The sequence below is a fragment of the Loxodonta africana genome, chromosome 1, assembly GCF_030014295.1.
Source record: "Loxodonta africana isolate mLoxAfr1 chromosome 1, mLoxAfr1.hap2, whole genome shotgun sequence".
Lineage (NCBI taxonomy): Eukaryota > Metazoa > Chordata > Mammalia > Proboscidea > Elephantidae > Loxodonta > Loxodonta africana.
Genome location: NC_087342.1, coordinates 98,216,874 through 98,342,166, shown reverse-complemented (window position 1 = coordinate 98,342,166; position 125,293 = coordinate 98,216,874). Strand labels below are relative to the sequence as shown.

At 45.3% G+C, this 125,293-nt stretch overlaps 2 protein-coding genes across 3 annotated transcripts; one reads left to right on the top strand and one right to left on the bottom strand.

Annotated features, from left to right (window-relative positions):
- The first annotated feature begins 24,065 nt into the window (after positions 1-24,065).
- On the top strand, positions 24,066-44,893 carry BNIP5 (BCL2 interacting protein 5). The gene is given in 11 exon segments (XM_064294461.1): positions 24,066-24,464; positions 31,106-31,718; positions 32,662-32,989; positions 34,686-34,844; positions 34,847-35,269; positions 36,253-36,369; positions 40,038-40,099; positions 40,435-40,672; positions 41,512-41,643; positions 42,545-42,609; positions 44,242-44,893. Coding segments are annotated over 10 exon segments (2,529 nt in total). The 5' UTR covers positions 24,066-24,464; positions 31,106-31,109; the 3' UTR covers positions 44,638-44,893.
- Positions 44,894-58,389: 13,496 nt separating this feature from the next.
- PNPLA1 (patatin like phospholipase domain containing 1) lies at positions 58,390-116,339 on the bottom strand. Of its 2 annotated transcripts, XM_003403944.2 has the most exons (8): positions 116,135-116,339; positions 82,674-82,906; positions 81,217-81,282; positions 78,444-78,653; positions 77,331-77,391; positions 63,693-64,320; positions 60,970-61,056; positions 58,390-59,013 (listed from the first exon to the last, which is right to left on the bottom strand). In XM_003403944.2, the coding sequence occupies exons 1-8, from the start codon at positions 116,337-116,339 to the stop codon at positions 58,884-58,886; spliced, it is 1,620 nt and encodes a 539-aa protein (XP_003403992.1). In that variant the 3' UTR covers positions 58,390-58,883. The 2 variants fall into 2 exon arrangements, with proteins under 2 accessions (XP_003403992.1, XP_003403993.2); XM_003403945.3 differs by lacking the exon at positions 116,135-116,339 and having other exon boundaries at positions 78,444-78,683; positions 82,674-83,113.
- Positions 116,340-125,293: the final 8,954 nt, after the last annotated feature.

Below are 125,293 nucleotides of genomic sequence, written 5' to 3'. Positions count from 1 at the left end.
GCTCGCTACCTCCAGGGGACAGAGTAAGTAGCTGGAGTGGGGATGGAATTGAAATACACCGAAATGCCACCTGCCCAATGATAGTGTCACCCGTCTTCTCCCAACCCAAAAGGCCACTGGTTTCTGAAATTCCCAGCTTTCTGGTCTCTGTTGGGATAACTTACTATCGCCTCTTTTTATTATCACTTTATCCCAACTAGTTTATCAAATTTCTGAGCAGAGGCTTATAAGATCTTGTAAGTCTGGGACACATGACAAAGGCGTACCAAAAGCCTCTCACCCCACACACGCTGTCCCTGATTAGGTATCAAAAGGACTGAGGTGCTCTGATTTTCCTGGTGGCTTTAGTAAAGCCAACCTTCTGGGCCTCAGCTTCTACATCTGTTGATAGACTCATAGCACCCTCTGCCCTGCTTGCATGTAAAGCTGTTAAGAAACTTTAAGTGAAATATTGTATTCATTGATTTAACAAATTAAAAAAATTTTTGTTTTTTTTAATTGTGCTGTAGGTGAAAGTTTACAGCTCAGGTTAATTTCTCATTCAAAAATTTATACACATATTGTTTTGTGACATTGGTTGAAATCCCCACCATGTGACAGCGTGCTCCTCCTTTCTACCCTGGGTGTCCACTGGACCAGTTCCTGTCTCTTCCTGCCTTCTCATCCTGCTTTTGGATAGGAGCTGCTCATTTGTTCTTGTATATTTGACTGAACCAAGAAGCATGTTCCTCACGTGTATTATTTTTTGTTTTATAGGCCTGTCTAATCTTTGTCTGAAAAGTGGGCTTCAGGAATGGTTTCAGTTCTGGGTTAACAGAATGTCCGGGGGCCATAGTCTCGGGGGTTCCTCCAGTGTCTGTCAGACCATTAAGTCTTTTTTTTTTGTGAATTTGAATTCTCTTCTACATTTTTCTCCCGCTCTGTCAGGGACTCTGTTATGTTCCCTGTCAGGGCGGTCGTTAGTGGTACCTGGGCACCATCTAATTTTTCTGGTCTCAGGGTGGCGGCGTCTCTGGTTAATTTGGTCCTTTAGTCCTTTGGCCTAGTATTTTCCTTGTGTCTTTTTCTTCATTCTCCTTTGCTCCTAGTGGGATGGAACCAATTGATGTATCTTAGATGGCTTCTTGCAAGCTTTTAAGATCCCAGATGCTACTCAACATAGTGGGATGTGGAACATTTTCTTTATGAGCTATGTTATGCCAATTGACCTATATGTCCCTTGCAACTATGGTCCCCAGGCCCCAGCCCTAACTACTCTGTCCCTCGAAGTATTTGTGTATTTTTAGGAATTTTCTATGCTTTTTCTTTGGTCCAGTTGTGCTGACTTCCCCTGTACCAAAGTTGACCCTTGTCTACTATCTAGTTATTGATTTCCTCTCTCCCTCCCTCCCCACACTCATAACCATCAAATAATGCTTTTTTCTGTGTGTAAACCTTTTTTTGAGTCCTTATAATAGTGGTCTTATACAATATTTATCCTTTGTGACTGACTTATTTCACTCAGCATAATGCTCTCCAGATTCATCCATGTTGTGAGATATTTTGTGGATTCATCATTGTTCTTTATCATTGCATAGTATTCCATTGTGTGTATGTACCATAATTTATCTATCCATTCATCTGTTAATGGACATTTAGGTTGTTTCCATCTTTTTACTGTTGTGAATAGTGCTACAATGAACATGCATGTGCATATGTTTATTTGTGTAACAGCTCTTATTTCTCTCAGGTACATTCCTATGAGTGGGATTGCTTGATCATATGGTATTTCTATTTCTAGCTTTTTTAGGAAGCGCCATATCGTTTTACAAAGTGGTTGTACCATTTTTACATTCCCACCAGCAGTACATAAGAGTTCCAATTTCCCGTGTCTGTGATTTAACAAATATTTATTGAGCACCTACTGTATGCTAGGCACTGTTCTAGAAACCAGGAAATATAAAACCAAAAAACCAAATCTGTTGCTGTTGAGTCGATTCCGATTCATAGAGACCCTAGGGGACAGGATAGAACTGTAATCCTTCTGGAGCAGACCTGCCACATCTTTTTCCTGCAGAGCAGCTGGTGGGTTCAGCCGAGCGCTTAACCACCGCACCACCAGGGCTCCTTCTGGGAAACTGAGTGGTAGCCATAACCATAGAAGCAAGTAAACCAACAAATACATCATCTAACATCAGGTGATGATAAGTGCTACAAAGGAAAATAAAGTACAGTCAAGTTTTAAATCTGTTGGAGATGTCAAAAGCATGTGAAGGTAGGAGCAAGTCATCTTTAGCTGCATCAATTTCTTCCCTGTAGTCTGTCCCTTCTATTTGGCTGCAGTTCTCACTGTGAAAGTCATGCCTGAGATAGACACTGAAGTGGGTTTCTGTTAAGTGCACTCAAAACAGTCCTCAGGGATTTGAATGACATAGGCGGAAAGGCTGGCGGGAGAAGACCAACTTGGCCTGCTTCTCAGTTTGACCTAGACTTGTCCCCTCTATATCCCCCTCCTTTACTCATGAGAGGCAAACAAACTAAGACCAGTGAGGTCATAAGTCTCCTGGACAGACCTCAGCTCTCCTGGTCAGCACCATCCAAACAACCCACTCAAGGAAGTGCTGTGTGTTGTGGAAAGTGCTCTGGCTGGAAAGCCCCAGAGTTCTAAATATGGTTCTTGAAATTCCAGCAAGTCTGAGCAGGAAGGAACTTCACCTCGGGCACATGACCACACATCCTGGCCATTGACATGCTCAGGTCACACCTGGTTTTCAGCGAGTGGTGTGGGGTGGGGGGTGCATATCAGATTCTCAGGGAAGGGGTGCTTGGACTGGGTGGGCATGCTGTGTGATCCTCCAGAGAGATTCTGAAACCCCTCTTTTCTCCCACCAGCCCCCGATGAGCATCACAGATTTGACCCCATTTTAGGGATGGGGAAACTGAGAATTAGAAATGCAAAGGGGAGCCTGAGAGTCTAGGATCCTGGCTTTCATCTTAAAACCCTTCCAAACTCTGCAGCAGACCATGACATCTATAAACTCTAAAGAGATCCGCAGTAAAGAATGTTCTATTTTCCTGAAATTAAAAAAAAAAAACCAAACCCACTGCCGTCGAGTTGATTCCGACTCATAGCGGCCCTATAGGACAGAGTAGAACTGCCCCATAGAGTTTCCAAGGAGCGCCTGGTGGATTTGAACTGCCAACCTCTTGGTTAGCAGCTGTAGCACTTAACCACTACGCCACCAGGATTTCCTTTCCTGAAATATGAGCATGTAATTCAACAACTTGGGTCTTTACAGGGCACCAAAGGAAAAAAAAAAAAAAAGGATAGGGCCTTGGACAGAGCAGATCTGAAGAGCAGATCTGAACTACAGCCAACAACAGAAGGTCCCCAATGAACTAACAGGAAAAAAGCTTGGCAGCTCAACCACATCTTTATTTTGAGCAAGACGCAATGCTTTTCAGACAATATAAACTCATTCGTCTGACTTCATAGGGAGGTAGACATGCCCAGATGAAAGGCAGCTCCTCTTCCAAGGAAGCCAGTCCTGGTTAGTCCGCTTCCACTGTATTGGTTAAGGGAATGCTAGCTGCTGTAACATATAAATGGAAATCTCAATGGCTCAACATGAAAGATGTTTCTCAGTCATGTAGTTTGGTTGGTGGCTGGCGGAGGGAATGCCGCCCACGAAGTCATCCGGGGACCCAGGCTGATGGAGGCTGTACTGTCTTCCTCATGTGGTTTCCATGTGGGATTTGACATCCAACCAGCAGGTGGGGGAAGAGAGAGCAAGGAGGACTGGGTGGGCATCTTAATGGGGGAGGGGGCATCTTAATGGGCTAGACCTGTTAGCTCCTCACACCATCATTTCTGCCACATGCCATTTATCAAGAACTCAGGTGTGTAATACCCCGGTATCAGAACTCCTTGCTCCTCCTGAACCACTCTCCACTTTTCTTCATCCTGCCTGGGTCAGGTCTCCATTTCCAGTCCTTGGGATCTCCCAGCTGTCCTAATCCCTGCAGATCTTCCTTCAATTCTTTGACAACCCTGATACCTTTCTAATAAATCTCTTTGTCACTTAGGTTGGTTTGAGTTGGGGTTTCTGTCTTGTGCAATTAAGAAAGTCCTGACTATTTTTTGAAGGGGAGGTATGATTTTTTAGTCTAAGGATTTTTTAGTATTCTTCAAGTTTGTCCCTGGGCCTGTCATTCTCTCAGTCCTGGGAGAAGAATTCCCTGTCACCAGAGATTTTCAAGCAGGAAAACAAAACAAAACAACCAGTTGCTATGGAGACAGTTCCAACTCATGGCGACCCTATGCGTGTCAGAGTAGAACCGTGTTCCACAGGGTTTTCGCTGGTTGTCTTTTCAAAAGTGAATCATCAGGCCTTTCTTCTGAGGTGCCTCAGGATGGACTCAAACCTCCAACCTTTCCATTAGCAGCTGAGTGTGTTATTTACACCACCCAGGGACTCCTTCAATCAGACAGGGGATATCCTTTGTCTGGGATGAATCAGAACATTGACGCTCAGGAGGTTTAATGAGGTGGTGTCAAATATTCTCTGTAATATTTGCTGATTCATTGTGTGGAGTCTTTACCAGCCAGGGATTAGGGGCCTGGTATTTGAATTATAGATGTTGAGTTTATAAGCATTAGTGTAATACATCATATTACTAGAATAAAAAACAAAAACCACATGATCATCTCCATAGATACCAAAAAAAAGCTTTTGACAAAATCTAACTCCTTTTTATGATAAAAACATTCAACAAACTCGGAACCCTAGTTTTTTGTTCATTTGTTTTTGGCACAGTGGAAATCATTTTATTACTCACAGAAAGACAGGAAACAACAGTTCAATGGTGAGCTGGTCGCCCCAGGGCTTAGAAGTTTGACCTCTACGTGCCCCACATTGTACCTTAGGAGAAGGATCCTCTCAAACAGGACCTGTTCACCTTTCCTGAAAACCAGTGTTCACTCATGTCACCGGTGGGCTTGTTAGGGCTCAGGTGTCAGAAGGTGAACTGTGGTTCTCTCTTTCTCTGTAGCTCCTATTGGCTGGCTCTGCCCTCATTGCTCTCCGGTCCAGCTCTCAACCAATAGCCTTGGGACAGCTCTGGGGCAGCCTCAGCTCCGGGCTGGCATCACCACAGCTCTTGAAGTAGAATTGTTTTGTGGGCGAACCCTGAAAGGGGTGTCTCAGGCTTGGTGGGCAGACCCCTGCACAGGGCCTTTTACCACCAACTGTCCTGCGGGCTGTTTCGCCCTGTGCAGCTCTAGCTTTGCTGTTCAGGATGGAGTGGGCAGCACCCTGCACGGGTCTTGCTTGCGCCGGACGTTGTGGCCCTGCTAGTCCTGCCTCTGAGCCTCTCACTGCTGCCTGGGGCCTCTTGCCACCAAGTGTGACAGGTCTCCACCTGGGCTTCTGCCGCTGTCCAGGCCTGCTCGCAGTCTCCGCTGCTTCTGGTGCTGCTGGAGCCATTCCTCCCTGACTGCTCTGCTGCCACTTCTCTGTTCAGCAGGCACCGGCTTCTGCTTCTTCTGGACTCTGCTGCTGTTTCTCCAGGTCACTGCTGACTGCTCTACCTTCGACAGGGTCTAGGTTTCTGTTGCTTCTAGTGCTGGTCCTTTATTCCTTGATGCTTTCCCCCTAATATCAGGAGGGTCTAGCCAAAGCAATTAGGCAAAAAAAAAAAAAAAAAAGAAATAAAAGGCATCCAGATTGGAAAGGAAGAAATGAAACTATTTCTATTTACAGATGACATGATGTTGTACATAGAAAGTCCTAAGGAATCCACAAAAACTCTATCAGAAGTAATAAATGAGTTCAGCAAGTTTGCAGGATATAAGATCAATATACGAAAGTTAATTGTATTGTTATACGCTAAAAGCGAACAATAAAAAAATGAAACCAAGAAACAATTCCGTTTATAAACACCACCAAAAAGAATAAAATACTTAGAAATAAACTTAACAAAAGAAGTACAAGACTTGTTTACTGAAAACTATAAAACATTGTTGAAAAAAATTAAAGAAGCCCTAAATAAATGGGAAGAAATCTCATGTTCATGGATCAGATGACTTAACATTGTTAAGTATGAACTCCCCAGACTGGTCTACACACTCAAGGCCATTCCTATCCAAATTCCAGTTGCTTTATTTACATCTTTTCAGAAATCAACAAGCTGATTCTAAAATTCATGTGCAAATGCAAGGGACTCAGAATAGTTAAAATAAACTTGAAAAAGAAGAACAAATTGGGAAGACCCACACTTCTGAATTTCAGAACTTACTACAAAGCTACAGTCATCAAGACAGTGTAGCACTGGCATAGTGTGGACATGTAGATGAACGGGATAGAATTGAGAGTTGAGAAACCAATGCTTGCACATCCGGTCAACTGATTTTTGACAAGGTGCTGAGACAATTCAATGGGAAATAGTCTTTTCAGTAAATGGTTGTGGGACAGCTGGATGTCCACATGCAAAAGAATGACGTTAGAGCCATACCTCACACCATATATGAAAATTAACTTAAAATGAATCATAGACCTAAATGTAACAGATAAAACCATAAAACTCTTAGAAGAACACGTAGGTGCAAATCTTCATGACTTTGAATTTGGCAATGGTTTCTTAGATGTGACACCGAGACCATGAGTGATGAAAGAAAAACAGGTAAAATATATTTCATCAAAATTAAAAACCTTTGTTCTTCAAAGGACACCATAAAAAAAAGAAAAGAAGATGCAAAGAATGGGAGAAAATATTTGCAAATCACCTATCTGGTAAGGAACTTGTATAGAGAATATATAAAGAACTCTTTTTTAAAAAATAATTTTTATTGTCCTTTACGTGGAAGTTTACAAATCAAGTCAGTTTCTCACACAAAAACCCATACACACCTTGCTACACACTCCCAGTTACTCTCCCCCTAATGAGACAGCCCACTCTCTCCCTCCACTCTCTTTTTTCTTGTCCATTTCGCCAGCTTCTAACCCCCCCCTTCACCCTCTCATCTCTCCTCCAGGCAGGAGATGCCAACATAGTCTCAAGTGTCCACCTGATCCAAGAAGCTCATTCCTCACCAGCATCCCTCTCCAACCCATTGTCCAGTCCAATCCATGTCTGAAGAGTTGGCTTCGGGAATGGTTCCTGTCCTTGGCCAACAGAAGGTCTGGGGGCCATGACCACTGGGGTCCTTCTAGTCTCAGTCAGACTATTAAGTCTGGTCTATATATAAAGCACTCTTACAATTCAATAATAAAAAGATAAACAACTCAATTAAAAGATGGACAAAGGACTTGAATAGATATTTCTCCAAAGAAGATATACAAGTGGCTAAAAAGCACACAAAAAGATGTCCAACATCATTAGTTATTAGGAGAGTACAGATTAAACTATAGTGAAAGCTGTGAGAGCCAGAACTTGATGGGACTTTGTTGTTTTTCTGGGTCTCACAAGATTTCTGCCTTTGACAAGGTGCGGTCTTACCACTTTTCTATTGCTCTCTATTAGTGGAAAATATTGTTTTCTTTCTCTGACAGGTTTTTGCCTTACACAGTCTCTGGCTTTCACAGGTTTTACTATACAATGATACACTATTCGAGTCGTTTTTATAAGAACAAACAAATCTGTTTTGGAAGAAGTACAGCCGGAAAGCTCATTAGAACCAAGGATGGAGAGACCTCATCTCACACACTCTGGACATGTTATCAGGAGGGATCAGTCCCTGGAGAAGGACATCATGCTTGGTAAAGTAGAAGGTCAGTGGAAAAGAGGAAGACCCTCAACGGGATGGATTGACTCAGTGGCTGCAACAGTAGGCTGAAGCGTAACGATTGTGAGGATGTGCGGAACCAGGCGGTGTTTTGTTCTGTTGCACATAGGGTTGCTATGAGTCGGAACCAACTCCACAGCACCAAACAACAACAACAACAAAACCAAACCCGTTGCCATCCAGTCGAATCTGACTTATAGCTGCCCCACGTGTCACAGAGTAGATCTGCTCCGCAGGATTTTCTTGGCTGTGATTTTTATGGAAGCAGATCTCCAGGTCTTTCTTCTCTAGTGCTGCTGAGTGAATTTAACCACCAACCTTTAGATTAGTATTTGAACACAAACCATTTGTGCCATCCAGGGACATTTATATCCACTAGAATGGCTATAATTCATACGTTCGTATGTTCACACAAAAACTTGTACATAAAACATATGCCCACGTACAAACTTTTACACTTGTACCAAAAGCGGAAACAACACAAACTTGTATCAGTCAGTGAACAGATAAACAAAACATGGTATATACATACAATGGAATATTATTCAGCAATAAAAAGGAACAAAATACTGATACATGCTACAACATGGATAAGCCTTGAAAGCATACTAAGTGAAATAAGCCAGGCACAACAGGCCACATGTATGATTCCATTTATATAAAATGTCCAGAATAGAAATCCATAGAGACAAAGAGAAGATTAGTGATTGCCAGGGGCTGGAGTGGGTAGGATGGGGGGTGACTGCTAATGGTTTCTTTATGGGCTGGTGAAAATGTTCTGAAATTAGGTAGTGGTGATGGATACACAACTTCGTGAATTTGCTGAAAACCACTGAATTGTGCACTTCAAAACGGTGAACTTTATGGTATATGAATTTGTTGTTGTTGTTAGTTGCCGTCGAGTTAATCCTGACTCATGGCGACCCCATGTGTGCAGAACTACTCCATAGAGTTTTCAAGGCTGTGACCTGGCAGATGGCCAGGTCTGTCTTCTGAGGAGCCTGTGGGTCAACCTTTTGGCTAAGAGTTGAATGTTCAGCTATTTTAGCTGCCCAGGGACTCCTGTATGTGAATTAGATCTCAGTAAAGGTGTTATTAAAAAAAAAAAAATTATAAGCAAGTGTTAAGAGCCTCTTTATGGAGTGGCAGCTTCCATACAGAGGGGCAGCAGGTCAAGGCACCTCCTAGGACTGGAGGAGAGGGATCACAGCACAGAGTGTTCAGAACCCAGGTGGTGGGTTTTTCAATCCTGCCTCCACGTCTCTTATGAGGTGTGTAATGTTGGAAAATTTACTTAACCTCTCTGAGTCTCTCATTTATAAAATGTAAATTATAATAATACCTGCTTTGTAGTTAACTGCTTGGCAACTTAAAGTATCCAATAAAGTATAACTTTATATTATTATTATTTTCTCTTGGACATAGAAGAAAGAGGTCTCGGGAAGGAGACTTTGTAACCTTGGACTGAAGGTGAAAAGAAGAGGCCCAACTTACATAAGTAGCAAATAGATTTTAGGTTCTAGGCTCAAGGGATGTGGAAAACTCTCCCCACATATGTGGGGTGGTCAGTGTGGGTCCAGGGAGGGTGGGCTGGAGGGAGGAAAAGCACAGAGACACAGTATCCTCTAGTGTTGCTAGATGGTTTAGAACCAGACGCTCTGGTATTAGTTTTCCGCCAGGAGACAAATTGGATAAGTCATTATTATCCCATTCTGTTGCCACAGTTATGATTTCTTACTCTCTGGAAGGGATTAGATGTTAAGTGTGAGCACCAAAAGAGTCCCTGGGAGGTGCAAATGGCTAAGGAGCTCTGCAGCTAACTGATAGGTTGGAGGTTGCAGCTAACTCATAGGTGGGAAGTTGAGCCCACCCAGAGGTGTCTTGGAAGAAAGGCCTGGTAATCTACTTCTGAAAATCAGCCACAGAAAACCGTCTGGAGCACAGCTGTACTCTGACACCTATGGGGTCACCATGAGTTAGAGCTGACTGGATGCCAATGGGTTTTGTTTGTTTTTGCTTGTGTTTTATTAGCACCCATATCAGCCCAGACTCCCCTTGGCAGTGAGCTGGTAAGTTCTGCCCCCAAAGAACAATAGCAGCTAATTAGGGTTAACATCTCCATTGGCCTGAATGCTTTCTTCTCATCAATATTTGGAATAACCAGTGAATTTTGTCTTATTCTTTGTGCCTTTTTTGTGGTTTTCAAATTTCCTACTGAGGCTAGGTGTCTGATTAAAGTGGGATTGGGAAAACCATGGAAAGTCTGATTCATCACAGCATTGCCCTTTGCTTGTGTTTTTCTTCCTCAATATCTCTCATGGCTCAGTCGAGATAAGGAGTATCTGTGAGCTGTACCAGTCAGGGCTCAGTTGGAGGAAATAGAAACTATGCCAGTTAATCTTATTAGAAAAGGGGTTAGGGGTTTACAAAGCCATTGGAAGGGTTGAAGAAGTGGGCCCCTGAAAAGAACCCAGAATACCACCAGCATAGCTGCAATCCAGACAGCATGGAGCCACCGTGTCCCATGAATTCATGCCTGTGTGCTGGGACATTGCTGGAAAAACTCTAGCTTCTCCTTGACCTTGCTTGTTACAGCAGCAGCCAGAGCCGAAGCAAGATGTCCCCATCTCACTTCCTCCTTCCAAATATTGAACCAGTACATCTAATTAATAGTTGTTTTTGTGTGCCTTCGAGTGATTCTGACTCACAGTGACCCTATCGGGCAAAGTAGAAGTGCCCCATAGGATTTCCTAGGCTGTAATCTTTACAGGAGCAAATTGCCTGGTCTTTGCTCCCGAAGGGCAGCCGGTGGATTTGAACCCCGACCTTTAGGTTAGCAGCAAGGGATTTACTGTTACACCACCAGGCTTCCTTGTGCATCTAATTAAAAAACCAAGAAAACAAAACCAAACCCGTTGCTGCGGAGTCGATTCTAACTCACAGCAACCCTATAGGACAGGGTGGACCTGCCCCATATGGTTTCCAAGGAGCACCTGGTGGATTTGAACTTCAGACCTTTTGGTTAGTAGCCATAGCTCTTAACCACTACGCCCACTAGGGTTTCCTGTGCACTTAATTGGCAGATCCTAATTCACATCCCAAATTCTAGTTGCAAAGGAGTCTGGGAAATGTACTTTTCGGTTTTCCAGCTGTGGAGTTTACATTAACTTTACCCAAAGAATTTGGTCTTTGTCCTGAGAGATAATCCCTAATATCTTGTAATTTCCCTGATAGTTTCGGTATCTTTGATAAGGGCTCCAGACATGGCAGGTTATGTCAGAGTGCCAACTTGGGGGTGGTGGCTGGCCAGGCCAGAGGGATTTCTCTCATGGTGATCACCTTGTGGTGGACATGGCCAGAAAAACCGGTTTCATGATCACCCTGTGATATGGATGGGCCTCAGGCGAGAGGGGCTAGAGTGTGTATTATGTAATGAGGTCCCCAACAAAAGCTCTGTACACTGAATCTCCACGAGCTTCCTCCTTGGTAGAAAACATCTGTTCTCAGGAGGGTGACATGCCCTCTTTAAGACGCGGAAGTTTCGCATTAGGAACCCTCCCAGACCTTGCGCTACGTGTCTCTTCTTTGCGTTGGTCTCGATTTGCATCCTTTATAATAAAGCTGTAATCATAAGACCAGCACTTCCTATGAGTTCTGGAAGTTATTCTAGCAAGTTACTGAACCCGAGGGAGTAGTGGAAGCAGCATGTCAGAACTGAGGGGGCTGAGAACCCCTGAGCTTATGGTGGGTATCCTGAGGGGATGGAGGGAACTCTCAAATTTATAGCCAGCAGGTCAGAAGTAAGGGGAGCCCTGGGGGCTCCCAGTCTTGAGCCTGGCTTTTGAAGTCTTGGGGAGACTTGGCAATCTGGAGGACTGTGTCCTTTAACTTGTGACCTCTGACCTAGCTCCAGGTGGTTAGGGTCAGGGGAAGAAGTCCCGCACGTTGCAACTGGCGTCAGAAACAAACAGAGATTGAAAAGTGAGGATTTTGATTTATGTCGAGTATTATCCTTAAAGCTGCTATCAGAAAGAGTGGAATTTGATATTTATCCACAAACCAGCTTCGGAGGTAGAGGAAGGGATCCTTGAAGGAGGTTGGGATGGATGTTGAATGGGGCCACTCCATCAGGACCCTCCTCCTTACATCAAGATTTTAACGTTTAATTTGGATCAATAATTACTTGAGATCAACAACAGATGATCTCTTTTTATTTTTTCTATATATGAATTACATTTGCATTGGGGAATGACCTTTTTCCAGTTTTGGAGTCTATAGATTTTCTTATGAAGCCCCGTCTGTGAACACATGAGACCTCAAATGCTAGGTACGTGGTTTCGTTCAGAAGAGTCCCGTATCTGGCTCCAAGCGCTTTGCCCGCGGTTGTTGCTGAAATGTGACGGCTCCTTCTCGGTGGGATGTGAGAAACACCTGTGTGCTATAGGAAGCCAGCGCGCCTACTTGCTCTATTGAGCATAATAAGCACTTCCTGGAGGAAACAATATAACTTCATAACTGGAATATTTTTTTTCAGCAAAGAACTAGCTGCTCAAGAAGAAATTCGGGGGCTAAGAAGCATCTGAAAAGGTGCTTAGTTTTGCTAATAATTAAATAAAGTCAAATTAAAACAAGACCGACTCATCAGATTGGCCCAGGCCTTTGAACTGGTTTGTTTCAGTCCTAACCCCTGCTGAGAATATGCATTTCCACCCCAGATACACTGATACACTGAATTCTGATATACTGAATCAGGATCTGCAGTTTAACAAGATCCCCAGGTAGTCTTAAAGCTTTTATGTATACATAAGAATCACTTGGGACTGTTGTTAAAATGTAGATTCTCATTTCGTATATCTGGGGTGGAAATGCAAATTCTCAGCAGGGGTTTGAACTAGAAACCAATGAAGGGTTCAAAGCCCTTGACTGACCGCAATTAACAGGATCTATTTTTTTTTTTTTAAGGTATACACAGGAGCCCTGGTGACACAGTAGGTAAGTGCTTGCTGCTAACTGAAAGGTTGGCAGTTTGAACCTACCAGCTGCTCTGTAGGAGAAAGATGTGGGAGTCTACTTCCATAAAGACAGCCTTGGAAACTCTGTGGGGCAGCTCTACTCTGTCCTATAGGGTTGCTATGAGTCAGCATCAACTCATCGGCAATGGGTGTTTCCTTTTTGGAAGGTGTCCATAGCGAGTGGGAGTGCGAGGAAGAAGCTGCACTCATAGACACAGCCAGAGATGTAAAGAAGTGCATTGGTAGTCCAGTGGTAGGATTCTTGCCTTCCATGCTGGAGATCCAGGTTCTATTCCTAGCCAATGCACCGCATACTAAGCCATCACCTGTCAGTGGAGGCTCGCATGTTGCTATGATGCTGAACAGGTTTCAGTAGAACTTCCAGACTAAGACAGACTAGGAAGAAAGACGTGGCAATCTACTTCCAAAAATCAGCCAGTGAAAACCCTAAGGATCACAACTGTCTGACCGGCAACTGATCATGGGGATAACACAGGACTGGGCAGCATTCTGTTCCACTGTAAGAGGGGTCACCATGTGTCCCACTTGTGATTTAGCCATTCTTTTTCGGGAAATATGCTTCAGAAATGGTCTCTTATATGCACAAAAACGTATTAATAGAGACGTTCTTTGAAGCATTGGTTTAGTTACAGGAAACTTGGGGAGAATCCAGATGTTTAGCAGTGAGAGATTGGATACATAAATTAAGGTATATCCATGCAATGAAACACTGTGCAGGTAATGCAAAGTATATCTATAAGCGCTGTTTGGACATGTGGACACTCCCACAGACAAAGGCCTGAGGTCTCTTGGCCGTTTGCTAAGTGATGATTCTACCTTGGTCTGTGAACATTTGGATTTGGTAAAACTGTCATTCAGAAAGCAGGGCACAGCAAGGTTTAGGTTATTTTAGTCCTATGAAATAATTTGTGTAAATTATGTCAAGGATTTAGGCTAAAAACCTGGGATGTTCTCTAGCCTTTATGTCTTCCATTATGTCATGAGAACTTTGCTTGCCTCTTGATGCCCCAAGTGAGAAAGAAAAAGTCGAAATTGGATGTCCTAAACTGTCAACTGTCTTGGGTTCAAAAGAAGGAAGGGTTTTATTACCTCAGGGGAGGAGGCAGTGACCTGGATATGAACAAACCCTCTTGGCCCACTCTCCTTGTCACCTTTTACCCCATTCCTGTCTGCTTCACTTGGGGTGAGAGTGGGGACCGGAAGTTCTGTTCCAACTTTTGACATTTTCAGGGAGAAAGATCAGCAGCTGAATGCTGAGAAGCCAATGTAGACAAGATGCAATTATTCCCCAATGTCGCCATGTGTGGACAATACAGGAACATTACAGAAAACCCCTCCTGACTATTGACTGTCTCTTGGAGTTCCGACTCCTTTCACTTAGTAAGTTGAAAAAAAAGAAACTATTTGGAGCTTGGAAAGGAGAAGGAAGTCTTTCCTGCTCTTTGGCCAAAAACTCCTTTAAAAGAATGTTTATTGTGAAACTACCACGACTGCAAGAACAAAAACAAAAAAGAAAAACATGCCAAAAAAAGAAGGGGGAAAAAAAAAGGGTAAGTTGTGGAGCTGTATGTATGGAATGCTCCCATCTATGCAAATAATAATAATATATGATGCTATATGCATAGAACCATCACGTGTCCTTCAGTTTGTTGTACCGTGGTGGCTTGCATGTTGCTATGATGTATTTGCATTTCAAATGCCAGCAGGGTCACCCATGGTGGACAAGTTTCAGTGGAAAGTCCAGACTAAAAAAGGTTAGGAAGAAAGGCCTGGCAATCTATTTCTGAAATTAGCCAATGAAAACTTTACGGATCACAACAGAAGAACACAGTCTGACTCGCTTGTTTTGGACATGTCATCAGGAGAGATCCATCACCAGAGAAGGATTTTGTGTCTAGTGAAGTAGAGGGCCAACAAGGACATGGGAGACCCTTGGTGAGACAGATGGGCAAAGGAGCCACAACAATAGACTCAAAAATGCTGGCGATAGTACGCATGATGCAGGACCGTGCAATGTTTTGTTCTTTGAGTCCACTCGAAGGCAGTTAACAACTAGAAGAGCTTATTCAAAACAGTGGCTCTCTGTAAAGCAGGGGGATGTTATAAGGGTTTCTTTTGTGTTTTGAGTTACACACTTAACCCACTGCTGTCGAATTGATTCCGACTCATAGCGACCCTACAGGACAGAGTGTAACTACCCCATAGGGTTTCCAAGCCTGTAAAAATAAGTTTTTTTTAACTGTGCTTTAGATAAAGGTTTACAGAACAAAGTAGCCTCTCATTAAGCAATAAAACAATTAAACACCTATTGTTTTGTGACACTGGTTACTATCCCCAGATGTCAACACTCTCCCTTTTCAACCTTGGGCTCCCTATTACCAGTTTTCCTGTCCCCCACTGCCTTTAATCTTGTTTTTTTTTTTTTTTTTAATGGGCTGTCTAATCTTTGGATGAGGGGTGAACCTCAGGGGTGACTTCATTGCCGAGCTAAAAGGGTGTCCGGTGGCCATACTTTCAGGGTTTCTCTAGTCTCTGTCAGGCCAGTAAGTCTGGTCTTTTTAATGAGTTAGAATTTTGTTCTACATTTTTCTCTAGCTCTGTCCAGGACCCTCTGTTGTGATCCCTGTCAGAACAGCCAGTGGTGGTAGCTGGGCGCCATCTAGTTGTACTGGACTCAGTCTGGTGGAAAAAATGGTCCATTAGTACTTCGGACTAATCTCTCCCTTGTGTCTTTGGTTTTCTTCATTCTTCCTTGCTCCCGAGTGGGTTAGAGCAGTAAAGTATCTTAGATGACCACTCACGGGCCTTTAAGAAAAGAGACGCTACTCACCAAAGTAGAATGTAGAACATTTTCTTTATAAACTATGTTATGCCAATTGAGCTAGATGTTCCCTGAGACCATGATCCCCACAGCCCTCAGCCCAGCAATTTGGTCCCTCAGGGAGTTTGGATGTGTCTACAGAGGTTCCATGACCTTGCCATGTACAGGTTGTTCTGGCTTCCCCAGTATTGTGTATTGTCTTACCCTTCACCAAAGTTTCCACTTATCTACTGTCTATTTAGTGTTTTTCCATCCCCACCCCTTCCCTCCCTCGTAACCATCAAAGATTGTTTCTTTTTGTGTGTAAACCTTTTCATGAATTTTTATAGTAGTGGTCTCATACAATATTTGTCCTCTTGTGATTGACCTACTTCATTCAGCATGACGCCCTCCAGATTTATCCATGTTGTGAGATGCTTCACAGATTGATCATTGTTCTTTATTGTTATGTAGTACTCCATTGTGTGTATGTACCATAGTTTGTTTATCCATTCATCTGTTGATGGGCATTTAGGTTGTTTTCATGTTTTTGCTACCGACCGTGAACAATAGCAGTGAACATGGGTGTACTATGTCTATTTGTGTGACAGCTCTTTTTTCTCTAGTGTATATTCCTAGGAATGGGATTGCTTGATTGTATCATCATTTCTATGTCTAGCTTTTTCAGGAAGCACCATATCGTTGTTCATGGGGGTTGTACAATTTTACATTCCCGCCAGCAGTGTGTGAGAGTTCTAATCTCCCTGCAACCTCTCCAACACTTGTTATTTTGTGTTTTTTGGATTAGTACCAGTATTGTTGGGTGAGATGGTATCTCATTGCAGTTTTGATTTGCATTTTCTCTAATGGGTAATGATCGCGAGTAATTTCCTCATGGGCCTGTTAGCTGCCTGAATGTCTTCTTTGGTGACGTGTCTGTTCATATCCTTTTAATTGGATTCTTTGTTTTTTTTTACTGTTAAGGTTTTGCAGTATCTTGCAGATTTTAGAGATTAGATGCTGACTGGATTTGTCATATTCAAATTTTTTCCCCAGTCCGTAGGCTGTTTTTTTTTACTCTTTTGGTGAAGTCTTTTGAGAGCGTAAGAGTTCTAATTTTTAGGAGCTTCCAGTTATCTAGTTTCTCTTCTGTTGTTTGTACACTGTTAGTTATGGTTTGTATACTACTTATACCTTGCATTAGGACGTCTAGCATTATCCCTATTTTTTCTTCCATGTTCTTTATCATTTTAGATTTTATATTTAGGTCTTTGATGCATTTTGAGTTAGTTTTTGTATGTGGTGTGTGGTATGAATCTTGTTTCTTTTTTTTGCAGGTGGACATCCAGTTATGCCAGCTCCATTTCTTAAAGAGACTGTCTTTTCCCCATTTAATGGACTTTGGGACTTTGTCAAACATCAACTGCTCATAGATGGATGGATTTATCTCTGGATTCTTAATTCTGTTCCATTGCTCTATGTATCTGTTGTTGAACTAGTACCAGGCTGTTTTTGACTACTGTGGCTATATAATAGGTTCTAAAATCAGGTAGTGTGAGGCCTCCCACTTTGTCCTTCTTCTTCAGTAATACTTTACTTATTTTGGGCCTCTTCCCTTTCCATGGAAACCCTGGTGGTGAGGTAGTTAAGTGCTATGGCTGCTAACCAAAAGGTCAGCAGTTCGAACCCACCAGACACTCCTTGGAAACTCTATGGGGCAGTTCTACTCTGTCCTATAGTGTCGCTATGAGTTGGAATTGACTCAATGGCAGTGGGTTTTGGTCCCTTTCCGTACAAAGTTGGTGATTTTTTTCTCCATCTTGTTAAAGAATGCTGTTGAAATTTGGATCAGGATTGCATTGTATCTGTAGATTACTTTGGGTAGTATTGACATTTTCACAATGTTGAGTCTTCCTATCTATGAGCGTGGTATGTTTTTCCACTTACGTAGGTCTCTCTTGGTTTCTTGCAGTAGTGTTTTGTAGTTTTCTTTGTGCAGGTCTTTTACGTCCCTGGTTAGATTTATTCCCAAGCACTTTATCTTCTTGGGGGCTGTTGTAAATGATATTGATTTCGTGATTTCCTTTTGAAAGTTCTCTTTGTTGGTGTAGAGGACATTTCATCATTTTGAGCCTCAGTTTCCCAATCTGTGAAATAATGATATATATTTTATAAGTATTATTGTGGGGATAAAAATAATATATGTAAAGGCTTTGTATGTAGGGCCTGACATATAATAAACATTCAATAAATAGTTGTTATTGATGTCAGAGTCCCTGCATGGTAAAAAAAAGCTAACAGACTAGCTGCTTACTGAAAGGTTGGTAGTTTGAGTCCATCCAGAGGTGCCTTGGAAGAAAGTCCTAGAGTTCTGCTTCTAAAAAATCAGCCATTGAAAATCCTGTGGAGTGCAGTTCTACTCTGATACACGTGGCGTTGCCATTAGTCTGAATCCATTTGAGGACAACTGTTGTTGTTATTCTATTAGCAGTAATTATACTGTAGACCATAAGAACCTTGCTCAAGTTTGTGCACATGGGATTGAAGAGCTGGGCTTGTAGTGCAGCTCTGTCCAATGCCAAAGCCATGGCTTTTCCACTCCATCATGATGGCCACTCCAAGTTGCCCTAGCAGGGGAACCCAGGAATAACTTAGGGAGGGAAGAAGATACTGGGAGTCACTGGAGGGGCAAGAAAAGTTACTGACTTCTCAGGGAAGAGTGAACAGGAATGGAAATTTGTTGAGCACTTTACGCACAAGATATACATTTTGTTATTTTATATACCAACTGAAAGAATATTCTGAGACTCCCTTCTTACCAGTGGACTTTGGTCTTGGTCCTGACCTGGCATGGAAAAGGGCAGCGCCACAGACTTTTAGGTACTTCTCACAGAGGAGGGGGAAGAAGACACCTCTCTGGGGAAGCCCAGTGGGCTGGAGGCCCAGACACAAAGTGGGAGCTGGGTCTTGAATGGGAACATGCCCTCGATTCCAGGCAGAGGGTGTGGCCCTGGAAGAAAGAACGTGTTCACCGGTCAAGCCTGCTCTTTGCCCCTGGAATCACCAAAGGCCGGTGATACATTTTCATAATGTAAACCCTTTTGCTGGGATGAGGGCAGATTCTGGGAAGCTGAGTTCCATGCTCTCTAAGGTTTGAGTGTCCCTTGTGAAAATTCTACTCAAAAATATGCTCTCAGAACCACCTCAGCAACAATTCCTGAGGCTCCTCTACCAGCCCTTTTAATTTGAGACCGCTTCATTTTCACTTGGAGTCCCTGGGTGGTGCAAACTGTTAAGTTCTCTGTTGCTAACTGGAAGGTTGGAGGTTTGAGTCCACCCAAGAGGCACCTCAAAAGAAAGGTCTGGTGATCTACTTTTTTTTTTTTAATTAACTTTTATTGAGCTTCAAGTGAACGTTTACAAATCAAGTCCGACTGTCACATATAAGTTTATATACACCTTACTCTGTACTCCCACTTGCTCTCCCCCAATGAGTCAGCCCTTCCAGTCTCTCCTTTCATGACATTTTTGCCAGCTTCCCACTCTCTCTATCCTCCCATCCCCCCTCCAGACAGGAGATGCCAACACAGTCTCAAGTGTCCACCTGATATAATTAGCTCACTCTTCATCAGCATCTCTCTCCTACCCACTGTCCAGTCCCTTTCATGTCTGATGAGTTGTCTTTGGGCATGGTTCCTGTCCTGGGCCAACAGAAGGTTTGGGGACCACGACCGCCGGGATTCCTCCAGTCTCAGTCAGACCATTAAGTCTGGTCTTTTTACGAGAATTTGGGGTCTGCATCCCACTGATCTCCTGCTCCCTCAGGGGTTCTCTCTTGTGCTCCCTGTGAGGGCAGTCATCAGTTGTGGCTGGACACCATCTAGTTCTTCTGGTCTCAGGATGATGTAAGTCTCTGGTTCATGTGGCTCTTTCTGTCTTTTGGGCTCATAGTTGTCGTGTGACCTTGGTGTTCTTCATTCTCCTTTGCTCCAGGTGGGTTGAGACCAATTGATGTATCTTAGATGGCCGCTTGTTAGCATTTAAGACCCCAGACGCCACATTTCACATGGTGATCTACTTTTGAAAAATCAGCCATCAAAAACTGTATGGAGCACAATTTTGCTCTGACACACAAGGGTTGCCATGAATTGAAGTTGACTGGATGAGGCAACTGGTTTGATTTTTCATTTTCTCTCAAGACAAAAGTGTATCTTTTGTGTTCCCTTGTTGCATACCCAGGACATGCAAGGGGGTGCATAGCCTTTCTGAACAAACATATATACTCCCAGAAAAAAAAAAAAATCTCTCACCGTTTTGTGTGAATATACCCATTGCCATCGAGTTGATTCCAACTCATAGTGGCCCCATAGGAGAGAGTAGGACCACCCCATAGAGTTTCCTAGGCTGTAAATCTTTCTTTTTTAATTTTTATTGTGCTTTAAGTGAAAGTTTACAAATCAAGTCAGTGGCTGTAAATCTTTATGGAAGCAGACTGCCACATCTTTCTCCCACTGAGCGGCTGGTGGGTTAGAACCTCTGACCTTCTGATTAGCAGCTGAGCGCTTTAGCCACTGTGCCACCAGGGCTCCTCATGAATATGTCCAGAAAAAAAAAAAAAACAGAACCCAAACCTATTGCCATCGAATGAATTCTGAATCATAGCAACCCTGTAGGGCAGAGTACAATTGCCCCATAGGGTTTCCAAGGAGTGACAGGTGGATTCGAATTGCTAACCTTTTGGTTAGCAGCTGAGGTCTTCACCACTGCACCACCAGGGCTTGGTGAATTATACCACTACTTATTTAGTCCTTTTATTGTTGATGAGTATTTGAGTAGTTTCGAGTTTTTGTCTATCACAACTAGTTGAGAAACATTTTTAATTCTCCTGAAATCCAGATTTCAATTCCATGGAATTGGAGTGACCCTCCCAGTCCATTGCTCTGAGATCTTCTTTCGAACCTTGAGCCTGGAGAAAATTGGTTTCCTAAAGTCACCTTTAAGTCAAAAATCACCTAGTAAGTACCTTAGTAAAGACCATTTTGTCTTAGGCATTGGGCTCTTTTGAAGAATCATTTACATACAGTCCATTTCCAGAAACAGAACTTCTAAGGCCTGACTAGAAGCTGTGCTTAAGGGTAACTTGTTATTATATCAACACTGTTCTGGCCCTGTTTCCATGGCAGTGTCGATGATATGGGGTATAAGAATCTTTGGATGTTCTTTAATCTTTGGAACATTTCTGACTCCCTAGTTGAATGTTACCCTGATTTGTAAATCATATACTAAATAAACGTTGATCTATTTCTATTGTTGGCTTAATATGATTTTTGTTTTAACATAGAGTTGATATGAACACTCTCGTAAATGTGTTTTTTTGGGGGGGAACCTGTGTAAGCATTTCTGTTGTGCGTCTGCCTAGGGGTGGAATGGCTGGGCCATAGGGCAGGTGTCCGTTCATTAGTAGAGATTGATTGGCACACAGATTTCTAAAGCAGTGTATGATCTTCCACTCCTTTCAGCAATGTATCAGGGTTCTGATGGCTCTGCATGCGTGTCAGGTTGTTCTGACACTGGGTGTTGTCGATCTGAGGACCTACAGCTGCACCACAGTGTGGCTGAATCTCACAAACATGGAGGAGCGTGGAAAAAGCCAGGCATTAAAGAAAGCATGCAGTTTGACTCACATTCATATGAAGATCAAGAACAGGCAAAACGACTTGTACATCAGCTTCACAGCAGTATTATTCACAATAGCCAATGGTGAAAACGACCCTAGCGTTTGTCAACCATGCATGGATCCACAAAACGTGGCATCTTTTATAATGGGATAGTATTTAGCCATAAAGAAGAATGAAGTCCTGATACGTGCTATGACATGGGTGAACCTTGAAAACATTATGCTGAGTGAAGTGAGTCAGGTACAAAAGGTCAAATATTGATTGGTTTCGCTTACAGGAAATATCTACAAGAGGAAAATGCAGAGTGACAAAAAGTTAGTAGATTCGTGGTTACAAGGGGCTAGGGGGAAGAAAGAATGGGAGTTATTGCTGAAGGAGTTCTGAGTTTCTGTTTGGGGTGATGAAAAGCTTTTGGAAATGGATAACAGTGATGGTAACACAACATGGTGTATGTAATTGCTGTCGCAGAATTGTACACTTAAAAATGATTAAAACGGTAAATTTTTTGTTACATATATTTTACCACAATCAAATTTAAAACAAAACAAATAAAAAACAGACAAATCTAATTGAAGCTGTTGGAAGCCAAGATAGTGTTTCCCTTTGGGGGGTCACTAACTGGAAAAGGGTGTGACAGGGAATTCTAGGGTGCTGGTAATGTTCTCTTTCTTAATCTGGGTGCTGGTCACCTTTGTGAAAACTCATCGGGCAGTATACTTATGAGTTGTACACTTTTCTGTACGTTGTCTTTGAATAAAATGTTCAAAAAATATTCTCTGTCTCCCTCTCTCTTTTCCTCTGCCATCTTTTCTCACAGCATTTGGTTGGGGTCTGTCCCCATCGGGGCTGCCTTCCTGGGCGTCGACTTGTGCAGTCACACAGATGCCAGGCTCAGGAGAGCTGTGCTTGATTTAATGCTCTCATGCTGCCATCTTGAAATTCTTAGTACTTTTTGAACAAGGAGTCCCTCTATGTTCATTTTACACTGGACCTCACACGTTACGTGGCTGGCCCTGGCCACCAGGACAGGCAGCTGCTAGTGGCTGTCCACAGATCCCTGGCCCAAAGCTTGGCCTTTGATGGGCACTAAGGACAAAAAAAAAAACAACAAAAAAAAAACAGGGCATCCTAATTAGAGAAGTTGTAGAGTGCGCATGATAGCCCCATGACGGTTCTACCTTCTGTGAGAATCTTTACCAGTGGTTGTCAAGTTGACTTGCGTGGCAACACCGTGTGTGTCGGAATATTACTGTGCTTCACACAGTTTTTAATGTTCGATTTTTTAGAAGTAGATTGCTCGGCCTTTCGTCCAAGGCAACTTGGGTGGGCTTGAACCTCTAGCCACTCAATTAGCAGCCAAGTGCCTTAACGGTTTTAGGGACTCCTGTGGGAACCCAGAGGAGACCTGGTGGCACAGTGGTTAAAGTGCTAGGCTGCTAGCCGAAAGGTTGGTGGTTTGAACCCGTCAGTGGGTCCACAGGAGAAAGATGTGGCAGTCTGCTTCTGTAACGATTTACAGCCTGGGAAACCCTACGGGGGCAGTTCTACTGTGTCCGATAGGGTTGTTATGAGTTGAAATCGACTCCTTAGCAATGGGTTTGGGTTTTAGTATGGATGGGAACCTGAAAGTGTACATATTGCTGGGTCACAGGACAGGTACATGTATAATACCCCATTTGGCTCTGTGCTCCTGCCCTTCCACCTGGGTTTATGATTATCTCTGTGTGTGCCTGTCTTCCCAACTACACTATGGGTTCCATGAGGCCCAGGCTTGGCTTATTCACCTCTGAATAAGAGAGAGCATGTACATTGTGCAGAGGGCATGAGGGAGGTGGTTAGTCAAATACAATATGGAAATTTATTTAACCCTTTTTTGAAGCCTGGGCCATCTGTTAGGATCATGAATTCTCTAAATTCAGCTCTGAGATAGCATTTGCACAGAGCCCAGCACCTGTTTGTTGACAGAATGAAGGAAGCATTAATAACTTCGCTACCAAAAATAAAATAGTGGCCCTTTACCAAGGATTTATTAGGTGCCAGGCATTGCTAATACAAAGAAGCATCTTAGAAAAATGCCTGGCACATAGTAGGCACTCAATACATTTTCTTCTTTTCTTGGTAAGTATCATCCCATTCAGTCCTCACAATCACTCTCTGAAGTGCATTCAAAAAACGCTCGTTTTATAAGTGCGGAAACAAGCTCAGAGAGATTGTGTCCCCTCGCCAGGGTCAAGCAGCTGACAGATGGCTTCAGATCTGGGAGGCGCCAAAGCTTAGTGCTTTCACTATTTACTTTGAGTTATTTCCCCATGTCAATTAATTAAGGTGGGACTTAAAACCTTTTTTTTTTTTTGCTTCTGTTTAAATAGAACTAGCTTTTTTTTTTCCTGATTATAAAAATGATACGCTCTCTATAAAGAAAAATGCAGACACTATAGAAAGTGAAAATCTTAGATTTCTTAGAATGTTCTTTCAAGATTCACGGTGACCCTGCCTAGTAGCAGCAGGATTTGGAAAACATGCCCATTCTCAGCTCTTCCTTCTGACTTTGTCTCCAGGTTGAGGAATATGTGTATTCCGTTGATGACCTCCCTTTCTAGGTCCTTCCCTCCCTGCTGGTCTTGGGAGAGAACCGAGGGAGGTGGTGGAGGTGATAAAATGCCTGCAGAACAGGAGTGACGGTTCTCCTCCTTTCCTGTATCTTTGTTTCCCATAAAGGCTTGTTTACAAGTCCATAGACCAGCCTTCCATCCCCAGCCAGACCTGAGGTTGTTCTATGAGTGGTTGGCTTCTTGGACTTGGGTGCAGTAAGGAAGTTATCAAGTGAAACTATTTTTTCCAGGGGAACTGAGCTAAGCCTCCTGTCATTGGAGGAGCGGGAAGCAGCTGCTGTTGGGTCTGGCATAGCAGGTGCAGGAGGCGGCCTGCGCTCCAGCCCCGGGATTGGCTGCCTGTGAGCTCAGCAACTGGTAGACAGGATATATATGACCAAAAGCATCTTCTGAGCCATTCTGAACGTTGGCAACAACAATAGCAGCATCTTCTCCCTTGGAGAGCTGAACCTGACACCTTATCCCATACACCCTCCAGCCGACAGGGAGAGGCGCCCAGCTGCTGAGGGTGGTGACAGACGCAGAGCCCCCTGACTCCGTGACCCCGGTCTGCAACAGGAGGGACTTTCGTGGTTCAAGGTTGGTGAACAATATTCTCTCCTTTGGGGGCTGGAGAAGTTGGGTAGGTATTTTTGGGGTCCTGAAAGGGGGGTAGAACCAAGAGTCAGACCCTGAGTCAAGTCTCAATTCTGCTTTCTAGTTTGCTGGGGCCTCTCTGGGCCTCGGTTTCCTCATCTCTAGAAAGAGTAGGGATCCATTAAGTGGCCTCAACCAAGTCTCTTGTGAAAAGCTCTAAACTAATTTGGAATTCTAAGCTCTGAACTCAAGTCCCAAACCTGCTGCTTGCTAGCCAACAGCCCTGAGCAAAGCCCTTAAATTCCCTGAGGCTAAGTTTCCTCATCTATAGAATGGGGCATCGTGGCCTACCAGCAGGATGTGTAAGTCAAGCTGCAGAGTGTATGTAAAGCTACATAGTACAGGGAGGTATTATTGTCTATGCCTGCACCTGGATTAAAGTTCTATGATTTTAAGTTTTTTAGAAGTTAGTCCAAGGAGGGGGGGTCTTATGGAAAGAACTCTGGTGGCCTGCAGCTCTGATGGGGGCTTTGGCGCTTTTATATGCAGTTGCCTTGAGGTCTTGGATAGAGGACGTGATAGAGGGAATGAGGTATGGGGTGTGGTGGGGGCACCTCTGGGGCACACATTTGAGGCGTTGGATGGAAGGGGAGCGGTAGTCATTTTTGGAGTTCTCCAGCTTTGTGGATAACGGCTCCACTGCCTCCCACTCCTGATCTGCCCACTGCTGTATCCCCGTGCCTGGAGTTCCACCACCAAGGACTTCATCCTTTGGGTTTTGAAGGCTCCCCCAAAAGATACAAATCTGTACCGTTTGGAACACTGATACTGGGTGATACGTGTGTGGTGGTGATAATAAGGAATAGGCAGATGGCCAAATCCCACTGCTTTCCACTGAGGTGCGGGCCAGCCCAGGTGGAGCTCGTGCTCTCCACCTGTGATGTGGTTATTCACTTGACTTGTGTGATCTGAGGTGCGTTAACGGAGGCATAGGGTGCAGACACCCCTGGGCTCTGCTGTGGTCAGGCCCTCGATAAGGATCAGCTGGGGGTATCTAGAGATGGTGCCCAGGCTCATATTGGGCCTAGAGACAGTGTGATCTGAGGAACCACCAAGAGATCTGGAGAATTGGGGATGTTCCGCCTTATCAGAGAGCACTCAAAGGGGTGACGTGACCCCTCCTCAGGTGTGTGAAGACTGCCGCTGGTTGATTCTAGCTCAGTGTAAGGTGGACTTTTCTTAAAATCCATGCTGGCTAGTAGTGGATAGTTTGACCTTGAAAGGTGGTAAATTCCCATTGCAGGAAGTGATCAAACAGAGGTTACAAGACTACCTGCCAGGAATGTGGCATAAAGAATTCCTATACTGTAGAAAGAGGGTACTCTAGTGGTGTAATGGTTAAGTGCTATAGCTGCTAACCAAAAGGGCAGCAGTTCAAATCCGCCGGATGCTCCTTAGAAACTCTGTGGGGCAGTTCCACTTTGTCCTATAGGGTCGCTATGAGTCAGAATCTACTCGATGACAACGGGTTTGTGTTTTTTTTTTTTTCTAATACTATAGAAGAGGAGCTCTGGTGGTGCAGTGGTTAAGGGTTCAGCTGCTAACTGAAAGGTCAGCAGTTTGGATCTACCAGCCGCTCCTTGGAATTCCTATGGGGCAGTTCTACTCTGTCCTGTAGGGTCGATATGAGTCGGAATCGACTTGACTGCAACTGATTTGCTTTTGGATACTATAGAAGGAGCCCTGGTGGTGCAGAGGTTAAAGAGCTCAGCTGCTAAGCAAAAGCTCAACGGTTTAAACCCACCAGCTGCTCCATCAGAGAAAGATGTGGCTGTCTGTTGCTGTAAAGATTTCTTGGGAACCCTATGGGGCAGTTCTACTCTGTCCTATAGGGTCACTATGAGTCGGAATCGACTTGACAGCAACTGGATTGGTTTTGGTTTATATTATAGAAAAAGGAGGCCTGCTAGCGCAGTGATTAACTGTTCGACTGCTAGCCAAAAGGTCAGTTGTTTGAACTCATCAGCGACTCCATGGGAGAAAAGACCTGGTGATCTGCTTCTATAAATTCTACAGCTAAGGAAACCCAATGGGACGTTCTACTCTGTCATATAGGGTCGCTATAAGTCGGAATCAATTTGACAGTACGCAACAATAACAATGTACTCTAGAAGGTGGGGCTAGAGACTTCTCAAGTCTCTTCCAAATCTAGGAATCTAACAGGTAATCCACAGAGGAGAAGAAATACCTCGAATGGGTAGCATCTCCCGTAAAATTACAGCCTAGGAAACCCTATGGGGCAGTTTCACTCTGTCCTATGAGTCAGAGTCGACTCGGTGGCAAAAAACAAAAATGCCTGGGATGCAGGCGTGGGCGAAGAGTGGACCCAGGTGTTAAGGAGGGAAGAGATGGTCACTTTGTCTTGTCCACACCTCTTCCATCCAGTCCTGCAAATGAAGGTTGAGACTCTTCTCCGAGGAACCTCCACACTGTATGTGGAGAGGTGTGGAGAGCAAACTCCATTGCCCTCACCACAGATGTGTCCTTGAGAGCTGCACTGGAAGCCACACCTTCTCAGGATCCCAGGTTGAAGTCTTTGAGCTTGGACTGGCATGACAGCCTGGGTGTGAGTGTGAACGATACCAATGAGAAGCCATGAGCTTACAGTGCAGTCCTTGGCCCTCCAGTTGACTGACTCGTTTCCTTCCCTGGTCTGTGCACCCCAGGTTGTGTATACAATCATTGCCTCTGGACGTTGGTGTCTGTATCTGGGCAAATGTGGACATCTGACTCTGTGTGTATCAGTTATGAAAGGCATGCATGTGGATGTGGTTATTTCTGTTGGTGTGACCTTAGCAACTTCGCTCACCTGTAAATCCTTGGTGTAAGTCCATGCATGTGTGTGTGCCTGTATTTATGGAGGCCAGTTGGTATAAGAGAGAGAAGATGGGACTTAGAATCAAGAGGAGTGGATTCAAGTCTCAGCTTTCAACTTCCTAGCTATAGGGCCTTGGGCAATCTCTTAATATCAGAGCCTCAATACTCCCACAGCTAGCCTGATTCAAAGACCTGGGCAAAGATTACATGGGATAATATAGATGAGAGGGCTCTCTGGGTGCAGTGTGGCACAGCGCAAAGTGAGCTGGTTTTATGTCTGCGTATAGCTCATTCCCTCCATAAACACTGAGAGTCTCCTAGATGCCATGGACACAGCAGGTGGGTCCTTTGTTGCGGAGGGCAGGTGGCAAACAGTTACATTGGTAATTTTTTTTCCCAGTTACTGTTCAGTAGATTCCAACACATGGTGACCCATATGTGCCAGAGTAGAACTGTGCTGCATAGGGTTTTCAGTGGCTGATTTTTTGGAAGTAGATGGCCCGGCCTTTCTTCTGAGGTGCCTCTGGGTGGACTCAAACCTGCAACCTTTCAGTTAGCAGCTGACTATGTTAACCATTTGTATCACCTTAGCAACCTCATTGACAATTCTTCCCTTACAATTGGGATGGGAAAAATACAAGGTGTTATGAGTCCATGAAGGAGCGCCAGTCGTGTAACAGTTAAGTCCTTGGCTGCTAACCGTTTGGCGGTTTGAACTCACCCAGTAGCTCTGTGGGAGAAAGATCTGTCGGCCTGCTCCTGTAGTGATTATAGCCTAGGAAATTCTATGGAGTAGTTCTACTCTGTCACATGGGGTTGCTAGGAGTCGAAAATCAATTTGACAGCACCTAATGACCACAATGATAATAACAACTGGCATACACAAGTGTGTCTCAGTGACACGTGTGCCTGTGGTTCTGATGTGTGGGTCCACACGTGTGTGCCCACACCCACTCCCTCTGGGATCGGCGGGTATGGGTGTATAGCAGTAGGGTATTTGTTAAATACCTGTTTTGTGATGGTTACAGGTGTGGGGAAGGGAAATGGTAAAATCTCTACGTGACACACTGCAAGAGCAGTCACAGAGTGAAGCAGCTGCGTGAGCAAATTAGAGATGAGTGGATACATGATATCAGTGTACAATTTAGAAAATAAACCAAAAAAGGTGGTAGGCTTGGGAAAAACGGCCGAGCTTCCTGCTCCATAGTAACCCGAAGTCAGTTTTGCGTGCTTTCTTTTGTTTATTGTTGTTTTTAAACACGTCACTGGTATATGTCATGTCTTATCAGAAGTCATGTGATCTGCTGATTAGTTAGGTGTTTATGAGCTGATTTGGACTTTGCTCTGAAATTCACCCTCTGTCAAGGCAACAAACAAGTTTATAAGAGCAGCTGGGTTTCCAGTAACCCAATGGGTGTCTGCTGCTGTCACAGGGTTGCTGGTCTGGAAGCACGTCCTGGGCAGGGTGGGATTCCCCGATGGTCAGACTGAGCATTGGGCAAAGCAGGGGCGCAAAACAAGAAAAAAGAGGAAGGAAAAGGAAATCCTGCTTTGATGAATTCTAGATAAGCAGAATTTTACAATCAGGAAGTCTAGAAAGATTTAATTTCAGCCCATGTAGAATACGAAGTTGGGGGAGTAATATTAAAACGGAGTCCCTGGGTGATCCAAATGGTTAATGTTGTTTGGCTGCTAACCAAAAGACTGGAGGTTCGAGTCCACTCAGAGGCACCTCAAAAGAGAGGTCTGGTGATCTATTTCTAAAAAAATCAGCCATTGAAAACCCTGTGGAGCACAGTTCTACTCTGATACATGTGGGGTTGCCATGAGTAAGTCAACTCAATGGCAAGTGGGTAATATTAAAACGATTGCTTTGGGGCACGCAAAACACACCCTCCACAGAGAAGTTCCACAGAGTGTTTTATTCTTGGGGGTGGAGGGGGTTTCCCTCTTTGGCTCAATCCCTGGGGCTAGAGACCAAAACGGGGGACACAAGAGTTTGAAGACAGAACCTTTAGAACATTACAGAGGAGGAGCGGTCGGAGAGGTAGCAGGAGAACTGGGCTGAGCTCAGCCCTCCCACCCTCTCCCTGCCTCTGGGGCTGTGGCAGCTGCTTTTTGGCTCTCTCTCACTTCCCTCTGGGCTCCGGGCACTGGTTGTCCCAGGGAGGGGGTGGCCAAACCAAGGCAGATATTTTTGAAAAATCTTAAAAAACAATACTAAACTAAACCCATCGCTGTCAGGTCGATTCCGACTCATAGCGACCCACAGGACAGAGTAGAACTGCACGCAGGGTTTCCAAGGCTATAAATCTTTGCAAAAGCTGACTGTCACGTCTTTCTCCCACGGATCCACTGGGTGAGTTCAAACCACTGACCTTTGGGTTAGCAGCCGAGCCCTTAACCACTGGGCCACTAGGGCTCCTTCAAGAAGGAAAAACATGGCCTTGTGGAATTATATTGATGTTTTGATTGGAAGTAGCAGTGTGTCCTTCGAAAGTGGTAGGAGGACACTGCGGCCATCAGCAATTGTGAAAACGGTTTCCATAGCAATGACAGCTCCTTAAAAGATGACTGCGCCTCTCTTCCCATCAGCTGGGTACAGACGCTCTGGCCCTCCCTGTGATGGGCTCCCTCCAGCCAAGTTAGTACAAGAGGAGCAGCAGAGCTGAGCAAAAGGGTCCTGCGTGTTTGGCTGGTATTATGGTTTTGTTGTTGAACAGTTTATCTGCCAACCCCACCCAATTTGCCCTGACCACAGGAACGTACAGGAAAAGCAGAGATTCCTGGCACTGCACAGTCAATATTTCTTTCTGGCTCAGTTTACTTTGATCTTAAAATCAAACAGACCTTCAACCTAAATGTATCCTCTCTCAAGACCATGTACTGCTAAAGAGAGCAGACTGTGGGGTAATGGAGACCAGGATATTCTCTTTGAGGGCACATGCTGCGTCTTATTGGTTATTCTATCCCTAGCACTGAGCAAGGAGTCCCTGGATGGTGCAAAGAGTTAACGTGCTTGGCTGCTAACCAAAAGGTGGGCAGTTCAAGTTCACCCAGAGGCACCTCAGAAGGCCTGGGGATCTCCTTCGGAAACACCAGCCATTGAAAACCCTATAGAGCACAGTTCTACTCTAACACACGTGGGGTCACCATGAGTGAGAACTGACTCGATGGCAGCTGGTACTGGCACTAGCACTGAGCATAATTCTGGGCGCACAGCGGTGCCTGTGAAACAGGGAAAAATCTTTCCCTTTGTGATTTCTTCCCCTTGTTCCACCCTGTACTGTGTTTTGGAAGCACAACCATAAGGCAGCCTCTGAGGTGGGCAGTTTCCACATGAGGTACTGTTGTGTATTGCTAAGCGTTTTCATTGTAACCCAGGTGTTCCTTTTAGGGAACGTTAAAACCCAGGTAAATCCTTGTCTGCCTCCTCCCCTGGCCCATTTTCTCGGTTCTGCTAAGGTTGTCCTTATGTGGACACACACAAGTGCTGGTTCCGGTCCTGACTCTGCTGTTGACTAGCTGTGAGATCTGGGCCATGACCTCAGTTTCCTCTTCTGGAAAATGGGCATAATGATACACCTTCCCTCCCAGGGTTGCTGAGGAATTTAAATGAGACAACACCTTTGGAAAAGTGTCAGTGTGAGAGGTTAATACGACTCTCCTTAATGGGTGAAGGTGAACTGGCCCACGGCAGCATAATTAGCCCACCACAGCAGTTTCTGATAGGCCTCTTCTAAAGATGCTGTTTGTTTTGGTTGCAGCCCAATGGAGAATTCTCAGGATCTAAGGAAGCCTTTGCCAAAGAGGAGAACCAGGTCTCTGGAGCGGTCGCAGGACCCCAGGAAGGACTCAGAGTCGTGGGACTGCCCGTGTCTTTCTCTGCACAGCACCTACTCCAAGAAGGAGCTTCGCCGGACATCCAGTGATGGGGCTGGATGTTTCCAGAGCCTAGCTCAGCCTGCAGAGGCTCAGGGCACCATGGCCACTGCCCTCAGTCTGGAGGAGACCAACAAGCCTATCCGCAGTGAGCAGAGCTCACCACAGGACACCAAGAAGGACAAGGCCCATAGGCGGGCCCAGCCGGGGCTGCTGAAAGTCCTGTTCAACTTCTTCTTGAGGACAAGCCCTGAGGAGCCCAAAGACAAGGCCAGCAGAAGGCCAAAGAGGAAGGAGAGCCTCTCCCAGCCTGTGGAGTCCCCTGTGGCTCCTGGGCAGCCAGCTGTTAGAAAGAAATCCCAGGACAAGAAGCCCAGCCGTAAGAAAGCCTCTGGTCACAAGAAACATGTCACTGAGGAAACCAAGGGGGTTCAAGATCAGGAAGCTGCCTCACACCCTGAGGAGTCTGACCTGGGCCCAGCTCGCAAGGGTAAGCATGTGCCCGCATCCCCCGACTCCTGCCACCAAAGGGCTAGGCTACTTTAAGTTTGTTCCTCAAACCTCTCAACAGAGGGGACATGGAGGTGGGGGAACTCTTGGGAACAATGCCACTGTGAAATTTCTACATGGCGAACAACACAGTGGCTGAGAACTTGAGATTAAACTCCAGCTCCACCAGGCGCTAGCTGTGTGACCCAGGGCTGGTGATTTCCCTCTTTGAGTCCAATTTTTTTCCCCCCATTGGTAAAATGGAGATAATATTTGTGGTCTCATGGCAGTAGTCACACAAATAAAACCAAAAACCAAACCCATTGTTGAGTTGATTCCACCTCATAGTTGTCCCTATAGGACAGGGTAGAACTGCCCCACAGGATTTTCAAGGCTGTAATCTGTACAGAAGTAAACTGCCATATCTTTTCTCCTGAGGAGCAGCTGGTGGGTTCGAACCTCCAACCTTTTGGTTAGCAGCCGAGTGCTTAACCACTGTGCCACCAGGGCTCCTTGGTGACGTGAATAGTGCTCAGTAAATGGCAGCTGTTGTGAAGAGCTCCTGTTTGAGAAGGATGGTCCTAGGAGAAAAGGGGAAAACAGAGGGTGGATAAGAGGAAAGCCCTACCCTTCACATGGTCCATAATGTGGGGACCTGGGGCAGGTGCTGGGGAAAGGAGATGGCTGCTGGGGTGCTGGAGTCCTCGCTTCTGGACTTGACTTCATTAGGAATAAACTTGCTGTGTAACCTCGAGCTAGCCACCGCTCCTCTCTGGAGCTGGTCCCCCAGGTGTCTTCTTGTTCTGACTCTTGGGGCCTTGGGAATGAATTTCTAAGATGCCCCACAGGCACCTGCGGAGGATGGAGCTCTGCCCTGTAGAACTCAAAACTCACTGTGATACTAATGGGGAGAAGAGACCCAGGGAAGAGACAGGATTGATTTTCTTGGTAGTGGTCGGGGTTGGGGGAGGGAGATGGATGGAGGCAGCAGCCTGTTTTCAAATCAAAACCTTGGTGGGGCCCTGAGTTTTTGGTTAAGCCTAGAGCTGGCTACAGCTTTCGGGTCCTGTGCTGTTTCCTTATGTTGATTAACAAGGTCAGACGCATATCACTGACACCCCCTTCCTCGCCCCCACAGACACTCAATTCCATCTTTATTCCAGGCAGGGAAAATCCTGATCTCCCGGAGTGCTTGTTCACTGAAGGCAGGTGTGCTGGAGTCCAGACTGATTCTTCCCAAGCTACAGGTCACAAGTGGGAAGCGGAGCGACAGCTCAGCGGTGAGTCAGAATCTAGCTGGTTTCCTTTTTGCCTATAGGTGGGACCGATTGCTCGGAATGCTTACATAGACCCTGGATGGTTGCTCTCAATATCTGTGCACCGGCCTCTGCTATTCTGGTGCTTCAGGTCATGTTTACTTGCCTTAGAGTTTCACAGGAAGGAGTCAGAGGAATGAGAAAGGCAAATGCACCTTATGGCAAATAAAAAAAAACAAAAAACCAGCTGCTGTGGAGTTAATTCCGACTTGGCCATCCCCTGTGTGTTAGGGTAGAGCTGTGCTCCATGCGGTTTTCAATGGCTGATATTTTGGCTGTCAATCAGCAGGACTTTCTCCTGATGTACCTCTAGGTGGACTTGAACCTACATCCTTTTGGTTGGTAGCTGAGTGTATTATCTATTGGTACCACCAGGGACTATATTAATGGAAATAGGTTTTTTTTTTTTAGTATTTAAAAAACCATTTTACTTTTAAAAAATATACAGAAGAGTAGAAACAATAGTTAAATTCACACTCGTATACTCACACCTAGATTCAACAATGGTTATAATAGCGTGTACAGTTTTGTTGCTAAACCTTTTTATAGTAAGATGAGCCTTCACCCCTAAACGCTTAAGGGTGCATCTCCGAAAGCTAAGGACGTCCTCATACACAACCACAATGCCACTACTGAGCCTAGCAAAATCAACAACCATTCCCTATTTATCCAATTCCCTGTATAAAAACAAAAACAAAAAAAACCAAACCCGTTGCCATCGAGTTCATTCTGACTCACAGTGACCCTATAGGACAGAGTAGAACTGCCCCATAGGGTTTCCAAGGAGAGGCTGGTGGAGTCACATTGTCAACTTTTTGGTTTGCAACCTAAGCTAACCAAGAAGGGAAAGGAGGGGTGAAAAATACTGCAAGTCAGCCTGGGAACAGTGAGTAATGTTTGCACCTCTTTTTATGTAAATAATCAGCTGGTAGCTAGCAGAGGCCAGTCTGGGAATATTGTCCTTGAGTAGGTTGACTGAGGTATCAAAGAAAATCATATTCCATTGTTTGTGAATTCTTGGAATAACCTTGGGAATGTGGCGAGGCACATACTTGGTAGGCTGTCTCTGAGTCATGGCTGCTGGTTTCCTTCTGTCCTCTGCCTTACTTAGGCCGGGTCTTCATCATTTCCTCTACTTGCATGTAGCAGATTGGAGGGTCAGCATTAGGCTTAGAAAATATTTCCAAGTCCAGCCCCTTATTTGATGACTCCCAGTCTTTTGAAGGAGGTAGGATAGGGGTTACAATCCATGTTTCACAGGGGGAAGTAATGGAGGACCAGAGAGTTTAATAGACTTACCCAAGGTAACACAGCTTGCTGAACCCAAAGCAGATAGTTATAGACATGTGAAGTTCAGAGGAAATAATGGGATACAAGTTGAGTGCCCAGAGGGCTGACCTGAACTCTCCTACATAAAAATTCATGCTTTGAATTATTATCCTCACCCTGTGGATCTCCCAATGCCCTCCAACCCTCTCTCAGAAGGACCAGCTCTGGGATGTGGTGCTTTTTCCCCCTTCTGCGGCCTGGGGAGCTATTTTAGGAGAGCCCTTACCCAACCCTGAAGGCCCAAGTTCATCTCAGAAGTCCAAGACAGTCATTTATAAAGAGTTCTCTGTGCATTTGGAAAGACTAACCGGGTGCATTCTCTTTCTTCTAGAGGATGCTATCATCCAAATGATCGTAGAACTGATCAAGAAAATTGGAGACGAGTGGGAAGAAGAGGTGAGGAGCAAGCCATCTGTGCAGGTCCCCAGGAGCTCACTGCCTCTCCTCCTCACTCAAACCCCACTTGTCCTTTTAGGTCTGGCTCCAGCCCCTCCCCACCCTTGAGTCCCCCTCATCCCTCCCAACTCCAGACCTCAGTCCTCCCTGGGCTCTGGGCTCTGTTGCCTCCCTTCATCTGGGGCCCCACTGTAGCACTTTGGCTGTTTTTCCTGAGGGAGATTTCCCTTCTTCTCAGATCGGGGGCCCTGATTCAGTTTCTCTCATCTCCCCCACAGAGACTTCGAACCCAGCAGCTTGAGACGGGTCTTCAAAACCAGGCCCCCGTCTTTAGGAAGAAATCCCAAGAGAAAAAGTCCAGCTTCAGGAGAGCCTTTATTCTTAAGAAACAAGGCTCTGAGGAGCCCAAGAGAGTTGGGGCTGCAGATGTTCCCAGCCTGGAGACCCGGACGCCCAAGAGGCCCAGCTTTCTGCCTCTGTGTGTCGGTGGCCACCGGCCCTCCACCTCCAGCAGCACTGGTGAGCAGGCTCTGCAGTTGCCATAGTGACGCTGCAGCTTTCTCCCACTCTGGAATCTTCCTCAGGGCTGGAGTTAGCCATTCTGAGGCTGCCATCCCAGTTCTGACATTTGTATTCAGCCCCAAGTAGTGTAGGGAGGGCTGTAGGGAAAAGGGAAAGGACTGGATATCAGCAGGTCCTTTATACCACCACACACAAATCTTGCCTAAAGTCTAGGCAACCCCTTGATGGAAATCGTGTTCAGGGAAACCCAACCATCTTTAGCTGTCCACAGCCTCAGTTTCCACACCCTGGAGGGGGTAGTGTGTGCAGGAAAGAACTGGAGCCTGGAGGGCAGGAGACCTGAGTGCTGAGCTGTAACTTTGATGTCATTCCGCATCTCTATGCCTCAGTTTCCTCACCTGTAAAATAAGATACCACCCTATTGCATATCTAGATCTAAATCACAGCTACCTTATGAAGTACTTACATTATCCCCATTTTACACAGGAGGGAACTGAGGCTCAGGGAGGTTTTAAAACAATGTGTTTAAGTCACATGGCCCATCAATGATAGAGCCAGGGCCAGAGGAAGAAAGGATCAGGCAAATTATTTCGTTCTGGTAAAGGGAATTTGCATTTAAAAAAATAAGGGGGCAATGCTTGACACCAGAGAATGAATTTCTAATGGTGGAATTTCAGGTCAAGAGGAGAAATAATTTCATACAGGGGGATTCTGGTCATGATCCATCAGTTCATGCAATGAAAGGGGCATCTACTATTCACTTGTGGATCAAGCAAAAATGGCGGAGGCATGGGGGAGTCAGGGGAGGAAGGAGAGCCAGTACTACAGAAGTGCCGAGGGATATGGGATATTGGTCTGATCAGCAAATCAGGAACCTAGCCCAGTTCAGCTCAGCAGACCACCCCACCTGCTAGCGAGGCCTTGGTGTGATTAGCCAGCACGCCGATGTTAACACACCCACGTTTCATTTTGTTTCTCAGACTTGGAAGAACCTCAAGTCCCAGATGTTAGGAGCCCTACTGCCTTAAAGATCACCCCTGGAGCAAGAAGCCGGTGGCCTGAAGAGGAGTTGGAGCCAGACAGGGCCTCCGAATCCAGTCAGTATTCCTGCCCCATCTTTTCCTCAAGGGTCCTTAAGGAAACATGTGGCCTGACCCCTCCCCTTGAAGGAGAGAAACTGAGCCAGAGAGGGTTGGTGACCTCCCCAGACTTCCCCACTGAGTGCAGCAAGCTGGGGAGGCAGCACAGGGCCCAGAGCTCAGGCCCTGAGCCACACTACCTATTACCCTGTCTGAGCCTTGGCCGTAAACTGGTAACGGTAATAGCGCCCTACTTGGTGTGGCTGGTGTAGGTAATGCAAAGAAAATTGTTCTTGGCAAGGGCTCTGGAGACAGTAGTGATTTTTAGGGTCTGAGTTTGAATGTATCTCTGACCCACTGGAGCTGTGTGCACTTGGGCAAGTCACTTCATCTCTCCGCTCCTGGTTTCCTCATCTGTAAAATAGGGATAATAATAGCACCTACTTCTTCAAGCTATTAAAAAAGCTATTAGGAGGCTCTAAATGACTTAAAAGGGGCACTGGTAGTGCAGTAGTTAAGTGCTCAGCTGCTAACCGGAAAGCTGGTGGTTTGAACCCACGCAGCAGCTCCAGGGGAGAAAGATCTGTCGATCAGCTTCTGTAAAGATTACAGCCAATAAAGATCTGGAAGAAAAAATAGGGACAATGCTAGGAGCCCTGATACATGGCATAAACCATATACAAATCATAACTAACAGTGCACAAACACCAGAAGAGAAACTAGATAACTGGGGACTCCTAAAAATCAAACATGCTTGTCAAAAGACTTCACCAAAAGAGTAAAAAGACAACCTACAGACTGAAAAATTTTTGGTTACAACATATCCAATCAGCATGTAATCTCTAAAAATATACAAGATATGGCAACACCTCAACAATAAAATGACAAATAACCTAATTAAAAAATGGGCAAAGGATATGAACAGACACTTCACCAAAGAAGACATTCAGGTGGCTAACAGATGAGGAAATGTTCACAATCATTAGCCATTAGAGAAATGCAAATTAAAACCACAATGAGATACCATCTCACTCCAGCAAGGTTGGCACTAGTCCAAAAAAACACAAAATAATAGATGTTGGAGAGGTCATGGAGAGACTAGAACACTTATGCACTGCTGGCAGGAATGTAAAATGCTACAACCACTTTGGAAATTGATTTGGCGCATCCTAATAAAGCTAGAAATAGAAGTGCCATACTATCCATCAATCCCACTCCTTAGAATATACCCTAGAGAAATAAGAGCCGTCACATGAATAGATATATGCACACCCATGTTCACTGCAGCACTGTTCACAATAGCAAGAAGATGGAACAACCTAGGTGTCCATCAACAGACGAATGGATAAACAAATTATGGTACATACACACAATGGAATAGTATGCAACAATAAAGAACAACGATGAGTCTGCGAAACGTGGAGGAATCTGGAAGGCATTATGCTGAGTGAAATTAGTCAGCTGCAAAAGGACAAATATTGTATGAGACCCCTATTATAAGAACTTGAGAAAAGTTTTAAACACTGAAGAAAACATTCTTTGATGGTTACCAGGGTGGGGAGGGAGAGAGAAGGGAATTCACTAACCAGATAGTAGACAAGAATCATCTTGGGTGAAGGAAAGGACAGCACACAATACAGGGGAAGTCAGCACAACTGGACTAAACCAGAAGCTAAGAAGTTTCCTGAATACGACCAAACACTTTGAGGGACAGAGTAACTGGGGCTGGGGCCTTGGGACCATGTTTTTTGGGGAACATCTAGGTCAACTGGCATAATAGAGTTTATTAAGAAAATGTTCTGCATCCCACTTTGGTGAGTGGCATCTGGGGTCTTAAAAGCTAGTGAGCAGCCATCTAAGATGCATCAATTGGTCCCAACATTCGTGGAGCAAAGGAGAATGAAGAACAACACCAAAGACACAAGGAAAATATTAGCCCAAGAGACAAAAGGGCCACATAAACCAGAGACTCCATCAGTCTGAGACCAGAAGAACTAGACAGTGCCTGGCTACCATCAAGGACCGCCCTGTCAGGGAACACAACAGAGAGCCCCTGACAGAGCAGGAGAAAAGTGTGGAGCAGAACTCAAATTTACGGGAAAAGACTAGACTTAATGGTCTGATGGAGACTGGAGGAACACCTGAAGCCATGGCTCGGGATACTCTACTAACTCCGAATTAAAACCATTTCGGAAGCCAACTCTTCAGATAAAGATTAGACTGGACTATAAAACATAAAATAATACTTGTGAAGAGCGTGCTTCTTAGTTCAAGCAGATACACGAGACCAAATGGGTGGCTCCTGTCCAGAGGCAGGATGAGAAGGCAGGAGGGGACAGGAACTGGTTGAATGGACATGGGAAACCTTGGGTGGAAAGGGGGAGTGTACTGTCACATTATAGGGGTTGCAAACAGCGTCACGTAACAATATGTGTATAAATTTTTGTATGAGACATTAACTTGAGCTGTAAGCTTTCACCTAAAGCACACACACACACAAAAAGATTACAGTCAAGAAAAGCCTATGGGGCAATTCTACTCTGTCACGTGAGGTTGCCATGAGTTGGAATCTACCTGACAGCAGCTAACAGCAACAACAAATGAGCCAATGCCTATAGAGCATTTACAGCAGTGCCGGTTGGCAGATAATAACTGTTAGCTGCCATTTCTTCTTCTTATTGTTGCTGTTGTTAAGTGGAGACTCTGGTGGCGTAGTGGTTAAGTGCTACAACTGCTAACCAAGAGGTCAGTAGTTCAAATCCTCCAGGCGCTCCTTGGAAACTCCATCTGGCAGTTCTACTCTGTCCTATAGAGTCGCTATGAGTTGGAATCGACTCGACAGCCCAGCTTGAGAAGCAGAGCCTCGGGGGAAGTAAAGAGGATTGGAAGGGCATGGGGGCCATAGAAGAGAAGCTCAATAAATGGCAGCTGTCATCATCATTATTATTTTATTATTGGCAGAGCCAGGCTGCCAAAAACCAAAAACCAAACCCAGTGCTGTCGAGTTGATTGCAACTCATGGTGACCCTATAGGAGAGAGTAGAACTGCCCCATGGAGTTTCCAAGGAGCGCCCAGTGGATTCGAACTGCAGACCCTTCGGTTAGCAACTGTAGCACTTAATCACTACGCCACCAGGGTTTCCAAGCCAGGCTGAAGATCATATAAATCACCTTCAGTTCTGTGTATCTGAAATACTTTTAAAAACCTCTGCTTCCCACCCTCCTTCTGCCATTTGGCCTAGTTTGCTTTTCACATGTCATGTGCCTTTAAGGGGAACTGGGAAGGGGCCCCATTATGCCTAGAAGAGGAGGGAGGTGTGGGGAGCAGGGCTTGCCAGACACCCTGTGGCCCCTTCTCCCCAGGCAGGGGCCAGGTCTGTTTGACTCACCGCTAACCAGACATGTTGAACTTGGCACATGGTAGGCACCCAGTGGTGTAGGAAGAAGTGAATATGTATTCCCAGGAAGCCAGCTGGCCTTCAGGACACCCCTGAGGAGCTGGTGGGGTGGGGCCACCACAAAAGCAAGCTCATTAGCACCCTGCAGGGGTTGGGGTGTGAAGCCTTGTCAGGACTCTGAGAATCTCCCAGGGAGCCAACTGGGCTTTAGGAAATGAAGATGGCCACATAGGAAAGCTTTCTAAGTACTAAATTGTAAACAACCACTTTGATTTTTTTCTTTTTTAGAAGAATTCACCCAGAGGATCTTTGCCCTACTCCAAGACGCTGAGGAGCAGGGGACACAGAAGGTGAGGACATTCTGCATGCAGACCCCGACCCTCCCCGTGAACATCTCCACCCCTGCCTGGCATAAGACCTTCCCTGCACCCCCACCCCCACCCTGCCATTTCCACATCTTGCCAAAACTCGGCTCCTGTTCTTCTTCCTTCCTGGAGCTTCCCTTGACCACCGCAGACCGCACCTCCCTCCCTAGCTCGAATTATCAATTGCTCTTCTGTCTGGGCCACACCCTCTAGCCCTCAGTGGGTCTGCTGTTCAGGGGATGGTGGTCTCTCTCCCCAGCTTACCTGTAATCTCCCCAAGGTCAGGGGCCCTGACTCAGTTTCTCTCACCTCCCCCACAGAGACTTCAAACTCAGCAGCCAGAGGTGGATGTAGAAAACCCAGCCTCCATCTTCAGGAAGAAATCCCAAGAGAAAAAGTCCAGCTTCAGGAGAGCCTTTATTTATAAGAAACAAAGCTCCAAGGAGTCCAAAAGAGTGGGGGCTGCAGATGTTTCCAGCCCTGAGGCCCGGACGCCCAAGAGGCCCAGCTTTCTGCCCCTGTGTGTTGGTGGCCAGCGGCCCTCCGTCCCCGACCTTGGTGAGCAGGCTGGCGTTGCCATGGTAACACTGAGGCTGCCTCTGGTCCTGGAGGCTTCCTCTAGGGCAAGGGTTGGTCAACTGTGTGTCACATTCAGCTTTGACTTGCTTTCTACTCTGAGCAGGGTGGGGAGGTATGGAAGGGCCATGGAGGAGGGTGAAGGGGCTAGTTGCCAGCAGGACACACCATCCACACACCCCCTCAACATACACACTTAAATATGGTATCAGATCAGTAGTTATTAAGTATATCAGAATAACCTGGAAAGTTAATAAAAGATATAGAGGCCCAGGATAAGATAGGGCCAGGCCTGGGCCTCTCTGTTTTTTATTGCCTCAAAGTGTGAGGACCACTGTATACAATGGTTCCTCTGACATATAGAGAGAACCTATGATATGCCACTTTCACATACATTATCTCATTTAATCCAGTCGCAACCCTAAGAGGTCAATCTTACTACCCCCATTTGACAGGTAGAGGAAGTGAGGTTCAGACAGGCTAAGTGACTCGGCAAAGTCACGCAGAGTAAAAGTGGGGTTCGCTTTGTGGGACTTGTTGGCTCCGCTGTTTTCCTAAGCTCCCGACTTCCAGGCTGAGAGGAGGCAGAGGGGTTTGGTGGAAGAAGGAAGAATTCGATTTCTGCAGAGGGCAGAGAGCACTGTGAACTTCTCCAAGGCTGGTCCAAGGAGGCAGGGATTCACTGAGGAGCCTGGGAACCCAGGACCCCTCTCAGGCCAGGGCTGTCTAACAGTTTCTTGTCAGAACCTATATTCAGCTGTGCATTTGTGGATTTGAGACAGATGTAAAACACACTCACACCAACTCCTTTTTTCCCTCAGACTTGGAGGATATTGAGTTCCAGAAGCTGTCACCTGCAGAAAGGGGACCAATTGGCTCCCCAGAACCAGCCTCCCAGACCAGAAGCCACAAGCCAGAAGGGGAACCTCAGCTGGAAGGAGCTTGTGAATCTAGTTAGTACTGCCTTTGCTCTGACCTGGGACAGCTCCCTTGGGTGTTTCTCATTTGTGTGGATTTTCACAGGCTGAATCCAAGGCTGGGGGGTGAGCAGGGGGCTTGGGAAGGCAGCTGACTAATACCCCAGGAAACTCTAGAACAGGGGCAGGCACAGGCTTGGCCTTTGAACTGGGGCTGTTGGGGCAAAGTTGCCAGTGGAGAGTCTTTTCCAGGTAGAGAACACCTGACTGTTCTTGGGCTGTAACTCCTTCCCCCAGACCCTATCCCACTCCCATCTATTGGTTTGATAGAATTTTTTAATATAAAATTCCTGCCTTGCTCTGTGTCTCATAAACAGCGGTGTGCTGGGAAACAGACTTTAAAAAAAAAAAAAGTCCTGATTTGTAGCATTTGCAGATTTCTGTGGTGTAAATATTCCCACCATGGCCTATTCAAGCTGCCAGTGGTCTAACAACTAGTTCATAGAATTCCTGAATATTTACAATCAAGTATCAACAGGCTGCGCTCACCACCCAGGTGAATGGTGTGTTCCTGCTGCACCAGTAGCCATGGTGTTTCCCCTCCCTGAATTCTGATTTGCTGCTCCTGGTCCCAACTGAATAAGGCCTCAGTTTCCCCATCTGTCAAGTGGAGCTGAATGTGGTTACAGGTGGGGCCTGGCAGAGAAACACAAAGATCTGTACTATTTCTGTAAAGCAAACCCAAGCAAAACTCTCATGTCCCAACCCTGGTTTAGGGGAAGATTTTTCTTTGCCTTTCACAACTAATCTGTGGGCTGTGTTTTAAGACAAAATACTGTTTTTGATCTATAGATGCGTTATTGCAGAACTTTATTGTTGGGAGGGAATTAGAGAGCCTCCAGTCAATGGCCCCTCAATCCTTCTTTATTTTCCTTAGAAGAGCAGGTCATCCAGAAGCTGGTGGCTCTTCTTCAAAAAGTGGACAACCAGTTGGGGAAGCAGGTAAGGGCGACTCAGACCTCCCCTGGGAACCTTGTCAACCTACAACTGACACCTGAGTTAAATGCCCATCTCTGCATCTCTGGGTGATCTTGATCTGCCCCTTAACCCCTCTGAGCCTCAGTTTCTTCTTTTGTAAAATGGGGAATGGATACCTACTTGACAAAGTTTACTGCTGTATAGAAAATTCCAGACATGTAGTAGATAAGATAAATGTTAGTTTAAAATAATATAATGATCTGTGGCTCCCCCTGCCAGCAAGGACCTCCCAATCTGAGTCCTCTGTGGAAGTTCAGCTCATGTCCCACCTTCTCTGGAAACCTCCTTCTGCCTAGATATCTGGCCTCCCAGCCCTCTGACCTCATCCTCTGCTGTCCACCTTTTCCCCTTCTTTCTTGGCCACACACACTTATTTATGTGGTTTCCAATTCTTTCAAGCTTGTAGATGTTCCTCCCTGCTAGCTAGCCTGTAAGAGAAGATTCCTTCCCTTGAAGAACTCATAGTCTACTTGGTGAGACCAACATAAAGGATGCCTGAAGAGGTGTCAGGAATGAGCGCAGGTCATAGATGAGTAATCGGTATTTGTGCCTCACCTTACATCCACTGCACACCAGCCCAGCTTCCAGCTGCCAGCACCTGCCTCTTATTGCCTGAGGACTGGCTTCCAGTGGCATTTTGCCACCCACATGGCAGGCCTGAATTAACAGTCCCCATTCTCCCCAACAGTAGCCCTCAACCAATGGCTGATGGAGTCGGTGTATAAATACCCCAGCCCTCTTGCCCCTTGGGAGGGATAACTCTGAGGAGTGTATTCTATGCTGGCTCCCTGAGTGCCCTCGTGGGATTAAGCTGTAGATGTCACCCCGGATGGGCTGTATTCCCATCCTTGCCCTGCGTCTCCATCCCCCCATCAATGTTTCCTGGGACCACTTTCCAAATAAACTACCTGTCCCCAACTTCTTCACTTAGGTCTGCTTCTGAGGAAACCCAACCTAAGACATTTAAGTATTAAGAGCAGGGAGCTTGCCGCAGGAGGCTTAGGGTAGGAACTAAAGTTCATTTAACTTCTACTCTGTACCAAAGAGTTTACATAAACTCTCTCACTTAATCTGACCCACCAACAACTCTGGGTGGTGCAAACGGTTAAGCAATTGGCCACTAACCGGAAGGTTGGTGGTTCAAACCCACTCAGAGGCTTCTGGAAGATGGACCTGATAATATATTTCAGAAAAATCAGTCATCAAAAACCCTAGAGAGCACAGTTCTACTCTGACACGTGTGGGGTGGCCATGAGTCAACTCAACTAACAACCCTGGGGGGATATTATTATTCCCATTTTACAGACGAATGACAGAGGCTCAGAGGGGTCACACAGGTACTAAATGTGATTAACACATCAGTTATCTGAACCTAAAGACCTGTACTTTTTTTCTTCACTTTGTTCTGCTGCTTTAAGCTGGACCTTGCAGAACACAGTCTGAGAGGCTAGGCCTGGTGGAAGAATTTAACATGGGGAGCACATTCAGGGACAATGAGGCACCCAGCCTGGCTGCATGGAGTTGGTGGAAGGGCAGCTGGTGGGAGGGGACTACCTGCCAGTAAAGCTGATCGCCTGTCTTCTTTTCTGTTTCCAGATCAGGCGACACCCCAGCTTTGAGACGTTTCTTTACAAGCTCTCCGACTCCTCTGTCACAAAGCTGATAGCTACCCTGCAGAGCCGGGAAGCCCACCCTCCTGAACCTGACAAAAGCCTTGATGAGAGACGCTACCAGTTTGCTGCTAGCTTGGCTAACAAATTTGCTGGCAACAATAGCCACGTTATCTGTCTCCTAGGCCACTACAGCTGGCACCTTTACCCCTGGTTTCCATACGAGGAGGCCCAGCTGGTGAGGAAGGGCGGGAATGATGGTGGCAATGTGGCACAAGAAACAGGATCAAGTGGGATCCCCTTCCTGTCCACTCTCCTCCCCTCCCTATCCAGAACTTTGAAGGTCCTGCTCAAATGCTACCTCCTCAATGAGGCCTTCTGAGGCCATTCCAAACCACAGTGATCTTTCTTTTCTCAAACCCTCACTGGCCATACTTCATAATCAGCGCTTTCTTTATTTGGCTCACTCTCTAATCGTATGCACATTTTTATACTCTTGACATCAGTATGGCATATCGGACTGGCTACTGGCTTAGCTTGCCCTCTTATTATTTCTTGGGTTCTACAGCTTGGCTTCCCAATTCTAGACTGTCATAAAAAGTAAATAACAAGGAAAAGTAAGGCTATACATCAATTGGAAACCCTGGTGGGATAGTGGTTAAGAGCTATGGCTGCTAACCAGAGGGTCGGCAGTTCAAATCCACCAGGTGCTCCTTGGAAACTCTATGGGGCAGTTCTACTCTGTCCTATAGGGTCACTATGAGTCAGAATCAACTCAACAGCAATGGGTTTGGTTGTTTTGTTTTTATACATCAATTAAGGGATGATTGAGGTAGACCAGAAGGCTCTGTGGGCTCTATGGTTCTGGCAGGCTTCCAGGAGGTGATCATTCACCAGTCTTAACCTTGGTTGATTGAAGAATAGCCTCTCCCTGCCATCACCCTCACTGTTCTGATTGGTTTTATGTTTTTCCTAATAATTCCCTTTCCCCTAGAAGCTCTGGGATTTTCCCCTTTAGAGATAATACTTATCACTGACCTAAAAAAAAAAAAAATCTTGAGTTTTGTATGTTTTCTGTTAGATTCTGATGAACAGATTCCCCCCTACCCTTTTCAAATTTATTTAAGATAAACTGCTAACAGACGTTTGATTCAGATCAATAATGTAGAAGCTACTGAATGAATGAAGGCATGACTTTAAAGGAATAAAACAGTCTGCTTGTTGGTGTGGAACAAACGTCACAGAACTTCTACGCCCAGATGTTCCTCTGGGAAACCAGACATTTACGGTGATGATGTCACCATCACTCAAAAACACTTCCGTCTTCCTCTCCTGGAATTATTTTAGAAGCCATTTGATAAGTCTCCTGAGAAAGCTGGGCTCTTTCCTAAGAGTTGTAACTAGTCATTCCAATGCTTTGCTTCATGTTGGCTTGTTTTCCTGGTGGGAAGTCACATGACCTCAGACCTCTCTTCTCTGCCTTGGAGTTTTCTCCTGGAGAATGGATCTATTACAGATAATTGACCCTCTAGGTTGGGTTGGGTAATAGTTACAGAGTGATCTGAGTTCTTCGTGAAAGATATTATAGAAATATCACTTCTGACATCATCAGTAGCTCAGACTCCATCTTCTGGTTTTATTAACCATTCATTCATTCACTATCTACTTACTCACTCATTCACTCAACCTGTAGTTACTGAGAGCCTCCTATGTGCTTAGGTGTGCAAGGCACTGTGAGGTCCTGTAGAAGGTCCTGCCTTTGAAAACTTCATGTTAGTGTGAAAGACAAAATGTTTACCAATGACAAAATTAAATGCCAAATGAGTGGTAACTGAGACCAGTAAAGCAGGTTAGTTCTGGAAGGCTTCATGGAGGTGGCAGGCATTGATTTTGACCTTGGAGGATGGAGAGGCTTTAGAAGGGGAGAAAGTACAGGAGAGCGCTGTTGGCAGGAGGGATTGCATGAACCAAGACCCAGAGATGGAAGTTGGTGTGATGTGTTGATGGGATGATAAGTATTGTCACCAGAGTGAAGGCAGGTTTAGGGTGAAGCTCTGGCTGTGGGGCCAGCTTACCCATAAGTAACTGGGCTGTGGCTAAAATTTATGTTCTTTTTCTCCTCCTAGAACATCACAAGTCCTGAGAGCCAAAGTCCAGATTGAAAGCTGTGCCCTGGACCCAAATTCCCTGGAACTGGCCAATCAGTTGGCAGCATTAGCCAGAAGGAGACCTTGAAGATGCTTCTTAATGCCCCAGTCCAGTGCTTCATGGACGACCGAAGACAAGAGGGAACAACCATTTTATGTCTACGCACCATTGTGGATTCTTTCAGGAAGCTAGATGCAGAAGCTGTATTGGGGGGAAAACAGCACTGAGAATTAGGAGCTAGGGCTCCACCTGCTGAACCTGCCACAAGCTTGCTGCAACACCTTGCACATGACCCTTCCTCTTCAGACCTTGGACTCCAGGCTGAACTAGACCCATCAATCAGATCCTTTATGGCTTTATCATGTGGAAATCTTTCTAAAGAGGGTACTGAGTGCCTTCACTCTGTGGCTGAATATACCCCAATGAGCTGAAAGCAATCTTTAAGTCCTCACCAAATGAGTGAATGAATGAAGGGGAGATCTCTTGATATCCAGGCCAATCTGCCGGGCATTCCCTGAGAGGCCTTGGTCCTCAACTGGAATTTTACAACCAGTGGTTGCCTCTCTAAGTTGGGGGCTATGGGAGAAACAGGGGAGCTACCTTGACAGGCATTGGGCATGAGCACTGAACAGGGAGCCAGGACCTTTTCATTCTGGGGCCAATCCTAGTGCTGACTTATGTATCCTTGGGTGAGTCTCCTGGTTTTAACTTTGATTTAAAAGAGTTGCTAAATCCTTAATCTTTTTTGGTCATCATCTAATTTCTCGATCCACAGGGGCTAAACATATGCCCATTATCATGTGGAAGACCTGCTGACATTATTCGAGATGTTAAAAATGGGTCTCAGTTTTAAAAATAAATTTCGATCTTTTACCAGAACACCCACCTGCATTTAAACAGGTGTGTGTCCATGTGCAACGTATCATGCAGTTGGTTGGCCAGTAGTGCTTGCGGTCCATGCGGACTTCTAGATGCCTCCCAGGGACTCTGCAGGCTCCGGATGGGAGAATTTATAGATTGAGAGCCCTTGGATTAGATGGTCTTTCAGAATCCTTCTAACCCTGTGTCCTACAAGCCAACCAGGGAAATGAAGCAGATGTCACACTTCTCTCCCATCTCATGGAGCTTGTTAGGAGTCGATGAGAAAATAAATGTGAGAGAGTTCCATGTATGTTATTTTTCTTATTGTAACTACGATCTGGGTAGTTTTCAGGAAATGGGACAGGGTTTCAAGCAGGACTGCCATGGATGGTTGCACGGGTGTGCACTGCCCAAAAGCACCTTACCTGAAGAGGTGCTATTTACATCCTAGACATTGTGAATTTGTAGATTTATGACAGCAATTTTCCAGCTGACAGTAGAAAAATGTCTTGAGCAAAGGACTCCTTTTTGTACTCACAGAAAGGTAAGGTGTGGGTTGAGAGAGGCTCTGCCTCCTACACAGATGAATAATTTCGACAGCGTGGCTCAGATGGAACAATTCACTGCCAGCGTAGGCACTTTGCCGTGTGTCTAAATCTACATGCAGACTTAGCGGGGGAGCGAACAGACATCTGACTCCCTTGGACATTTCCTGAAAGATATGACCGTAGGGGAGAGGGTTTTAAAACTTGGATGGCACACTTAATCTGGTTACCCTTGGTATAAACTGTATGGCTGTGTTAAGCACCTTGGGGTGAGTTTAGGAAGGGGAAGAAGCCAAGGGCAGAGAGGCCTTGGGTATTTAGGTTGGAATTGACTTGACGGCACTGGGTTAGCTTCCAACCCAAAGCAAGGTTTTGGGAAGCTCAACCAAAGATGTTCTGAAAGTCATTTTGTGTTATTGCTGCTTCTGGGAAGTGAGGGAGAGAGGAGTTATTTATGGATTTATTTTAGGCAGGGTCCAGGAACACACCACCAAAATGTGAATGATTGGAATAAGTTGTGAAATGAAGGGCAGGAACCTTTTGTACACAGTTTTTTAAGCTGTATGAATATTTATTATGAGTTCCCGATGCTGGCATCTGAGTCTCATTTTTGTACTGTATTATTTGAGCAAATAAAGACATTGACATGCACCAAGGTCTGACTTGGATTATTCACGATGGGGGCAAGAAGGGACCCAACTGGCACATCTGTGACAGTCTGGGGCCTGCACAGCTCTGGGGGTCAGCATCCTTGTCCCTGCCTGGGGCTCTTTCTGGGTGCTTTTCAGCTGTCCCATTCTCAGTGTGCTGTTTCCTGGGGCTGCCGTTACAAAAGACCACAGATAACTTTGGTGAAGGGTAAGACAGTACATAATACTGGGGAAGCAAGCACTACCTGTACAAGGCAAGGTCATCCAAACTCCCTGAGGGACCCAATTACTGGGCTGAAGGCTATGGGGACCATGATCTCAGGGAACATCTACCTCAATTGGCATAACATAGTTTATAAAGAAAATTTCTACATTCTACTTTGGTGAAAAACAGCATCTGGGGTCTTAAAAGCTTGTGAGTGGCCATCTAAGATACTCCACTGGTCTCACCCTGTCTGGAACAAGGGAAAATGAAGAAAACCAAAGATACAATGGAAAGATTAGTCCAAAGGACTCATGTACTGCAGATACCACAGCCTCCACCAGACTGAGTCCAGTACAACTAGATAGTGCCTGGCTACCACCATTAATTGCTCTGACAGGGATCACAATGGAGGGTCCCGGACAGAGCTGGAGAAAAATATACAACAAAATTCTAACTCACAAAAAAGACCAGACTTCCTGGCCTGATGGAGGCTGGAGAAGCCTTAAGGGTATGGCTCCCTGCCACCTTTTTAGCTCAGTAATGAAATCACTGCTGAGGTTCACCCTTCAGCCAAAGATTAGACAGGTCCATAAAAGAAAACGAGATTAAAAGGGCACACCAGCCCAGGGGCAAGGACTAGAAGGCAGGAGGGGACAGGAAAGCTGGTAATAGGGAACCCAAGGTCGAGAAGGGAAATTGTTGGCACGTCGTGGGGATAGTAACCAATGTCACAAAACAATAGGTGTTCAATTGTTTTATTGTTTAATGAGAGGCTAGTTTGTTCTGTAAACCTTCACTTAAAGTACAATAATAAACAAACAAAAAACAAAGAACCACAGAATGGGGGGCTTTAAAGAACGGAAATTTATTGTATCACAGTTCTGGAGGCTAGAAGTCTGAATGCAGAGTGTCAGCAGGGCCATGTTCTCTTTGAAGGCTCTAGGGGATGATCTTCTCTTGTCTCTCTGCTTCTGGTAACCACAGGCACTTGACTGCTCTATATTGAGGGTAGTCCTCCCTAACTCATGCCATGGAGGCTTTCACATGGACGCAGCCATGCAGGGGAGGTTCTGCTGCTTTGAAAGGGCTTCAGAAAGGCGCACAAGTGCCATCATGACATAATTAACCCAGTTTCCTCACCCTGAGAAGTCAGGAGGCTGAGTAGCTGAGGTGAGGCAGAGGTAATAGGGTCAGCCGGGAACTGGTTGAGCTAGTGTCGTCAGAGGGTTTACAGGGAGGACTGGGCTGTAACCAGGTGCCACTGTAACCATGGCAGCACCATGGGTGTCAGAGTAGAACTGCACTCCATAGGGTTTTCAATGGCCGATTTTTCAGAAGTAGATCGCCAGGCCTTTCTTTCTCAGGCACCGCTGGGTGAACTGGAACCTCCAGTCTTTCAGTTAGCAGCCAAGTGCATTAAATGCCTGCACCACCCAGGGGCTCCTGGCTGTACTGTACGCATCCAGAGATGCACGTTCGAAAGATAAGACAGCGCCCAGCCTTGGCCTCAGCCTTGGCACCTGTGAGACCTCCCAATTTCAAAACACAGCGACTGGCCTGTGAAAAATGGTCTATGAATGTTGTTTTTAAAAAATAGCATGAAAAGGAGAAAGGAACTCATTAGGGCTGCCCGATTTGGCAAATAAAAATACAGGAGGCCCAATTAAATGTGCATGTCAGATAAACAACAAATAACTGCAAAATAATTATTCATTGTTTATTTGAAAATCAAGTGTAATAAGGCGTCCTGTATTTTATCTGGCAACCCCAAATTAATATGAGAACAGTTCTCTTAGTTACTTCAAAATGGGGAAAAGGGAATAAACAAAGGGAAGGAAAATATGGAAGGGGATTTTATTGATGCTTGTAGCATAATCGACATTGAGCATTTGGGTTCTAAATACAGGTTTTGAGTTAAAACAATGGTTGTTATAAAGTTCCATTCTTCCTTGCACAGGAGGGAAACGCATTCCTGGGCGGTACAGCAGAGAACCCTTCCTTCCTCCCGCAGGTTTGTGAGCCTCGGGGCCGCCTGCGAACAGCAAGAGCGACCCCTGGAGGAATAGCCTAGACACTGCAGCCAGGTGGGCGACTCCAGAGACCCCTGGTCTCTTCCCCACAGTGCAAGCCTTTAGGGTGCTTCCCTTTACTGGTCTGAGAGTAGGCAGAGGATTGCGAGGACACCTGGGACTTTGATTCTTCTCTTCTCAGGCCTCTCAAAAGCACATTTAGGTTCTCCCAGGCAGACCTTCTAGAGCGGTCTTGGGAGGACCTGGCCCCTTGCTTCCACCCCAACCTGGGCTTAAATTTGCACACATCCTCCTCAGATTCCTATTCCCAGTTTAAGGCTGTCTTCCATCCATTTTTGGAAACCCTGGTGGCATAGTGGTTAAGCGCTACAGCTGGTAACCAGAAGGTCGGCAGTTCAAATCCACCAGGTGCTCCTTGGAAATTCTATGTGGGCAATATTACTCTGTCTTATAGGGTCGTAATGAGTCAGAATCCACTCAATGGCAATGGGTTTTTTTTTTTTTTTTTTTGGTTTTCCACCCATTTGCTCTGGGTTTTGCATTCTAGGATTTGTTAAACAAATTCGTCTGAGGCCTGTGAGCAGCTCTGGGCTTCCTTATTGAGACTGGCTAGGGCAGAGGCTGCCTGCTCTCTGGGGGAGCCCAAAAAAAAAAAAAAAAAAAAAAAACCCAAACAGTTGCCGGTCAAGTCTGTGTGGACTCATGATGACCCCATGTGTGTAGGGTAGAACTGTGCCCCATATGGGTTCCAATGGCTGATTTTTCAGAAGTAGATCACCAGGATTTTCTTCCGAGGCACCTCTGATGGACTCAAACCTCCAACCTTTTGGTTAGCAGCTAACAGCTTAACCGTTTGTGCCCCCTAGGGACCCCTCTCTGGGGAGCAGGAAGGCTAATTTCATTTTTTTCTGGACAGGCTGGAAGAAGAGAAGTTGATGGTGTCTTTCCGGTAGAACATTTTCACTGAGGTGTGAACAGCTGGGCGGGAAGGAGGGAGATTTGGTCTGATTTCCTCTACAACTACACCCCCGAACTCGTTGCCAACAAGTCAACTCTGACTCCTGGTAACCCCATGTGTGTCAGACTAGAACTGTGCTCCACAGGGTTTTCAGTGGATGATGTTTTTGGAAGTAGATGGCTAGGCCTTTCTTCTGAGGTGCTTCTGGGTGGACTCGAACCTCCATCATTTTGGTTAGCAGCTGAGCATGTTAACTGTTTGCACCACCCAGGGACTCCACACCAGGACTCAGGGAAGTCCAGGGCAGTGGGTCTCCGCCTTGGCTGACCAGGTAATCCCCTGAGGAGCTTTTTTTTTTTTTTTTAATTAATTTTTATTAAGCTTCAAGTGAACATTTACCATTCCAATCAGTCTGTCACATGTAGGTTTACATACATCTTACTCCCTTCTCCCACTTGCTCTCCCCCTGTTGAGTCAGCCCTTTCAGTCTCTTGTTTCGTGCCGATTTTGCCATCTTCCCTCTCTCTCTATCTTCCCATCCCCCCTCCAGTCAAGAGTTGCCAACACACTCTCCAGTGTCCACCTGATTTAATTAGCTCACTCTTCATCAGCATCTCTCTCCCCCCCACTGACCAGTCCTTTTCATGCCTGATGATTTGTCTTCGGGGATGGTTCCTGTCCTGTGCCATCAGAAGTTCTGGGGAGCATTGTCTCTGGGATTCCTCTAGTCGCATTCATATCATTAGGTATGGTCTTTTTATGAGAATTTGGGGTCTGTATCCCATTGGTCTCCTGCTCCCTCAGGAGTTGTCTGTTGTGCTCCCTGACAGGGCAGACATCGATTGTGGCCGGGCACCAACTAGTTCTTCTGGTCTCAGGATAATGTAGGTCTCTGGTTCATGTGGCCCCTTCTGTCTCTTGGGTTCTTAGTTGTCGTGTGGCCTTGGTGTTCTTCCTTTGCCTTTGCTCCAGGTGGGTTGAGACCATTGATGTATCTTAGATGGCCGCTTGTTGGCATTTAGGACCCCAGGCGCCACAATTCAAAGTGGGATGCAGAATGTTTTCATAATAGAATTATTTTGCCCGTTGACTTAGAAGTCCCTGAGGAGCTTTTAAAGATCCCAGTGTTCAGGTAGCATCCCGGACAAACTGCGTCATCTAATTCCAGTGAGCGGCTGAGGTGCTGGTGGGGGAGGGAGGCAGGCAGTGTTCTCGTGGTTTCAAGGCCAGCCTTCGTGCACTGTGAGAGCTCAGAGCAAAACAAAACAGAAGGATAACTTGGTTTCTTGAAATGTGGAGGTCACACCACAGGAAACAAGAGGTGTGTCCATGGCTCCGTCCTGCCTGACCCCCAAGAGTTCTTCTGTGTTGAACTGTATCCTGGGAGGCCAGAGGTGATAGGGCCCATCTAAGCAGTGAACTCAGGCGAGGCTCGGAGGAAGACCCAGAGCCTAGCCAGCCCAGGGGAGTCTGCGTTGTGCTCTCAGCGCTGCCTTGACGATGGTTCAGAGCGGGTGGTGAAAGGTCCAGAAGGGTCGCAGGGAAGCAGAGAGGCTCTTTGGACAAGTGGGCTCTCTTCAAGGGAAACAGGAGCCTCTGCACCATCAGGATGGGTGGTGAGTGTTGCCCCTGGTCTCTGAAAGGCCTAGGAACAGGGGAAGCATCTGAGAGTGGTGGGGAGAAGGCTCCACCTCAGGGTCCTCAGGTTCTCTCCAGTTTCCGGTCAGGTTTTCTCTCTCGGATCATAGCTTCCTAGGAAAAGGACATGGATTCTTCATTCCCAAGTCAGTCAGTCTAGGACTTTCCTCATCCTCCTTGCGCTGAGAACACCCCCTCCAGCATCATAAGCTTTGGGCAGCTCTGAGTAACTAGTCAGGCCCCATCATAGCTGACCTGATGCATGGAAATTGGAAATTGCCATTTATAGCAAAAGCCAGTTACGGGGTTAGCTTTGTCATACAAGGGTACTTTGCTGCTCTGCAAATGATATTCTCCATTAAGAGGTGATAAAAGAGAATCTGAAACATCATTTAGTTTATAAAAGTTAACACTTGGTTTTTCAGGAAAGGCATGGAGTGGAGCAGCCTCCAAAGTGCTGAGGACAGTTGCACAGACTATGCACTGTGCAAGGATAGGGTGTCAATATAAAGGGGAAGGCACTTCACAGACATTGTGGCTCTGTATGTTATTTCTCAATTTCCTAGCAATTGGCAGTTAAGTGTCTTGTCTAATGAAATCAGTATATTATGACAATTTTTCAACAGCTAGCAATCAAGTTCTCGAGGAAGGGGTGCTGTTTTCTTAGTGGCACAAGGCACAAGGCTAGTATTGACATTGACTGTGACCCAGGAAGAGGAAGAGGGCAGAAAGGAGGCCAGGTCGATGGGGCCCAGAGGTCAGCATTAACTTCCCAGGGCAGGACAGGCAGTATCAGGCCTCTAGGGATACCCCAGGGAATTCTGTACCTCAGGGTGACTGTATTCCTGGATCCGGTTGGGACGAGACCTGTAAGTGACCCAAACTGTCTCAGGAGCAGAGAGCAGAGGGAAGTTGAGTGGGCAGGGAACAGACCTGAATAAGAGAAGCCACAGTAGAAGGAGAAATGAGACAAAAGGGAGGAGTCAGAATACCCAAATTCTATGCTCTTCCTACACCTGCTCTGTGACCTTGAGCAAGTCACTCACCCTCTCTGAGCAACTGGAGGCATATACGTGCAGAGCCCACCTCGGAGAATTGCTGGGTTATGGATTTGCACATTCTTGGATGCTCTATAACTTTCAAATCTAACCATGTCATTCTGCTGTTTAAACCCTGCGGTGACTCCCCAGCACCACAGGTGAAGTCAAACCTTGTCAGCACTGTTTCCAAGCCAGCTGGACCTAGTCTCGACCCCTGTTCCCAAGTGTACCTACCTCTATCCTTGTCACTGCCGTTAACTGCCTGCACAGACTGTGCTGTTTCCTGGCTCTGTGCTGTCCTACAAAGATGTGTTTATGGGGAGATTTATAGTAATGCTGATTGATGGTAGCAAGAAAAATTGGAAGCAATCTAAATGTCCATTGGGGATTGATTAAATAAACAATGGTATAACCACACCAGTGGAATACTATGGAACCATTGCAAACTTGCTAGATTTATATTTATTTGACATGGAAATAAGCGACAACATATATTTAGTTAAAAAGCAGGCTACAAAATAATACCATGTTCATTAAAAAAAAAAAAGTCTGCATATGTGAGTACGCATGGAAAAATAGGGAAGGAGGTACACCAAAATACTAGCATCTCGGCAGTGGGATTTCTGACAATTTTTACTTTCTTCTTATGTTTTTTTAAATTTTAAGATTTTTTATTTTATTTATTAATTGCCTTGTAGAGTTTCCAAGGCTGTAATCTTTTTTTTTTTTTTTAATTTTTATTGTGCTTTAAGTGAAAGTTTACAAATCAAGTCAGTTTCTCATACAAAAATTTATATACACCTTGCTAGGTTTTTTTAGGTAGGTTATATACTCCTAGTTGCTCTCACCCTAATGAGACAGCACACTCCTTTTCTCCACCCTCTATTTTCGTGTCCATTCAGTCAGCTTCTGACCCCCTCTGCCTTCTCATCTCCCCTCCAGACAGGAGCTGCCCACATAGTCTCATATGTCTACTTGATCCAAGAAGTTCACTCCTCACCAGTGTCATTTTCTATCCCATAGTCTAGTCCAGTCCTTGTCCGAAGAGTTGGCTTTGGGGATGGTTCCTGTCTTGGGCTAACTGAAGGTCTGGGGACCATGGCCTCTGGGGAAGATTTTTTTTTTTTTTGTAATGAGCACATACTGGGTTTAAAGTCAGAAAAAGCCATAAAATTGCTCATCCTATAAAGAATGCAGGTATAAAATTTTAAAAGATATGGATAATGTCTCTTCCAAATGACATTTGTATTGGCCTAATAATGTAGGGCTTACTCAGCCCAGAGTCATGACGTAGATGACTTGTTCATTTGCATCCTTCCTCTGTGCATTCAGAGACTCTCTGCATGCCCCTTTCTCTTGGCAGAATTCGCTTGGTGACCCAGCTCTCAAGCTGGCCCCGGACCACTCCAACATCCCACACAGGCCTGGGTGCTAGTCAGAAGGACCTGACCTGCCTTTACCACCCAGAATTACGCAGGATGCCTGCACGTTTGGTGTCTCATTTAAGCTCCAAATAACCATGGGATGAAGGCAGGGTACATGTTCTGATGTAGATAGGGAAACAGAACCTCCCATGAAGTAAAGGGACTGCCCAAATGGAGAAACTTGGGCTAGAAACTGATTTCTGACTCCCACTCCAGTGCCCTTCTACCCTGAGAGCCTGTATCGCTTAGTGGTTAACATCAAGACACTGGCAACAGACAACCTGCCTTTGGATCCTGGCTCTGCCACCTACCAACTGTGTGACATTGGGCCTCTTCCTTTACCTCTCTGTGCAGTGTCTAGAACATAATAAGCACTAAATAAATTTTCAGGCATACCAAAATCCGTTGCTGTCGCGAGGATTCCGACTCAAAGTGACTCTATAGGACAGGGTAGAACAGCCCCATAGAGTTTCCAAGGCTATAAATCTTTACAGAAGCAGACTGCCATGTCTTTCTCCTGCAGCGCAGCTGGTTAGTTGAAACCACCGACCTTTTGGTCAGTAGCCGAACACTTAATCGCTGCGCCACCCAAAAAAACGGGCCCGTTGCCATTGAGGTGATTCTGAATCTTAGCGACCTTATGCACCACCAGGGCTCCTCAATAGCTGGGTAATACAACTTAAATCAGAATATGAGTTTGAATATCTGATTAAAAAAATACATACACATTGATTAACATATGGAACATCTACCCTGCAGCTATTATTCTAACCCCTCTGCTCTTTGTTGGCAAGGATATCAAATGGGGGCCAGGAGTTTGCCCAGAACTAGCCCATGGATGTGACAGTGTCTCTTGTACTTATAGTTTGGAAGGAAATGAGCAGATTTTTCCTTTTTCTGGATCACTCCCCGTTCTCATTCTAACCTTTCTGAGCTTCTCTTTTCTGCCCCCTTATCTGGCCTTCCAGTCCCTGGGTGGTGTAAATGGTTAATCCGCTTAGTTGCTAACTGGAAAGTTGGCAGTTCCAGTGCACCCAGAGGTGCCTTGGAAGAAAGGCCTGGCAATCCACTCCTGAAAAACCAGCCATTGAAAAACCCTATGGAGAACAATTCTACTCTGACACGCACGGAGTTGCCCTGAGTCAGAGTCAGCTCCAGAGCAACTGGTTACCTGGCCTTTGAAGCTCCAGGTAGAGAACGTGCATGGAATTGCTTAAGATCCCTCAACCGGCACACGGCCTGCAGGCATTTTCACAACCTGCTCTGTAAAGGAAAGCTGTAGACAAGCACCTGCCTGGTGCAGGATGTGTGACCCAATGACAACGGTGTTTCCCAGAGTTTATGGATGTTATTTGTTTGTTTTTATCACAGCCTACTTCTTTGTGAAACACCTTCACTCCTAGAAGTTCATCAGGCAAGGTAGCTCCGGCTGAACTGCATAGTTCCCAGTGCTCCGAGATGTAGTGGAAAGGCTGGCCCTGGAATCAAGGGACTTGAGTCTGGACCTGGCTCCCAAATCATCCTCAGTACCCACATCCTTGGGAGATCTGTTAAGTTTCCGTGAACAAATTCGACCCTGAGCCCCCAGGTACAGGATATGGAGGCAAAGAGATGGAAACTCAGGGAAGTCCTGGGGCTGGAGACCAGGGAACAGAGTAAGAATAATCCCGCACTGCACTGATCCTATGACCCCCACCCCCCACCAGGGACTTTCAACTGCCCATTGAGCCCTGCACCCTCTCTGCTCATCCTTTAATCCAGAAAGTGACACCTGAGTCTGTCTACTTCCTAGAATCTCCTCTCTGCCATCCTACTTCCCACCACCCACCGAGAACCTACTAGTCCAGACTCTGAAGTGGACCTTTGGCTACCAGGGTGACCCTCTGACCCTTGTCTTTCTAATACATGTGTACCCAGAGACCCCAGCTGGGACAGGAACGACCAGCAAGAATGTGCCCTAGAATGATTTAGGGATCTTTCTGACCAATAAAGGCTTGAAGCAAATTCAATAGCAGCGTGGGTCTGTTCCATTTAAGGAACACTTCGGTAATCCCATGAAATAAGTGATCGTCATATCAACTAATCCACTGAAATGCAATTAAACTGTTATCCAGTCACATGTGATTGCAATAAAGTTTAAATCATGTGAACAAAGTACATAATTTATGCCTAAGCTCAAAATGACCTGGCTTGATTTGTTTTTGAGGCTGGCATTTTGAATTTGTGAGTGTGTGCATATGTGTGCATACTCCTTCAATTAACAATGCTATGGTTCAGTAAAAAATTAAGATCTGGTTTAGGTGTGGCTCAAAGTTTATCAAATTAGTATGTTTATTCTTGTCTTGGTCTAAAGTTCAACTTGGGATAAACTCTTCAATGTCAAGGATCAAGTTTAATTATCCCCAGCAAAAACACCCACTGCTGTCAAGTCGGTTCTGACTCACAGCAACCCTACAAGACAGAGTAGAACTGCCCCATAAGGTTTCCATAGAGCCACTGGTATATTTGAATTGCCGACCTCTTGGTTAGCAGCCAAGCTCTTACCCAATTATCCCTAGAGTCCAGTAGAATGCTTGGCACTTATTAGGTGCTCAAGAAATATTAACTGATTAAATCAATGACAATATTATATAGTCAAGGAGCTATAAGAAGCAGGCCTACATTGATTAAGGCTTTTAATTGTAAGTTGGCATCAGTTTGGAGTTCTACCTGTTGAGGGTCATGTAGCCACCCACCTGTCTAGTTTGATTTTTGAGTACATTTCTGTTCAGAAGCTGAGAGGTTAACCTGTGGGGGTTATAGAACCATAATGCCTCCTAATTGTTGAGGGCTTATTACACACTCTGCACTCTGCTAAGCAACTTACATAGTTGATTTCCTTTTACCTGCACGAAAACCTTAAGAGTTGGTATTATTCCCATTTTACAGATCAGGAAATGGAGGCTTGGAGAGACCAGGCGTCCTAATCATGATCACGGAGCCAGAAGGTGGCAGTGCAAGATTTTATGTCAGGTGTGTTTGACTCCAAAGTCCAAGCTCCTAACTCCCACTCCATACTGGCTCCCGCTCTGCTCCTTGGAGCCCTCCTGCAGACCATCCCCTGCGAAATTTAGGAAACATTAGCCAGGCTCACTGCACTCTGCCGCTTGATTTTTTGCGTCGTGAATGTCTTGGGAAGCCTTTTCTGGTGCCACTTGTCTTTTGCTTGTTCTTCTTGAACAACTTGTTCGCCCAGTTTGAGTCTTCGGCAGGGCTCTCCCTGGAAAAAGAGATGAAGTGGAGGTTTGTTAACAGCCTCTCCTGTGTCCTATAACAACAGGGCCCTGCTACAGCTCAGAAGGCAGATACACCTGTGCTGTGGGGCTCAACCCTGGCTGAATGTCAGAGTTCCCAGGGAACTTTTTTCTGTAATCGATGCACATTTATCTAAGTAACATCATGCCAACTAATCAACTGAAACTCAAACTTTTATACGGCAATATGTAAGTGCAATAAAATTTAAATTATGTGAAAAAACTGCATAATTTATACCTAAGCTCAACATCATTAAACTTACATAAACCCTTTCAAAAAGTTTTATAGTAAAATTTATACTTAATGTAGGAAGCAGGTATATTTTAATGTATTTGATATGATGTAGAGTGGAAACATCAAAATTAAGGGTGTCTCAGGCCTTGCTCTCCCAACACGTGCAACTGTGGCCTCAGAGAAACCCAACCACTGCCAGAACTGCCCCAAGGCAGAAGTGATAGGCTTGGGGGGAGAAATACCCCAAATTTCTTTTTGTCTATCCCTCGGGTCTCCTGCTGCCGCCTTCCATTGGCTAACCCAACTGACATCCAACTGGTAACCAAGTCCTCAGGGAACTAAAAAAAATACAGATCTGCAGGCCCTTTCATAATTTCTTTAACTAATGGATTATATGTTACAAATCCTAGAAAACTAATGCACATTATAAAAAAGTCTTTCTGAGGATAATATCTAACATAAGGAATATTAGATCCCTCATCATTCTGGAAGGAGCCCTGGTGGTACAGTGGTTAAGTGCTTGGCTGCTAACTGAAAGGTTGGCAGTTCGAATCCACTAGCTGCTCCATGGGAGAAAGAAGTAGCAGTCTACTTCTGTAAAGACTACAGCCTTGGAAACCCTATGGGGTAGTATTACTCTGTATTATAGGGTCACTATGAGTTTTATGAGTTGGAATTGACTAGATGGCAACGGATTTTTTTTTTTTTTAATCATGGTAGAAAATAATTTGAATTAAGGGAAGTCTCTGGTAGTGCCAGGTCCCTGGGAGCCACAAATGGTTAAGGACTCAACTACTAACTGAAAAGTTGGTGGTTCAAACTCACTTAGAGGTGCCTTGGAAGAAAGGCCTGGTAATTTGCTTCTGAAAAGTGACAGCCTTGAAAACCTTATGGAGTGCTGTTCTATTCTGCACACATGGAATTGTCATGAGTCACAATCAACTCAGTGGCAGCCAGTTTTTTGATAAAAAAAAAAAAAGAAAACCGGTTTTTGATAGAACTCCTCAAATCATGCTGTGCAGGGGCTACGTAAGGCTAGGATGTGGAATGCCTGCTAATTCTCTTGAACTGAGAGTAAAATAAGGGGAGGAACAAAGAGAGGGAGCACATTCTCCACTGAGCTTAACGAAGATGCATTCCCCAATGTGCGGAGGAGAGGATGGAATAGAATGACACTGTCGCCGTGAACAGGCTCATTTGCCACACATTTCCTTCACTGAGGAAGAACAGAGGAGCGGTGGTGGTGGTCAGTGAAACGTAAAGGGGTGGACTATACTAACACAAACTAGAATATGATCCCATTGTTCCCAGGGGCGGCAAAAGAAATGGAAAATATCAGAGTTGTAGTGACAAGAAAAGACAGAGGGGGCACTGGCCATCAAGTGCAAGTCTAAGGGCGTGCCAGATGAGGCACAGAAAGACATTCCGAGGTGCCACAAATATAAAAGGCACCTGACTGAGGCAGCTGGACAAGTGCGGGGAAGGCATTTCTACTGATCCGTCACTGCTTTCAACATCTATTCAACTTGAACTTGGGGGGTACAACTTAGAAATTGCCCCTGGGCACTCATTACCCTTGCTACACCCCGGAAAATGTCACTTAGCTGGACCTTCCCCTCAACCCTGAGTTCTTGCTCTTACTTCTGACCAAAGCAAAGTACGAGTTCCCAGTCAAGAAGAAACTTACATCACACAAGGCTTGCAGATGGTTTCTTTCACATTAACCAGAGGTGTGGCGCTTTTCGGATTTGAAGCACTAAGGGGAGCTACAGCCAAAAGGAAAATGACAGGTGAGATGAGGGAGATGGGGTGGGGGAGGCGTACTTAGTCATTCCCGAAATAAGAGCATTTCACAACAATAAATATCTCACTTGTTCTCAAATATTTAGGATTTGAATCGGGTTGTTGGGTTTGATTCAGACCCAGGGCAGCACCACCTACGGGAGGACCTATACTGACCCTTGATGTAGTTGTATAAACAATTCGCTCACAAAAAATTGTCGTGTTAGGGACAGTTTTCAGGAAAATAAGAGCCTGAACCTTCTATCACCTGTATTATGTAATGATTTTTCTTATCAGAATAGAGAATATTAATAGCTTATGATCATTGTTCTCAAATAGTATCTTTGGGTGTTTTCGATGATTTGGGGGATACAGTATCTATGAAGATTAACATGCATTTATGTAATATATGTATTTACGTAAATAAATATAACCTAGAATACCTTTGGATTCCCCTACTTGAAGCTCCTTTGTTCGGGGGCCTGTTGAATGGCCCTAGCTCTCCCAAAACGATTTTCGGTGAGGCCTTGTTCCTTTGTTTTTGGATTTTTCCAGGACTTTTTGCCCTTCCTCCCCCACCGCCATGGTCATCGCTAAATGACCTACGAGAACAAACCCTGGGGAGGCTCTGCTCTGCCGCGGTCCCTCTGACGATCCCTCTGATGATCCGCGATGTGGCTGCTGAGGCTCAGCTGAGGATTGTAACAGGGCTTCTCAACCTCAGTGCTACTGACATTGAGGGCCAGATAACTGTCTGTTTTGGGGCTGTTGCGCGCATTGGAGGATATTTAGCAGCATCCCTACCCACTAGAGATTCTGATTCAGTGGGTAACGGTGGGACCTGAAGATTTTCATTTTTAACAAAGTTCCCAGGTGATGAGGTTGCTGCCACCCACTAGGTGCCAGTAGTACACAGTTGTGGCTGCTCTGATACTTGTGACAACCAAAAATGTCTCCAGACATTACCAAATGTCTCCTGGTTGGGGGGGGATTTGCACCCATTTGAGAACCACTGGGCTATAGGTACCCTCTGTCCACCCCCGAGGCAAGTGGAGGTAAACATGAATGAAGAACACCAACTCAGGGCCCATAATTGCTCAGGCACCTGAAAACAAGTGGCACAGGTATGAGTAATATAAAATAAATGCATTGTATTAAATAGGAAATAAAAAGGCGTGTGACAACACTTTGGCAATTTTCTGACTATTAATGTCCTGATATTTTTGTCTCATTCTGATGAAAAGAATCATAGGTAAACCCATTCCAGAGAAGGGGGTCACTCCTGACTTGCGGCAGATCCCTAAACAGGGAAACCCTGCTAATCCGAGCTGCTGTTCGCCATACCTAGGGAAGCTTGGTTGATGGACCCTGATGGCGCTCTACTGCCTGGCTTCAGTCCGCCATTTGGGTACCTCTCCCTCTGCCCTCACCCACACCATCCACAGAGGTCGAACAAGAATCCTATTCATCCCGAATGTACCTTGCAGTTTCCTACCTTGCAACCAAGTCTCTAGAATAAACAAAACCTGAAGTGCTCTTTCTGCTTTCTCCCATTCAATCCCACAAAGCACGACTGCCAAAATCCTGCCCATTTCAATTCGCCTGTCACCTCCACCAAGAAGCCTTCCTTGTTCCCGGAGACAGAGGTGATCTTATTCTCCTCTATAAACGCCCCCCCCAACACTCTGTTTTGTTGGTGATGTAGTACTTATTCATTCTTGTTGTATTTTTGAGTTTGGTATCCATGTCATCGCCTCTCCCGGAAAGTGGGGAATCAAGAACTGTTCATCTTTTCAGCCTCCATAGTGGGGCTTCTCAGACTATCTGTAGTGAAGAGCCAGTTGACTTTTTTTTTTTTTAATTTTCCAATCCATAATGGGCTAGTGCTTTTGTGAAGTGCAAAACAAATGAATTAGTAAAAAAGACGATCAAGCTCTTGGATGTCGTGGCAATATCTTATTACTATAAACGTTTTCTAAACGCTTACCCTCAATGTACACTCTCATCTTGTTGTGAACTAGTAACAAACAGTTCAGGGACTGGCATTAGTCCATGGACCACTCTGAGTAGCACAGCCCTAGTACAGTGGCTTTCACAGGGAGGCATTCAATAACTCTAATAGAGCAGCTATTCTCAAACATAAGTTTGCAGAAGAATCACCTGGAGGGGCTTATAAGAAAGACAAAGGGCTGGGCCCTACCCCGAGTTTCTGATTTAGTAGGTCTGCAGTAAGGCTCAAGAATTTTGATTTCTAACAAGCTCCCAGGTGATGTTGCAGCTAGCTGGTCAGGGGACCTCACTTTGAGAATCACTGGACTGAAGGAGGAGCCCTGGTAGCCTGGAGGTTAAGCGTTTGGCTGCTAACCAAAAGGTCGGCAGTTCTGCTCTGACTTACAAGATTGCTATGAGTCAGAATCAACTCCATGACAACAGGCTTTGATTTGGACTAAAGGAATGAGCAAGTGTCAAGTACACTGCCTCTCGGTGGTGGCCTGTCCTCATACCAGGCAGAGTTGCTAAAGCAACCTCTGCTAGCCTCACAAATCCACCCATCTGAAGCAAAGGTTATCAGCCACAGTGCTGCTACCCACGTGAGAAATCCAGGAGAAGCCACAAGGGTCCATACCTGGGAGCTGTTCTGGGTCTAGTTCCTCTATAGGTAGCTGTGCAGGTGATGTTGAAGGAGAACACGGGGGCGATGTTTGGAGTGCTTTCACAGTCAAAGGCCCCAGAGATGGTCTGGGAGATGTGGATAACTGGCAGGACGAAGATCTGGGTGGTGATCCAGACGGTCGTACCTGCTGTTGTGGTAACACACGTGGCAGCTCAGGTGGTGTAATGGGTAGTGATGAGTCAGATGTTAAGCTGGCTGATAATTGCACAGCTGGGGGTGGTACAGGTGTTACAGGTGACAAGTCTTCTGGAGAATGTGAAGGTGATAAGGCCAGTGGTGATGCAAGTGACTGCTCAAATGAAGATTCAGGTGTTGAAACTGGTGACTCCACATGCCACCCACAAGTGGATTCAGGTGTCTGCACAGGTGGGGACATGGGTGGGCTATTGCTACCCTTCCCATCCTCTTTGGGAGCCCACTGTGCACGAAGTTGCATGGATTCTTCCAGATGGGCTTGCTCTGTTTGGAGGCGTGGCTGGCTGGGTTCAGGGCCCTCACTGCCAAGGGCGAGTTCTATCTGGCAGTATACTTCTACCCGGGGGAAAATCACTCTCCTGGGGGGAGAATTAAGGTAAACAGCATCTAGGAAAAACAACAGCATGAGGCCACAAATAGTTTTACTAACCCCTGGCATCAGCAAGGCGTTTGCAAAAAATGCATTTTCAGATTATTTTCATAAGCGGGATTAGTGGTTTTCAACTTGAATTTAAACTCGAGTATACTTGAATTTATATTGAGTATCTGCGTATTAACTCACCTATTTAATGGATACTTACTGAGTTTCTGCACATACAAGCATTGTAGAAGCCACTGGGAGGTGAAGGGAGCAAAAGCAAACATGATGGTTCCTGACCTCTTGGAGCTTACAGTCTAGTGTAAGGGAGGTAGGTAATTTTTCTAAAGCCATCCCAAAAATAAAGTTTATTGAAGATCTGGGGGGAAATAGCCTAAAGAATTAAATAGACACTTCATCAAAGAAGATATATGGATGGAAAATGAGCAAATGAAAAAATGCTCAACATCATTAGTCATAAGGGAAACACAAATGAAAACTATAATAAGATTCCACCTCACACCCATTTAGAAAGGCTAAAATTAAAAGGTCTTATTATACCAAGTTTTGCCGAGAATGTGGAACACCTGGATCTCTTATCTAGTTGCTGGTGGGAATGTAAAATGGTACAACCACTTTGGAAAACAATTTAGCAGTTTCTTAAAAAGTTTAACATATATCTACCCTATGACCCAGTCATTCTACTCTTGGTATTTACCCAAGAGAAGTGAAACCATATGTCCATAAAAAGACTTATACATGCATATTCATAGCACTTTTACTTATTATAGTCCCAAACAACCCAAATGTCCATCAACAGGTAACTGGATACATGAACTATGGTATGTCCATACAACGGAATGCCACTCAGCAGTGAAAAGAAGTGAACTATGGGTATGCAATAAAGTAAATGAGTCTCAAAATAATTATGCTGAGTTAAAGAATCCAGGAAAAAAAGAGTTCATACTGTAGTGGAAAGATAATTTTTTTTTTTATATACTGTAAGATTCCATTAATATGAAAATGCAAACTAATGGACAGTTTATGGAAAGCAGAACAGGGATTGCTTGGGCATGGGGTGGAGGTGGTGGAAATAGGAGGGTAGAAGGGATCACAAAGGGGCATGAGGAAGATTTTTGGGGTGACGGATTGTTCACTATCTTGATTGTGGTCATGGTTTCATATATATGTCAAAATGTATCAAATTGTGAGAGGGAGGAAGGGAGGGAAGGAACGATGGAGGGAAGGAAGTGGGGGAGGAAAGGAAGGTCTGGCCTAGCATGCCTGGAGCTGGGTGATATTGTAGACCTGGCATTCCCTGAGCTCTGACACCCAAGTTCACAGGTCTGCATGGGGAATATGGATTTTCAAGCACACCAACAAGCAGCACCCTTCCCTTTGGCAAAAGGCTGCTGCCAGGGGAGGCCAAGGCAGAGAGGGTGGCTTGCTGGCATCAGGAATAATTAGGTGGATGTGGGTCCTTTAGAAGGAAGGAAAAAGAGGATGCCAGGACTCGAGTGAAGAGTTGAGAGTGACACCCTGAGGGTGTGGCTTCCTTCAGGAGCTGATGCCCATCCGGGGGCAGGCAGGCAGGGGCTGTGGGCTGGGGCGGATCCCTTCTCTGTTCTCAGAAGGCAGGTGGGGAATAAGAGGTGGCTCTGGGCACCAACCACAATTTCTCAAGATTCATCAGTAGCTCCTGCTCCCCCCTGGAGTCAGGAGAAAATTCCAGCCCTACCAAACCCAAGAGGATTTAGGTGGTGAAGGCAAAATCTGGACCAGAAAAGCCAAATTGGAAGAGAAAGCAAAAATAGCTGGTAGCCAAGAGATAGAAAGAGGCACGTGAACCAGAGACTACATCATCCTGAGACCAGAAGAACTAGATGGTGCCTGGCCGCAACCGATGACTGCCCTGACAGGGAGCTCAACAGAGAACCCCTGAGGGAGCAGGAGATCAGTGGGATGCAGCCCCCAAATTCTCATAAAAAAACCAGACTTAATGGTCTGACTGAGACTGGAAGGACCCCGGTGGTCATGGCCCCCAGACCTTCTGTTGGCCAAGGACAGGAACCATTCCCGAAGCCAACTCTTCAGACAGGGATTGGACTGGACAATGGATTGGAGAGGGATGCTGGTGAGGGGTGAGCTTCTTGGATCAGGTGGACACTTGAGACTATGTTGGCATCTCCTGCCTGGAGGGGAGATGAGAAGGTAGAGGGGGTTAGGAGCTGGCGAAATGGACACGAAAAGAGAGAGTGGAGGGAGAGAGTGGGCTGTCTCATTAGGGGGAGAGTAATCGGGAGTATGTAGCAAGGTGTATATAAGTTTGTGTGTGAGAAACTAACTTGATTTGTAAACTTTCACTTAAAGCACAATAAAAATTATTTTAAAAAATAGCTGGTAGCCAGCGCAAGACATTTTCTTCCTTAAAAGCTGTGTTTGTTCCTACTTGGAGTGGTTCCAGGGCTATGAGGAAAACCTTCATCCTTCATGTACCTCTCCACTTTTTTTGATGATGCCTGAAATACCACCATTAGAATTCCATCCTTCCTGAATGGGTTTAGGGCTACCATTCATATCTGTCAAAATGTCCATGCCCAGCTAAAGGCGGAAGGTTGGGGGGTGGGTGAGAGGGCACGGGGTTTCCAGAAAGTGGGAGGATTGGGCTCTTGAGAAACATTGAGACTAGAGATGTTGAACAACCTACTTTGTAGCTTTCCCTGAGTGGAAAAGGAGAATAGTTTCTAGGAAAGACAGGTGAGACAGGTGTGGAGGTAGCTAGGTAGCCAAGCTGTAACCAGAGGTGGAGAAGGGTCCCCCAGGGCAGGGAATCAGTATCTGCTCTGAGATCCAACTGCCAAATCAGGTGACCCTGATGTCTTAGACTAGGCTCTCTAGAGAAGTAAAACCAGTGAAGCATATGTATATATATACACACACATACATACATGCGTATATATGTATGCATGTATATGGAAACTCTGGTGGTGTAGTGGTTGAGTGCTATGGCTGCTAACCAAAAGGTAGGCTGTTTGAATCCACCAGGTGCTCCTTGGAAACTCTGTAGGGCAGTTCTACTGTGTCCTATAGGGTTGCTGTGAGTCGGAATTGACTCCATGGCAACGGGCCTATATGTATGTGTATATGTATATGTACATATATGGTGTGTGTATATACATATGGTGTGTACAATGTATATGGTGTGTGTATATATATGGTCTGTATATATACGGTGTATATATGTGTGTGTATATATACATGGTATGTTGACCGCAGTGGGTTTGGTTTTTGGTTATATATATGTGGTGTGTATATATATATATATGGTATATATGAGATATATATATATATATATATATATATATATATATATATGCTTATAGAGGCTGGCAAGTCCCAAGTTCATGAGTCAGGTGTCAGGTTGGAGGCTTCCCCTGACTCACATAGGTTCAAGGGGCTGAAGAACCCAAGATCGGCAGGTCAGACGGCAGGCTGGTGGCTCAAGTCTCAAGAACTGGAGGTCAGATGATGACAAGCTGGATGCAGGATCCAGGGTGAGCAAAAGCCAGCAAGCTTTGCCAGAATGTCCATATATATTGGATGCAGGCCATGCCCCAAGGAAAATTCCTTTATAATAGATTGGCTGATCACATCAGATCACATCATGAAGGTGATTATATTATATCACAAATTGGAGGATAACTATATCATTACATAACTGCCAAACTGCATCTTTACATAACTGCTAAACCACTGCGAATCATGGCCCAGCCAAGTTCTTAACCATCACAACCTTAACCATCACAGTCCACCCCTTGTCAACTTGGCACTTGTAAGCATCTCCTTAAACCATGCAAAATACCCAAATAAAGATAATTACAAAGTCACTCTTACACCTAATATGATACAACTAACATGCATACAACCAAAAACACATTAGCCCATTTAAATCTTATAATTCATATGTGAAGAAAACAAAAATATTTGATGAACACATACAAGGGAGGAATACTCATAACAATTACAGTCCTCATTTCTGCAACTGGTCATGTGGTCATGACTGGTATTTAGAACTACCTTCTTCCACCACCCATTCCATATTCCTTTTACTCTCAGCAAGTTGGTTGTGGTTCTTTGCTGGGCAGGGTGACCCAAACCTTCATTCCTGAAGGGTATGGGCCGTTAGTAGTCATGTTGAAATTGGGTTGCTGTAGTTTTGCACTGACTTTAAAAATAGGACATGGTAGTACTAAGAGATGTCCTAAGGGATTGCCTGTATTCCAAACATATTCTTCTTTACTTCCATTATGAAATATCAATCCTATTTCCTTTGGTAACCAGGACCAATCACACCAACCAATACAGTAACTGCCTTTTTTGCCTGTGATCCAGAGGCATGCAGAGCCCAAAGTGGCTGGGTGGCAGTCTTAACTTCTAGTTCAGTGGAACCAGTGTTGTATCTCCTAGTGGGAGCATTCCTCCCTTTGGAACTAAGACCTCTAGACCCACAAAGCATACGGTTATGGGGACAGTAAGCAAAAATTTTGTGAGTTGGTCACTAGGTGTAATAGTGAGTGGTGCTGCTCCCATTTCCACCCCTTGATTCCTGGACCCTTGAATCCTGGCAATGGAGAAACAGCACCATATATTGGACGCTGATTTAGAACACATACGGCCTCCTGGAGAGCACTGCCGCAGCTCTGCAAGGTATTGCCACCTAGCTGGCACTGTAATTGTGTCTTTACAAGGCCATTCTGTCGTTCTACCAAGCCAGCTGCTTCAGGATGATAGGGAACATGGTAAGACCAGTGAATTCCATGCCACGGGCCCATTGCCACACTTCATTTGCTGGGAAGTAAGTTCCTTGATTTGAGTGATGCTGTGTGGGATACCATGACGGTGGATAAGGCATTCTGAAAGTCCACAGATGGCAGTTTTGGCAGAAGCATTGCTTGCAGGGAAGGCAAATCCATATTCAGAGTAAGTGTCTATTCTAGTTAAAACAAAATGCTGCCATTTTCATGGTGGAAGTGGTCCAATGTAATCAACTTGCTACCAGGTTGCTGGCTGATCACCTTGAGGGATGGTGCCACACTGGGGACTCAGTGTTGGTCTCTGCTGCTGGTAGATTGGGCACTCAGGAGTGGCTGTAGCCAAGTCAGCCTTGGTGAGTGGAAGTCCATGTTGCTGAGCCCATGCATAATCTCCATTCCTGCCACCATGGCCACTTTGTTCATGGGCCCATTGAATAATGACGGGAGTGGCTGGTGAAAGAGGGTGACTGATTTCCACAGAACATTATCCACTTGATTGTTAAAACCCTCCTCTGCTGAGGTCACCCTTTGGTGAGCATTCACATGAGACACAAACATCTTCATTTCAATGGCCCATTCAGAGAGGTCTATCCACATACCTCTTCCCCATAAATCCTTGTCTCCAATTTTCCGATCATGTTCCTTCCAAGTCCCTGACCATTCAGCAAATCATTGGCTACAGCCCATGAATCAGTATACAATTGCATACCTGGCCATTACTCCTTCCAAGCAAAGTGAACAACCAGGTGTGCTGCTCTAAGTTCTGTCCATCGTGAGGATTTCCCTTCACCACTGTCCTTCAAGAAGGTCCCAGGAAGGGGCTGTAGTGCTGCTGCTGTCCACTTTTGAGTGGTGCCTGCACATTGTGCAGAACCATCTGTAAACCAGGCATGAGTTTTCCACTCTTCAGTGAACCGATCATAGGGAAATCCCCATGAGGCCATAGATGCAGACTGGGAGATGCAAGGTAATGTGAAAGTGGAAAGCATGGGTATTTGAGCCACTTTGTCATGCAACTTACTTGTGCCTTCAGGTCCTGCTTGGGCTCGATCTCGTACATACCACTTCCATTTAATGATGGAGTGGTTGCTATGAGTCGGAATCGACTTGACGGCAGTGGGTTTGGGTTGGGCTGCTGTGCATATCTGACTTTATGGCTCTGTGAATCAGACAACGCCCAGTTCATGATGGGCAGCTCAGACGGCATGGTGATTTGGTGGCCCATGGTTAAGTGTTCAGCTTCTATTAAGGCCCAACAACTGGCCAAAAACTGGTTCTCAAAAGGAGAGTAGTGCAGAGGACGGCAGGGCTTTGCTCCAAAATGCTAAGGGTCTGCACTGTGATTCACCAATAGGGGCCTGCCAAAGACTCCAAATAGCATCTCTATCTGTCACTGACAATTCAAGCACCATTGGATCAGATAGATCATAGGATCCAAGTGGCAGAGTGGCTTGCACAGCAACCTGAACCTGTTGCAGAGCCTTATCTTAGCAGCTTTTTGAGTCACTTGATAAATAGGTTAGAGTAGCACACCAGTTGAGGGATACATTGCTTCCAAAATCCACAGAGGCCCGTTAGGCATTGTGCCTCTTTTTTAGTGGTGGGAGGGGCCAGATACAATAACATATCCTCTACTCTAGAAGGAATATCGTGAAGTGCCCCATGCCACTGGACCCCTAGAAATCTCACCAAGGTGGAAGGTGCCAGAATTTTTGTTGGATTAGTTTCCCACCCTCTAGCACACAAATAAATGCCTTACCAATAAGTCTAGAGCCATTGATACTTCTTCTTTACTAGGTCCAATAAGCATAATGTCATCCATGTAATGGACCAATGTGATGCCTTGTGAAAGGGTAAGGCAATCAAGGCCTCTGCGGACTAAATTATGATATAGGGCTGCAGAGTTGATATACCCCAGAGGTAGGACAGTAAGGTTTATTGATGGCCTCGCCAGCTCTTCAGGCATTCTGGTGTTCCTTTGAAACTAGAATTGAGAAAAAGGCATTGGCCAGATCAGTAGATGCACACCACGTACCAGGAAATGTATTAATTTACTCAAGCAGTGAAACCACATCTCCAACAGCGACTGCAATTGGAATCACCATCTGGTTAAATTGACAATAATCCACTGTCATTCTTCAAGATCCACATGTGCTTTGCACAGGCCAAGTAGACAAGTTGAATGAGTATGTGGTGGGAATCATCACCCCTGCATTCCTCAAGTCCTAAATGGTGGCAGTAGTCTCTGCAATCCCTCCAGGAATATGGCACTGCCACTATTTTCCTATGTAGAGGCAGTTCTAATGGCTTCCACTTGGTTTTTCCTACCATAATAGCCCTTACTCCACTTGTCAGGGATCTAATATGGGTATTCTGCCAGTTGCTTGGTGTATCTATTCCAACCATGCATTCTGGAACTGGGGAAATCATTACAGGATGGGTTTGGGGACCCACAGTGAGATGAACCTGAGCTAAGACTCCATTAATACTCTGACCTCCAAATGCCCCCACTCTGACTGGTGGGTCACAATGGCTTTTTGGGTCTCCTGGAATCAGTGGCAGTTCACAGCCAGTATTTAGTAATCCTCAAAAAGTCTGATTATTTCCTTTTCCCCAACGAACAATCACTCTCATAAAAGGCCATAGATCGCTTTGGGGGAGGCTGAGAAAACATTAACAGCATAAATTTTTGGCAGTACACTGGGAACCTTCCTCAAGGGGACCCGGACCCCCCTTCATTCAAGTGCTTGTGGGTCTGTAAAGTGGCTCAAGTCTGGGAACTGATTGAGGGGCAATCTGATCCAGCAATCTGAGGTAGACTGCCCTTCACTTGGCCTAGAACTTTTCAGCCTGTACAGATCAAGTAAATATTTAGTAGGTTTTCCCACCTGTTTTACTCCTAGGGACACCATGACTAAGTAGCCAACATCATAAGTCCGTATGAGTCAGACTATTCTGATTACTGTTTTGATCCACTGTCCATTGTGGTAAAAATGCCCACTTTGTTGATTGAGTGCTGCCATTTGGTCCCTACCATTGTGGGGTCCAAACAGCTCCACTATAGTTAGGTGTCTTAATTCAGTTAGGGCCATTCCTACTGTCAAATCTGACTTACATAAAATAGCAATCATAGCAGTCTTCAAGGATGCTGGTTCTACCTTCACAAATTTGTTCTTAACCATGTAGTAAAATGTGTGTCCACTGGGCACTCTGTATTGGGTCTGTGGGTTTAATCTGATAAATCCACTCTAACATGCCAACTTCCCTAAGCTTTTGAATACCTTCTTCTACAGTATACATGGCAGGTCTGGTACTTCAACTTGATTTAGTGTAGGCCATCAAGTAATCCATGCTTCAGTGAACCAATCAAATAAACTATTAGATACTTTCCTAACCTCTGGAGCTGAAACACTGAATGAAGAATCTCTGCTTAGAGAGTCCTTATCAATAAACTCAGACTGATTCATCTTTATGTTCCTTGCACCATTATTCCACACCCTTGATAGCCATTCCCACACATATTCCCCAGGTTTCTGTTTGTACATATTAGAAAAGTCAAGCATTTCTTTTGGAGTGTAGCATACCTCCTCCTGGGTCACACTTTGTACTTCACCCTTTTGGGGCTCACTGGGACTTAAGACTAGTTATAGATCTAGGGAAAAAAATGGGTGTTGTGGGATGTTTTGAGAACATTCAGCGGTGTCTTGTAAGGCATCTGCCTCAGGCAATACTCCAGGAAATGACTCAGATGTCTCCCCAGATGATGACTTGGACAAAGGCTCTTCAGACACAGTTGGGTTAATCTCATTAGATGGGAATGGAGGGTTTAATGGTTTTACTGGAGAAGAAATCTTAGCAGACAAAGAGGGAGTAATCTCTTCAGATGGGAGTAAGAGGGCTGGTTCTGTTGGCAGGAGTAATTCAATGGAATTTAGGGGTTCAGTGTCCCCAGCTTCCTGATTATCTGTCCATATGTCCCTATCCCAAGTTTCAGGATCTCATTTCTTCCCGATCAATGTCCTCACTTTAACTTCAGAAACCATTTGAGGTTGGGAATTCATTGGCATTTTAATTCAGCCACTCTTACAGTAAGACTGTTGGTTTGATTTTTTGGCAATATCAGCTTGTTACTAAAAGAAATAAGGCTTTCTTTCAGGGCACACGTGGCAGCTTTGAGGTTATTTATAAAGTGCTTGAGCTGTGACTCTGAAGCCCTGAGCTCATCTTTTTCTTTTACCACTTTGTCTAGCAAACGTAGGACCAACCAACAAGCTTCTTTATACTTCTCATTCTGACTAATTCGTAGAAAAGTATCAAGCATGCGATTTCGCAGAGCCTTGCCTCTCACCAATACTTGATCTATAGGTGGTGATATTTTGTGTATTTCTATTGCCACCTCATGCCATGGATTAGCAGTGCCCTTTTTACTACTGGAAGCAGAGTCATCGACTTCTTCAAGACCAGCCAGACTTGAGAACCAATTTAGAAAAGTCATCTTACAATTTTGCTTCTCTAGAACCTCTTGGTACAAAATGTTTTAGGCTGAGTTCTCTAGAGAAGCAAAACCAGTGAAAGAAATGGCTCATGTGATTGTAGAGGCTGGCAAGTCCCAAGTCTGTGGGTCAGGCATCAGGCTGGAGGCTTCTCGTGACTTATGTAGCTACAGGGACTGAAGAATCCAAGTTCAGCAGGTCAGATGGCCGGCCGTTGTCTCAAGCCCCAGGAACCAGAGACCAGGTGATGATGAGCTAGATGCAGGATTCAGAGTGAGTAAAAGCCAGCAAGCTTTACCAGAAAGTCCATATATATTGGCTGTAGGCCACACCCCTGAGGAAACTCCCCTTACAACTGATTGGCTGATCACATCAGATCACATCATGGAGGTGATTACACTATATCACAAAATGGAAGATGACTACATCATTACATAACTGCCAAATTATATCATTACATGACTGCCAAACTACATCATCATATAACTGACAAACCACTGAGAATCATGCCCCAGACAAGCTGTCACACAACCTTAACCGTCACACCTCCCAAATCCCAACTCCCTAAGACACACTACCATTGAGGAAAAGGAATGGAGGGGGTACCGCAGATGGTAGCAGAAAAGACCCAAGGCCCTAGCCAGCCCCTCTTATTAACAAGGCTCTGTAGATGAAGCCCAACCCCAACCCCTATGATGCCCCCTTAGGTCATTGGTCTTTGGACACTAGGGCTCAGTTTTCTCAGCTGTCACCTGTGTAAATGTGGAGGATGGGGGGAGTTAACAGAGAAGAAGCAGGATTAGGAGGAGTCTGTCCTGCAGAGAGGTCAGGGGAGGGGGTCTGTCTCCACAGTCAGAGGGGGCAGGGTCTGGATGGACTGTGGCTCAGACATAACACTCTTATGTTCTCAATAACAACTACCATTTATTTGAGCATTGTCCTAATGGTTGTATGTGTCTTCACTTCTTTAATCCTCACAACAGCCTTCCGAGGTAGGTTCCACAATTAGCCCCCTTTTACAGATGAAGAAACTAAGGCCCCAGGAGATTAATCACTTGCTCAAGATCACACAGTTAACAGGTGTCGGGAACCAGGATGCAAATCCTTTTTACAGATTAGGAAACCTAGACTCAGAAAGAGGAAGAGATATTCCTGAGGTCACTCACCTTGGAGAGGTGGAGATCCCACCTCAGGGCTACTTTCCTTGAGAGCCCATGTCTGCTCCATCCTGCTCTCCCGCCCTCGCCCCATCTTGTTGGGAGAAAGGAACCAAGAGAAAGTAAAGAGACAGGAAAAAGGGAGCTTGGGAAAGCAGGAAGTGGTTTTAAAGAAAAACAAAGCGAGTATATCCTAGAAAAGAATGTTCGTTCAAACCTTTTATCTGATCTCCAAAGGATTTTTTAAAACCACTTGCACAAAAATTCACCACAACATTATTTATAAGAGCGAACATTTGGAAACTCAAAGAAATGATCAAGTAAGGTTTCCCATAAAACTGTGGTGGAATATTATACAAACAACAGTTACAAAGCTATGTGGCAACATGGAAAAAAGCTTATAACATTAGATAAACACCATTTGATTCAGTAATTTCTCTTTCTGGAAATATGTTCTAAGGAGTTCACCTTAAATAGGGGAAAGTCCCCCTCCCCCGCCCCATTTTAACAAAGATATTTGCCACAGCCTTCATGAAGTATTTAATATATTTCTCTGGAATTATTCCTTCGGCCTTGAAAATACACAGAGGGCATATAGGGGTGGGACCACACTTTCCAAACCAAACTCAGGGCAAAGAACCTTCTCTTTGATTTGTTGATTTATATGTCACTCGAAGTTTTAACCAAATATGAAGAAATCGCATTGGTTCTACACTAACGATATGGCTTTATGGAACATGAAACAGTAATTCTCCAGGGAGATAAGAGCTATATATTTCCCAAGTATATACTTTAAAAATTCATAAATATAGAGTTGATTCTCATTATTCACAGTAGTTATGTTCTATAAGGTCATGTGAACACTGAATTAGCTAATACTGAACCACTCCTCCTAGGGGAAACATAGGTTAAGTTTTTGGTTTTGGTTTTCTGGTAACATTTTCATCAACCAATCCATACATTACCTAGTTTTGTGTGTGTTTCTGCTTAAAGACACCTTATTTAATATTTAATGTTATTTAATACAGGTAGTCCCGAACTTACAATGTATTCGAGTTACGACAAACCGCATTTACGGCCATCTTTTTTTTTTTTTACATCTTATTGTTAGTAATAAGTACTACATACAACGTTGCAGCTCCTAATTTGCTGATGTTATCATTTTTAGATGTTCACTTGCAGATGCTCAGTGTTACGATTTACTGTTCAAAACACTGCTGTATAGCAGGTTATGGCCTGGTCTGCAATGAAGTCAGTGTTGGTGTTGGTGTTGGGAGCCCTAATGGATAGACACTTGGGCAATGATCAACTCTAACAACATACAACAATTGAACTGTGCATGTGCCCAACAGTCATTACAACCCCGACTTCATTGTTATGACGCTGACACCTACTTCATTGTAGACCAGGACTAGAGTGAACTTATTCAGCGTTTTGTACCATCCACAGCACCAGTTGTTAATTTCATTCTCGGAGTAAATTTTTATGATTTGTGTATTTTTTATGTATTACAACATATCTGTAAGTTTGTATGTAATGTTTCCTACCCCCAAAGAATAATACTGAAAACTAAATAAATAAATAAATAAGGTATTCGACTTATATCAGAAACGACTTATGACAGAACCGTCGGAAAGGAACCCCATTGTAAATCGGGTTCCTGTATCATTGGTTCATGAACATTGAACTCAGAGCCAACAGTACTATCACCCACGCCCGAATAAACCTTATCTAACACATGTGTTTTCTTTATAAGGCACATCACAGCTTTTTGCACTTAGGAGCACTAGAGAGCACTTCAGCACTATGCTTGGGGGCCACTTTAAACACTGAAACCACTGACAAAAAGCACAAAAATGTGAGAAATGTGGTGCTAAAATGACACTTGTTTATAGTCGGAGCTGAAACAAGAAGGCAGAGCAGCACCGTGTTTGACCTCAGTTGGGAACATCGGGTGCACATCTGGTGACTTGAATTTTTCACCACTCTGCACATGTCCATGAATGACTTCAGAAGTGCCTTGAGTATGGATTTTGGAGTAACAAATAAAGTTTGGTGAGTAGGCAACTGAAGGAGAAGCCCTTGTGGTGCAATGGTTAAGAGCTGGGTTGCTAACTGAAAGATCGGCAGTTCGAAGCTCCATGGAGAAAGATGAGGCAATGTGCTTCCATAAAGATTACAGCCTTGGAAACCCTATGGGGCAGTTCTAGCCCATCCTATAGGGTCGCTATGAGTCGGAATTGACTCGATGGCAATGGATTTGGTTTGGTTTTTAGGCAAACTGAAAATACAGAATCTGTGAAGAACGGGGATCAGCTGTATTTGTGCAAATGCCCTAGACGCTGTCCCATCAGTTAAACCCTCCCTTTTCCATGGAGACCCTAATTTCTGACACAGTGGCCTGTCTGGACAGTGCAGACTGTCAGGTCCCTGCATCCATTTCCAGTTCTCCTGGTGAAGGGCCCCTTGGGTTCAAAAATTTGGGGGGAACGTTCCTTTATTCAGCTCTTCCACTTCCTGCCTTTCCCCCACCTTCCAAGCCTCCCCTTCCCCCAGGGCCCCACATGATACTTACTCAGCCGCCTCAAGTATAAAACTGCGTCCTCATACCCTCGGTAATAGTAATTGTGCAGGACCTGGGGTTGGTGGTGGGGAGGGGACACCAGGAAAATAAGGCTGCAGCAGCAGAGAGAACCTCTGTCCCCTCACCCAGAGCAGCACCTTTCATTGCTAGTGAGCTTTATTCCATGGGCTTTTCAAAACTTACTCATCCAGTGTCCCATTCCTGACAATCTGGTAAGAACTGGGGAGCAATTCCTGATAATGTGTCCATGGGATGCTGTGCTCATGTTACCCTTCACAGCTGCTCATTGGCGCCCCCGGGCAGGACAAGTGCGATGTTTAGGGTAGAACCAGAGAAGGCACATTTGGGCCAAATGAAGAGCAGAGTTTAGAGTTCAGGGCTCAAATCTTAGTGCTGCCACTTACTGGCCTTGTAGCTGTAACCTCCCACAGACTTAATGCTTTCATCTGTAAAATGGGATAATAATAGTATCTATCAGAGGATGCTGAAGGATTACATGAGCTATTGCTCATTGGAGCCCTGGTGGTGAAGTGGTAAAGAGCTTGCCTGCTAACCAAAAGGTCAGCAGTTCAAATCCACCAGCCACTCCTTGGAAACCCTATGAGGCAATTCTACTCTGTCCTATAGGGTCGCTATGAGTCAGAACTGACTCGAAAGCACCTAACAACAACAACGTTGCCCAGTAAGCCTTTTCTGTAAAGGGCCGGATAGTAAATATTTCAGGCTTTGCAGGCCACATATAGTCTCTGTGACACACATGTTCTTCTTCTTCTTTTTTAACAACCCTTTAAAAATGGAAAATCCATTCTGAGCTGACCCTTGCTTTGTGCATTTCCTGATAGAGCAGGAGCACTCAGTTTACGTTCCCATCAGGGGTTCTGGCAACAACACTTTTTATGGAGGAGAAAAGTGAGGCTGGGCAGCTTAGGGGACTTGCTCAAAGTCTCATAGCCAGTTAGCAGCAAAGTCAGGATGAAGCCCAGGAGGAGGCTTAAGCGATCACTTGAGGGGAACTTAAGCGGGTTTCACTAGCTCCCCCATCCCATCCCTAGGCCCTGCCTGCCCCAACCCTGCCCAGGCTGGCTGGCCATCCCTGCCTCTTACCTGCAGGTCCGGGGGGAACAGTGCATAGCTCATTCTGGTGATGTTCTCCAGGGAGAACTGGAAGGAGAAGTTGAACATACGGAAGTCGGTGAAGATGGCGGGGCAGTCCCGGGGACAGATGTCCTGCTGCCCGCTGAAGGTGGAAATGGTGATGGAGTCTGTCCAGAAGGAACAGGGCTGCATGCTGGTGAAGCCCCCATCGATGTACCTCTGTGGGTGGGGTGGGCAGAGGAAGAAATGCTCATCTGGGGTCAGGGGTCCTCACAGCACTCAGCCAGTTCATCAAGGAAATGGGTCCATGGGAGGCTTTGGGACAGGCCTTGACACCAAGGTCTGGTGTGGGTGAGTGGTGTGCCCAAGGTCAACCGGTGAGTCCACAGTGGCTTCTGAATTCCCAGCCCAGTGCTCCATCCCTGCACCATCTCCCCTAGGTTATGTTAATGGTGCTGAGATTGGAGCCTCCAGGCCTCTGTCAGGCGGGGGGAGGGAACACCCACACCCTGGTTAAAGGCTACCCTGTCCAGCCACTCAGCTGTTGAGGGTAGGGCTGGGGAATGGAGCGCCTCCCCATGGCCTTGTGAGAAGGTGTACACAGGGTGGGTCTGAGCAGGCTCTGAAATACCCACCTCCCCAGACTGCCACAGGTCCAACCTGCCTTATTCCTTTGAGACCAGGCACCCTTGACACTCTTCAAAGCACCCCTGACCACAGCCTTGCCATCACCAGCTGTGTGTCCTCCTTCCTGCCCTTCCCCCTCAAGGCTTCTGTCTCCTCTCCTATGAATGAAAGTTAACAAATATCGAGGCTCTAACCCTCTGGGGTGCCTGAGAATCACAGGGCTGGCATGTGACATAGGCCCCATCTACCAGCTAAATCCTAATCTCTGGACTTCATTTTCTTTCTATATAAAATGAGGATGGAAAGGGATATATTAGATCCTCCCTAGTCCAAGTGTGGTCCATGGACCAGCAGCACTGGCATCCCTGAAGCTGGTTAGAGATGCATATTCTCAGGCCCCACCACAGACCTACTGGATCAGAATCTGCATATATATATATTTTTTTATAAGATCCCCAAGTGATTCGTGTGCGTGTTAAAATTTGTGATGTACGGACCTAACTGCCCTCAAAGGTACCTTCTGACTCATCATTCAGTGCTCTGGTTCTGATCTTCCAGGATCTTTATTCTATGCTCTCTGTTAAAGCCTGGCAAGCCTGTGGACCCTTGGCCTCCCAAGCTCAGTAAATCCTTCGTGGAGAATTTAATTCCAGGCCGGTACATAAAGGTGCAGATGTGGGGAATCAAATAAAGAACGGGAAGTGAAAGAGTTTTGGCAACTAGACAAAGATGAGGTGTCTGTGTGCCGTGAGGACCAACAGAGGCAGAGACCTTGGAGAGTAGAAACACTCAGCCTCGGTTAGGAGAAATGGGGTATACTTGGAACAGAGAATGAAAGGCAGCCTGGAAAAATGAGAGCAGTTGACTTGTTAGGGGGCAAATTCTAGGTGGTTTTTATTACGTTTAAATTTTAAATGATTATTGTTGAAAAAAAAATTGAAGAACTAATTAAATTCTTATCTCTGCATCTCCTGTTCTCTATAAATAAAATGAGAGGGAGAGTAGGTTAGACTCTCCTTACTCAAAGTTATCCACAATAATTTTTGGTAACCAAGTGAGGGATGGTTGTTATTTGGGGAGGTGGGGGGCAGGAAGGAAGACAGAGGAACTGGCTTTGGAACCTGGAGAGGCCCCCCTGCTCTGCCCACTTCCATGTCTGTATGTGAGTGGCCTGAAGCGATTGGCAAGAGAAAAATTCAGGAAATTCTATCAAACCTTTTGGAGATACAGAGATTCTACCAGCCCCAGACACTATTTAGAAGCAGCTGAGAGGGAGGGAAACTGTAGCTCATTTTTTCCAGAAAATGTTGGGGAGACGTGGACTTGGGAACACAGAGGTGAGGGCTGGGGATCTGGGACTATTTCAGAGGGGTGACTGGGGGGCACAGCCCAGAGCCATGACTCCTGAGGGGCCACTGCCACTCCGCTCACCACGTCTTCCTGCTCTGGCCATCCTCAGGGACCTGCCCTGGCATCTTAAATCACCACTGTCAATCTGGGTTCCCACAAGGACATTCCTTCAGCCGAGAGCAAATTCCACACAAAGAAGAAAACCAGAAATCAAAGAAGGGGGGGTCTGCCTGAGACCAGAGTCAGCAGGTTGGTGGGTCCAGAGAGAAGCTCAGCCCAGCCTGGGGAGTTCATCTTGTTGTCAGCTTCCGTCGGGTCAGCTCCCCCACTCCTGGGGACTCCACACACAACAGAACAAAACGCTGCCAGGTCCTGTACCATTCCCGTGAAGGGTTGTGGGTCAGACCGTTGTGATCCAGAGGGTTTTCATTGGCTGACTTTCGGAAGCAGGTCACTAGGCCTTCTTTCCTAGGCTGTTTCAGTCTGGAAGCTCTGTTGCAACCTGTTCAGCACCACGGCAACACACAAGCCTCCACTGACTGATGGGCAGTAGCTGTACATGAGGTGCGTTGGCCTGGGAAACAAACCCGGGTCTCCCATATAGAAGTTGGAAATTCTACCACTGAACCACCAAAAATCCCCAGAGATCTGTGTACGATGGGAGTACTAAGTGGAAAAACACAAGAAACTTTCCAACTCTTGGTCCTCCCACTGCATTCTGAGACCACCCCATTGCTGTCCTAGATGTGGGCCATAAGGGTCTCCTGGATCCCTGCTCTCTCCCTCGCCATGCTGGAGTACTCACCTCACCGCGGTAGGTCGGGGGGATGAGGCCACAGTATATGGGTACGAAGCAGCTGCAATACAGGGCCTGTGGGGACAGTACAAGGGGCTGAGATGCCAGGGGACCTACGGGCTGTGCCTGGTCTTCCTTAAACCCAAGGTGAAACACCTCCCTGGGAAGCAGAACCTCCAGTTTAGTTCCTTGCCTTGTGTCCTCGATAATCTACTTGGTCAGTCTGGGCCTGATGTCCCAACTTTAAAGGGAGAAGGTGGCTTTAATGACACCCAGGGTCCCTTTTGGCACCTAAATTCAATGAATCCAGTGGAATTCAACAACCACTACTGTGCCTGTCCGGGCCAGGCCTTGGAATCAAAGGAAGGTAAGACCCCCACCCTTGGGAATGTCCAAAAAGAGATAGAAAGCAAGAAGGTGACAGCACAAGGGGCTGACAGGTGCTGCGATAGGTCCGTAGAGTGCTGCCCAGACTCCCTCATCAGGCTGTTGCCAACCCCCAGCTGCTGGAACATGCCACTCCAGTTTCCTGGCTGACAGCTCCCAGCTGTGTCCCTCCCTCAGAAATCCCACAGCTGATGGAAACTGCCTCACCCAAGTCACCTACTCCCAGGGCGCAGCCTGACAACCAGCTGGCTGTGGCATGTCCCAGCAGCTGGGGGATGGCCCGGCCTTGTCTCAATTTGGCAACACCTCTGAAAAGCCAAGGGAGCCCTGGTGGCACAGTGGTTAGGGCCTCAGCTGTTAACTGAAAGGTCTGTGGTTCAAACCCACCAACTGCTCCTCAGGAGGAAGATGTGGTAACCTGCTTCCATAAGGGTTTATAGTCTTGGAAAGCCTATGGGGCAGTTCTACTCTCTATGAGTGTGAGTTTCTGTTATGAGTTATTATTAGTGAAGATTACACATTAATGAGTTAATGCCCTTAAAGAGTTTGGAACAGTGCACTGCTAGGGTTAGAGCCGTTTTTCTAAGTGATACCCTTTCAGTGGTAATTCAATCCTTTTATCAAAGGCTTTGGAAACCCTGGTGTTGTAGTGGTTGAGAGCTATGGCTACAAACCAGGAGTTTGAATCCACCGGGTGCTCCTTGGAAACTCTCTGGGGCAGTCCTACTCTGTCCTATAGCGTCGCTATGAGTCGGAATCAACTTGACAGCAGTGGGTTTGGTTTGGTTTTTGGTTTTCCAGGACACTTATTCTGCCTCCCCAGCACAGATCCTGCCTCCCCAGGACCAGACTCTGCCTTCCCAAGTCCAGGCCCCTATTCCCCAGGCAGGGGCCTCCAACCATGCCCTCCCACCCCCTATGTCCCCAGACTCAGCCCATCAACTTTCCCTTCCCAGACCCAGTCTCCCAGGCCCTGATGCCACCTCCCAGGCCCTGACGCCACCTCCCAGGCCCTGACCCTGCCTCCCAGGCCCTGACCCAACCTCCCAGGCCCTGACCCTGCCTCCCAGGCCCCTTGCCTCTATGAGCTCTTCCTTAGACGTATACTCTGAAACCACAACGCTCTCTCCATCCGTGAACCGGGTGAGGCCCACGTGCAGCTTCCCCGTGGTGAACTTGTAAGAGTCCTCAGGCAGAACCTGGTACAGAAACTGCCTCATCATCGGCACCATCTTGCAGGATGGGGACAAGGGCCCCAAGAAGGATTTCCTCACCTCGGCCACAGCCACATTGAGGACTCTGAGGTACTCATCTGCAGAGAAATCAGAGAGAAGGGCCGTGACCATCCTCACACAGTGGACAATGGCCAAGAAAGGGCTACAGTAATTTTGCCGTGTCCTCCTGCATCCAACATGGGAATAGCTAGAATTCTAAAGCCAGGAAGGTCTCAGGAGTTGACCTGCCATTTTGCACAAGAGGACACCAAGGCACAGAAGAATTAAGTCACTTGCCCCCAAAAGCCCACAACTGGTCGAAGGTAGAACTATACCCAGGTGTCCGGACTCCCTGTCCAGGAGTTGCTACATGACAGCTTTTCATATGAGGCCTAAAGAAATGCTTTCCCACCCTGGAAAAGCTTACTTCAACTTCCCGTCATGATACCTGAAATGCCACCACCACAGCTATATTCTTTTGGGGTCCCTTGGTCTATATGGGGCTCCCATCAGAACACTGATATGGTTGAAAGCCTTCACCAAGTGACTCCCAAGGACACTTGCTTAGTGTCCACCTAGTTAGTGGGCATGAAGGCCGTGCTGGCCTTGAGGCAGGTGAACTGTAAGGAGGAGGTGAACTCTGCCTTGAAAGCATTGCACCATCTCCTCTTTATGGCCCCGTGGTATAGGCCTGAGATGGAGGCAGTGGTGGCTCAGTGGTAGAATGCTTCCCTTCCGTGTGGAAGACCCAGGTTTGATTCCCCCCAATGCCTCTCATGCACAGCCACCACCCGTCTGTCAGTGGAGGCTTGTGTATTGCTATTATGCTGAACAGATTCAGCAGAGCTTCCAGAATAAGGAAGACTAGGAAGAAAGGCCTGGTTGTCTACTTAAAACCAGCCAGTGAAAACCGTATGGTTCACAACAGTCTGATCCCCTTGTTTATGGGGTCACCATAAGTTGGGGTCTGACTCGATGGCAGCTAAAAACCTCATAAGCCTGAGAGAGGGAGAAGGCCCTGTTTTCACCAAAGGGTTTGTGAGATGCTGATGGCCTCCCCGGCGGGGGGGGGGTGACAAAACTTTCCCCCACTTCAGAGAGGACTGGGGGCAGGGCAGGGCAAGCACTCAGAAGCGCCGGGTGGGGCCTGGAGGGCAGACGTGCTGTTCAGGGCGTGGCGGAGGAGGGTGTGAACCCCAGCCCCCAACTCCCAGAATGCCACCAGAGAAGTCTGGGTTCTAAACTCAGTAAGTGCTATCTTGCTTAATCCTCACAACAATATTATGAGGTAGCTATTTCCATCCTGGAGCCCTGGTGGCGCAGTGGTTAAGAGCTTGGCTGCTAACCAAAAGGTGGACAGTTGGAATCTACCAGCTGCTCCTTGGAAACCCAATGGGGCAGTTCTACTTTGTTCTATCGGGTCACTATGAGTCAGAATCGACTTGATGGCAACGTTTTTCTTCCCCCCCATCCTCATTTTACTGATATGGAAACTGAGGCTGGGAGAGGTGAAGTAACTAGCTCAGAGCCAACTAGTTAGTAAATGAACAAAGAGGGATTTTAAGCTAGAGTGCAACCTTGGAATCCATGCTCCTTCCGCTACACTAAGTCCAAACTTGCAGAGCCAGGCACAGGTTCATCTGGAAGCCTCTTGGGCCTGACGCTTACCCACCTCCAAGCCTATACTTGCTTCTTGCTGACCACTGCTAATTTCTATCCTGTGCAAACCCTCTGGGAAAATCAGGATTGGAACTAGCTCTGGAAAAGATTGCAATTAAAAAAAAAAAAAAATTTTCTTTGTAAAACATCCTGTACAGAAGAACTTTCTTACATCTAGTGCCATATAGCAATGGCTGCTTGGGAAGTTGTGCCACCATGAACTCTGCCCCTGGAGGTAACCAAGTAAAGGCTGGACAAGTATCTCTGCCAGAGAACTTCTCAAAGGGATGCCTGCATGGGCAGTAAGGGCTAAGATTTGTTCCAACTTTGAGATTCTCACAGGTGCCTTACAATATGTCTGTGAAGTAATCAGGAAGGATGCTACTCTCCTATTTATAACTAGAGCAGTTGAGGCACAGAGAGGTTAAGTGACTTGCCTGAAGTCACACAGCAATTTTGGGAGATACCAAAGCTAAAGATACCTTCTACTGCTCTAGTGTTTTACAGCTCACAGATTATTCCACACCAGTCCTGGAGGCAGACAGGATAAGGAGCTTCAGCACCATTTTACAGATGCGGAGACCACAGCAGGGATAAGTTGTGTCTTGCCCGAGTTTGGACAGCCAGGAAGTGTTTTTTTTACTCCAAACCTCACTTTCTTTCCCCAGCTATTGGGCTGATCCCAGGGCTGAGGCCCAAGAGCATAAGGCTGAGCCTGGGTTGCCATGGTGACGGCCTTTTCTCAGCAATGTTCAGAATCACACCCGTGTATGTGTAATAGTGACCAACTGGAGCAATGGGAGCATTTCGCTGTCACTCCCTTCCAGGGGAGGGTGCTCCTGGGAAGCAGGATGGCCCTGCAGTTTTACCGAGGTTAGCTTTTCCATGTGCTAACAGGTACCAACAGTGTTTTCCCTCAAATGAGGGCAGTGGCCAACCCCCCGCAGGTTATGAAGACACTGGGTATTTGGATACCAAAGCCTTAGATCGTTGAGGTCTTGCCTGAGAGACCAGTTGGAATGGGGAGTCAAATCAGAGTGGGGAATCACTGTCTTTGGAATTCTTGATGAGTGGCTTGAACTGGCCTCCCAAGGGTCGGTGACCTTTCCCATAATGCTTCAGAGCCAGGAGCACCTGGTCCTCTCTCGCCCATACTCTCGCCCATACAGTCCTCCTGCACTCCTAGCAGGGACACTGGCTGCAACGGATAGAAGGAAACTTGTTTTCACAGCGCAATTAATACATGTTCATTGTGGACAAAGTAATTTTTAAAAAATGTAGACAAGCAAAAAGAAAAAGATTAAAATGTGGAATTCCTCCACCTAGAGATTAATATTTGGTCTTTGTCCTCCTAGGCTATATATTTTATTCTTATACGGGGTCACACTGTTGTTAGGTGCTGTCGAGTCAGTTCTGACTCATAGCGACCCTATGCACAACAGAACGAACCACTGCCCGGTCCTGCGCCATCCTTACAATCGTTGCTATGCTTGAGCCCATTGTTGCAGCCACTGTGCCAATCCACCTCGTTGAGGGTCTTCCTCTTTTCCGCTGACCCTGTGCTCTTCCACGCATGATGTCCTTCTCCAGGGACTGATCCCCCCGACAACATGTCCAAAGTATGTAAGACGCAGTCTCGCCATCCTTGCCTCTGAGGAGCATTCTGGCCGCACTTCTTCCAAGACAGATCTGTTCCTTCTTTCGGCAGTCCATGGTATATTCAATATTCTTTGCCAACACCACAATTCAAAGGCGTCAACTCTTCTTTGGTCTTCCTGATTCATTGTCCAGCTTTCACATGCATATGATGTGATTGAAAATACCATGGCTTGGGTCAGGCGCACCTTAGTCTCCAGGGTGACATCTTTGCTTTTCAACACTTTGAAGAGGTCCTTTGCAGCAGATTTACCCAATGCAGTGCGTCTTTTGATTTCTTGACTGCTGCTTCCATGGCTGTTGATTGTGGATGCAAGTAAAATGAAATCCTTGACAACTTCAATCTTTTCTCCATTTATCATGATTTTGCTCATTGGTCCAGTTGTCAGGATTTTTGTTTTCTTTATGTTGAGGTGTAATCCATACTGAAGTCTGTGGTCCTTGATCTCATTAGTAAGTGCTTCAAGTCCTCTTCACTTTCAGCAAGCAAGGTTGTGTCATCTGCATAACACAGGTTGTTAATGAGTCTTCCTCCAATCCTGATGCCCCGTTCTTCTTCATATAGTCCAGCTTCTTGTATTATTTGCTCAGCATACAGATTGAATAGGTATGGTGAAAGAATACAACCCTGACGCACACCTTTCCTGACTTTAAACCAATCAGTATCCCCTTGTTCCGTCCGAACAACTGCCTCTTGATCTATGTACAGGTTCCTCATGAGCACAATTAAGTGTTCTGGAATTCCCATTCTTCACAATGTTATCCATAGTTTGTTATGATCCACACACTCGAATGCCTTTGCATAGTCAATAAAACACAGGTAAACATCCTTCTGGTATTCTCTGCTTTCGGCCAGGATCCATCTGACATCAGCAATGATATCCCTGGTTCCACGTCCTCTTCTGAATCCAGCCTGAATTTCTGGCAGTTCCATGTCAATATACTGCTGCAGCCGTTTTTGAATGATCTTCAGCAAAATTTTGCTTGTGTGTGATATTAATGATATTGTTCTATAATTTCCACATTCGGTTGGATCACCTTTCTTGGGAGTAGGCATAAATATGGATCTCTTCCAGTCAGTTGGCCAGGAAGCTGTCTTCCATATTTCTTGGCATAGACAAGTGAGCACCTCCAACGCTGCATCTGTTTATTGAAACATCTCAATTGATATTCCATCAATTCCTGGAGCCTTGTTTTTTGCCAATGCCTTCAGAGCAGCTTGGACTTCCTCCTTCAGTACCATCGGTTCCTGACCATATGCCACCTCTTGAAATGGTTGAATATTGACCAATTCTTTTGGGTATAATGACTCTGTATATTCCTTACATCCTCTTTTGATGCTCCCTGCGTCGTTTAATATTTTCCCCAGGGAATCCTTCACTATTGCAACCCAAGGCTTGAATTTTTCTTTAGTTCTTTCAGCTTGATAAATGCTGAGCATGTTCTTCCCTTTTGGTTTTCCATCTCCAGCTCTTTGCACATGTCATTATAATACTTTACTTTGTCTGCTCGAAAGGCCCTTTGAAATCTTCTGTTCAGTTCTTTTACTTCATCAATTCTTCTTTTTGGTTTAGCTGCTGGAAGCTCAAGAGCAAGTTTCAGAGTCTCCTCTGACATCCGTCTTGGTCTTTTCTTTCTTTCCTGTCTTTTCAGTGACCTCTTGCTTTCTTCATGGATGATGTCCTTGATGTCATTCCACAACTCGTCTGGTCTTCGGTCACTAGTGTTCAATGTGTCAAGTCTATTCTTCAGATGATCTCTAAATTCAGGTGGGATATACTCAAGGTCATATTTTGGCTCTCGTGGACTTGCTTTGATTTTCTTCAGTTTCAGCTTGAACTTGCCTATGAGCAATTGATGGTCTGTTCCACAGTCGGCCCCTGGCCTTGTTCTGACTGATGATATTGAGCTTTTCCATCATCCCTTTCCACTGATGTAGTCAATTTGATTTCTGTGTGTTCCATCTGGCGAGGTCCACATGTATAGTCGCCGTTTATGTTGGTGAAAGAAGGTATTTGCAATGAAGAAGTCGTTGGTCTTGCAAAATTCTATCATTCGATCTCCGGCATTGTTTCTATTATCAAGGCCATATTTTCCAACTACTGGTCCTTCTTCTTTGTTTCCAACTTTTTGCATTCCAATTGCCAGTAATTATCAATGCATCTGGATTGCGTGTTTGATCAATTTCAGACTGCAGCAGCTGATAAAAATCTTCTATTTCTTCATCTTTGGCCCCAGTGGTTGGTGTGTAAATTTGAATAATAGTCGTATTAACTGGTCTTCCTTGTAGGCGTATGGGTATTATCCTGTCACTAACAGCGTTGTACTTCAGGATAGATCTTGAAATGTTCTTTTTGACGATGAATGCAACACCATTCCTCTTCGAGTTGTCATTCCCAGCGTAGTAGACTATATGATTGTCAAATTAAAAATGGCCAATACCAGTCCATTTCAGCTAGGATATTGATGTTTATGCGTTCCATTTCATTTTTGACGGTTTCCAATTTTCCTAGATTCATACTTCATACAGTCCAGGTTCCTATTATTAATGGGTGTTTGCAGCTGTTTCTTCTCATTTTGAGTGGTGCCACATCAGCAAATGAAGGTCCTGAAAGCTTTACTCCATCCATGTCATTAAGGTTGACTCTACTTTTTTTTTTTTTATTAACTTTTATTGAGCTTCAAGTGAACTTTTACAAATCAAGTCAGTCTGTCACATATAAGTTTATATACATCTTACTCCGTACTCCCACTTGCTCTCCCTCTAATGAGTCAGCCCTTCCAGTCTCTCCTTTCATGACAGTTTTGCCAGCTTCCAACTCTCTCTATCCTCCCATCCCCCCTCCAGACAGGAGATGCCAACACAGTCTCAAGTGTCCACCTGATATAATTAGCTCACTCTTCATCAGCCTCTCTCTCCTACCCACTGTCCAGTCCCTTTCATGTCTGATGAGTTGTCTTCGGGGATGGTTCCTGTCCTGTGTCAACTGAAGGTCTGGGGAGCATGGCCGCCGGGATTCCTCCAGTCTCAGTCAGACCATTAAGTTTGGTCTTTTTATGAGAATTTGGGGTCTGCATCCCACTGATCTCCTGCTGCCTCAGGGGTCCTCTGCTGTGCTCCCTGTCAGGGCAGTCATCTATTGTGGCCGGGCACCAACTAGTTCTTCTGGTCTCAGGATGATGTAGGTCTCTGGTTCATGTGGCCCTTTCTGTCTCTTGGGCTCTTAGTTGTCGTGTGGCCTTGGTGTTCTTCATTCTCCTTTGATCCAGGTGGGTTGAGACCAATTGCTGCATCTTAGATGGCTGCTTGTTAGCATTTAAGACCCCAGACGCCACATTTCAAAGTGGGATGCAGAATGATTTCATAATAGAATTATTTTGCCAATTGACTTAGAAGTCCCCGCAAACCATGTTCCCCAGACCCCCGCGCTTGCTCCGCTGACCTTTGAAGCATTCATTTTATCCTGGAAACTTCTTTGCTTTTGGTCCAGTCCAATTGAGCTGACCTTCCATGTATTGAGTGTTGTCCTTCCCTTCACCTAAAGCAGTTCTTATCTACTAATTAATCAGTAAAAAACCCTCTCCCTCCCTCCCTCCCTCCCCCCCTCGTAACCACAAAAGTATGTGTTCTTCTCAGTTTATACTATTTCTCAAGATCTTATACTAGTGGTCTTATGCAATATTTGTCCTTTTGCCTCTGACTGATTTCTCTCAGCATAATGCCTTCCAGGTTCCTCCATGTTATGAAATGTTTCACAGATTCGTCACTTTTCTTTATCGATGCGTAGTATTCCATTGTGTGAATATACCACAATTTATTTACCCATTCATCTGTTGATGGACACCTTGGTTGCTTCCAGCTTTTTGCTATTGTAAACAGAGCTGCAATAAACTTGGGTGTGCATATATCTGTGTGAAGGCTCTTGTTTCTCTAGGGTATATTCCGAGGAGTTTGACTCTACTTTGAGGATGCAACTCTTCCCCAGTTATCTTTTAAGTGCCTTCCAACCTGGGGGGCTCATCTTCCAGCACTATATCAGACAATGTTCCACTGCTATTCATAAGGTTTTCACTGGCTAATGCTTTTCAGAAGTAGACTGCTGGGTCCTTCTTCCTAGTCTGTCTTAGTCTGGAAGCTCAGCTGAAACCTGTCCCCTGTGGGTGACCCTGCTGGTATCTGAATACTGGTGGCATAGCTTCCAGCATCACAGCAACACACAAGCCCCCACAGTACGACAAACTGACAGACACGTAGGGGAGGTCAAAGGTATGCGTCTTTAAAGTCTTGTCATGCTTATTTTAATTGTGTCTTTGGTATATTATCCATTTACAGTCAACTCTCAGCTATTCAGAGGTGGGTGTGGATATCAGGGGCAAAGTGGCAGTCAAGGTAATAGAAATTATTGACATTTTCAATATGCTTACATCTGAAAATGGTGCTATCTAGAAATTAGCAATGCTGTAGCCAGAATCGTGTTGTCAGAGAGGAAGGGAGTGGGAGATTGCTTTCTCTCACTCCAGTGCTCCAGTTTAAATTCTTTCCTGCTGATCCTTGGAGCCATGCACCAAAGTGAGACTATTTCTGCCTCTCCTTGCTTCTCTCCAGGTCTCTGTCTTCAGAGTCTCTGTACTTTTCTCTGTCTGTCTCTTCCCAGCTGGAGAAGAGGGAACCCGTCTTCTTGATTCTCCGTCGGTAGAAAGTCAATGTTAAGCACAGTCATTGCTGGGTGCTGAGAGGAGGGATAAATTTAGCTTGCTTTTTAATGTATTTCTGTACTTTCCAGCACCTTCTCCCATTTAAAGGCTTCCTTCTAGGCTGCAGGCTGCTGGGGTCTGGCAACCAGTGTCCCATAAAAACCATAGCAAGATGGGATTTAAAAGCAGCACCACAGGCGCAACGTGTCCTGATAGGAAATGTGAGGTTGGCTGCTCCCACCCCAGCCCGTGATCACCATGTCCACATCTGCTCCCCCATTGCTTTCCACGTCTTTGTATTATACAAGTGCATGTCTGTCTCTCCAGCCAAGAACCAGATTCTCTGAAGGCAGGTCTTTGTGGCCCTCATCCTTTCTTCTTAATGGCCTATCACTGCAGTTTGCCCAGAGGAGGCTCTTCAGAAACCTTTGCTATGGGTTGGGAACTCCTCAAGGGCAGGAATGACTCTGACTTATCTATGTCTACCGAGCCTCCCACAGCACTTGGTGGGTGCTCAATGTTTGTTCTGTGTGTGAGCCAAGGAAAATAAAAATGTGAGAGGAAGGAAAAACAAGCAATGGAGATGCTCAAAGAGAAGAGCTGTTTGACTTAATTACCCAATAAAAGCTTGAAGGCAAGATCCTATCCTAAAACCAAACCAAACCTTTTGCCGTCAAGTTGATTCAAATTCATAGTGACCCTATAGGACAGAGTAGAACTGCCCCATAGGGCTTCCAAGAAGTGACTGGTGGGTTCTAACTGTCAACCTTTTGGTTTGCAGCCACAGATCTTAGCCACTACGCCACCAGGGCTCCAGATCATGCCATAGATAACAGAATTAGCTGTTGATTAGTGTGGCCAATTCACCAGGTTTTGTGAGACTATTGTCTTAAGAGTTCCAGTAGAAATATAAAGGTATAAGATCCTGACACTGGAAGGTTTTAAAGGGCACTAGGAAGCCATATCTCCAAGTTTCAGCCACTTAGAGAGTCTTCTATTCTTTTCTGGGACCAGATCCATTTCTTGGAAAGAGCTCAGGCTTTGGAGCCAGACAGATTTGATTCAAATCTCAGCTTCACCACATACTATTTAGGTCCTAGCTGGCAAGTTAAATAACTTTTTCAGTCTCAATTTTGCCACCTGTAAAATGGATATAATAATAGTTACTTTACTGGGTTGTTATGAGGAAGAATTTTTTTTTTTTTAAACATGCCTGCGGATTGTAGGTGCTCCATACTGGTTATGCCAGTAATTCCCCGTGTCACTATAGACACGTTTTCTTGATGTCTCTGGCCCTCAGCTGTTTCATCTGAACGTGGGGACTATGATCCCTGCTCCACATCCTTACAAAAGTGTGATCAGACACACATGCGGATGCAAACGTGCAAAGTAAAAGCACTTGTGTAGATGGGAGGGTGTACCCCATTTCAGAGCATGGTAGGGATGTAGTATAGACACGGTTGACAGCAACACTCCCTCTCTTGGCCAACTTTGTTGCTGTGTTGTTAACTGCCAACTCACTGTGACCACATGTGCAATGGACTGAAATGCTGCCCAGTCCTGCACCATCCCTATGATTGGTTGTGGATTGGACCACTGTGATCCACAGGGCTCCCACAGGCTGATTTTCAGATGTAGATCCCCCGGCCTTTCTTCCTAGCCCGTCTTAGTCTGGAAGCTCCAATGCAACCTGTTCAGCATCGAAGCACCATGCAAGCCTCCACTGACAGATGGGAGGTGGCTTCTCATGAGGTGCACTGGAATTGAACCCCGATTTCCCCGGGTGGAAGGCAAGAATCCTACCGCTGAACTCTTTAGTAGGAAAAAAGGGGGCTCAGAAAATTCATAGAAGAGGTATAATTAGATATGTGCTTATCTTATTCAATTGTTTAAGCGTCTAATGTCTCCCCCCTTTGTGAGGGCAAGGATGGTCTCTGTCTTGTTCATCCCTTTGTCCTAGCACTTAATACACTGCCTGGAACATAGTAGATACTTAATAAACATGAATGCATGCATGCATAATGAATACATGAATGAGCCCCAGCAGTCAGAGGAGGACTGTGAGGCCCAGACAGAAGTAGCTATTCAAGGTCACCCAGAGAGTAAAAGCAGAGTTTCTCTTCCCCTCCTCCACACCGCCTCTTGCTAAGTAAAAAATCCTAGAAAGGTGGACACTTGGCGACTGACAATTTCAGCTGCCAGGGAACCCGTTTACAGGGTGCCGGAATTAGGTCTGCTGTGCAGGATGGGTCTGCGGTGGAGGAGGGGACCACAAAGGCGCCTGTCTCCGGTGGGCTGGTAGCCTAGCAACAGCCTCCTGCTCAACCAATCATCGGGAGGCGCCTCCCGCGGCCGCCCCCGCTCCTCACGGCACAGGCGAAGGCAGGGGGCGCAGCAGCCCCGGGGAGGCGCCAGGGAGCCCAGCCAGCCTGCGTTCCCAGGAAAGCCCTGGCAGTTCTCAGAATGCCTCCATGGAGCACCTGGGAGTCTGCTGTTCCAACCTGGTCCCTAATTGTAGGCTGCAGTTTCCTGTGGGTCTATCTTGATTGCCCGACTCCACTACAGTAATAATTATTGTTATTATCCTAACAACAGTCATTTACCTGAACAGGCTTTCACACTTATAATCTCAGTTTATCCTCACAGTGGCAGCCAGCCCCTGAGGAGCAGTGACCTGGCTTATTTACCATTTTATTTCTATAGGCCCACAGTGCAGGGGCACTGGTTGAAAAACAATTGGGCTTGAAGTCATAGTGTTACCACTGAAAGGCCCCTAGATACCCTCGGTGGCAGCGGGTTTTCAGTCAGGGAGCCCTTTTTCAGATGAAATCTTAGTTGGAGATGAGTATCTAAAATAGTTAATAGCAGAGCTGTATTGGTTGAAGTCCCAGGCCTTGCCCATAGGCCCTCTCACCCTTGGAAGGAAGCCCCTGGAAGCACAGCCCTAGAACTCCTAAGATTCTAGAAGCCTAGGTCAAAAATATTAGGTCAGTCTAATATTAGTCCAGGTTGAGCTCAATAAATATTTGCTGAGTGAATGGATGAATGAAGAAGTGAATGGATAGGATAAATGAATAAAGGAGTCACTGAGTAGTGCAAACAATGAAATGTTTGAAGGCTGGTGGCTTGAACCGACTCAGAGGCGCCTTGGAAGATAGGCCTGGCAATCTGCTTCTGAAAAGCTGCAGCAGTTCTACTCTACACACATGTAGTCACCGTGAGTTAGAATCGACTTAACGGCAACTAAGAGCACAGTCCAGGTCAGGTCCCTGGGTGTTGCAAACTGTACGGTAATGTTTTCTTATACCCTATGTTGGAGTCCCTGGGTGGTGCTTGGCTGCTAATCAAAAGGTTGGAGGTTTGAGTCCACCCAGGAATGCCTCAGAAGAAAGACCTGGTGATCTACTTCCCAAAAATAAGCCGTTGAAAACCCTACGGAGAACAGTTGTCCTCGGACTCACATGGGGTTGTCACGAGTTGGAGTTGACTCAATGGCAACGTATATGTATACACATACACACACCCTAGGTCACAGTCTGTGTGACTGTGGAGAAACCAGAGCTAGAATATATTTGAAAACTCACATTTTTCAGCTCTGTTGTGAATGCATTACAAGCTTTAGCCCAAAGCAAAACAACTCTGACCTACTAAGCAGCTTTCTTTAAAAAAAAAAAAAGTAATACTTTTTACGGACGATAACAATCCTCTGCACAGACCTTTTTCTAACCCTAAATGTTTACTGAAGGCATTGGGGGTAAAAGCTCCGGTTGTCTTATATCAGGTTGCCATGGAAACAGAAGTGCCTCCTGCTGTTTTATCATCTCAGTTCCCAGCAAAGTGTCTGTGGGCCTCTTTCCCTGCCTTGGGGCCCGGGCCCAGGGCCTCACCTTGCCCCCTGCGTGTCTCTCCTCCAGAATCCAGGCACAATCTCCCTAGAGCTTCTCTGAAGGGTCTTACTGCTCATCCCGAGGTGAAACAGGCAGAGAGGGAGGGTTCCTAGAAGGTTCTGGAAATGGGCAGCATTCTCGAGGCCATTGCCCCTGCTCTCTTCTATTTTCTTTGGTGAACTAAGTTCCTTTGGGATCCTGCTGAATCAATGCTGCCCCCACTTCCAGGCTGTGGCCCATCCTACCCTAAAGATTCTCCCTACACTATCAAGGGGACACTGGGATGACATAATAGCTCTGAACTAGGCACCCTCTAGCCTTAAGAGTTTCTTGTTGTGGCCAGGAAACCTCCAGTTGAGATTCTGCTGTACAGAAAAAAGGTCATCTCAGGGATTTTCTCACATTGGGGCACCAGTGCAGAGGAATGGCACATGCCTCCCTGCCAAACTCGTTCTTCCCCTCTTTCAAAATCACGATAATTCATATTTACTTCTGCTGACTGGAGTTATTCTCCGCCCCAAATGTCTGAGGCTTCAGTTGGCTGGGCCTGTTACTTTCATCTCTCTCCATCTATGTTATGTATGTCTTGAAGTCCTCATGAAACCATGTCTGATTCCATACTGTTTTTGAGTACCTCCTTGGTGCCAGGCACTGTGCCAGGCTGAGGCCTTGATGTCTCATTTAATCCTCACGACACTGCTTTGAGGCGAGTACTGCAATTATCTGCTTTTTACAGATGAGAAAACTGAGGCTCAACCAGTAACTTGCACAAGGTCACACGGCTGGAGAACACAGGCGCAAAGCGAGTATTCTTTCCCTTAGAGCTTAGTCTCCACGAGGGACACACCCTTCATCTCTCAGAGCCTTTGTCTCTCACTGCAAGGCAAAGGCTGTGGGACCAGACGACAGCGCGAAGGCTCTCAGGGACCCGCCTTCCTGGGATGCAGGCCAGGCACACCTCCTGAGAGTGTAGATATCCCTGGGAGACAGAAAGACCCATGAGACCTTAGATTATCAACCAATCTAGCTGCACAGTGCAGGGACATTGGTTGAAAAACAATTCAGGGTGAAGCCACAGTGTCACCACAGAAAGGTCCATAGAGACCCTCTGGGGCAGTGGGCTTTCTGTCAGGGAGTCCTTTGTTCAGAAGAAAGCTAGGTAGAAACTCAACAAATATAATAGCTAAAAGCAGGGTTGTTCTTATTTAAGGCAAATGTAGTCCTACACCCTGCCCCGTGGACCCTCCCAACCAAGGCACTTGTTATGGATTGAATTGTGACACCAAAAAACATGTGTTGTAAATCCTAGTCCCTATATTTGTGAATGGAAACCCTGGTGGTGTAGTGGTTAAGTGCTATGGTTGCTAACCAAAAGGTTGCAGTTTGAATCCACCAGGTGCTCTTTGGAAACTCTATGGGGCAGTTCTACCCTGTCCTATAGGGTCACTATGAGTCAGTTTGGTTTTTTGGTTTTATATTTGTGGATATGGAGCTCTGGTGGTGCAGTGGCTAAGTGCTCGTCTGCCAACCGAAAAGTCTGCAGTTTGAACATGACAGCCATTTTGCAGGAGAAAAGACCTAGCCATCTGCTCAGGTAAAGATTACAGCATTGGAAACCCTAGGGGACAGCTCTACCCTGTCTTATAGGATCATTATGGGTCTGAATCGACAACCAGTTTTTTGGTTTGGTACGCTGCATGGTTTAAAGTTAGGAAAGTTTTATGTCAGGGTTGTATCCTTTCACCATATTTATTCAATCTGTATGCTGAGCAAATAATCTGAGAAGTTGGACTATATGAAGAGGAACAGGGCATCAGGATTGGAGGAAGACTCATTAACAACCTGCGTTATGCAGATGACACAACTTTGCTTGCTGAAAATGAAGAGGACTTGAAGCACTTACTGATGAAGATCAAAGACCACAGCCTTCAGTATGGATTATACCTCAACATAAAGAAAACAAAAATCCTCACAACTGGACCAATGAGCCATATCATGATAAACGGAGAAAAGATTGAAGTTGTCAAGTATTTCATCTCACCTGGATCCACAATCAATGTCTATGGAAACAGCAGTCAAGAAATCAGACGATTGCATTGGGCAAATCTGCTGTAAAAGACCTCTTTAAAGTATTGAAAAGCAAAGATGTCACTGTGAGGACTAAGGTGTGCCTGACTTAAGCCATGGTATTTTCAATCACCTCATATGCACTGAAAGCTGGACAATGAATAAGAAGAACGAAGAAGAACTGACAACTTTGCGTTATGGTGTTGGCAAAGAATATTGAATATACCATGGACTGCCAGAAGAACTAACAAATTTGTCTCAGAAGAGGTACAGCCAGAATGCTCCTTAGAAGTGAGGGTGGCGAGACTACGTCTCACCTACTTTGGACATGTTATTAGGACGGACCAGTCCCTGGAGAAGGACATCATGCTTGTTAGAGTAGAGGGTCAGCAAAAAAGAAGAGGACCCTCAACGAAATGAATTGACACAGTGGCTGCGACAATGGGCTCAAGTATAGCAACAATTGTGAATATGGCGCAGGACTGGGCAGTGTTTTGTTCTGTTATGTATAGGGCCATTTTGATTCTGAACTGACTGGACAGTTAACAACAATGACAACAAGACAACAAACGCTTGTGTTTATTTTCTTTGTTATGTTGATGGCGCCATATTAGTGTAGGGTGTGTCTTTTAAGCCAATCACTTTTGAGATATAAAAAGAGCAGGTTAGGTATAGAAATAAGGAAGCACAAAGATTAATGCCACATGGAGATCACCAAGGAACTAAGGAAGAGGAGCTGAAAGACAAAGATTTTCCCCTAGAGTGGACAGAGAAAGCCTTTCCCTAAGCAGAGAGAGCCTTCCCCTACAGCTGTTGCCCTGAATTTGAACTTCTAGCCTCCTAAACTGTGAGAAATAAATTTCTGTTTGTTAAAGCCATCCACTCGTGGTATTTCTGTTATAACAGCACTAAGAAACTAAGACAACACCTCTTCCATGTATGCTGTTCTCCTCCAGGCACAAAGCCCCTTCTCAGGTCGGGCCAGTTTCTTTTCTGATCAGTAAACAGGTCATGAACATTCCTGCCTTCCCATCCACACCGGAACTTGGGCCAGTAGCTGGATGACAGCAGACCTTGGGAGAGGGGGCGACCTTGGCTGAGGGCCCTTCCTGGCCTGAGCCATCAGCAGGCTGCCCTCCTGGCAGCTGGGGGAGTGAGTGCCCCAGTCTTGCAGGGGAGCCTGGGCAGAGCACCACTGCACCCATCACACCTTCCACCTAGAATGACCTCTCCTCTCCTCTCTGGGGGGCATCACCTCCTCCCAAGAAAACATCCCATTTACCCTGCTGGGATCTCTCCTTTCTGTTACCTCTAGTTTGCCCATGGCACCCTTACACCAATTCCAGCTCTTAATTTTATGCTGTCTTAATTGTTTTAGATGTTGCGTCTCATTTCATCAGCCTTTTCTTTTCTTTTCTTTTTCACCATCTCCCTGGGTGGTGCAAACGGTTAATATGCTCGGCTGTTAACCAAAAAGTTGGCAGCTTGAATCTACCTGGAGGCATCTCAGAAGAAAAGCTTGGAGATCCACTTCCGAAAAATCAGCCATTGAAAACCCTAGGTAGACAGTTCTGCTCTGACACACGTGGGGTCGCCCATGAGTGGAAACTGACTTGATGGCAACTGGTTTGGTTATCCAGACTTTACCCTAACGTCCAGTTTAAGATCTGCTTCCTCCGTAAGTCTTCACTGATTACCTACCCTCCACACGTCTCTCTTCCTCCCCTGAACAACTTCCTTGGGCCGTGCTATCTGCATGATTTATCTCAGGCTATCTTAAGTGGACTGCTTGGTCTCTCTGACTAGCTACATTTCCTGAGGACAGGGACTGTGTCAAGAATACCCTCCTCCCCCCATTGTTGCCTAGCCTGGTGTTGAATACTTAGTAGGTATTCAAAAATGAAAATGAATTATTTAGTGCTCCATGAGCAAGCACTATTTTCAGTTTTTTTCCCCATTATACCCCCCAGCTCTTAATACAGTATATGGAACACCGTAGGAACTCAATAAATGTTTTTTGAATAAATTAATGATGAATGAGTAAAAAATGAATGAATGAACTGAAAGAGGAGACCAAAGAGTGTTTTCTACGCTACGCGGCTGACAGAAATCTTTCCAACTGGTGCTCACCCGTTGCCATCGAGTCGATTCTGACTCATAGTGACCCTATAGGCAGAGTAGAATTGCCCCATAGAGTTTCCAAGGAGAGCTTGGTGGATTTGAACTGCCGAGCTTTGGGTTAGCAGCCATAGCTCTTAAACACTACACCACCAGGGTTTCCAGATGGTGCTCAGGAGGGTGGAATTCTACAATGACTCGTGCAGACCTGAGGTTGTGGTGGGATGAACCACAGAGCAATACAGTCTGTCAAGCCTGGCCCTAACTCTTGCACCCACGCTAATGGGCGTAAGACCCTGAACTGGGGCTGAGCAGGAGATGCTTCTTTATATGGTGGTTTCTCGAGGACAGAGTTGGGTTACCCTAAGAATTGATGACTCAATTCCTAACTAGAATGGGAACTCAACCAGCCTGCGATTTTTGTTTATTGCTTGTTTGCCTGTTTTCTACGCTGGGAATGCGGCTCAACAGTTTTTGCAGAGTTTGATCCCAAAGTGAGCCAAAGAAAACAACACTATTTTAATACTCTCTGAGTGAGATGGTTTTAAAATGGACCCACCGAATGCAATGTGGGATTCTGGATTGGATTCTGAATCGAGTCCTGGGAGAGGAAAAAGACATTAGAAGAAAAATTGGCAAAATCTGAACAAAGTCTACAGTTTAGTTCATAGTAATGTACCAGTGTTGATGTCTTGGTGTTGACAAACGTACCATGGTTACGTAAGATGGGGGAAACTGAGTGAAAGGTATTCAGGAACTCTCTATACTATTTCAGCAACGTTCTCTAAATCTAATATTAATTTGAAATAAAAAGTTTATTAAAAAACAAAACAACAGATTGACTAAGGCTGTTAAACACACAGTGCCTGGAATTTGGGAGGGGCTCAATTAACGCTTGCTGGTATTGGGGGGAGCAGATCAATGTCCGTCACCCACATAAGTTGCTTTGATCATGCAGTCATTTCCACGTAGTTGGATGTGTTGCATCGTGTAACCAACACATTCAAAGTTATATCAGATTTTCCATTCAATGCTCTTCTGTTTAAGAGTCCAAAGGGTTGTTTATGCTAGACAAGTCTTTATCCACTTGGTTGGAGAGGTCTAGATTTATAACCCTTAGTTATTCTGAGTGAATTCCAACATGGTAGCAGGAGTTACAATCACAGCCACTCAATAACATCATTTCTATAGCATTTTATAAAAAGAACTTTTTGTGTATATCATGTCATTTGATCTCAGTTTCTTAACCAATGTATAAATGATTACTTGGCCCATAGAGTTTGGCAGGAAAGCTCTCACACTGCTTGCAAAGTAACTTCTGAAATCATGAGTAGGAAGAAGGTAGAACGAAGAAATTAAGAGAGATCCCAGACTTGGCTCTACTGCATAAACATGAGCAGGATATTCAACCTTTTTAAACCCCTGTTTCCTCATCTGTAAAATGGGGATAAATATAGTATCTACTTCTCTGGGTTGTGAGGGGATTAAAGTAAATGACTTGATTAACATAAAGTGTTTAGCACAGAGCCTAGCACATTCTAAGAGCTCGATAAATAGTAGCTATTATCAGCATGGAGGAAACCCTGGTGGTGTTGTGGTTAAGTGCTATAACTGCTAACCAAAACGTTTGCAGTTCAAATCCACCAGGTGCTCCTTGGAAGCTCTATAGGGCAGTTCTACTCTGTCCTATAGGGTTGCTACGAGTCGGAATCGACTCGACGGCAGTGGGTTTGGTTTTGGTTTTTTAAATTAACATAGAATCCCTGGTGGTGTAGTGGTTAAGTGCTATGGCTGCAAACCAAAATGTCAGCAGTTCAAATCCACCAGGCACCCCTTGGGAACCATATGGGGCAGTTTTGCTCTGTCCTATAGGGTTGCTGTGAGTTGGAATCTACTCGATGGCAGTGGGTTTTGTTTTATTCTTCGTTTATTGTTAGCATAGGTCTTTGGGTGGTGCAAACAGTTTGCGCTGGACTACTAACTGAAAAGTTGGTGGTTTGATCACACCCAGGGGCACCATGGAAGAAAGTCCTGGCAATCTGTTTACATAAAGATTACAGCCAAGAAATCCCTATGGAGCTCAGTTATATCCGGTAACACATGGGGGCATCATGAGTCAGGATCTACTTGATGGCAACTTTTCATTATTAATATAAGAATCCCTAGTTTAACGATTAACAAGCTTGGCTGCTAAGCAAAAGATTAGAGGTTTGAGTTCACCCAGAGGTGCCTCAGAAGAAAGGCCTGGCAACCTGCTTCCCCAAAATCAGCCATTGAAAACTCTATGGAGCTTTTTCTACTCTGACACACATGGGGTGACCATGAATCAGAATAAACTGGACTGCAAGTGGTTATTATTAGCACGACACTAAGTGTGAATCAGTGGAGAGTATCTTTTCACCGAGAATGCTGCCATCTCAGGCAGATAAATATCTCTGGGAATGATTTTTAAGAAAGGCATTTTTTATGGAAGTGCACCCAGAAGACTTAGGATTGAATTCCAACCTACATTTGGGCAAAACACACACACACGTACATATTCACATACTCACACCCGTACACACTCACACACACACACTCTCACACACATACCTACAACAGGAGAAAATGGAGATTCTCATTCACATCTTAAAGAAGGCTGGAGAGACTTCCAACTCCAGCAATATGGTGGGCTGAGCTCACAAGGAATCTCTCCAGCTTCAGGAACAAAAACAATGCCAGGTATACAATAAAATAAATCAAAATTATAAGATCTGGTTGAAATCCCAAGTAAAAAAAAAAAAAAAAGGCGGAAATGAAGAAGGAACTGAGCCAGAACTCCAGGCCAGTTTCCCTTCTTCCTGGGAACTACATTCTACACCAACACTGGCAGTGTCTTGATTCTCGATCGAGTGATAAAAACACAAAGGCACAGGGGTGACCAAGGAAAGGAGTTACTAGAGCCAATGTTCTCACAGAGGTAGCCTTGTCCTCCCAGTGCCAGCCCCAGAGGCCCCAGTAGGCCTGCTGCCCAGAACACACCTTGAGCCACCTGCCAATGACGGTAACATCAGCCACGTTTGGCTCCAGGGCCCCAGGAGGTTGGTCACTGGGATGGCATGAGCTGCCTGAGGCAGCACTGGACCAAGGTGTGGGGGTGTCATGGAATACATTGTATCCCCCCAAAATATCTCTCAACTTGGCTAGGTCATGAGTCCCAGAATTATATGATTGTCTACCATTTCGTCATCTGATGCGATTTCCCTATGTGTTGTAAATCCTATCACTATGATGTAATAAAATGGATTAGCGGCAGTTATATTGATGAGATCTGCAAGATCACTGTCTTAAGCCGATGTCTTTTGAGATATAAAAGAGAAAAGTGAGCAGAGAGACATGGGGACCTCATACCACCAAGAAAGCAGCACCGGGAGCAGAGTACGTCCTTCAGACCTGAGGGTCCCTCGCTGAGATGCTCCCAGACCAAGGGAAGACTGATGACAAGGACCTTCCCCCAGAGCTGACAGAGAGAAAGCCTTCCCCCGAAGCCGGCACCCTGAATTCGGGCTTCTAGACTACTGGACTTTGAGAGAGTAAACTTCCATGTGTGATATTTCTGTTAGAGCAGTACTAGGTGACTAAGACAGCGGGGCAGATTAAAACACCTCTGTGGCCTCTGTCCACTCAGTCTCCACAGGAGGAATTGTGCTGGGTCCTTCTGTGCCCATGTTTGTGGGGTGGGGACCCCCTGCTGGTCTTTCAGCCTTCTCATGTGCTTTCCAAGGTCCTTTAGAAACCCATGTCACGTCCAGAAGGACAAGCTGCCTTCCTTTCTGATAATGCAATCATGTCGCGTCACAAGGCTGCTGCACCCGCGCGTCTCTCAGCCACTCTTTCCCAGGTCTTCCCGGGAAGACCTAAAGCTGCACCCTTGCACCATTCACCACATGCTCAACCAGTTGCCATGGAGTTGCTGTCAACACTTTTGTACCTCCTGAATGTCCAACCACATGAATGTATTTCCAATTAAAAAATTAAATAATTTAAACGCTTTCTGGTACATAAAACCCAAAACCAAACCATTCGCTGTTGAGTCGACTCTGACTCATGGCAACCCATGTGTGTCGGAGTAGACCTGTGTTCCACGGGGATTTTAATGATTGATTTTTCAGAAGTAGATCTCCAGGTCTTTCTTCCAAGGTGCCTCTAGGTGGACTTGAACCTCCAGCATTTTGGTTAGCAGGTGAGCACATTAACTGCCCCACCCAGCGACTCCCACCACACCCTTACCCTGCTTTATTTTCTCTCTTGAGTGCATATGCCAACTGATTTCTGTATGTTTATTTAATTACGGCCTCTTCTCTCCACTAGAATGTCTGCTCCATGAGGGCGACACCTGCCTTTTTTGTTCCGTGCTGTATCCTCAGGTCTGAACACTTGAATAAATGCATAATGAATGGGTGAATGGTCTGTTTTAGCATCGAATTCAGGAAGGAGCAGCGAGTCTGGTCCTCAGCCTCTTTGTCTGTACATTAAGGAGGTTAGTCTCAAATGGTTTTTAAACTTCAAAAAAAAAAAATGACTGGAGCCCTCTAAGATGCAACTATTGGTCTCTACCCGTCCAGAGTAAAAAAGAAAGAAGGAAATCAAAGACTCAGAAAGAAACTAGTCTACGCAGGAGCAGTAGTGTACATAAACCATGACCTCATCTACCCTGTCGTTGTTGTTGTTAGGTGCCTTCAAGTCAGTTCCAACACATAGCGACCCTATGTACCACAGAACGAAACACTGCCCGGTCCTGAGCCATCCTTACAGTCATTGTTATGCTTGAGCTCATTGTTGCAGCCACTGTGTCAGTCCACCTCCTTGAGGGTCTTCCTCTTTTCCGTTGACCCCATACTTTACCAAGCATAATGTCCCTCTCCAGGGACTGATCCCTCCTGACAACATGTCCAAAGTATGTAAGATGCAGCCTCGCCATCCTTGCTTCTAAGGAGCATCCTGGTTCTTTTTCCAAGACAGATTTGTTCATTCTTTTGGCAGTCCATGGTATATTCACTATTCTTCGCCAACATCACAATCCAAAGGCATCAATTCTTCTTCGGTCTTCCTTATTCATTGTCCAGCTTTTGCATGCATACAACACAATTGAAAATACAATGACTTGGGTCAGGTGCACCTTAGTCTTCAAGACAACATCTTTGCTTTTCAACACTTTAAAGAGATCCTTTGCAGCACATTTACCCAATGCAGTGTGTCATCTACCCTGAGACCAGAAAAGATAGTGCCTGGCTACCACTACAGACCATTCTGATCAGGAACACAGTAGATGGGTCCTGATAGAATGGGAGCAAAATGTGGAACACAACTCAAATTCTTAAAATGTCAAGACTTACTGGACAGGTTGAGGCCAGAGGACTCCTTGAGACTATAGCCCTGAGATACTCCTTAAACCTTGAACCATGAGGTCATCTTTTAGCTAAATAATAGATTGTTACTATAAAATAAACAATATCACACTTGAGTACTGTGAACCTTTAAAAAATTACCTGTATGAGACTGAACGGTCAACATTTACTCTAAAGCAAAGATAAGAAGGCAAGGGGGCAGGGAAATTAGATTACTGGAAATGGAACAACCAGAGCAGATATAATGAGAAAGTTGACACACTGTGAAAAACGTAACCAGTGTCACTGAACAAATTGTGCAGAAATTGTTGAAAGGTGTAAAAATGACATAGCGGGGTCCTCTGATCTCCTTTAACTTCACAAAGGAGAAGGAGACTCAAAATCAACAGCCCAAGGTTGATTCCTATGAGCCAGGGGTCAGACATGCCTCCACCCTCCAACCTTTTTACCAACTCTGACACTAACTTTCCCTCCCATGGCACTCTCTGCTTCTCTGCTGGGTTCGATAATTGGTTGCAATAGCCACACAGAGCTCACAGACAATACTCACAATTATGGGGTTTGTTAGGGAAGCAGCAGTTTACAATTTAGGGTCAGGAAGGACTCAGGATAGAGTTCTTTGATCAGGACAGCTTCTTCTCAGCTGTGCCTGCAGGCAGGCCTCTTGCCTTCGGGGCTCTTGGGCCAGCCCAGCCTCCACCCGGCTCAGGCAAGTGTTACGAGGTTTTTTAGCTCCAACAATAAGTGCCTATTCATAAGGTTTTCACTGGCTAATGCTTTTCAGAAGTAGACTGCTGGGTCTTTCTTCCATGCTTAATTGTGCTCTTGAGGAGCCTTTACATAGGTCAAGAGGTGGTTGTTTGGACAGAACAAGGGGATACTGATTGGTTAAAAGTCAGGAAAGGTGTGAGTCAGAGTTGTATTCTTTCACCATACCTATTTAATCTGTATGCTGAGCAAATAATACAAGAAGCTGGACTATATGAAGAAGAACGGGGCATCGAGATTGGAGGAAGACTCATTAACAACCTGCGTTATGCAGATGACACAACCTTGCTTGCTGAAAGTGAAGAGGACTTGAAGCAATTACTAATGAGATCAAGGACCACAGACTTCAGTTATGGATTACACTTCAACGTAAAGAAAACAAAAATCCTCACAACTGGACCAATGAGCAACATCATGATAAACGGAGAAAAGATTGAAGTTGTCAAGGATTTCATTTTACTTGGATCCACAATCAACAGCCATGGAAGCAGCAGTCAAGAAATCAAAAGACACATTGCATTGGGTAAATCTGCTGCAAAGGACCTCTTTAAAGTGTTGAAGAGCAAAGATGTCACCCTGGAGACTAAGGTGCACCTGACCCAAGCCATGGTATTGTAGATCACATCATATGCATGCGAAAGCTGGACAATGAATAAAGAAGACCAAAGAAGAAGTGATACCTTTGAATTGTGGTGTTGGTGAAGAGTATTGAATATACCATGGACTGCCAAAAGAACGAAAAAATCTGTCTTAGAAGAAGTACAACCAGAATACTCCTTAGAAGCAAGGATGGTGAGGCTGCGTCTTACATACTCTGGATGTGTTGTCAGGAGAGATCAGTCCCTGGAGAAGGACATCATGCTTGGCAGAGTACAGGGTCAGCAGAAAAGAGGAAGACCCTCAACGAGGTGGATTGACACCGTGGCTGCAACAATGAGCTCAAGCATAGCAACGATTGTAAGGATGGCTCAGGACTGGGCAGTGTTTCGTTCTGTTGTACATAGGGTCGCTATGAGTTGGAACCGACTCGACAGCACCTAACAACAACAAATAGGTGCCCGGAAGCACCCCACTCCACCAGCAAGCCTGCTGTCCAAAGGCTCTCAACTCTCTTGCTTTGTAGGCCAGGATGCTTGTTGGGCCATCTCCTGCTGGTCTCCTGGTTCCACTGTTTCTCTGCTGCTGCTTCTCAGTATCTCTTACTATCACTGTCTTCCATGTTATAGCTCTGTCTGTCTCCTGAGTCTAGGAGATTCTTAGCGCAGGGACCCTGGGTTCAAAGAATGGCCTGTACTCCTGGCTTTTCTTTCTCTTTTATAGTGATGTTCTCTCTTTCTGCCTCTGAGATGGCTCAGTTTAAGCCTAGTGGGATGGCAAAACTGACCAATCCCCTCATTAGGGTTCCATATACCTTATTTGCATGGTCCCACCCCCACAAGGATGCCACGTACCATATTTGTATTATTAGCAGGCTATTCAATCCCCTTAATGGGCCACAAACACCTCATCTGTATAGTCCCACTAAGTCATTTGTTGGGAGTTACAAAGACTATGGCTAGAAGGGCCATATTAAGTAATTCACTGCACCACAAATGGGAATCTAACACGCTGTGTAAACGTGCATGGAAAACACAATAAAATATTATTTAAAAAAAATGGCTAGGGAATGATACAAAACAAAACAAAATTACTACAACATTTTCTTTAAAAGGAATTTTAGAAAGATCCCTGTGCATAAGATGGACAACAGCAGGGCTGTACCACTGAAGTTGAAGCCAGGGAAGGCCCCAGGGCTTCAGTGTGTGTCCTCCCGCTGCTTCTCCTTCCCTTCCACAGAGCTCTGAAGCCCCTTGGAACTCAGTTTGGAAACTACTGGCCTAGATGGGCCCACCTCCAGGTAGTCACTTTCTCTCCCAGGGTCTAAATACATCATCTCTAAAATGAGGGCCTTGGATTTGCTGACCTTCTTTCTACGACATTCTAGCATTATAAGTCACATCCATAACTGCAGAAAATTACCCAGGAGCCAGGGGTAAATGCCAAAATAGAAATCGCAAAGGCCCATTCAGTGTCAAATCTGGCATCAGCCAGCAGTTGTTAGGAGTTTTTTGAGTACTCCTGTTTGACCAGCAGTTTGCAAGTGCCAAGGGACTCACCAGACCTCAGACTGTCAACCAATCAGGCTGATGAAATGAGACACAACATCTGAAATGATTAAGACAGTATAAAATAGTAGACTTTGTGGAAGGATCCCATGGACAAACTAGAGATCACAGAAAGGAGAGATCCCAGCAGGGTAAATCGGATGGTACCTTGGGGAAAGGTAGTACCCTCTAGAGAGTAGAGGTCGTTCTATGTGGGTGCTGTCATGGGTGTGGTGGTGCTCTGCCCAGGCCCCCCTGCAGGACTGGGGCACTCACTACCCTAGCTGCCAGGAGGGCAGCCTGCTGATGGTTCAGGGCTGAGCCCCTCCCCAGGAAGGGCCCTGCACCAAGGTCATGCCCTCTCCTGGGGGGCAGCCAGCATCCAGTGGCTGGCCATGTGCAGGGGTAAAGGGTAGCACTGCAGGGCCAACCCAGCCCAGAGCTCCCGTGGGGCGGGTTGAAGCCTCTGTTACAACTGCATCCCAGTTCTCTGTCTCCCTCTGCCACTCCTGCTGCCTCACTCCCTCACAGGTGCTATCAACAAATCTCCACCCCCAGATCACCACCTCAGGGTCTCTTTCCCCAGAAGTCCCGCTTGAGTTAGAGGCAGAGCTCTCACTTCTGCAAATCTTCTCGGCACATTTTCACATCACCCTTGGCCAAGGGGAACTTAGGATTCTGTTCTAGGTCAGAGGCCATGCCCCCTTCTCGACATCACAACCTGGCGATTGGTCTTGTATTTACAATTAAGGGCAGCCTTGTTCACAGTAGCCAAAAGGTGGAAACAACCCAAGTGTCCATGAACAGATGAATGGATAAACAAAATATGCTCTAAATACATGTAAAAAAAAAAAAGGGGGTATTATTTAGCCAGAAAGAGAAACGAAGCTCTGATATATACTATGACATGGATAAACCTTGAAAATGTTACGCTAAACGAAATAAGTGACAAATATTGCATGATCCCACTTACATGAAATATCTAGAGTAGGCAAATGCATAGAGACAAGTTTATCAGTAGTTACCGGGGCTGGGACAAGGGGGTATGAGGTGTTATTGGGTAGGGGGTACTGAGTTTCTATTTTGGGTGTTTTTATGGATAGCAGTGATGTTTGCACAACACGTTGAATGTAATTAATGTCACTGAATTGTACACTTAAAATGACTAAAATTGCAAATTTTTTGTTATATATATATATATTAAAAGAAAACCATGAAAAACCAAAGTGGGATAAAGGATACATGCAAATTTTACTTGAGTTTAAAATTATTTCAAAATAAAAAATGTGAAAAAAAAACAAGACAAAGCTGGGTGGGGAGCGTATAGATGAAACACGATGGGTAAAAGCTGATAAATTTGAAGTTGGATGATGGGTACATGGGGGTTCTGTGTATTACCCTCTCCAATAGTTTAGAAATTTTTCCATATTAAAAAGTTAAAAAATCTACATGAATGTTCAAAGCAGAATTACCACTTTTTGGCTATCACAAAACAACCAAACATGTCCATCAACTGATGAATGGGTAAAATGTGGTATAGCCACACAATGGAATATCGCTCAGCCATAGAATAGAGTGCTATGGATATAACATGAACAAACCTTGAAAACATTATGCTAAGCAAAAGAAACCAGTCATAAAGGACCACATATTGTATGATTCCACTTATATGAGATGCTCAGAATAGGCTGTTATGGATTGAATTGTGCCCCCCAAAAGATGTTGAAGTCCTAAACCCTGGTACTTGTGAATGTGACCTTGTTTGGAAAAATGGTCTTCGAAGACTTTATTAATTAGATCATACCAGAGAAGGGCGGGGCCTAATCCAATCTGAGAAGCAGCTTATAAAAGAGCAGAGACACAGAGAGAAACAGAGGAAAAACAACCAGAGTTACACTGCAGCTGCAAACCAGTGAACACCTGGGGCTACCAGAAGTTAGGAGAGTCAAGAAAGGCCCTTTCCCTAGGGCCTTTAGAGAGAACATGGCCCTGCCAAGAGTCTTGATTCAGACTACTAGCTTCTAGAAGTATAAGACAATAAACTTCTGTTCTTATAAGCACCTGTCCCCCCTCAATTTGAATACTTTGTTACAGCAGCCCTAGGAAATTAATAAAAAAACAAAGTTAAACAAGTTGTTGTTGAGTCAGTTTCAACTCATGGCAACCCCATATGTTTCAGAATAGAACTGCGATCCATAGGAAACTAATACTTAGTCAAATATATAGAGACAGGAAGTAGATTATCATTGCCAGGAATTGGAAGAGATGGGAAATTAAAAGGTGACAGCTAACAGGTGTGGTTTCTTTTGGGGATAATTAAAGTACCCTAAAATTGATGGTGATGATGGATTTACAACTCTGTGACTATACTAAAAATCATTGAATTATATACTTTAAATGGGTGATATGTGTAGTATGTAAATTATATCTCAATAAAGCTGTTTAAAAAATAAGAGAAAAAGAAAAACCAGTAAGCTGTTAAAAAAATAAGAGAAAAAGAAAAACCAGTAGCAGAGTTAAGAGCCTCCACCCATTTCTCTGAAAAGTGGATTGGATATGGGAATGGGCTAAGAGGAAGGGATGGAAACCAGCTCTTTAACTGAGGCACTAATAGGTGGTGCAAATGATTAAGTGTTTGATTATTAGCCGAGAGGTTGGCACTTCGAAACTACTCAGAGGTGCCTTGGAAGGCCAAACCAAAAAACCAAACTTGTTTCCGTGGAGTCAATTTCTGCACACATGTGGTCACCATCAATCAGAATCAACTTGATGGTAACTAACAACGACAATGCAGCCTGAAGCCAGAGGTGGATTATTGAATATGCAAGGTAAACACAGTGCTTACCTTGCTCACCAGATCATCCGTAGTGAACAATGTCATATTTTTTCACCACATCAAAGATTCTGCTTCTAGGCACCTGTCTCTCTCCCAAACTCACAGCACGTTCCTACAGAATCAAAGCCTGTTTTCAAATTTACAATCCCTAACAGGGATGGATGACCCATTGAACAAAGTAAGCACAGGCTTGCTGTGCTTACTTACTAATTTTACATGGTCACTACAGATTAGTAAGTATGCACAAGTAAGCCCATGCTTACCTTGCTTACCAGGTAATTTGCCATTGGCTGAAGCTACTGTAGTAAAACTGTTTCTCTCTACCCTGAAAAATGCCATTTCCCATTAAAGGTCAGATACAGAATTTTAGTTATTCCAGGACTGTGATGGGACATTTTGCAGGTTTCCATATGACATTCCTGGCCCATTTCCACTGCCTGACTATACACTCATAGAATCTCGGGAGGTAATACATCTTAGTTTTCTAAAATGCACTGATTTTTCACCTTGGCTGCACACTGGAATCACCTGGAGAGATTTAATAAACATGGATGCTTGGGTCCCACCCCCAGAGATCTTGATTTAATTAGTTTAGGTAGGAGCCTGGGCAGTGGAATTTTAAAAAGCTCCCCCGGGTGATTCTATTGTGTAGCCAAGATTGAGAAGCATTGATCGTGATGAACATTTTTTAAATGACTAGAAGAGAATAGAAAATATCAAAATTATATCATAGACTATGGTAAGCTATCATGAAAATTTTAGTTTTGTGTTTACATGTGTATACACTGGGCCACAATATAAAAAATATTTCTTACTCTGGGGTTCAGTCTAAGAGTGTGAAGACCTGGGTTTAGAAGTCATCTCAGCCAACACACTAAGTGATGAAGGAACTGCCCCAGCAGCAACCAGACAGGTCACCTCTCTGAGGGCAAGTGTTCCTCTTCTTCAGGGATGATCCTTTCCCAACTTAGGCAGTTCTTGCTGAGCTGAAGCTGCCTCTCTCAGACTTTCACATGGACCCCTGAGACCAGTCAACCTGCGCTAGTCACCACCCCATGGAGGCCATCACATTTCCCCACTGCCAAGTCTTTGCCGTGCTTAGTCTTTGCTAGAATCCTAGGTTCCTGCTCAACCTGTTGAACTTCTACTCATCTTTGAAGCATTATCTCAATTGCCACTTCCATGCTCCCCCCCTCTGCACTCTTACACTTTTTAATTTTCTAGCATTCAAATGGAACTTTCTTATATTATAACTACTTGGCAGCTGCCTTGGAGTTTGAGTAGACTGTAAGCTACTGGAGGGCAAGGGCAGAGTTTCATTTCGTATTGTATCTTTGTATCCGCTGCAGTGCCAGCACAGGCTCAATTAACACTTGTTGAATGAGTGATTGGCTTGCCATATAGTTGTTTTGAGGGGAAAGGCACCAAGTAGCAGCTTAAGTGGAGGTGGGGTGGGTTTTAAGTTGGTCTAATCTATGTTCCTTGATAAGAAAAACTGATGTGTTTTAAAGTTATGCAAAGGCAGTTTTAAGACAAATTCCCAGCCTCACTTCTAACCAGATTGGAAATTTTCGAGCCCAGACTGGTTGTCATGGAGACCATCTCTCCTCTGATAGATGAATGAATTAGTGAGCATTTATTGCATCTCTAATGAAAACCAGACACTGTGTTAAGTGTTCTTATAAACATTTTCATGCACCCCAAACTGGCTCTATCACAGAAGTAGGCACACATACCGTCAGAAGACAGGCCTGCTGCTGCTCGGCTTTCTCTGGAACAAAATATACAACCTCAAGGCAGACCAGCTCAGGCTGGGGACAAATGAGGGGACATGGCTTCAGGGGGAGAGGCCCTGGAGGCCATATGTTTAAGAATTCTTTTTAAAAAGAAACATATCTGTGGTTATATGCAAGTAGTATGATTGTTTGCACAGAAAATATGAGATAATCAGCCAATAAACTTGTAAAACGATTAGGAGAGTTCAACAAGTTTGCTCAATACAAGACCAGTATACAAAAACCATCAACATTACTTTTTATCAGCAATAATCAATTAGATTAGAAAAGTCATAGAAAAAAAGATTCCATTCCCCATAGCAACAAAAATTATAAGGTCTCCGGAAGTAAATCTAATAAAGCAAACCAAACCTGTTGCTGTCAAGCTGATTCCAACTCATAGCGACCCTATAGGACAGAGTAGAACTACCCCATAGGGTTTCCAAGGCATGGCTGGTAGACTTGAACTGCCAACCATTTCATTAGCAGCCATAGTTTGTCATAGCTCTTAACCACTGCACCACCAGGGCTCCAAATCTTATGAAACCAAAAACCAAACCCATTGCCATCGAGTCAGTTCCGACTCATAGCGACCCTATTCGATAGAGTAGAACTGCCCGATAGGGTTTCCAAGAAGCGCCTGCTAGATTCAAACTGCTAACCCTCTGGTTAGCAGCCATAGCTCTTAACCACTATGCCGCCAGGGTTTCCCCAAATCTAATAAAGGACATATAAAAATCTTTATTAAAGGACAGAAAGACCAGAATGAATAGAGAGACAGACTAATTTCTAGACGGGAAAATGTACTTCAATCGAAGATCTCAGGAGAGCTTTTCACACGGAAAAACAAAGGGTCGAGAATAATAGAGGCAATATTAGAAGAAGAAATTTAGGCAGAGAGGAGAGGGAACAGAAAGAGGAGGAAAAGGATTTGGCACAGATTATAATATCCCCTTATAATAGTATTATGATTACGACAGTATAATATTGGTACGGAAATAGACAAATTAGCCAGTGGAAGAGGAGAGAGACTCCGGGGACAAACAAAAGTGAATCCAGGAATTTGAATATGTCAGAAGCCACGTTTGAAAAGAGCGAGAAAAACCTGCTTACAAAGAACTCTGGTGGTACAATGGTAAAGAGCTTGGCTATTAACTGAAAAGCTGGTAGTTCAAACTCACCCAGGGCTCCACAGGAGAGAGAAAAAACCCTATGTGGCAGTTCTACCCTGTCATACGGGATCACGGGGTGTGGTAATTGGCTGTCATACGGCAAAGCAGTCAAAAATCTAGATCTCTGCCTCAAATTACATACAAAATAAATTCTAGATGGGTTGACCTAAATATGAAAGAGCAAAATTTTAAAACCTTTAAAAGAAAATATAGAAGAAATCATTATCATAACAAAGTAAAGCTATTAAAAAATGCAAATTGTAAGAGGAAAAGATTGGTACCTTTGCCTGCATTAAAATTAAAATTTTCTAAATGACAAAAGACACCATAAACAATGAAAAGACAAGCCGTAGAATAGGACACGATATTTGCAGTGTCTACAACTGATAGATGATTGGTGTACAGAATATACGAAGAACACAAATTAAAGAATACAAATTAAAGAGAAAAGGGTAACTCAGTAGAAAAAATAGGAAAAGGTCATGAGAAGGCAAGTTACAGAAGAGAAAATACCAGCCAAACCAAACCCATTGCCGTTGAATCGATTCTAACTCACAGCGACCCTATAGGACAGAGTAGAACTGCCCGTGGGGTTAGCAAGGCTGTAAATCTTTACAGAAGCAGACTATCACATCTTTCTCCCATGGAGCGGCTGGTGGGTTCGTACTGCTGACATTTTGGTTAGCAGCAAATACAAGTGGCCAATAAATATATAAAAAGATGTTCAACCTCACTAGTGATCAGGATATGCAGATTAAGTAAGCAAAATAAAATGAGATATAATTTCACATCTGCTTGATTAACATAAAACTTTTAAGTGTGATGGTACCAAGGGTTGGTGGCACAGAAAAAATTAAAACTATTGTATGCTGCTAGTGGTTAAATTGGTACAACTACTTTTGAGAATAATTTATCAATGTTTTTTTTTTTTTGGTTTAGTAAAGTTAATGATTTGTGAACTGCCCCATAGGGTTTCCAAGGAGGGACTGGTGGATACAAACTGCCGACCTTTTGGTTAGCAGCCTGGGCTCTTAGCCACTGTGTCACCAGGCTCCAATAAAGCATACTCTAGGGAAAGATGCCACATGGGCATGGGAGACACAAATAACATCGCGATGTTGTTTGTAATAGAAAAAAATTGGCCTTGTCCATCAGTAGAGTGGGTAAATGAACTCTGGTGTAGTCTTAATGGAATACTACATAGAAAGAGGTAAAGAGCCTGGAAGAAAGACAGGAGACATAGTCCTAATTCTTGTTCTGTTTCTGAGGAGGGGACCTTACATAAGAGTCTTTTCCCTTTGTGGGAAATGCTGTCCCCTGGATGCCCTTGGGGCTTGTTCCCATACCCTCTTCAGGTCTGTGTGCAAACTCCACCTGCTCAGAGAGAATTCCCAGACCCCACTGTCCATACAACCAGCATCCCCACCCCCTGACACTGCTTTGCCAAGAGCCAGTGTAACATAAAGGGTAAGAATAAGAGCGTACACTCTAGCGCCAGACTGGATGAAAATCTCAGTTTTATTACCAAGTACTGTTTGTATAACCTTAGGCAAGTTATTTAAGCTTTCTGTGACTCAGTTTCCTCCTCTGTAAAAGAGGGTTAATAATAGTTTTCATCTCAGACTGTTGTTGTCAGAAATAAATGGCTTAATATGCCAAGGGCTTAGAACAGTGCCTGATACAAAGTAAGTGCCAGTTAAAAGCAAGTGATACGGCAGTTAAAATGAATGAACTAGACTGCAGTGACATGGATAAAACCCATAAACATGACGCTGAATGAAAAGAACAGATCCTATATGTATCTCACTCTTCCCTGAACTTTTGTCATAGTTAAGGACAGTGCACAGTCTAGTCCTTGATTACACACCCAAGTGATGTAACTATCTTGCCCCTGCGTCTCCTACCTTTTCTCCCACCTCCCTCCTCCTCACCCTGACTCCCCAGTCCACTGGCCTCCTTGCTGCTCCTCCATCTGGCATGTTCTTCCCCAGATCTTCCAATGGCTTTTTCTCCCTCTTGCTTGGAGAAGCTTTCCCTGACCACTCTTTCTAAAGTAGGCCCCATTTTAGTATTCTTGGAGCCCTGGTGGTGCAGTGGTTGAGTTCAGCTGCTAACCCAAAGGTTGGCAGTTTGAATCTACCAGCCAATCCTGGGAAATCCTATAGAGCAGTTCTATTCCATCTTGTGGGGTCGCTGTGAGTCGGAATTGACTCGATGGCAGCGGGCTTGGTTTTGGTTTATTATTTTCTGTCCCTTTCCTGCTGTAATTTTCTTTATAGATAGTATCACGTCCAGACATTTCATTTTAAGGCTACCTGTTTGAACATCTCCTCTCTCTAGAATTTTTCTCCACGAGGGCAAGGATTTTGCCCTCAGTGCCTAGAAAGAGCCTGGCACAGAGTAGGTGCTCAGCAAGTAAGAAAACACACCCCAAGGCAGCCCATGCGGTTGTTGGGGAGCTCTAGTGCCAAGTCTAGACTCTCTGAGGCTCCTGGGGTTGTGTCTGCTCCCCCTTCACGGGATTTCCCTTTTTCCTACTGAGGTTAGCAGCCCGGCCCTGCCTTTGCCCTGGGGCCCCGGGCCTAGCATAGCAGAACTTGAAATGAGATTGTCCATATTCCCCCCTCTCTCCCTCCCAGTTTCTCCCTTTCCTGGTCTCTTTCCCCCAAGCCCCAAGGTTTCCATCACTCTACTCAGCTGGAAGCTGATTTAACAAATCCATGTCCCAACAAAGTTAAAAATTTAAAATGTTGCCCCTCCCAAGAGTATTTGCATTTTAAGAGGCCTGGCAGGAGCAATACTTAATTAACTCCAGTATATGAGTGTGTCATGGTGTAACTTCTGACTCTGGATGTTCGAGAGGGAGATACTGCCTTCCCCTCTTAGATCCTAGTAGCTCACTCCAGGCCCTGGGAGACAGGGCAGCTCACAGATGAGGGAGAGATGATTACCAGTTCACGCAGTGGACCAGAGACTGAGACCTGGGAGCCCCAACCTTTGAACGTCCCAGCTGCCCAGATGGGCCCTGCCCACCATCCCAGCCGACTCACCTCATTTCCTGCCACCCAGAAGGGCTGGCCTGGTTCCCAAAAGCAACCCTCCATAGACACTCCCCCCCATCCCCAGGCCAGAGGTTCAGAGAACTCAAAACAAAGGCTTTACCCATTTCAATTCCGCAGATAACCAGGGCTGCAATCACGGCACCTGCCGATGTCCCTGCGAAGCGATGAGTTGTTTCCAGCATCCGAGGGGCCAGGTCCCGCAGAGCATCCACAGCCCCGGCCTGGTAGAAGGAGAGGAACCCACTCCCAGAGAAGGAGATGGAATGAGGGGTGTCTGGGTCGCCCTTGAATACCTGCTCTTCCATCTCCTCAGCCTTGGGCCTGCCGTGGTGGGGAGGGACCTCTTCAGCCCCGGCCTGCCTGCCCGGCTTGGGCCTGTCGCTCTCTGTCGGGACTTGCTGCCAAGCTCCCTGCCAGGCCCGAAGCCTGGAATGCAGCTGACTGTACCACAGGTGGTAGCTCAAGCAGTCGCCGCCTGGACCTGTTAAGCTCCGCCAGGAAATAGCCCTGAAGGACAGTAAAGGGCCCCAGTCGAAGGATGTGGCGCAGAAAGCCCCCTGGATGCGTCAGCAGAGTCCCGGTGCCGTGAGCTGCCCTTGGCTTCACTGCTTGGCTGGATTCATCACCAGCACAGCCCGCAGCCCTCTGCCCATCCTTACAGCACCTAGAACTGTCTCAGCTTCCCAGCCAGGGCCAGGCGCAAGGAAGCAGGCACTGCCCAAGCCTCTGTCTCCACACATCCAGTTGCAAAACCTCAGCTGATGGTTATCAGTGGGGTGCCTCCCTCCAGGAAGACAATGTCCCCCTGTCCATCCCTACCAGGGGCTGGGCTGTCATTCGTGGCTCTTGTTTATGAGGGGGACATACACTCTCTACGCCCCCACACCAGTGCCCCAGGCACTGAGGGCACCTTCTCAGGCTCCCTGTGGTCTGTGTAATGTGTTACACAATTATTTTTATTTGTTCTTACATAAGCACCCCTTTGCTTATTCATGTGTTTGTTTATTCATATGTTAGGACTGGCCACAGGCAAAATTGTAAAGGAAGACAAGCTTGGTTTCACAGACCCCACCCACCACCACCACTATCTCTTCTCCTGGGCCCTTCATTAACCCTTTAGCCCTTGGTTAGCACCCTCACACCAAGCCCCCAAAGCCTTAAGCTGTCTCCTAAGTGTTCAAGAGGAAATCTACTTGAGATCTAGATCATCCTGAGTGCTTGGGGCTTCGTTTCCTACACTCCTCTGTCCACTTTGAAATGAGCAGATTGAGATGGCAATATCCAACTCCAGTGACTAACAGCTTGCGATCGGGGTCGTGACAGAGAGAGGTTTTGGAGCCTGGGGGATGGGAGGGCATATGGAAGCCAGGGTTGTACACCACCTAGCTCTAGGGGGCACCAACCATGCAGATCATGGTGGGAGCGCCCCCTCTGGTGCTGTGCCATGGGGCCCCGGTGAGGCCAGGTCTTCCTCACAGCCTGCACATTTCATTGCATGGGGATATCGCATAGCACCGATGTGGTACCTCCCCAAGGAGACTAAATGGTGGCAGGACCATAATTAGAATTGAGACGCTAAGTCCACTGCCCAAAGCAGCCTCTCTGTTAGGATGTGATATCAATGATTTAATTAGCCCAGGGAGTCCCACCACCTTTGGTGGCCTCCCTAATCCATAGCAGAATCCCATAAGTAGGGTATTGCCAAGGATTCAGTTAGAAGTTTCCCATCTTGGGTAGGTTGTTTTAGGTTATCTGATTGCCTCGGTTGGGAAAGAGAACTTTTGATTGAATGTGCGTGCAACAGAGAGAATGAATGTGTGTGTGTGTGTGCGTGTACTGTACCACTGGGGTGAGACAGGGTGGAGTCCAATCAGCTTTGGGAACATAGAGACCCTGCCTCCTTCCAGGGAAATCAGGTCAATTCTACTGGGTATTTCTATGTGCCCAGTTCTGTGTCCAGTGCCTTGGGGGATGAGAATGAAGTGGAAGTGCCATGCCTTAACTCAGACACTCACAGGCTTCTTGGGGGAACAAGGGAGATGAAAGTAAAATAAGCAGAGAACCATACAAACTCATTACTATCTAGTCGATTCCAACTCATAGTGACCCTATAGGGCAAAGTAGAACTGCCCCATGTGGTTTCCAAGGCTCTAATCTTTATGGAGGAGCCCTAGTGGCTCAGTGGTTGAGCGCTTGGCTACTAACCGAAAGGTCGATGGAAAGATGTGGCAGTCTGCTTCCGTAAAGATTACAGCCTTGGAAATCCTATGGGGCAGTTCTACTCTGCCCTATGGGGTGGCTGTGAGCAACTCAATGGCAGTGGGTTTGGTTTTTTAATCTTTATGGATGCAGACTGCCATGTCTTCCTCCTGCAGAGCAGCTGGTGGGTTTGAACAGCTGACCTTTTGGTTAGCAGCTGAGCACTTACAGCTGTGCCACCAGGGCTCCTTGAGAATCAAACAAGGCAGTCTATGATTAAGTCGTAAATTGTGCAGGGCTGAAATTCACGCCAGAAAAGTTAAAGAGGAGTGTGGGCTGAAACTGCGAGAGAAGCCTCGTGGTGGAGCTGTGGTTGGGGAGATTTGAGAAGCCGGGCAGAGGAGAGAGGGCGTTGCAGCAAGGAATAGCATGAGCTCCTTACAGAGGCGGGGACAGGTGTAAAAGGAGGCAGCGTACACAGGAAAAAGGGCTTTGGACCAGACAGACATGGGTTGAGTCCCAGCTCTGCTATACATTGGCAGTGTGACCTGTTTGGCTTCAGTTTTTCTCATCTGTAAAAGGGACAATTAACTCCTAAAGGTTAAAGATAAGGCTATAAAATGCCTGGCACGTGGCATGTCTATTATTATCAGAGGGCAGTGAGGCCCAGGCTTCTGGAACAGATGGACATTGGAGAAATGGTGGAATGGAAAGGTAGGGTTGAAAGAGGAAGGAGGCCTGATCCCCGTACAGGAGGAGCTTCTGAGTTCACAGGAAGTAGAGTCTTGGAAGGAGGGTGAGACTGGCTGAAGAACGAGGGTGGATGATGGTACCTGTCCACCTAGGGATGATGGTGGCCGGCCAGGGCGGCAGCTGAGGCGAGAGGAGTTAATGAAGCCATTGCCACAGATGATTCTCAGGACTGGAGACTGATTGGATGGGAAGGGTGAGTCATGGCAGATGCCTGTTTTTTTCCAGGAGGTGAGGAGGGGTGGGGCTCCCTTTGGCAAACCTGGAAAAACTAGGTGGAGGATGGGGACTCATTTTACTTTAAGATGTGTCTGAGATGACAGCAAGACACTGGAGCTGCCCATGAGGGTCAGGGACAGCTCCAGAGAGGGGGTAAAGACCCTGCCATTGAGGCAGCAAAAAGTAGGTGGAGGTGGGCACCGGACATGTTGAAGGGAAGACAGCCTTGGACAAATATTCTCCTTCTGCATCATCTCAATGTTCTCCAAGAAATAAGGAGTGAGACCACCTGCCTGCCCATGGAGGTAGCAGAGGGCTCAAGGAGGCTGGGACCCTGAAGGCCAGCGCCTTGTCCTGACACAATTCCCACCTCCTCAGGCCTGGCTGCTGAGTGGGCCTTGGTCTTCAATGAGTGAAAATATCTTCAATTCCGTGTGGTTCTTCCAACCCATCTAGGGAGTTTCTGAGGGACAGTGAAGAACACAGCAGGTGCAACACAGCCTCTATGCAAACGAGCTAGTACCAAGCAGTTGCCTTCCAGTCCACTCCAACTCATCGGGACCCCATGCGTGTCAGAGCAGAACTGTACTCTGCAGGATTTTCGATGATTTTTCAGAAGTAGATTGCCAGGCTTTTCTTCTGAGGTGCTTCTGGGTAGACTTGAACCTCCAACCTTTCAGTCAGCAGCTAAGCTCATTAACTATACCTCCCAGGGACTCCACGTAAACAGGGGAGCTGTACAAATTCACGATTGGCTACAGGAGGGCCCCCTAGGAGCCTTTAACTGGGACACTAAGTGCTGACCCTGCAGCACGTTCTACTCATCTGCTGAGGGCCAGTGAGCTGCAGGGGTTGGCCTGGGCTGAGTGGATCAAGAAGGTTCGTTTCATTTCCCTTTGTTGCTGGCGTTATACTTAAAGTCCTTAAGGACTTCAAGTGGATGACTTCGAGGTAGAATCACTTTCTAACATTTCTGCACTTGATTTTTAAAGCCCTCTCATAATCCTCTCAGGTGTTTTAGTTCACACGACTCGTATGACTCACCAGCTCCTGAGGAAATCATATGCAAGAAACCGAGATTTCTTATCATGCACGGTTCCAAAGAGACACCTAAAATGAATTTACACAAGGATCTGGTGTTTTTGTAAGTATAAGGTATGTGAACTTACACTAGCTACTGCTTTTGGGAGAAAGATAGCATAGATTTCAGGTTGGTCTCTCATCGACGGTACACCACCCCCTGCTTAAATCTTCTCTAAAATTTCAATTTCGTAAAGAACCTGGTTGTTTCTTGATATGATAGAGTAGGAAGGTCACAATATTACCTATGAATATTCTTGCCAGAATTGTTTCCCCTGAATCCCACTGAGACCTAACTTCCAGATTATAATAATTCAGAGTATGAAGGAACAAGTTAAGTGATGCCAAGAGGAAACAATCAGACAAATTGAGAGTATGGGAAGGGCTGCGGAGATGCTGTAGCTGGTTTCTCAGCAGCCGTCCCCAACCCACTTGTTTCTTACCAGTCTCCCTGTAAACTAGCTGAAAGGCTTGATTTCGTAGACTTCCTTGCAGCTGGGGGTGATCGTGAAACCTAGATCTGGCCAATGAGAAGGGGAAATCTGCTGCATGGTTTCTAAGAAATAATTTTCTCCTTAGTAAAAAGAGAAAAGTATATAAGGAGAACCCCTTTGGCCCCATCCCTGTTCCTTCCTGAGATGCTGTCCTGTGAGAACATACATGGTGTCTGGAGTTAATGGCAGTCATCTTGCACCCATCAGGGGAAGCATGACAGACACACTGAATGTATTAGTTATCTATTGCTGTGTAACAAATTACCCCAAAACATAATACCTTAAATCAACAAATACGTATTGTCTTAGACAGTTCTTAAGTTCAGGAATTGGGAAGTGGCTTAGCTGGGTGGTTCTGGCTCAGGATCTCTTATGAGGTTGCAGTCAAGCTGTTGACCAGGACTGCAGTCATCTGAAGGCTCCTTTGGGGCTAAAGAATCCAATTCCAAGCTCACTAACATGGTGTTGGTGGGCCTCAGTTCTTAATTGGCTGTTGGCAGGAGGCTTTAGTTCCTCACCATACACACCTTTCCATTGGACTGCTCCCAACATGGCAGCTGGTTTTCTCCAGAGAGATCCGAGAGAATGAAAAAGAGAAAAAGAAAGACAGAGAGAACATGTACCCAAGACAGACAACAGTTCCTTTTATAACCTAATCTCAGAAATGACAGGCCATCACTTCTGCCATATTCTATTGGTCACACAGACCAACTTTGGTAAAATGTGGGAGGGGATTACACAAGGGTATGAGTGTCAGGAGGTGGGCATTATTAAGGGTCAACTAGAAGGCCGATTCCCACACTCAGGATGGCTAAGGAAGAGAACGGGTCCTTGATGAGACTGTTGACTGCGTAGTAACAAGATGTTGTGGAGTCAGTTCTGACTTGTGGCAACTCCATGTGAGTCAGAATAGAACTGCGCTCCGTAGGGTTTTCAATGGCTGATTTTTTCAGAAATAGACTGCTAGGTCTTTCTTCAGAGGTACCTCTGGGTGGACTCGAACTACCAACCTTTCAGTTAGCAGCCAAGCACATTAACTGTTCACACCTCCTGAGTACTCTCACCAATCCCCAAACCGTTTGTCTGTGCCCTTCCTGTTATGTCAGATTATTAAATGTCTCCATTGTATAAGCCACTCTTCAGTTGATATTTGCTGCTGCAGCCTCATGACTAATGCAAGGGCTATTAGATCTTTCCAGAAAAATGTAGGCTTTATCTTGAGAAGAATAAATAAAGCATGCCCTTTACTTATAGTAAAAAACAAAAACAAACAAAAAAAACTTTAAAGTATAGATGCTTTGCTTTGCTATTGTAGGTGAAATAACTCTGATTCATGAAAATGTTGAAAAAATCTGAAATTTTCAAGAAAAAATTTTTTTTTACATCTTTTAGAAATTGTTTATCAACTCTTACTTTTGTTAGAAGTCAAAATGTGGAATTTTTTTCTCTTCCCTACCCCTTCTGGAAAAAAAAAAAGTGGTTTCTGCTAATTGAATAGCCCTCCAATATAGCACTTGCCTTTTTTATTTGTTGATAATATACACAGCAAAACATACACCAGTTCAACATTCTACATGTGTAATTCAATGACATTGATTGCATTCAAGTCATGCAGGCATTCCCACCCTCCTTTTCTGGTTTGTTCCATCACCATTAACATAAACTCACTGTCCCCAAGTTTCTTGTCTAACTTTTGAGTTGTTGTTGTCAATTTGATCCCATGAAGATAATTCTTTAAAAGAGCAGAATGCTCAAAGCAGACATCCTTTGCTAATTAAGCTAGGTGGCACAATGGTTAAGTGCTCGGCTGCTACCTGAAAGGTCGTGGTTTGAACCTACCAGCCACTCTGTGGGAGAAAAGACCTGGCGATCTGCTCCCATAAAAGAGTACAGCCTAGGAAACTCTATAGGGGCAGTTCTACTCTGTCCTGCATGGTGGCTATGAGTCAGAATCGACTCAATAGCACAAAATAACATTGTTGGGTTTAAAGATGACTTCAGGGGCTTTTTTTTTTTTTTTTTAAATGATTTTTATTGTGCTTTAAGTGAAAGTTTACAAATCAAGTCAGTCTCTCACGCAAAAACCCATATACAGCTTGCTACACACTCCCAATTACTCTCCCCCTAACGAGACAGCCTGCTCTCTTCCTCCACTCTCTCTTTTCGTGTCCTTTTCGCCAGCTTCTAACCCCCTCCACCCTCTCATCTCCCCTCCAGGCAGGAGATGCCAACATAGTGTCAAGTGTCCACCTGATCCAAGAAGCTCATTCCTCACCAGCATCCCTCTCCAACCCATTGTCCAGTCCAATCCATGCCTGAAGAGTTGGCTTCGGGAATGGCTCCTGTCCTGGGGCAACAGAAGGTCTGGGGGCCATGACCACTGGGGTCCTTCCAGTCTCAGTCAGACCATTAAGTCTGGTCTTATGAGAATTTGGGGTCTGCAATCCCATCATCAGGGGCTATTTTTACTTTAAGGTTTAAAGATTATCTCAGGGCAATAGTTTCAGGGTTCATCCAGATTCCATAGCTCCAGAAAGTCTGGATTCCATAAAAATTACAAATTTTGTTCCTCATTTTCCCCCTTTCGGGCAGTATGTTTCTATAGAATCCTTGATCAGAATGTTCAGTAATGGTAGCTGGGCACCATCCAGATCTTCTGGTCTTATGGCAAAGGAAGAAGTTCATGAAGATGATTAGCCACACATCCCATTTCCTCCTCCTATTCCTGACTTTCCTTCTTCCTCTGTTTCTCCAGGCAAACAGAGACCAATTGTTGTAACTTGGATGGCCATATAGCACTTGCCTGTTGAGGTGTGTGACTTAATTTTTGAATACTTGTTGGACATGTAGGTATACCTCAGTGGAGTGCAAGCGTTTAAACTCTCTAAAAAGTCAGGAATTTAAAAAACATATATATGGCTTAAGGAGAGAGCAGATGGTCTGAGACAGTCAATGCGATGTCAAAGTTTGCTGGCATCCACCATGTCGAACTTTTGTATGATGTTGGGATAATTCATGCAGTCTAAATGGAATCTTTATTATGAAGTTGCTTACACATATGGAAAATACCAAAAAAAGTACAGCAAACATCCATGTACCCACCAGTCAGGTTGAACAAAGGTTAACATTTCACCACAACTTGGTCAAGTATTTCTTTGGCTTTAAAGAAATAAAACATCACAGTAAGAAGTGAAGCCTCCCTTTGAACTCTTTCCTAATACCACCTCCCCCCGACTCCCCAGGGAAGCCACATTCCAGAGTGGGGAGAGCCTTTTCCTTCCATGTTTTTATACTTTTATTACTTGAGGAAATTTTATAAGCAATGTATAATACTGTTTTATAAATATTTTAACATTTCACACAAGCAAAACACGGTGCATTTATTCTGCAATTTGTTGTTTTTAGTCAGCATTATGATATGTAGTTCTAGTCTTTTTTATTTTACTGCCTTTTGGTAATCCACAATGTGACCAGCAGACAACATATTTGTCATTTTCCTACTGATGGACATTTGGGTTATTTCCAATTTGTCATTCTGGTATATGTCTCCCTTTGCATTATATGGAAATTTCTCAGGGCCATAATGAGGGTACATCTTCGATTTTATCTGTTGTTGCTGTTAGTTGCCTTCGAGTCAATTCTGACTCATGGCGGCCCCATGTATGTAGAGTAGAACTGTGCTCCATAGGGTTTTCAAGACAGTGACCTCTCAGAAGCAGATCACCAGGTCTGTTTTCCGAGAAACCTCTGGGTGGGTTCATACTGCCAACCTCTCATCTAATAGTCAAGTGCTCAACTATTTGCACCATCCAGGGGCTCCTTCAATTTTACTAGGTGTTACCAGATTGCTCTCTAGAGTGTTGTGCCAATTTACACATCCATTGAGACTTTATAAGAGGTTTAAGTGCTTCACTTCTCTTGGTATTACCAGATAGTAATTTTTTTTTTTTTTTTTGCTAATCTGAGGGATGTGAAATGCTATCTCATTGTTATTTGTATTTTCCTGATTATTTGTGAGGCCCAGTGTTTTTTCATCTGCTCATTGGTCATTCCAGTTTCCTCTTCTCTGAATTGCTTGTTCTTAGCCTTTGGCTGCTGGGAGGACAGGATGTCTTTTTGTTAGTAATGTGTAGACCTCAATACTAATATTAGCTCAGCTGAATCTTTGCAAATACCCTCTCCCAGTTTGTGGCTTGTCTTTTAACTTTTTTACGATGTCTTCTGTGGTACAGAAGTTTTAAATTTTAATGTAGTAAAATATATCGTTCTTTTCCTTCATAGTTTATGTTTTTGTGTCTAAAAGTCATAAAGATTTTCTTCCACATAAAATAAGAGTCTTGGTTATTTTGAATGACTTAAGTATCAAACTAAGCTATTTGTCACTCTCTGTTAAAAAGCTACAGTTTGGTGGGCAATTTGGTACCATCTAGTTACAAAAACAGAGTGTCTGGTGGCACAAATGGTTAAGTGCTCAGCTGCTAACAGAAAAGTTTGAGGTTCAAGTCCACCCAGGAGCA

Excerpts from the sequence above, each read along its gene's own strand:
- PNPLA1 (XM_003403944.2), bottom strand. The coding sequence starts at position 116,339 with ATGGAAGAGCAGGTATTCAAGGGCGACCCAGACACCCCTCATTCCATC. Across the intron at positions 82,907-116,134 it reads TATCTGCGGAATTGAAATGG|ATGAGTACCTCAGAGTCCTC; the intron begins GTAAAGCCTTTG and ends ATTTCTCTGCAG. Across the intron at positions 61,057-63,692 it reads CTAGACCCAGAACAGCTCCC|GGCTGTAGCTCCCCTTAGTG; the intron begins AGGTATGGACCC and ends CATTTTCCTTTT.